Source organism: Thunnus maccoyii, chromosome 21 (assembly GCF_910596095.1).
Source record: "Thunnus maccoyii chromosome 21, fThuMac1.1, whole genome shotgun sequence".
NCBI lineage: Eukaryota > Metazoa > Chordata > Actinopteri > Scombriformes > Scombridae > Thunnus > Thunnus maccoyii.
The window spans coordinates 27333116-27477294 of NC_056553.1; the positions used below are offsets into that span (position 1 = coordinate 27333116).

Below are 144179 nucleotides of genomic sequence, written 5' to 3' on the forward strand. Positions count from 1 at the left end.
GTACACAATCTGCCTGACAGTCGACTGGTGGAGTCCAAACTCTTTAGAAATGGTTTTGTAACCCTTTCCAGCCTGGTGAGTATCAGCAACTCTTCTTCTAAGATCCTCGGAAATATCCTTTGTTTGAGCCATGATACACTTCCACAAACCTGTGTAGTGAAGCTCAGAGTTTGACAGTGAGGACCCAGATTTCTCTTCTTTAATTAAGGTACGGCCTCCCAGACTCACACGTGATTGTCATCCCATTGATTGAAACTGATTTTCCCTTCACATGAATTGATAATCCTAGGGGTTTACATACTTTTGCCATGCAAATTATTTTCCCCAATAAATAAATGAACAAGTGTAAGGTTTTTGTCTCATTTGTTTAACTGATATCTCTTTATATAGTGTTAGGACTTGAATGGAAATTTGATTACGTTTTAGGTCACATTTATGCAGAAATAGAGCAAATTCTAAAGGGTTCACAAACGTTTAAGCAGCACTGTATGTATGTATATATGTATAGTGTGTGTATGTGTGCATATATATATATATATGTGTGTGTATATACACACACACACACACACACACACACACACACACACACACACATATATATATACATATATATATATATATATATATATATATATATATATATAGAAGCAGCTGTATATGAGTAGTTCATCCTGTGGTGGGCGGGGTGCTTGCCTCTCTGCCCTGTGTCACCAGTCACCACCCTCATTAAAGTGGCACAGTGTAGCCCCCCTTAGACAATCAAGCCTGCCCTAACACACACACCTCCTATAAATCACCTCATGAAAATCAATGGAGTTTGGTTAGCCTGGGACTCATTGTGTCCTTGGAAAGTGTGAGATGAATTGAGATGAACTGAGAACAAAAAAGAACAACACACACCAAAAGGGTCAGAGAAGAAACCACCAAAAGAGTAGAGTAGTGACTATAGTTAGACTGAGCTTTATTGTGGAGGTGATAGTTGGTGATAGTTTGAAAAGGTCGCTGCTTTGTCTTTAGTTTTTCATAACTGACCAATATTCCCTTCACATAATGATGCATTCGATGGTTCATTTTTCAGGCCAAGCTTTGCCTTTCTAACAGACTCTGACAAAACAATTGAAAGGCAATAGAGGATGAGTCAGGTTGCCATTACTTTAGATTCTCCCTGAGATTGATTGAGGTCTTAAATTAAGGCTACCATATTGAAAGTTCAGAAAACTTTGAAAACCCCACCCTCTACATCTGCAGAACTTTCTTGAATAATCCTCCCTCTCTGTAGATTAAACTGGCATAACCAGTCTCACACCCCATCTCCAAAAAGCATATGAAGCAATGTAAAACATATTATCGATCTGTGTGGTGCTCTCAATGCCATCTTAATTAAAGATACACCTAGAACTGATCATAGATTAATGTGTACCTCCTCATTGTAGGTTGAGGATAAGAGGCCAAAATAGTTGCAGGACAAATAAACAAATAGTCCAAACATTGAAGCATTATCTTCACAGACAAAACCACATGTGGTTAAAGTGGCTCAAGCCTCAGTCCCTATGCCATCTTTGGCTGAAGTGTCCCTCTGGAACATATAATTAGATATTATCACATTGTTGTAATTATTAATAATACTGCAACCGTTCTGGCTGCTGCACAGATTCTGATTATTATTACACCAAATAAAATTATGTTAAGACAATGTGGTGACTGTGTTGCTGCCTGCTGGTGTCACACTGCAGATGAACACACTATAATGTCTGTGTGAGTGTGTGGGAAATTTACCTGTGTGATTTGTTCCTTTTTTGTGTTTCTGCAGGTAAACTCCCATTATTTCCCAAAGCAGAGAGCAGCTTAAATATTTGGCACTACATTAACAGAGCAGTCGCTCTCCTTGTGTTTGAAAGACAGGCTAGAGTATCCTGTAGATTCATACACCCCACGATCTTTTCAACGTCCCTGGGCAACCAAAAAGTAGCTCATATGAAGTCAAAGATTGGTGCCGCCGGTTGCCTGCTTGTCACACCATTGTGAATACTAGTTCAGTTCAGTGAATGCTAAAGAACTCCATGTGAGCTAAAGCTAGCCTGGTTTATTGTGTCCAGCTGGGAAGTAGACTTTCAGTAGTACATACCTTGACAAAAATCATGAAACACACACAGACACATCTTTAGCAAAGTATTTTATTTGTTTGTGTCTGAGTTATGGCATCAGTAGCAGTTATAATCTAATATTAATAATGAAGGCATCTAAGCAATAAATGTCATTAAAATAGCATCATTTTGCATATAGTTGCACTGCTGATAGGTATACATTTTTGCCTTATACAACAATTACACATAGCCTCATAGTAACGTCTACCTGGTAAATCTTTGCTAGGTTCAGGTGTAATAAATTGTACTTTCTGGAAGTATGTTTACATCCTTACTAAAATATCTTGAGCCACTGCCCCACAAAATGTACATGTTCCTTCAAATCACACAAATGGGTCAAGGGTCTGTAATGTAGGGTATAATCAGTGAACATTTATCCTTGTAACTGTTTAATGCAAGGCTTTAGGTTAACAGAGTGTAGTTACATCTACCATGTACTGTTTACATGGCAGAGGGATATCAGTAGTGAGGTACCACTATCAAATCTGTACCACTGACTCACTGCTAGGCAGCATTAATTAGTTTTTCATCACGATGTCTACATTAGTGTCATTGTGAGCTTTCTAAATTCATTTCAAGCATTGTGAGATATTTTTCTTCCAATATACTCTACCTAGAGCCTACAGTACCTGAAAACTATTCTGTCTGTTGAATTTATGAAAGCCTGGTAGAGTTTGTCTGACTGTTGTCTGTGTTCCTGACAGTAACACTTAGAAGCATTAATCCAGACCACAGTCTGTCTTTGATTTGTTTTCATAAGACTAACAGTTGGCTAGCTGTAGACATGTTTTTCAAATTTAATTCTTAACCTTTATGAACCGTTCTGCACTAGTTTTGTAAGGGATTACAAACGCCTGTTTCCAGGCATCGCAGTGTTGTCCATAGTGTTGGTACTGAACTCAGCTGGTGAAACAAAGTAAAAAAAGAAAAGGAACAAAACTCTACAGTTCAAAATGATAATGGAGAATTCTAACAGTACAATATATTCAAACTCCAAACATGACTATAGCACAGCCACAACTTACAATCCTTACGGCTTGTACTGTGCCATATGTTTATCTGATGAACGATTTGAGAGAAGACATTGTGATTATTTTATTTGAAATATTAATTACAGGGAGCATAACAAACTTTCAATATATGTTAAAAGCATGATTCATTTTTGAAAATGGATTAAATTAATTCATTTTTGCAAAAGACCGAAATGTGATGGGCACTCGGTAAGGCTTGTAAAAATAACTTAATGGAGAGAATGTGGAATTGAAGGTACAGTTAGATTCAAACATCAGAAAACAAGAATGATTGAAGTGAGTCTGCTCTCAGAGATCAGTGGAATGAACACAGTTATTGGCAGGTGTCACTGATGCTGCTTCCTCACTCTTAGAGACAATAGAAATACTGTTTTGAAATAGTTGTTCCGAAGACTCCAGTTTGTTTCACGGTGAAGAACAAATCAAGTCAATTTTATTTGTATAGCGCTAAATCACAGCAGCTATTATCTCAGGGCACTTTTCATGTAGAGCAGGTCTAGATAGTACTCTTTAACATACAGAGACCCAACATTCCCCCATGAGCAAGTACTTGGCGTCAACGGCAAACAAAAACTCCCTGCATTGTCATAGAACACTGCTGTCCTATGACAATGCAGTGTCCACCAGACACAGATGAGGTGTGTTCCAGCTCCATTGCAGCTGCTAGAAATGATCTAATGCCGCTCTAACTGGTATGTGACCACATCGTCTCACTTGCAGCTCTTTTCTCAGTTCTGCTATATTTGCATGTTAGTATTAACATATACTGCAAAACTATTTTTGTTAGTTAAATAACAAGAGAGAGAGGAGAGGGAGTAAGTGTGTGTGTTTCTAGGTGCATGCAGTGGACATCAGGTGTTTGTCATTAGGGAGCTGAATATTTTTGGAGGCTGGATTAATATTTAATGGCAAAGTGGACAACAACAGCGAAGTAAAACGCTGTCCATCTTAACTCTTCCACAAGTTGTCTCTTAAACATCTGTGAGTGTCAGTTCTTCACCTCTATCTGATGTTTGCCTTTGGTATCATAGCGGTTTAATAGTGTCGCCCTGCAGAATTTCTTGATACTGATGTCCTCAATATTTCAAATTACAGTACATCCATTTGCCATCTGGGGCCACCAGCATAATGCATAATGTCTTTTCTTTTCTACAAAAACAATCTAAAATATTCTAAAATTGTATTATAATGTAATAAAATTGAACTCTAATCTGGTAGTTATGCAGGTGTTACCAATAGCCATCTCTATGTCCAATTGCTCTAAGTAAGTAGCACCATCACTGAGACACATTTGAAGAATAGAAAAAAAACATCCATCTTAGACTCACACACAGTGGAATACAGTCCAAACAACATTTAACACAATATACAGTATGTAGAAACATAAAATACATTTCCATGTTACAAAATGTAACATGTAATTTTATAAACAAAAATGAGAAAATTAAAAAGGCACATGCAGTGAGTTAAGCTGGTTGAGCAAGCATTCATCTCCATCCTCTGTCTTTTCTTCATTTGTTCTTGGCGGCCAGTGGTTTGCGGCTGATCTTCTTACTCTTATCATTGCTTTTTTTCGGAGGTTCTGGGTTGGCCTGCATGTGTCTGCCGTAGAGACTGAGGAGAGAGAGGGGAGGAGAGACTTCTTTCAGTGTGTGCATTATAATTATAAATCGGTGTGTCAGTATATGCCAGAGTTAGTAGGAGGAGTCGGGTTGAGCTACAGTAATGTCCAATATCACACAAGCTCCTCATGTCTCCTATAAAATCAGCAACAGGTGGAACAGGGGGTGGGTTGGAGTGGGGTGTCGTGTGTGTTGCACAATCAAGTCAACAGAGCATCAAAACATCACAAAATTCAGCACAGCATGCGTCCAAAACAGAGCTCTCCCTCATCAATGGAGCACAGAACATTTTTATAGCACCTTACACTGGTGAAAGTTACAAATGACATCCTAATGTATCGGACAAAGGACTTCCCTCTGTACTTGTCTTGTTAGATCTTCGTGCTAAATTTGACACCACTGACCATCACATCCTATTATAGAGACTGGAACATTTAATTGGCATTAAAGGAACTGCATTAAGCTAGTTTAAGTCCTATTTATCGGATAGATTTCAGTTTGAACACATTAATGATGTGTGCATACAAAAGTTAGACTCGGAGTTCCACAAGGTTCTGTGCTTGGACCAATACTATTCACCTTACATAAGCTTCCTTTAGGTAATATTATTAGGAAACACTCCATAAATTTTCACTGTTATGCAGATGATACCCAATTATATTTATCCATGAAGCCAGATGAAACCAATCAGTTAACTATACTCCAAGAATGCCTTAAGGATGTAAAGACCTGGGTAACCTGCAACATTTACATTTTTCACTATTACTATTACATTTTCATTTTGTACTATTACTACTACTAGAACTACTATTTTTTTCAATCTAAAATCTATTGATCAGAGAAAACTGGCCATCCAAACTCTCCAGGGGCGGCTTTGGCTCAGGAGGTAGGGGGGGTCATCCACTAATCGGAAGATCAGTGGTTCGATTCCCAGCTCCTCCAGTCCGCATGTCGAAGTGTCCTTGAGCAAGACACTGAACCCCAAATTAACCCCCGATGGCTGTGCCATCAGTGTGCAAATGTGTGTGTGAATGGGTGAATGTTGCTTGTAGCGTAAAAGCACGTTGAGTGGTCGGAAGACTAGAAAGGCGCAATATAAGTGCAGTCCATTTACCATTCCAGTGTTTTTCATGCAAAACTTGACTGAGTCCAGAAAAGGTTGTAGGTCTGGAAAATAACTGTCCACCTTACTTATCTCAGCCCCTTTGTGTCCCGCAAAACTTATTTATCCTAGTGGGAGAATATCCACTCTTTCATTTTCACAGTCAGAGTCTACCATTCCCTCTGGTTGTGATGGAGGATGGACACTCTGTAACTGTCTTTGACACCTTTTTGACCACTTTCAACTTGTTTGGTTTCTGTGTTTTTTCGTTTCATTGATGATTTTAAAACATCCTCATCCATGCACTCCTCCTCCTCCTCTAGCACAGACTGTGTCACCCTGGCAGTAGTCTGTCCCACCCTGCTCACTTCCCTCCTTCCCTTGACTTTTGATTTCATTTACCTGTTTGAGATTTGACTCTGTTTCCAAATCAGTTTGTGAATCAAGTGTCTCCATGTCATTTTTCTCAGTTACACTTGTGTCACATTGTCTGTCCCCAGCCTGAAAGGTTGCACCGTTGGACGGAGCACGGGCCAGTGACCCTAGTGGTGGTACCCCCGCTGAAATCAACAGCCCATGCGTTGTTCATCTGGGAGACAAGTTTGACACTGCCGTACCTGACAACCTCACCAACAGTCAGACCACACTCCTCCACACTACATCTAACCACCAGAGCCATCTTAATGGTGTACAGGCAAGTTAGCGTCTCCAAACTGGAGCCTCCACCTGCTGTCATGCTCACCAGCTGACACCACTAAAATCACCCAAACACATCATCATCAAGCATCAAGGAATTAAAAAAAAGGTTTTAATATCTTTTCTAAACTAAAATGTGTTATACTAGTAGCGTAGCTCCTTTAAGGAATAGGTCAGTGCATAGCAGGTGTGTGGTTGAGAGAGAGGGAGAGTGTGTGTATGATGGTGAGACTGCAGCGACCAGAGCAGAGAGTATGAAGTTAGCAGTATAGCAGTGAACAGTGCAGTGTGTGTACAGTTAAGGCTATTTGTTGGTGAAAACATGCTACAGCTCCTCAAGACCCCAGCCAAGTCTTGCTTGTTTCTGCCAAAAAACAAGCACCAAGAGCCAGGGAGACATGAGAGCAGCTGTGTGCCGCAGAGAGCAGGAGGGAGGACAGATGTCTCACTCTGCTACTCTGTGCTGCGACTCTGCTGCTGTGGACGGTTATGGAGCAAACATTTCCAGTTTATAACTGTATCGTCAGTTGTCCCAACAAGTATTGATAACACGCTTAGTATTTTACAAATTAGAGTTTTTTTAAAAATTTGATTAACATGGGCGCTGATACACGAAAATGAACTAAATGGGTTTTTATTTCTATTTAAAAAAAGCAAAACAACAATGGGGGCGGTGAGCAAGTAACGTAATCGGTGTATGCCCAAAAACACTGTGCATCACTGGTAGCACAAGGTAAGACCCTCCCAAGTCGTGCCTCTCCAGTTACATGATTTACTGTTAAACATGGAATCTAGCTTTCCACTCTGTTTAGACAAACACAGAACATTATTTAATGATCCTGTCCCTTGTACGGACAATTAAATAATCATGAAGTTATTGCTTCTTTTCCATTCCTCTTCATAAGCTTTGCCATCACATTTGCTGCTCCCTATTTGTACTGACCCTCCTCTCTACTTAATTATTTATTTTATTTATTGGGACCTTGTACAAAGTTAAACATAAATGTTACCATTTGATGCACTGTACCAGAGTTAGCTTATAGCTAATTTTCATCTGCAGTCCCTTTGGCAGGTCGCAATTAATACATAGAACAGCACAATAACAAACAGTACAAAGCAAAAAACACATAGGACACATAATACAAAATACAAAGTTACACACAATAGCACATCACACACACCCACAATGTCAACTAGAAATGATTAATATATGCTTGTCAAATTAAAAGCAAGATTATTTCTGTTTATGAGAAGACCATGAGATAAAATGCAGAATCAGTGGTTACAGAGCTGGGTAGTTTTTAGCAGACTTTTCAATTTGGTTTTAAACGTACTGATGGAACTGCAGCTTGTGTCATGTCTTCAGGTAGGGCATTCCACTGAGTTGTGACTTTCACAGAGAATGCTGACTGCCCAAATGGTATGGTACTATCTCATATAAAGGATATTTGGAAGATCTAATAGAGTTTACTGAGCGAGTATACACAAAGTCATGTGGAGGAGGGGCCAAACCATTCAAAATTTTATAAACCAGGCACAAATTTAAAATAATCTAAAATTCTCAAAGCTCAGTAAATTGTATTTCCCCAGTACCCTACAGTGATGGAAATGCATTGGCTTTTTGTCCAGAGTTTGTTTGTGTTTCAGGAGGTCTTATGGTCTTATGGCTGTTTATCCAGCCTGCCTCCAACATGTGATGCAATAAGACATATGGGAAAGAATCATAGCATGCATAAATATCTTGGCTGCGTCCAGAGAGACAGTTTCTAATAAGTCTAAAAGTTGTTGTGTTGTACCATGGTTTTAGAGAAAAACATACCTTTGTCTTGTTTACATTTAGACTCAGACATGATTGATCAAGCCAATGTGTGATCCTTTGCAATGCAATTGTTAGCTTAGCAGCTGCTAACTCAGCTGTTTTTGCATGTGTATACAACTTTGTCATCTGCATACAATTGTAGTTCTACATCATGACACTGTTGAGGGAGGTCATTAATATATGGGCTAAATAATAGGGGGCCTTGCACTGACCCTTGTGGAACAACCATTGTGCACTTCATGTTACTGGAGAGTGCATCACAAGCTTTGACACTTTGCATTCTATTAGATAAATATGAAGACACCCATGCCAGCGCTCTAGATAAGAAGTAAAATTTAGAGAGTTTTGATATTAAAACATCATGATTGACTGTGTCGAATGCTTTACGCAGATCTAAATATACAGCACCGAGGTAGACCAAAATTACTTGTGTTAAGAAATGTTGTCAGTTGTTCAATGACAACTTTCTCAGCAACCTACTGGCAGTATACTTATTGGTCTGTAGTTACTGGCTTCAAAATAGGCGTAACAATGGCACATTTCCTGTCGTCAGGAAAGGAGCTGTGTTTAAAAGATGAGTAAATTAAATGAGCAATGGCTAGAATTTAAACATCTTCGCCTCATTTAACAAACATGGTGTAAAATTGGAAAGCATCTCTACTTTTGGATCTTTTTAAGGAGCTGATGGAGTAACTCATTAGTCTCTATGAGCTTGAAAACCTGGCCTATAGGAAATCCTGTTTCCTTTTTATACATTTTTTTCCTAGCCCACACACAGACTCCAGAAAAAAAAATGATTAAAGACAGATGCAACAGCAAGATGATCTTCAATTAACTCTCCCTGCACTTTGAGTGCAAAATTTCCTAAAAACTTTTGGGTCCCTCATTGTGAGATCATCAATGCTTTTCCAGATCAATTTGCTGTTGCCTTTTGTGTCATTCAATATATTACAATAAAAACAAGATTTAGCCTCTCTTAGCTCTTGGATAACTTTCTTACTTAAACCTTTATAAATCAGCATGTCAGTGTCTCTTCTAGTTTTAATTGCCTTCCTTAGTGCAGTATCTCTAGATTTTATCAACTTCTACAGACTTTCATTAAACCAGGGTAAATTATTATTTTTATATTTATTTGGACCCATACATTAAATCTTGCCCTCACAGAGTTGATTCTGTGATAAAAGTATTACAGCCATTGTCCAGATCATCAGAGAACAGTACATCATCCCAGTTCAAGCTGTTTATTTCACTGACAAATTCTTCTTGCTTAGTCCTGGGTATGCACTGAAGGATCTCTGTCTTAGTTGCCGTGGTCCTAAATTTATTTTTAGTCAATTTTCTCGCACATAGGGTTAGATTTTGATCTAATAAGCCAGTGATTAAATTTTAACTTTTAGTTATTCTTTCTGGTTTGTTAGTAAATATTGGATCAATTTGTGCTGGAGCATTTTGCAATCCTAGTTGGGCCTTTTACAAGTTGTTCTAGGTGGAATTCTTTGTGATCATTTTTAGGTTTTTTCACTTAGATTTATCATCCCAATTCACATTAAAATCACCCATAAGTAATAATTCTTTGTTGAGATTGCACTTTTTCAAGACTTCTGTGTGTTGATCATAGAAAGTGACATCCACAGAAGGGGGCCTATAGACAAGTACATTGTTAAAAGGCATTTGTTGGGACAAGATTATTTTGATCCCAATATACTCTATAGTGTTATCCACATTTTAAACCACATAAAAAAGCACTCCTCCTCCTCTTCCATCGTCTAAGACATTTGTATCTGGGCACTGTGAATACACTTGTGGGAGTTGTTTGTTTCAACCATTTTTCAGTAAGACAGAAAAAGTCCCGATTTGAGTCAGACACAAGATGAGTTAGCTTATTGCTCTTTGCAGTAATGCTTTTGATGTTAAAATGTCCACCAAATAGCCCCTTCAGTTTCAGCTTTGGGTCCCATAAGACTTTTTCATGATTGACAGCTTGGGAAGCTTTGAATAACCTCTGCCTCATTACTGCAGGGTTTCGACACACAGCAGTGTCTGCAGCAGATTTTGTGAGAGAGACACTGGACCTATCAAGGTCTCCACAGTCAAGCAGTGAAAAGTTATTCATTGAGAGATCATGCCTGGTGTTAACAAAGTTTGTTAAGGGAGAAGCCTGGCTCAGAAAGTTGATGTTCACTCATCACCAGCACTGGATGAGTCCCTGACACACTTGGGCGCAAATCAGCACCGAAGTTCTGCAGCACAACGCTGTCACTGATCCAGGATTTACCTGAACATCTCTGGAGAGCATAAAGAGGAGACCTGCTATTCTATTCTCCAAAAGGGGGTGACAGATGACCGGTCTGCTGGATTGGTGATTCGCTCTAGTAAATGGGTTCGTCTGTCCTGCAGGGAAGAATAGATTGCAAAATATCCCAGTGAATTGTGATGGAAACTCACTCTAGGATTGTCAACTGGCCATGAGCCAGTGTTTGTCCATAGCCCAATCGCTAGGAGTTTGTGGTGGCCGAGCTGTTTTCCACTGGCGTTGATTGCTCTAACCAGACAGACAGCAATACAGACAGGCAATACAGCAGTGGGTAGCAACAGTAGTCCAAAAAGCACTCCATGAAACACAGTCCAGGTCTTTTTTGGTGATGAAAAACTGCTTCATGCTCAATGCAGAATCCCAGTGGCACGAGGCTTGAAGCTCCTCCTGAGCCCCTCAGCAATAGCCTGTTACACCCAGCACCTTTTCTTGACCACAGCAGGGGGAAAAGGCTGCCATCCAGGTGTTTAAGCAAACAGTTACAGATGGTTAAATGTCTGAGTGTGGTGAACAGCACTACTGGCACACAATCACTGTGATCTTTGCCAGCATAATAGTGGCCTACAATTGAATTGGAGCCAATATCATAGACACCTAATATTCACACAGCACACACACTGTCATCAACAGTGGACACACACACACAGTTGTGGACTCAGTAATAATCGGGCACTTAGTAAACATTCACTTATCAGTGTTGATTACTGCTGAACAGTGGACAAGTGCCCTCAGTCACCCCCTCCCCCAACACACCCACCCACCTCTCACCCCCCACCCTCTCTGTCTGTCACTTTTTCTCTCCCATGGGTGTCTCTAGCTCGCAAAGAAGCACGAGAGCTCATTGGAATGGAAAATACTTTTCTCTCAGATTGGTCTCCCAGTGCTCCTCGCAGCAGTCTGTTTCAGAGATAATTGTGTCTTCATTTTCCCTTTTCTTACTGTAGTTTGTTCCTCATCCCGGATGTAAAACACGCTTACTTAAAACAGAGAAATGTTTCAGTGTGTCAGTGACTTAAATGACAATGATCCACCAATCAGATCATACAGTAATCAGCCAGTAGATAGTTTCTGTGGATCACTGGTCGAAGGCATATGTTGCTTAATTTTGCCCCTCTACCATTCTACAGTAACAAAAGGTTTTGTTAATGTTTTGATAGAAGACAGGTCAATCCATTCTTTGTCACTTTTCAATTCAGAGACTGTGATTTATTTCATTACAATCATTTCTCAACTGGATTTGATCAAATCACAATTCCTCATCTTTGAGATTCATTTCAATAAACACTTTTTGGCAGAATATTACTTAGTTACATAGTTTGCTCTTTAACTGGAATGAATGTGAATGTAAATGTAAACACACAGCTACAGTATTTTACTGTTTTCACGTGCTGTGTTGGGCCCTCCGCCAATTTCAAACGTGAAGTATTACTGAGTCTGTGAAAACAGCTGTATAATGTCTTCTGTGGGCCTGAAGGTGCTTTGTCACATATGAGAAAATAACCCTGATGATGTTTTAGTGATGCTGTAAGGGTTAGGGTTTGGGTATCTTATAGGGCCGGGTGATATGACCAAAATCTCATATCCCGATATAGGAAATTTCATATCCTGATAACGATACCTATTCCAATATAGCACATTTTAATTCAATGAATAAATAGTTGGTTGTGCCCTCAGCAGGGCAGGGCTGAGCTCTCCGTGTGTGCAAGTGCAGCAGAGGAGAAACAGACAGCGGTGAAGAGTTGATAACAAGTAAATTCGTTACTTTACTGTAAGTGTAATAAAAGCTTTACAAGTAAAAAGACAAGAGTAATTTATCAATGTCTGTGCAAAAGATGGACAGACTCCAAATGATGAAAAGTATTGCTGTAAAGAGTGTGATTTGCGACACAACAAAATAACAACAGAGCATAATATGAAACGATAGACATTTTTCTATCGTCACACAACATATATATCGTCATTTTGCATAGCCCTAGTATCTCAGCTTGGGCTTGGGCCACAGATTGTTTTCACAGCCCATTTAACAATACCATTCTTTTAAAAATCTGTGTCTCACGAGTAGCATTACCCCAATACTCGACCCCTGTAGACTTGGAAGGCTGCTTTAAAACCTTGTATCTTTGAAGCAACTGTAGACAGCTTAGATTCATGGTGCTTACCATCGATACCAATTGTCACTGTATTTCACAGCCTATTTAAACTATCAAGTTTTAAATAAATCTATCAAGTTACAAACGGCTCATTATGTTCCAAATGCTCATATTACCACCAAGACATGGCACACACAGAGACTCACACACCATCAAGCAAACGCTGCTAAGTGAATGAGTGTCTTCAAGGAGACTGTGTTTAATAAAGGAGATATTGAGACTTAATAAGCATAACCTGGAGCAAGCTTTCCACCTGAATAGGTGTAGGGTAGGTTGCGACTTGCTTATACCACCACAGCTCTACCCTTACTTCTGAGGAGCCACAAATATTGTGGCAATTTCACAAATGTCACTTGAGAAAACTGTATGTGATGTCACAGACACTACAGCCACGCTTTTCTACAGTTTATGCTCCACACACAATTTACAAATTCACAGTGGGGGAAAACTGTAAGTTGATGATTGAAGTGTCTTGTATTCGTCTCTCCTCTCTCTGCTTCCATCTCATGTCAACACTGTCAACTGGGAATGGACTGCTGCCAGATCCCCTCATCTCTGCAGACCATCACAACCACAGCAGGCCCATGCAGAGAGGCAGACGGAAGAGAGAGGAAGGTTGAGGTATAGCCAGCAGAGAAGCTGGTCTCTCTCCAGGAAGTAATTATTGTCCTTTATAACAAGTTGGTTATCTTCTCTTAGATTGCATGCATGGAGAAGCTCAACACAACCACTGACTCTTTGTCAGTGTTACATCACTGTCACCCATGTTTGTTTCATTCCCAGAATCCTCCTACTTGGAAATGTCTGCCTGTCTGCAGTTTATTACACACCCCCAACTCTCCTTCTGCAGCTGGGCTGTTGAGCCCCAGAGGAGGGACAGGGACAGTGGCAGGGCCCTGAGCAGTAGAGTGTCTGGAAGCAGCTGGGTCTTTGGGGACATACAGTTTTTTAACTCTGTGACTGTCAGCACTGACACTCAACCCACAAACTCATGAAGCAAAAGAATCCCCAGAGTACTTCAACAAACCACTTCTATGTCTGGATCCTTCAACGTGTATCCTGTCATTGTTCATGGAATACCCTGATTTTCTAAGTACAAACTGTTCAAGATAACCAGCCACATTATAAAATGTGTTATGAGTGAAAAGGAAGAAATAGAAATATCCTTATAACCAAAAAGCACAGATTTGCTTTTCTTCTCTTTGACTTGTGTGTCTTAATAGTTGCCCAGGTTCGACTATACTATAACTGGTCTAAACAGAAATGCCAATCAACAATAGATTGTTACACAAAACATAGACATTAACATTGAAAATAATACACAAATAAAATTTAAGCTTGCAAAACCATTATGCTATATTATGGAGATATCCTGTAAGCTGCTATCACTGCACACTATTTACATCAGTTCCATTGAGTCATCACTCAAGACGGCAATCACACTCCACACTGTGAGATATATTAAAAGGTCAGAAGTCATTTCTTATATCTGGAAAGCACCAGAATCTAAACTTCTGTCATCTAAACTTCCAAGATATTTAACATCCATATTTGTGGACAGAGATCAGAGCTAATAACCATGAACAAAGTAAAATAAAATTGCCGATGGGCTGTTTCGTTTTTTGATGGCAATGGACACTAAACATTGATTGAATTCTAGATAGAACCGTCCTACTAACTCTCATTGACTTCAATGAGGTACTATACTGATTACCTATAAAACATAATAGCCACAATTGAAAGACAGGGGTGAGAGGGATGGGGAATCACATTCAATAATGGTACCAAGCTACACTTACAGTTGTTTTATCTGTGTTCCCAAGCCACACGGTGTAAACAAAGTTTCTGTGGGAAATGCAGGAAAGTTGAAGGTGAGGCAAAGATACTGTGAGTTGAATTTGAGTCAAAAATTGTATTCTTTCTCCGAGTCATAACTCGGTCAAATTGTAATAAGAGACATAAAACTTCTATTGATATAATTCAGTGTAACTTACACTTCCCAAGGATATCATTATTTCTGATGTCCATCAACAATAAACCTCCATAAATCCACTTAGAAATCAGAGAAAAGAAGCTTCAGTTTTCAGTTTTCTTCAGTATCAAAGTAATCCAGTGATAGCTGCTAATAGCTAATTTGGCATCAATTTGCCAAAATGCAATCAAATATAAATTAAAAACAAGGCTCTAAAGAGAATAGCAGTACTACCTGTAGCTGACATTGCAACAGCCCATTAGATGAGCTTTTATGGGGTCTTGCTCTCATGATAGTTTTATATTTAGGGCCCCGAGCACCTAGCGGTGTGAAGGCCCTATTGGATCTGAAGGAATTCTTCTTCTTCCAAAACAAACGCATTTTTGAGGGCCTAAATGTGCACGAAAACTTGTTAAACTTTGCACATACAGACATGATGAAAGATTTGATATTTTATAGGTCCCAAACATGGGCGTGGCCATAGACTGTATATAAAGATGGACGTCATGACAGCTACCCAAAAGTGAAGCCAAAACATCTCAATCGCCCCCTGGTGGCTGGCTGCAGTATAGGCCATAAGTCCCACCCCCTCCATGTTAGTGGATGGACATGAGCAAAACCAAAAAATCAAAGTACACGTCAAATAAAATTTTCCCAAAGATGGTTTCTGTCCTTTCAGGTAGTTCTTATCATGCATTTTTCTCATTTTTCTTATAAGTTTGTTTCTAATTAGTTATTTGATGATATAGAGAGGGGGTCTGACATCATGATTGACAGCGGTGACAGCCACTCTGAAACAGGCAGTGGGACAGCTGAGAGGGCGCGTTCTGCAGGCCGTCATCCTGCCACCTGACTCTACTGCGTAGACTCTGGCTCCAAATGAAGTCACACAAGCAAGATGGCAGCTCCCTTAAAGGAGATACTTTGGCTTCACTTTTGCATAGCAGTAGGAAGTGGCGACACGTCATCCATATTTATATACGGTCTATGGGCGTGGCAAAATGGCTCAACAGCGTCCCCTAAACTGCATCTCCTGCGGCATGTTTCACCGACATGCACAGAAATCGGTACACACATGTATCACGCCCAGACACACAAAAAAGTCCATTAAAGCAAAACCGTGAACACAACAGGAAGTCGGCCATTTTGAATTAAGCGACCATTTTTGGTGATTTGAATGCCTTGTATTTTCACAAACTTTTACAGATTTTATCAGATTGACTTCCAAGTTTGTGTGTGTCATCTAGACTAGTTTATGATCAAAAGCTATCATAATCATGAGCTTTCACTGAATGCCCATGACGTGGCATTGCAGTGAACTTTGATGTTTCGTCATAAAACAGGAAGTCCTGATAATTCCAATGTACATTGTCCAATCTGCCTCAAATTTCTCATGTTTCATGAGGGTCCCATCCTGAATACATCTATGTGTCAATATTGAGACATACCCATAGTGCCACCTACTGGTGACAGGAAGTTACATGTTCCGTACTTTTATGAGCTGTACCAAGCAGGATGAACAGATCCATCTGAAATTTGGTCAGAAAAGCCTTAAGTCTTTGATGATTCCATATTGTGAAAATGGTGAGTTTTCACTGGACGCCTTTGCTGTCGTGGCGCAGCGAATTTCAATGTTTCGCTATGAACAAATAAAGTGTTATACCTTGACTCTGCATGATCAGATCTTTTCCATAATTCCCATGCTTGATAAGGGTCCCGGTCTGAAGACCAGTACAGGCTCATATTGAGTCAGAGTCATAACGTCACCTACTGGCAACAGGAAGTCTTAATTGCTTAATAGCCACTCTTTTGCTAACTACTCCTAGCAGGTTAGCCAGAAACACATCAGATTTGGTCAGCCAAGGTGTAAGACCTTGATGATGATAACTCCTGAAGCTTTTGAGTTTTCATCAAAAGCTGTTGCCATGGCAACACACTGTTCGCCATAAAATACGAAGCTGTTTTGAAGGGGCTAGACATGCTTAAAAACTCACAAAACTTTACACACACGAGACAGATCTTAAAGTGTGTAATATTGTATAGATGGTGGGCATGGGTGTGGCAGAATGGCTCAACAGCACCCCCTTCAATATTTCAACGAAGCAGCCCCCAAGCCACGTTAAGCCTACATGTACAAAAATCAAGGCACACATGTATCATGCCAGGGCGCACAAAAACAGTCTCTTGGACCCATAGCTTAAACCCAAGAGGAAGTCAGCCATTTTTAATTTAGTGGCAAATTTTGGCGATTTTGCATGCCTTGTATTTTAACGAATTCCTCCTACAGAATTCATCATAACGACTTCAAAATCAGTGTGTGTCATCTAGACTAGTTTGTGATCAAAAGTTATTAAAAGATTTAGTTATCGTAGCATGTAGCGTGGCGTTGAGTTTTGATGTTTCGCCATGACAGAGGAAATTGCTATAACTTTAGTGTAAATGCTCCAATCTGCACCAAACTTTACATGTGTGATAACAGTCTAGGCCTGAACACATCTACATGCCAATATTCAGTCAGTGATGCAAACTGGCTCAATAGCGCCCCCTACGAAATTTCAATGAAGCAGCCCCAGCAGCAGGCAAAATAGTGGACAAAGGATTTGATGTTTATCTCCTTCTTGCAATGTCTAAAAACAGCCCGGTCTGAAAACATGTACATGCCTGTGACTGAAGCACTTTGATTGCATCACAGCCCAACGTGCACAGACGTGCAAGGGCCCATTCATCGCTGCTTGCAGCTTTAATTTTAATTTTATATTTTGCCATTTCTTCATGTGGCTGTATTAAATTACATGACATTGCATATAATTATATGTCATGCCTTAACAGCTGTATGAACGTGAAGTGGAGGCATAATGAACAAAAAGCAGAACTGCTGGAGGAGATCAGGACTGTGGTGACTGATTGTGTGTACTCCTTTAAAGAAAAGCAAGATTATTCATTTAGTCAATAAGTGGCCAGTGCAGCACAATTGGTGCTGTCATGACAAGCTAGTGTTAGCATAATTTGGGGTTCCCAGCATTGATGGATGAGTCAAGGAAAGAAGGATGTGGAGGGGAAAGGAGGAGTAGAGGGGGAATGATCAGTCAGTGTGTCACAAAGGAAAATATAAATCAATGTGATGAGGGAGAATAATGCAGCCTAATTAATGATGGGAGTGTTCACTTGAAAAAAAAACATTATTAAAGGTACAGAGGATAAACACTTGTGCAATTGAGTATTCATATAAACGTGGGATTTCTTCACATTATAGAGTAAACTGGCCATATGAAGAGCTGTGAACCACATGGGCTAGTTGTCAGTTCTCACCCAAGGAATTGCCATAGGAGTTCCAGACAGTCGCTGACTGAAATTAGTATTTCTATGTGACTAATATTAATAATTAATGCTAAGATGGGCGGTGATTTATCTGTTTCAGGCACGTGCAAGTATATATATATATATATATATATATATATATATATACATACATATATACACATATACATATATACTACCAAAAACATTGTTGACATATCTGATAGGCCTTGAGTTGAGCTCCACTAAATACTACTATAAACTTCTCACATGGTTTAATTTCAATAAATGTTCAAATGATCCAATATTTCAGCAAAAATCAGAAAAAGTTCAAAAACTGAAAACAGATTTTTTTCCCCTCCAGCAGCTACATGCTACTTACACACGGATGCATCAATATCAATATGGCATATCAGTAAGAGGGAAAAAATGACTATTTTTACTTAAATACTTTAAGTACAGCTTAAGTACCAGCTGCTGCAGGTTTTCCATTGAGATTGCAAGGCAGCTAGCCGCAGGACGCACTTCTCTGCTCTTTGGTGTAGTTTCAGCGTTAGAACTTCAATATATCATGTTTTTTTATAGCCTAAGCTAGTTTGGAATGCCCGTCCCTAGATTTTCTCAGTCATATGATGGTGAGCCTCACTATCCACCCTATGCCACATCATTTACCTCTCAGATTTCGGAGAAAGAGGATGTGTCCTTGTTTCTCAGTTTTCTTTTATTCTTTTTTCCTCTGCTCCTCATAAAACTGTCAAATTTTATGGTTGGTTTTTGGTTTCTGACCAAATCCTTTTAAAACTAATGACAGTACCATCAGGCTCAGCTGTACTGTGTGTTAAGGGTAATCAGCAAATGTTGGCATGCTAGCACACCAATCTTAACAGTGAGATATAAGATATACTTCATTGTCCCCAAGGGGACATTCGTGTTGGGCTCATGCATACATCTGCATATAGAGAAATAAACACACAGTATAGGTACATTATCTCCGTATGTACATGACACCAGACAGACACACACACTATTGTATCCCTAGTACATAGAGTGTACACTATTCCTAAAATGATAAAACACAATGACCTGTGGTCAGAAAAGAGGCAGAGCATATTTAAATGAATTAAAACAATAAAAAGGTGAAAACTGGATGTGCAAAGGAGGCAATGTCTGTAAATTAGATATCCAATTGAATAAAACAAGTTAAAAAGTATTGCACTCACTATCAGTCAGTATTACACATTAAACCGTATTGCCCGCTAAATATTCACATTAACATAGTAGTCTGTTTTGCACATGGAGTTTGCACTTGTACTGGCGCCCAGTTTCTGGAAAATAGGGCCATTTATTTGACAATTAATTATTTGAATTATCTTTTAAGTAACTGCTTTGTAGACAAATTTGAAAACATGATTTAAAGTGATACGTTACATACTTTCCTTTTGCTTGAAAGCATTTAAGAGCCATCAAAATGGGTGACGTTTGGTTTGACTTGGGCCACTGTCAACAAAATCAGGGAGTCAATATTCATGTATGATTTTAAATAATTTATTTTCACTACTTGTGCTACACACACTACATGCTGCACAATGTGTGTGTGTGTGTGTGTCTGTGTGTGTGACAACCCTTTCAACAGTGTTACCACTATAATTGACTATATATACTTCATTGTATTTTGCATAAATACATTTTATGTATATGATTTATTTTATTTGTATGCAGTTGAATGTTCATCCTGCTGCACTAGCGTATGAGCTCACTACGGTAAGTTCCTGACGACTTTTATTGTGATGTCATTGCAGTAACCCAACTCAAATAAAACAGCTCTTGATAAATTAAAATAAGCTTCTTTCATTTCTCTTTTATTTATGCATAACTCATTATACTCATATAGAAAGCTAATCAACGGTACATACTGTATGCTCAAAATGATAGCATTAACAGTTGGACTGACGAGTCAGTTGATCTTTTACATCCAAAATACATTTCAGTGACCCTCATTCACTACAGCCTATTATTATTATCATCATCCTGCTACATTCATTTGCTTTGTTGTACTACTGCATGATTATCCCTGTATCACCCTCCTTACTATGTAGACAGTCTGAGATCTGGAATAAGCAATCGCTTGTTCTTTATCTTAAAGAAAATCTATGACACGCAAGACAAACAGTTGACATTCAGTCCCACAGGTTGCCTACTCTCTTCTCTCTCTGTGTGTGCTGGAGAGGCCAGCACCCAGAAGAGCATGGGCATATCCAACCAGTCACAACCACGCAAAACACACACACAAACACTAACGACAAAAATTGTTTCATTATGCTTTTATATGAGCAAAACAGAGCACTAACATTTCTAGCTACGGATCAACAAAAAGATTTCCCATTTCTTTCTTCAAGTGTGTGTGTGTGTGTGTGTGTGTATGAGCAGCTCCAGTGATGAACTGTTATGGCTAATTAAATGCAGAGGATGAGAAGCGAATGGATTCAGATTCCCGATGATGTCTTTATGGAGCTCTGTTATTCCACACGGCTTAATTAATCACAGCAAAGTTCTGTGTGTGTGTGTGTGTGTGCGCGCGCGTGTTAATAGATTGAAAGTTTGTATTTGCTTTTATTTTGTGTATATGTGTGTGTTATAAAGTTAAAAATATGTGTATGTGTGTGTGTGTGTGTGTGTGTGTGTGTGTGTGTGTGTGTGTGTGTGTGTGTGTGTGTGTGTGTGTGTGTGTGTGTGTGTGAGAGAGAGAGAAAGAGAGAGATAAATGCTCAGGGAGGCCAAAGGCCATTGATCTGATGGGGGCCTTCCTCTCATCTTAACCGGAGCTGCCAAGCAATTTAGTAGATTCCTTTGGAGGCAGAGAAACATTAGTAGGAAGGAGAAGGAGGAGCCAAGAGGATAAGGAAGGGAGGGGGAAGGGGAAGGAAAAAGCAGGGGAAGAGAGAGGAAAGGAGTAGAAAAGATCCTAATTAAGATTCATGACAAACAACTGTGGCTTTTAGCCAATGGTGGCAAATCTCTCTACCCTCATCATTAGTTAAGTACACACTTGATGACCCACAGAACTCTGAGGAACTTGCGTGTGTATGTGAGTAGTATTTTATCCATAAATGAAATCAACAAAAATATCCTCTACCCTTGTTAACTACATACACAGACACATATGAAGTACACTGCATTTTTCTATTGTATTTGACCACTGGGCCGCATCTCAAATTGTGGAATGTATTGAATATGTGCCATTACAAGGAGGTCAGATGGTATGAAATTACCCACATCAATTGCAGGTACCTGTTTCAGATGATCTGAGACCCAAAACTGACCTATACTACAATATCTTCAACTGGCTTACATTGTGTAGCAGTGAATTACACTATAAAAACCTTTAAAAGCACTAAGATGTCCCATGGTGCCACTAAGACACATATTAAAACCATTTCTGTGAGTATTATAAAACACTCTGCAGTGTTTTGGCTTCTGATAAGTTTTAAATGCATTTAATCTGCAACTCCAACTCAACTTCCTGAATTGTATTTCATTGTCTCACTGGTACCTCAAACAACACATCCCCACCACCACAGTCGCTTGTCCTGTTTTAACGCAGGGCTTTTATCGGACTGAACACGGCCTTACACACAGAGGGAAACTTGCCCATTTCCAAACTGACGCAGCAGAAGACCACAGTCTTACGGTGGACATCATGCATTTCAAACTAGGCAAGTTGGCAGTTATAGATATAACAATCAACAGACCACAAATCATTATCTGCTGATATTTGAAATTTGTTTAGTGATTTGCTGATCACTATTTAAGCTGTCTGATTATAATATTGACAGTGACTAAATATGGTCTATTAATTATTCATTAATAGTGAATGAATCGTTTGCATTATAATGCTTTACTAGGTTATTCATTTTTGAGAAACATGGTAAAGAAAGTACTGTCATTGCAAATCAGCTGAGCCTCTTTGAGTGAAACATTTTGAGGTCAGGGAAGTTGAGGCAATAGTTTCACTAACCAAACAAACCAAACACTGGCTCTAGGGAGGGCCTTTCACGTTTTTCTTGGCCACTGTAGGTTCTCCTTTATGCTCAGAGGGGGAAGGTGAAAGGAGGGGTATTCAGTTGGTTGCAATCTGCAACCAGATGCAACTAAATTCTACACAATGGACCTTTAAAGCCAGAATGGTCCACATGACGCTGGAATCCTGGACTTCATGCCACCATAACATGAAAGCTGGGGTGCCAATACCATCAACCCACCCACTTACGTACACCTGTAATGTGTATGTGTAATGTAAAATAAGGACTTTGTGAAGTAGCCAATTAAATCCCTTGCAGAGCAGAAATGAAGTAAAGCCAATGTCGACCACAATTTCGGCTAGAAAAACATACTCCTAGTGTTTGCAAAAAAAAAAAAAAAAAGAAAGAATCAGTGTATTAATGCAGAAAGATCCAGAGGGTTTAATCAGTGATATAAGCCGCTGCTCCTCTGCTCTGTGTTACTGAGCTGGTAAGAGCAAGCAGTGCAGCTAGGTGGGAGAAGGCAACCCAGTCTCACATCAAAATGTGTAATAGCTGTGTTGGTCCAAAGCACAAAATGTTTGGTTTTTTTGGTTTTAGTTTTTTTTGGGCCTACTCTATTCTATTCTATTCTATTAGCCTGTGTCCACGTCACGTGACTGTCAAGTTTCTGTCTGAGAAAACAACCAAAATGGCTGCCATTCCTTCTATTCTCAGTGGAAAATGCCATATTTTAAGATAGTTTAAGCATTAAAATGTGTTTAAATATGCATTTTACTTTTATAATCTTAGCTCAGTGAATGTATATGATGTTTAATTTGTTAGTTACTACTAAGATTGTTTCAGGTCCAGCCAGAAAATTGTTGGAATGCAATGTTTTCTATCGTTGCTATGGATACTGCTATCACTGAAAACACGTAGCTTGCATGTTGTTTGAATCATTGTCTTTGCATTGTGTAGTTACCTGAGCTGTTATTTTATTTGTGTTATTTTATGTAACTGTTTGATGATGTTCTTTCAATAACTAACATAGATTGTAGACTGCCCAAGGGATGACATACTTCTTCTTCAGATTTCCGACAGACTGCATTAGTCAGGTGGGTGGACCGCAGGACTTGCTGCCAAGAAGTAGCCCATTTTCCTCACTGTTGATTTTAATGATATCCACAACATTTTTGCTCAACATTTGCTCAACACCAACACATGAAAGTGTCCTTGATAACTCAACAATATGATAGGTTAATGTTAAGGCCATCTGTCTAACTATTTTAACTTCGATTCTGAGAAATCAAGTTTTTTTTTTAGTTTTTGATAGCCAAAGCGGCTACATCATCCATGAGCTTCATTGATTGTTACTATGGAGACGAAGACAGTCTGCTTTGCGTTACGTTACAAAACTTTTATTTACTATTATATCTGCTATTTACTTTTAATTACTGAATTTATTCCAAACTCATTAAGATTTTTGTGTGCAGCTGGTTAAGTCCCCCCTATTCTCACACACACACACACACACACACTTCTAATGTAGAAGTTATAATTTAAAAAATGAATAACAAATGAGAAATCCCTACATGGTCCCTCATGGGGACCTTAATATTACGCATGATGTCACTTGGGAATTCCCATTGACACAACTATGGGATTTCTTCCTATTTTCAGTCGTATACAGTAGTTTATTAGCCATATAGTGTTTTAACAGTCCATTAGTCTGACAGCCCGTTATCCCGAAAACAAATGCCTAATGCTCCAAAGGCCCATTGCTAAAAAAAAAAACGCTCTTCCTAGAGTTTTCTGCCCTTAATATCTTATTGTATTTTGACAAGCAAATGCGAAGATATCATTTACAAAATGCCTCCTTTTTAGTGTGCCCATTGGCTAAAAATGTCAAGGCTTTAAAAATAGATAAATAGGGCAGTCCCTGTACACACAGATACACATAAATAAACATAAATACACAAAGGGACACACAGATACACATTGTCTCTTCTTACCATTCATCCTGTTCCACAGTGGAGAAACAGCTGAATGAATGTCAGGAACAAGGTTACTGAAGGCCAGCAGATTAATATCAGCTCGAACAAAGAAAAATCTTGCAAGTTTCATTCACTACAAACATGACAGGACATGAATATCTGTTTTGGCTAAGGTTTTCAATGAAGTTACTATAAGTCATAAATTTTGAAATGTTGCTTTTGCTTCTTCACTTCCCTTGGAATCAACGAGTAGAAATACAGACAGCACCACTCTGCTATTGTAAGCAACTTTGTGGTCAGAGCAAGTGTTATTAAAATATCTGTCAACAGGATTCAAGCACTGTGCTGCCACCTAGCATTTACAGTTATTAAATGCAGCTTCAACTCCCATCATGCTCTGCTCAACTCACACCTAGGTGTGAAATTCGGCAGTCAAACTCTCAGCTCTCATTGGACGAGACCTGCTGGAAGGCACGCGGATTTCCTCCCCACAGCCGTGACGTCACCTAAAGTATAAACACTGGAGGTCCTCTTTGAAAAGCCCTTCCCAGCTGCTCGCTGGCTAGCGTAAGGAAGTAACCCCCGTATGTACGTGAGTTAACTAAGCCGCACAGTCTCAACCTCGCTGGACAAGTACAGATTTCTCTGTGTTCAACCAAGCACGTTACCGGATCCAAAGAAGACTGCTATGCAACCCAGAGCTCTTCCACCTTTCTTCCAGAGGAAAGCGAATGATAACCTCTGTGCCCTACTCATCTTTTACTAAGTCAACTCTGCTGTTTCCCCCACAAGGCCACCGAGGATCAGCTGCCGCTGACAGAGTGAGAGGGCGGCCCATCAGCATCTAAACCATGGAACCGAGCTGGACCTGAAAGACGGACTGAAACACACCCTACTCACTTCCTTAAGCGATACAAGTAAGAGGCTTAAGTCTGGGCAGTTAGGATATTAAAATGTTATAGTGTTATTTTCAGCTTTATTGTTGTGATGTTGACGGACTGTGAGTTTGGTTTTGCTGCTGAAAGTATTGTTTATAGTTGCTTGCTGTTTGTAGTTTTGCTTATAGCTGCTTGTTTGATAGTTTGTAGTTGGGTGATAGATGTTTGTTGACTGAAGTGTTATTGATTGTTAATTGATATCATTAATGTTAATAAACTCTGTTATACCTTAAAGAGAAGTTGTTTTGGTATTATTTGCATACATATTGTGGTAAAGGGTAGTTGCAATAGTCAGTGCTCGGACTCACCCCTTCACTGTTCACCTTATAAATATTAATGTCTCAGATATTGACATTTTTACAGTGAACACCCCTTTTTGAGACAGTTTTCACTGTTTGGTTATTGGTCCCTTTATTATTTATTTATTTATTACATCACATACATTCACAGAACGAAGATTACAGAAGTAAAATGCACATTTCTCGCTAAAAATGTAACCAAAATGCATTTTAATTTTAAAACCATCTTAAAATATTGCATTTTCCACTGAGAATACAAGGAATGTCAACCATTTTGTTTGTTTGGGCAGATAGAAACTTGACAGTCACATGACATGGACACAGGCCAATAGAAAAGAACAGGCCAGAAAATAACATAAGCATCTCACAATTTTAGAGCCGTTATTGTGAAACTAATATGTTTTGTGCTGTGGGAGACTGGGTTGGAGAAGGAGGGGGTATGGGACGTGAGACAGAGGTTGCAATATCAGCCCTTTAACTGTAAGACCCTCTCACTGCAAGGCCCTGGTGTGGCCGTCTCTATTAGGCATTAATGCATGAATATAATTAGACAGCAACTGAGAAGGACTGCACACTGCATCCAGCAGAACTATTCAGACCTAGTCAAGCAGAAATGGCTGGAAATGAATGAATGAAATGAGAAGAAAGAATGACAAAATATTTTAGCATCTTGCTGTGAGGATGATGTAAACTGGAGAAAGATTTTGACCATTTTATAAAGCATGCATGTTTCTAAAATTATTTCTTACTTATAGATGGCCATTCAGTTAATTTCAGTACACAATGAAATTAGCTTTGAAACTCAAATGTGTGTATCTATTTGTCCATATTTATTACAGGGCAGCACTGAGATTTGGAGTTCTAAAAACTGTGCTAAAATGGTGTTCCTGTGTACGAGTGGCAAATACATAAAGACAGCAGGAAAATTCATACCGACAGCTGCTACAGTAGCTTTCTCATTGCTGACTGACTGCTGCAGCCACAAATGAATACTATCAGAGTTCATTTCAATACTTTCAAGGTGGATATATAACAGATCGCTTAAGTATACTGTACCACATAGACCTAAGTATGACACTGAGTCCATGTCCACACTAAGCCAGCTAAATTCATACACATCTTTTTCTCTCCATTTTGGCCCTCCTTCCAACTGGTTTTCTCCCCCGAAAACGGAACTTTTCAAAAACGGCCTCCAGAGTTTGTAAATGTGAAAATGCCAGCTTGGCCTTGTAGTGCGTAAAGGGAAAACAGAGCTTTATAGACACGCTGTCATATCAGTGACAAAACAGATGGTGGCAGTAGTGCGGCATTGCAATGGAAGGGGAAGAAGAAGAAACATAGCTATCTACAGCCTTTCTCTCACTGAAACTGTTGTAATATGCTCACAATAAACTACATGTCAGCCATGGAAACGGAAATAGTATACTGTTTCTTCTTTGCTGGTTTTCTGTGGCTGACTTGCGTGTCTATACAGTAGGAACAGAATTCTCATTTTGGTGTTTTAATTTGGAAGGAGGTATTTGCAAAAATGAGCTGAAATGCCTGGCATGGACACATGCTGTTTGTGCTTGAAAACAGCGTTTTACAATTTTGCCAGTCCTCTGTACGCAAGGCAGTCTTGGCAGCTGGCTCTGTGTTGAGGAGATAAAACCAAGCATAAATGGTGTTAAGCTCATCTGCATTTTATTTTCCATGGTATCCATTCATTATACTAAGGGTATATTAAAGGGATAGCTCAGATTTTAAGTGGTTCATATTGGTTCATAAAAATGAAAAGTCACATTTTCCCCCAACAACTCTGCAATGCTATAAAATGCAAAAGGAGAGGAAGAAAGACAGGGGCAAATGAATAAAAGATAATGTATTGTGGGGAAAGATCGGGGTTTCTCTCTTTGTTAACGTGTCATGAGCTACATAGTCTGGTGGCTCTGGCTTGTCAGGATAACAAGACTGCTGATCAAACATGTATGACAGGTAACATAACCCTTCTCTCTTACTCTCTCTCTTTCTATCATGCACACACACACCGTAATGCAGGAGGATGGCTAGTCTTTTAGTAATTACTACAGCAGTGTTATTAATAGGGATGCACTGATCCATACACACATACACACACAAACACACACACACACACACATAACTGTTTTGAAAAGAGGACAGCTATAAGAATACACTCACTGAATGGAGTGTGTGTGCGTGTGTGTGTCACTGCTTATCTGTTTAAAATAAACAAAAAAATGTAAACAATATGGGATTTTCTGGATTTAGTCGAGTGAACCTACTGAGAGGTGGTGTTGACCAACCACAGAAGGTTCCCTGTCAGAAACACAGAAACCTGAACAAATCCAACTTTCTAGGGCAACTGACAGTAACTCTGAGACCTTATATTTTTTACTGGAAGGCTCAGCAGTGCAGGAGTGACACAACCAAGAGAATCCTGGAGGGGAAAGCACCCAAAGAGAGCCTGAGGAGCATAATGCTAAATGCCAGTCATTGCTAAATAATCAAACGGAAACTCGACTTTTATTAGTCACTTGCTTTGACATAACCACATTAGTTATAAAGTAGATAGGGGATTTTGTTAAGTTCTATGTTGCATTCGATTTAATTAGCTGAGGTGTTTTGCCATTACATTTTAGGCCACATGCAACAGGCTACATGTGCTCCTCAAGACAGCTGCTATTTACTAAAGACAGCATTCAAAACAACTTCACATAGTGTTATAAGTTAGCTTACACTTCGTGTAGTCTATTAAGCCTTGTGCTTCACAATGCTGAAACCACAGTCTAATGTCTAATGGCACCATGGGCCCCGCCAGTGTGTCTTCCTTAGAATTCGGCTAAGATTGGTCCTATTGTCATCAATACCTGATCCAGCTTACTGGGTCAGTATCGGACCCACTATCCGATATCAGCATACAGTCTCAGCAGTTTAGGGTTGTCTGTCCCAGTTGAAGGATGGGCAATTCAAGAAAGAATTTTCTGTGATGCATGTTGTATTTAGCTTGGAATGGAAACTGCTAGATCAACAACATCCAAGACTTTATACACCTTCATTGGAAAGTTCAGTTATGATATCCCATGGATATCAGTTCAACCATCAGCTTGTGAGGATCATAAATAATGATCCTAAACATCAAGGCAATCTGGTGAGTGGTTGTATTAATATGTCACCACCACCATGCCTCACAATACAGTATAGCTCAAACACTGAATGCTTCTGGAAACAGTTAGCAGCAGTTAGTAATGCAAAATATAAATGCTATGATAAGATATCCAAATATACTGACGCATGTCCCTTTAAGCAAGACAGATAGCCTCACTACAAGAGGAACTTTGAATGCTGCAGTTCAGAACATGGTGGAGAAGACGTTCAGGGTCATCATGAAGTAGAGTATGCAGCCTCTCCACCAATATCCCATTTTAATGGATGTTCGTCCACTGAACGGCTGACCTTTTGCTTTTCCTTCTTCACAATTAATGCACCTCACACCAACACAAGTGTATTACAAATCAGCTCTGCCAATTTCTCTGCCAAGGAAAATAGGAAAGCACAGTATGATTACTACTTTCACTTTCTCAGTCAAGATTCATCCACTAAATTAGATAGAAACTGGAGCTAAAGACAGATGTGTGTGTGTTTGGGTGTTGACAGAGTTGGAAGGTGAAGGACATTTAGTCAGGTGTGAATAAAGCTGTGAAGACACAGAGAAGATCTCTTTGAAATGAAACCAACACCTGTCTACAGACAGGCTGTTGCTGCTCCGTGTGTGTGTGTGTGTGTGTGTCTTCTCTTTCACTGTTGCACTTATTCACATGCACTCATCTTTCTCACTCTTGCACATTCTCTCACAGTCTTCATCACAGTGTTCATACAGTGTCTTTCACAGACTGAGGGGGTATCTTGAGTGTGATGGCCATCACAAGACAGATAACAAAGCTGAAAATAGCCACATGTGGAGGTAAGTATGCCCAAGTCTTGACGCCAGGCTGCTCCTTACGGTTCAGTACCTCAAGAGTAACTTGATGCCCCCTGAACATTGCACTGTGTTTTTGCAGTGGTTTAACTGCTCGTGTCGCGGCAGTAATGCACAAGTGTACTCCAGGACCATGTAACATCACTGTTAGGTGTGTTTAACAGGGCACGCTTCTGTCCGCACCTACCCGCACCCATCAGTGACCAGTTTTGGGCAGTAAAGCATTACTTTGTAACACATTACAGTAACGCATGATGACCAGTTTTGGGCAGTAAAGCATTACTTTGTAACACATTACAGTAATGCATGATGATCAGTGTTGGGCAGTAATGCATTACTTTGTAACATGTTACAGTAATATTATTAATTTGTTCAGTAACAAGTAGTATAAGAGATTAAAATGTGAAATTCAGTAATTATATTACAATTACTAAGACCAGTAACACTCTGTTACTTTAACACTTGGGGGTCAGTGTGCTTGCTGTCTTACTGCAATTGATGGAGGGTTGATATCAGTGTGGGCAGCCAACAGACTGCTCTGGAAGAGGATAAAAATGTGACTCGTCGTAATTCCAAAGTTTTATTGTAGCTTAGTCAGCTTGCTAATGTTAGCCATGTGCATGCCTACATTCAGGAGTCACCTGACTCTTGTTTAGTTCAGAATTGGAGGGTGTGTGAATCGTGCAGCTAAGTTTGGGACTTTAGGAGTGCTGTGTGAAGTCACTGAGGCTACGCTAACACTTGCAGTTGGATGATCAGTAAATCCTTCCTAACTGCTTCCTGCCTGCTTGTTAAACATGCCCCTGTTTTCTGTTTCTACATGTGTTAAACACAAAAGATGCAGTGTGTGTGTATGTGTGTGGATTCTGAATTGTTTAAAGGCAACTTTGACGGAGCTGATGGCTGAGTAACAAAAGTAAAGTAACAAGTAATATCACATGTTACTTTTGCTGCCGAGTAATAGGTAATGCAATTACTTTTACATGGATAATATGTAATAAGTAATTGATTACAATTTTCAAGTAACTTGCCCAACACTGTCAGTGATGCTGGCTATGGTCAGGGGTGAATACAGATATAGATTCATGCCAATTGTTTCATGATATTGCAGAGATCAAGAGTTTGTGGTGGTAATGTGCCAAGAAATATAGCAATGTGCCAACAAACACAACTAAGCAAATGTTTTCTGAGGAAGGTAATAGATTCATTATATTTATTAGACCTCAATGATACACACAATTACTAACTACTAACATAACGTTTGTTTGTGTACAAGAAAACAACACAAAGCAACTTTAACTCAACCATAGTGAACAACAAACAGAAACTAAGTAAATCCTCTAAAGTACTGCCCCCAACATTTTCCTAGGAACGTGTTTTATGGGTACTTGACTGGGAGGGTGGGCAACAGGTGGATAGTAAATGCTGTCCACCATCTGGATCTCCTAGATAGGTAAAGGCCCAAAGCCTAAAGAACAGTTGATCGGAAAAAAGTACATGGCACACTAAATGGACAGCTGGAAGACCTGCAGTTTTCCCACACATTTGTGAATTATTACACAAATGTTCTTTACATTTCTTTGACTATTAGGGCATTTCCACAGCAGGAACTACTTTCCCAGGGTATAGAGAACCTTTTGGGGTACTACTTTAAAGGTTCAGGAAATGGTTCAGGGGCATGGTTGCAGGGCTGACCATCGGTGATTGATCAAACAGACACTCAAGCCCTTCAAAAGCAGCTGATTAAGACCTACTGCTGGAAAAAAACAGCTGGAACTACTAATGTAATGTAGCCTAAACAATAAAAACCCATCAAACTAAACCATGACTACCACTTTTTCCATCTTCCAGATGAGTTAAATAATTTAAGATATTTTAATTATTTATTCTTGTTTTGTTTTCCTGCTTCATCTAGTGTGTAAGGAGTCTGATTCATTTGATATTTCAATCATATTAGCTCATTTGAAAAGATAACATCAGAGGGCAGAGACAGATGAAAGATTTTGTGTACATGTGCAGTGTTTCTTTGCAAGTGCATTGATAAGAGTGACAAAAAAATTAAGCTTCTGTTGCATTTAGGAGCACAGACTGTAACAGCCAATCCACAGCATTTTCTTACACTACCAGAGTATTTTTTCTCCTCTGGCACATTTTGTGAAAAGCAATTTCCACAGACAGCTGTATAAATCACACAAATATCCAGCTGTTTATATGTCCTGAACAGGTCAAAATCAGTGTGGATTGGACAGAATTCTTCCCATCTCACTTCTGATGTGGATTCCCAGTAAGGGTGACAGTGACTGATCAACTTAGAATGGCAGTCCATGGCAGATTAGCTGAGCTCTTGTACCACCATGAAGTAAGGTGGCTTCAAGAGGATGTGTGCTTAATCACCTTTTTGAACTGAGAAAAGAAGTGCACACATTTCTAGAAGAGCAGCACTCCCCTCTTGCTAAGCATTACACTGATGGTAACTTCCGTGAAAAACTGGCCTACTTATCAGATATATTTAACCAGTTCAGCTCAATATATCAATGAAAAGCAGACACAGCACAGTGTTTTTGGTTTCAGACAAAATTGAGGGCTTCAAGAAAAGACTAATTCTTTGGAACAGAAGAGTCATGGAGGGATGATTTGATATGTTTTCACTCTTAAGTGAAACTTTGGAAGCCTCTCCTCATGTCAAAATATCCAGCGCTATAACCCAGCATTTGACATAGTTGTCACGAAGGTTTGCAGACTCCAGACTCCGGAAGACCCACAACATAGAAACCTTTGGATTTTGGATTCTTTCTCTGTGGATCATGCTTCAGAAGACATGCCTCTGTCCACTGTGTTCGAAAATGAACTGATGGAACTATCAGCAGACAGCAGCCTGAAGCTTCAGCTCACATAAGCTAACCTTGTTTAATTCTGGATACTGGCTGCCAGTCAATATCCCTCTCTGTCAAAACGGGCAATCAAATTTCTGTTCCCTTTCACCACCACCTATTTCTGTGAATCAGGGTTTTCCATTGTGATTGTCACAAAATCAAAAACAAGGGACAAACTGAAAGCAAATTTAAATGCTACTCTGCATGTCAGCCTCTCACCCATCCCACCATGACTTCATTTCATCAATTCAATTCAATTCAATTTTATTTATATGGCGCCAAATCATTGTGCCAAGGCACTGTTTACATAGAGCAGGTCTAGACTGTACTCTTTATTATTTCCCAGACACAAGTGTCTCACTGAAGGTAAGCAGAATATTTATTTTGATTATTACAACAGACAGTGGAATAACACATATTTACAGCCTAGTTTAATTTTTCTGGATTTATTTTTTGTCATTTTGTTTTTTTTCTCATTTATCTGGGGAGGTGGTCCTCGGAAGTGGGCCTTAAGTTACAAAAGCTTGAGAACCCCTGGCCTAGTGCACTGTCAACATTCCTTGTGCTGCTATGTACTTATTTTAGTAACTGTGTGTGATCAGCTTCTATTGATTTAACAGCACTGTGAACATAGAAAGGAGTTTCACTCACTGAAAATGCTCATACAAGTACTCAAACATAATATAGAATTTGAGACATGGTGTCTTTGTCTCACACACATTCACACAGTACACGGATCAGTTCCAGAGCATGCCTCAGAGCAGCAGTGTGAAGCATTTACACAGAGGATTTACAGCATCTCTTTCTGCCTGGGACAAAGAATTAATATCAGCCTTCTGCTTCACAGTGGAACCTCCAACACTTTCTTCTCCTTTGAGCAGACTGCTTAGACATACATACACACTATATGTACATTTGGCATCATATCAAAAATTACACATCAAACACATTACACCTGAAACCACATGCTATTGAGAGTATCCAAGCACATATCTTGGTTCATGACTTGCATTAAACCATCAAGAACCTGTGTTGAGTGTAGAGGACCCCACCTGTTTGTATTGTAAGCAAAACAATTCAGGTAAAAATATCACTGTGTGCGTGTATATGTGCGAGTGTGAGTGTTAGTACTTACTACTTGTAGGTCTCTGAGCGAACATATTCAAAAACATGGGAGACACCCAGTTGGAACTGGTCTGCAATTGGAGTGACCCAGGGATTATTCTCCGCTTTAAACACCTGCTTAGGACCAGTCAGATCCAGATTACCTACGCGCGCACACACACAAAGAAACACACACACTTGAATTGATTAAACTCATCACCTGTTAATATCTGTAATAGTGCTGCATATTGCACGTTCATTTCATACACACTATTTAAAGATTATGTCTTTAAAGTGGTTATAATTGATATTTTTCATAAGAACAATCTATCAAATGACAATGCGTAATGTCAGGGGCATGGCTCTTAGTGATGAACCTACACAGAATGATCAGCGTTACTGCAGCTCCCCTCGGCTTTACAGAGCTTTATAGCAAGTTTCAGGTCATTCTTTAGCTGTCCAGCGGCAACTTAACTGTTTTGGTTCACTCTCAGCGCTCTCATAGCGTCATTTTTGGCTGCCGCAAACAGCTGCCTTCAGAGAAAAAGCTATAAAAACCCACTATACACTACCTGCTCAGCACCAAACAGCAAACACAAACAGTTAGCTGCAGACTAGATGGTGAACATAGTGGAGCATTTAAGCAGCTAAAGAGCCAGATATTTCCTTCAGGAGTTGGTAGAGAGCAAAAACAGTAAAAGAGAGTGAATATTGGATTCCCATTTACCAGGTGGACAGAAACATGACTCCAAATGAATGATAATGTTGCTCCATAACTGCTGGATGTGGAAATAAGCAACTGTTTGCTGACATGTTCAGCATATCGACTTCAGGAATTTCACCGATGTAAATAGGATGATTTCTTAAACCTAGGTCACCTATGTAGTAGAAATGTACAATTACTGTATTTCATTTGGTGCCCTGTGATGAGAGAAAACAGAGAAAAAGGCAGTAGATTACTCCACCATTCTAAAGGGGGAAAGTTCTGGAAACAACCAGAATGTACTGTGCACAGTCTCATCCAGTGCTAATGATAGTATGTTTATGGAAGGCAGATGGCAAATATGTTTCCCAACAGAGCAGAGAGAAGTTAGCATTGAGCAGCATTATACCTCTTTACTAAGGCTTCTTTTAATTTACGTCATTCAACATTTTTCGTTTTTCCTCATTGAGTTCAATTATATTGTGCCAGTGGGCAAGGTAAAAACAAATGGCAAGAACTGTGCACAAGCCAGAATGCTGCTGGAGCACATCAGTGGAGTCTGCAGTCTCCATTTCAGCTTGGTTTGGTATACCGATAGGGTTAGACTTCTTGTTATATTTTCAAGGGTACTTGTACGACAGAATGAATTTAAGCTGATTTCTTAACTGACATGTAAACAAGAAACCTGGCTTGTATTTATAAGTCAGCTTGTGAAAACTAAAGACACCCAATTCAGGGGAAGTCCTGGTGGTCTAGGGTGCTGAAAATGAAACTGCAACATCCCTGGTTTGAATCCAGCCGGGACCTTTGTTGAGTGTTATTCCCCTTGTCTCTCTTCTCTCTGACTTCTTCTCATGTCTCTACTGTCAGCTTGGTAGTAAAGGCATAAAACGGTCCAAATATAATAATTCACCCATTGTGTTTGTGTGTTTGTGTGTTTGTGTGTTTGTGTGTGTGTGTGTGTGTGTGTGTGCGTGCGTGCGTGCGTGTACCAAGCTCAGGGGGCAGAACAGTCAGTCTGTTGCCCTGGATGTGAAGCTCTTTGAGTTGAGCCAACTCCCCGATCTCCTTAGGCAACGAAATCAGATCATTATCCCTCAGACTCAACTGGACAGGAAAAAAACAGAGGAAGATACACTATTTTAACACACACTTACACTTGACATTTACATAGAAACAACTGTGTCATGAACTTGTTTGAAGTACAAAGACTTGAAGCAAATTCAGTCTGGACTAACATGTTCGAGGTGTTTTTAGACAGCTGTTCCTTAAGTGTATGACCATGATCAAACCTAAATCCATCAATCTGCCCCACTCTGTTGCATCTACATCATGATGTAAAAAAACATAAAACAAACATATTTTGTTTTTATCCAGTTGTATTTTGTACTTAGCTCACTGACAATCCACTCTCCAGATTAAATGCTCAGTGCACTAAAACTGTTTTATCGACTGTTTTGGGTCAAGTCCCCACATGGCTTTCCTTGATGCGATGTCACTATACATTCAAATTTTATAATTACAAAAACAATAAAAGACTGTTGTTATAAAGATTAAGGTTTCTATTAAAGATTTAAGATTTCTGACTTTGATGACTCCTAGTGGTTGTCCAGTGGTTTCGGTCCTGCCCACAAACCAGGTGTAAACAGTACTTGCTAGCAGTTAATTGCAAGTGAGGAGTGCCAGTGGAGCATCATGTCTCAGCTTCTTTAAGAACAATCTGGCTTCCAAAAATGAAAAGAAAGACGAGAGAAAAGAAGGGGCGACAGTATGTCACCTTGTTTTTCACAAAGAAAGGTGCGTGTAGTCCATGAGTGGTGGAAATTAACCTGGCAGCTTAGTCCATAGTGAAATAGGCTACTTTTGCTCCCCTAAGATTAGTTACTTAATACCTTCACAGAAAATTTTGAGTGTTTACATTTTGCTCCTCTTTTGGCCAACATTTAATCAATGCAGGTAAACTTTTAGCAAGATATTCATACTAGATTAGTTTTCCCTGCCCCTGCTTGGTGCCAGACCAAACAGATGCAGCTTCAGGCTCAGGAGCCCTGTCTCCTCATCCCCGTGCCCTACCAATGAACCTGCCCTACTCCCAACTGAAGAAGGAGGTGAGCAGCATTATGTTGACAGGTCAGTTCACATAATCGCAGGGGGTCCGTTATTTATCCATATTTTCGAGATATATCTCAAAGCAATGGCTGGACTGCCATAAAATGTGTTGTGCACAATCAAGACGCAAAGTGGAAGAAAACCTTTTGATTTGGTGACCACTCGACCTGTCCTCTAGTGCCACTATCAGGCTTTTCATTTCCATTTCGTTTTCCATTTCCACTTTTACAGCTGCTTATTTTCTAATTGAAAACGTATTTTTCCAGTGCTGTGATCACCAAGAATTCAGCTTCATTCTCCTCCATTGTATTGTGGTGGAGACAGAAATATTGGAGGGAGAGATCTCAAAACCTCAACAAATCAAACCAAAACTGGCCCAGTGCCTAAGTGGGGCTGATACTGTAAGTTTACTGTATGTATGTACGTGTCTTTTTAAAAATGGTTACTCAGTACAATGTGACAAAATATCCAGGACCTGAATTCATTTTGAAGACATTTTGGTGTGGAGGCAGAAGAGCTCTGAGGTTATGTGCATAATAAGTGGGTCACTGAGTTGAAGTGTTATAATGTGAAGATGAGTTTGAACCTATGGGGCTGTAGCTCATTGTGTCACTTGCGTTGACATTAACTTACTATTTGCAGTTTGGTCAGCTTCCCAACATCAGCAGGCAGGACTTCGAAGTCATTGTCACTCAGATAGAGAGCACGAAGAGTGGCTGCAAAAAAAAAAGCATCTCTATTAGTCTCTGTGTGTGTTTGACAAAGTCCTAACCAGGCCGGAATCTGATCTATAACACCGCTCAAACCTGATTAATAATACTACCTCACAAACTGGACAGAATCAATCCACACAGAGCAGTCTATCAAAGATTTACTTCTGATTGTCTGGCAAGACAACAGTGACAGTCAGACAGCTTTGTTAATGTGCAGTGAAAAAATCGTGCCAGCACACTCTGTATGGAAAGAAAGTATTTCACACAAAGGAGACGAAGATGTTGTCTCATAACTGTTATAACATGGAGCCAAAAAGCTGCTTCTGTTGTAAAGTCCTATTCATCTTTTAATGTGAAATCTATATTACACTGTACATGACTAATGTACCCTGAGGCCTTGCAACTCTTCCCTCTGCTTCCACCACCCTAACCCCTTCACCTCTATTACCACTAACTTTTGTGCTAATTTGTCCCCCTCTGACTAGTAGGCAGAGGAGTTTCTCCAAAACATAATTATGATCCAGTTTAAAAACATCTTTTTTAGGACAAATGCACTAAAAGTTACACTGCCACTGACTAAAGCATAGCAACATATAATCATAGGAACATAAATATGCACAAAGTATTCCAGTTTATTAAATTACATTAAACTTCAGTCTTTTTGGTCTTTCAGGAGAAGCTGAGAAGTCTCTGTCCTGAGTCTGTATTGTTGCTGGTGTACCTCTGTATCCAAAAATAGTGATCTGTATAAGCTTGGATATACTTATAAAGTATGAGGTAGTCCACTGCAAGTTGTGTGTACTTTTGTAGAGTGGCTTCCTAAAGCCACGGTGTTACAAAAGACCTACATGACCTACGTGTCCGTTCCAAAGCCTCTTCACAATGTAAGTAAAATGTATGTAAATATGTGTCTGTAAGAAAGACGGCAGCCTTTGCCTCTGTTGCAACTACAGAGAACTCAACCACAAGTCAGTTCCTGACTGTCATCCCATACTAAGGATCCAGGACATGTTGGATGCACTGGGTGGAAGCTCATGGTTTTCAGTGTTAGGCGACAGTAAAGCCTAGCACCAGGGCTTTCTTGATGAAGAGAGCCGTCCGTTGACAGCCATAATTACACACTGAGGTCTCTCTGAATGGGACTGCATACCCTTTGGTCTGAGCTCTGCACCCGCAGAATTTCAGAGGAGCATGGAACACTGTTTGCCTCCTGTACCTGGATAACAGCCTAGTACACAGCAGCAGTTTCGAACAATACTTGGAGCATGTCCATTTAGTCCTCCAGTGCTATAAGGAGAACGGTGTTTAATTAACTCCAAAGAAGTGTGAACTGTTCAGTTTCTTGGCAAGTTTCTTGGCAAGTTGGTGATAGAGGATTACACCATGGACCCCATGGAGATGGCGGCTCCCATCAGGAAGTTTGAACCAGTTGGTTGATGCACTTCACAAAGCCTCCTGTCCTTGGATATCCTGACTTTACCAAGCCATTCATGTTACATTATGACGCATCCCAGGTTGGTTTGGGTGCTGTGCTGTATCAGCGTCAGAAAGGGAGGATGAGAGTGATAGCATATGGCTCCTGCACCTTGAGCCCATCAGAGAAGAGGTACCATCTGCACTCCAAGAAGCTGGAGTTTTTAGCATTAAAAGTTGGCCATCGGTGAACGTTTCCATGATTACTTGAAGCATGCTTCATAGTTTGTTGTGTACATGGACAACAACCTATTAACCTATGTGCTCACAACTGCAAAACTCAACGCCACGGGGCACAGATGGGTAGCAGAGTTGGCCAACTATAATTTCACCATATGCTATCGTCCTGGGAAAAACAACGCAGATGCTGATGGGCTGTCTAAGATGCCGGTGGACATTGAGGACTACATGAGCACGAAAGGAGAGGCATTGGAGTGATCCACATCAGCGCCTTGGACCTTGTGAAAGACTTGTGGGACTGGCCAACCTCTCACTCCAGCGCAAATCTGCAAGGCTCAGGAGGGGGATGAAATCCTATCCAGAGTCTTCTGGCATAAGTCGCAGAACAGGAGGCCAAAAAGGACTAAGTTGAAAGCAGAGCACCATGCTGTAGCCACACAACTGACACAAAGGCAACAGATCCTGGTAGATGAAGATGGTGTCCTGTGCTGCAGAACCTCCTGCTGAGAACAGCTGGTGATTCCCAAAGCCTACCATCCGCTGGTTTTTAAAGAACTGCACCGGGACATGGGCCACATGGGGCTTGACCTCATTCGGGAAAGGCTCTACTGGCCACAAATGCACAAAGATGTAGAACATTTTGTTACTAAACTATGGTGATACCTAACAGTGGCATCTCAGATCAAGCAGTAGGAAGCAACAGCAGTGTGGAAGAACAGATGTGTGTGTGTGTTCAGATCAGTCATGGACTGAGATGTCATCACATTAATGTCCCAAACCCTAAACAACAGTCAACATGTTTCATTTAAATTTACTTAAATGGAAAGGATTTACTTTAATGATTAGAGAGGTTGCTTTCCATAATTGGAAATGTTTCCAGGCACAGTAAAGTCACTGCTGCAAATCGTGGAATACTGCATTTAAGCAGCAAAACTGAAAACTGTAATTCTAAACTTGAAAAGACAGATAAAACTCTCCAGAGGAAACAAAGTTTAGACTTGAAATAAAAAATGTATCAACAGCTGTGATGGAGCTCAGGATTCATCCTAAGAAGAGTTACTTTTTTAACAATCTATTTACAATCTTTGTGTTATGGCTGACCTGTTGGATGTGTAGAAAAAAAAACACAGAACATCAATTACCTTAAGATCCTGACTGATCTCCCATACATGCATATGATAGGGCTGTTGCACTACTACAAGTGTGTGGTATTTGGTGACCCTATTCACCCCCCATAGGTTGTGTGTGTGTGTGTGTGTGTGTGTGTGTGTGTGTGTGTGTGTGTGTGTGTGTGTGAGAGAGAGAGAGTGAGAGTGAGAGTGAGAGTGAGAGTGAGAGTGAGAGTGAGAGAGACAGAGAGAGAGAGAGAGAGAGAGAGAGAGAGAGAACTCACTGAGGTAAAAGAAGTTTCCAGGCAGGGAGTTCTGGCTGAGGTTGTTGTAGGTGAGGTCCAATACTTCCAGAGCTGGCAACGAACCAAATCCTCTGGGCAAGCTGCTCAGACGGTTCATACTGTGCACAAAAAATACAAAAATACATTACACACTCTTGTATGCTCTTCATTCAATCCTGCCTTCAATTCAAATTCAGGTAATATTTTAGAACAGTGACATTTTCTCAAATCAAATTCCTTTCAGTACATTAACTGAAGATTATAGGCAAGATACAATAATTTTGATGACCAATTAATTGAAATGATATCCAGCAGGCCATGGAGCATGTGCTTCCAACTGATCACTCATTTAAACAAACTAGTTTTTAATGCAGTCTCCATATCAACATGATAGTATTTCAGGACGTTTGTAAGGGACAAATGATTCCAGTGGTATAAGCTAGTAATGATGGGCCCCAGTGAAAGATGCACACACAAATAGTCAAAAAAATCATGCAAACCAAAGACACACACACACACACACATACACACACACACACATACTCACACATACACGCATACCTAGACACATAGACTGCTCTTGGATTTTGTAGTCAGGCTTTTAAAACTTACATATTGTACATGCAGACATAAAGTCTACAGTCTGTTGAAAGTGAGTTGTTTTTAACTTTTGTTTTTTGGTTCCCCAAAGCACTGCATAGAAGTAGTGTATAAAACCTCAGTAGCATAGACACGATCAAGGTTCAACTGTGAACTCATGAAGTCACATTTGTTACATTCTTTAAAGTCATCTATAAATCATAAATAACAAATATAGCCGTGGCAATGAGATTGCGAGCATTTGGATGCTTGTTCAACCTAATATGACCTCAATAAGCACTTGAAAACATACCACTTGCATGAATTGCTGCATGGTTGGCAAACAGGACTTGGACACCTGGGGATTCAAATCCTGCACCTCTGTATCCCTGAGAGAAGGTGACTTACTGACTGCGCGACTGAGCACATGGTTTTCCACACACCTCCTCACAAGTTGAGGCAATGACATCACATGCAAAACTGGGGTATATTTGTTTATTTAAACTTAAAATGCTTACAAGAGTCAAAATGTTAGTGATAAAATTCTGAAAAAAATTACACATCATTCTGCTGGTTTCAGGTGTATTGTCAAATACTTTGCTGAAGTTTGATCAAACATTTGGCAAAATAGAAAAAGGTTGTGCATACAGTATTAATTACAGTAAGATACTGAATGTCACTGTGGACTCATCCTTTGACATATCTGAACACCATTTGTAACATGTAATATCTAGTATCCAAAGAATGATGAATGATTTTGCATATTTTAAAGACATAGAGTGACAGACTTCTGAATTGACCACAGGTTGCAGTGAGGCAAACTTTTGTGACAATTCAGTGGATGTGCTGAAAATATTTCAGTTTCAATTGAAGTCAATGAGGGTGAATAACTTAATGATCTGTAACACTTAACCATGATGAAATATTTTTTTGGTGAATCAGTATGTTAGTGATTTTGTAAAACGGTGAGTTATTCTGGTGGCCTAAAGAGAGGTTAAGAGAGGAGGAGTGACAACTGTCACAGGTCCCCTCAGGTACTGAATCTGATACTGTGTGGTTCATAGTCAGCAGCTTAACCCCTGGGCTATGGGCTCTGCTGGTGAACACACTGTCTCTTGTTTTCATAACCTCAACGTTTAATACAACAAAGGTCTATGGGAATTAATGCGGCTTAAGTTAAAATATTTACCAAAATTACATATTTAACTTGATAACAATCATATGATTATTATCAAGTTTCTAAAATAACATTAATTGTCAGCTTAAGATAAAATATAATAATAATGTTAGACAGCTAGGTCAGTAATGAATGCAGCGTCTCGATGAATGAATGTGTGATGCGTGCAAACAACACACAAAACCCTAACCCATCTAGCTGGTGGAGGCCTGGGAGGAAGAGAACAGAAAGAAGTTAATAAGGAAGCCATCCAAATAGGCTGATGCTTACACTAACCAGGTGCAGATAGTTTCCTGACACCCTCTCCAAACCAGCCCACCAGCTCCTGAGCTAGGAAACCAAACCAACCTCACAAACAGAAGGCAGAGAGAGGGAGTGACAAAACTTAAAGTATTCACAACAGTTTAACTGTTGGGGATACAATTCTGAAAAAACCCACATCAACCTGCTTTTCTCGGGTGTATTGCCAAAGATTTTGGTGAAATTTGTTGAAATTTGTTTAAAAGTAGATGAAGTAGAAAAGGTGCATACAGTAAAAATTACAGTGAGATATTGAATATCACTGAACACCATTTGAAATGCTTAATATTTACCATGTAGATAATTTCTGTGTCAATTCTGATGGCATATGAATGAAGACTTGTGGATATATAAATGTTAATTGATTTTGCATGTTTTGAAAAATATAGCGTAATGGACTTCTGAATTGACCAAAGGTTGCAGTGAGGCAATCTTTGTGATGAAAAAAAAATCAGCTCTCTAGGACCTAAAGTGGAATTTAGATGATTTTTGGAAGTTATGACTGCAATATTGATGAAAACATGGGTTGAGATATAAACTTTTTGCATTTGTGGCACCCACTGGTGGCAGAATATCCAAGGACTACACAGCAAAGCTCAGACCTAGCATCTGAACATGTGTACCAAGTTTTGTTACAATAGCTTAAGCCAATTTTGATTTATGACAGTTTATGTAAAACTAAGAACTTCAAGACAGGTTTAAAAATGTATAATTTCAAAACGGATTGACATATTGAAATTTCCTTAACTACTTATAATCAGTGACACTTACAGATGACTAAGTTTTGGGACAACTGGCCCAACGGTTTCTGACAAGATATCAAAAAGAGAATTTTGAGAAAATTGAGAAAAATTCACAAAATTTGACAGAAGAACATTTGAGCAAAGATGCAGATGACTTGAGAGATTAAAATGATGGAAGAATTTTGACTCTAGGTCAAGCTGTTTTCAAGATACTTTTGAGATACTACTACTACAGGCCCTCACACTTCGCACGTGTCAGCAGTGGTATCACTATTGGGGGTCTTTTGACATGTCTGTGAATTTTCAGTATTATCAGACACTACATAAATGGGTAAAATATTATTTCCTTTGTGTAGTATGTGGTGCTGGAGATGACTTATTATAAATCGTGTACACATTTGATAAACTGTGTGTCATTTAGGCTTCATTTCCTGTTGCCCATAGACAGTATGATATAAGAGAAATATTAATGCAGCAATACATTTACCAGAGGGCAACTGACATAGATATGCATTTTCATGAATACTGGACATTGCATAGAGATAACTGTCACTTCCTGTATCTACTATTTGGTGCCAGAGAACACCCACTAATTATACGTCATGTTGCTGTATATCATGTGTAGACCACACCATGTAATTTTCATGCAAATCGGATGACGTTTGTCACGTAAGGCCAACTTCCTGTTGTGAGTAGGTGGCACTATGACCATCACTCAATATTGACATTTGATGTGTTCAGGCCTGAACTCTTATCAAACATGAGAATCGGACAATGTGAAGTGGACTTACAACAACTTGCCGTTTAATGCCCCAACATGTTTTGGGCAAAATTGTCCAGCATGCCATGCCAGGTGTGTTCCATGAAAACTAAAAAGCTTCCCAATTTAGCATAAAAAAAGTTTTTACATGTAACCTACCAAATTTGAAGTCACCAAGGTTAAACCTCTAGGAGGAGTTTGTTAAAATACAACACCTGTCAATGGCTTCACTTTATGAGTAAAATGCAAAGTAGATTCAAAATGGCGGACTTCCTGTCGAACTTAGGGTATGGCTCCAACAGGCTTCTGTTACCAATTTCGTACATATATGTCAAATTTAAAGGTGGGGGCTTTAACTTTGAAATTTTCTAGGGGGAACTCTAAAGAGCCGAAATGCCACGCCGAAGCCCAATTTTGATAGTACTTGATGCATTTATTAGTTCAAACATATATGCAGTTGTTTTAGTTTTCACACATCCTAAAAGACCTCAAACATGTTTTCGTAAAATGAAAATTGTATTCAGAGACTGCTCATGTGAATTTGGGAATGAGTTCTACAGCAGATGCACTGTGGGTGCCAATGTTAAGGCCCCCTACCTAAGACATGAGAACCAAACTCATGAGTGGCAAGCCACTGGAAGAATACCACTACAGAACTTTGGATCTGTTGATCAGGACACCCTCATCGATGTTCTCGATTCAGCTGAATGCCATCAGATTCCAATTGAAGAAAACATCTCTGTACTTGTGACACAGCTGGGTCACAAAGCCCTCATACAAACTCCCATGTTTGTAGTTGGATATTTGGAGACCTATTTTGAAGGGTCCTGCTGCAGCTTTGACACTGCAGAAATTAGCAGAGATTGTACAACAGCAAGTTCAAACACCAAAGTGTGTGAAAGACATCTTAAAGTTTCCACTGTCCATGAATGCAGCACAGAGCTGTGTGGCCAGACACCTGAAAAGATATGTTGGGGAACTGGATGAGAATGGCTTACAGCTTTCCCTCGCTTCTGTACTGGGGCTGATCTTCTGTTTGGAAGTGACATCACTGTCAACTTCATTGAAACCTGTGAATTTCAGTGTCGTCCTCAAATAAACATATGTGGATGCTATCTCATGTTACCAATTAATTATCAGAACTATTCAGATATCTGCAGTGATTTCAATGCAATTCTAAACAGCTCAGTTTGGGTGATGGATATAGTATATACCTCAAATTGCTCAGTAGGCGTGCATGTTTTCTGAGATGTTGAAATTCACACTTGTTTGTTTTTCATTATACAAAAAAGAACAATAGAGCACACAGTGTATGTTTTCACTGAGATGTTGTTCATGTTGGTCTGGTGTCAATTACATAATGTGGAGAAGCAAATCACAGTTAAGTTGCATTATAATAATGAATGCTGAAGTATTTTGGTTGCCCAGTACAATATTTAAGTAATGTGATGATGCCTATCATGTTGGGTTCCTGTTGCAAACTGCCTTTGTTCAGTGGACTGTCAAGAGTAAAATAAATAACAACTTATTAATAATTATTAATAATTATTGCTTTGTACCATTAAGCAAGAAGTTTGATTGATGAAGTTGAATAATTTGAAAGTATGGAGACAAAACAGTTCAAATTGAGTGCTTCTGTTCTAAAGATTTTGATATTACAGCTGTCAAGAAGTACAGTACATGCAATCATTTGAAGTGTAGTGGCCTGCACTTTTATAGTTTTCATAACATTACAGTTCTCATTAACATTAAAATCAACTGTCAATAAGTGAGGCTTGGGTAAGCATTCCAGTCAAATCATTTTCAAAGCATAAACCTGTCTTTTATGCCAAAGAACCGTAGCCTACCGTAAATTACTTTATTATTTATAAAACACATACATGTGGACAAACAAAGTTTTGTTTTATTTTCATTTTATTTATATTTTGTTAAAAAATACCCTACATCTGTTAGCCTTGAATAAAAGGTTAGGAATTCAGTTTTTATATTATTTAGTAAGTAATGGTTTCAACTTTTTTTATTTAATTTGCTTAAGTGTATAATATAAATATAATATATAATATATATTAAGCCATTTTCAAATTGACCCCCTAGACTCTGTTCTTAATACAGTTATACACAAATGATTGTTGATGCATTGTTCAATGTAATACAATAATGTTAAGAATAGTAATAGCTTTTTATAATTCACAGCAGATAATGTCTATACAAGCCTGGCTCTTTAAAGCACTTTACATTTCCTGCATTTCTAAATACACCCAACGTTACTTATATAATACTTTTTCAAATAAAACAGATCACTGTTTGTTGTAGTTCTTTGCTACTGATGATACATGAGAAAGGTGAGAAAGGTATAGCTCGTAGGCTAAAACTACAAAAAAATATCTAGTCATCACTTAATTGTATGTTGATGACATTCCTTGGTGTTTAATATAGATCAATAGCTTCCAGAGAGCTTTTACTGAGGAACTGTAAGCCCAGTTCCTCCACAAGTGCCATACAAAGATCAAAGATATCTTCATCACAAGGAACACAACTGCAAAACACACACTGAGTTTTGGAGGTCGAATTCGGTGTGCATTCCAGACATCCTTGTGTTATTCAGCTCTTCCTAAAAACAAACATAAAATGTCTACTATAATGAGCAAAATGAAACAACATACTGGATAATCACATTCATCACTGAATAAGTCATAGTCACAAGTCATTTTAATTGCCTGATACAATGTTTTGCGAATAGTCCATGTGAAATAGACTACATTCAATCATCATACCTGATCTATTGCCACAGCTGAAGTATGGCCTTGTCCAGTAAATCTCCATCAAACCCTCCTTCATCCTGTAGCTCCCCAAGAATCTGGATTGAATATTCCATACCCCCTTTCCGGAGGATGCCCCACCAACTCTCAATGTGTTGGTTTTGTACTCACTCCAGTGAGGTAGCTTCACTCTCCCGACAAATCATCTCCATGGTTTGTGCGTAAATGTCTCTGCAGCTCTTGACAAGGCAGTTTTCTCTGCCACGGTCAATGCACACAAGTTTGGGACAGTTACTTAGTGTTTCTGAAGATTCTACCAGATAGCCCCCAATAACATGCAGGTCACTGCTGGTTTTGTAGGAATTCAGCCAAATTATTTTCTGAGCAAAGCCGTCGATACACCCATTAATACACAGACCAAAAGGTTTTAACTTGTCATATGAATCGATGTGCCAGAGGTAATTGGGTCCCTTTGTGAAGTACTGTCTCCTCTGAAGTCTCTGTTGCTGTCTGTATGCTGACCCCTCAGGATCCAGCTCAGCTAATAAGACTCTAACTTCTTCTTTTCCTTTAGGGCCATTTTCTTGGCACTTCATAAACATCCATCTATACCCATGCATCTTCCCAGGACCCTGTAATTGTTCCTGGGCAAAGTCAAAGACACGGCCTAAATCTGTATAGTCCTTTCATTGGCTGAGCCTATTGTCCTTCTGTATGCACAGCAAATGATTCCTGCTGATGACAATCACATGTTTACCTGCAAGAGCGGTACAGATTTCACTGTATGACATTCCGAGGTGAAAATAAAACTTGATTAGCTCTTTTCTCTCCCTTATATGGTGGCTGTGTGCATCTGAAATCATCAGAGACACATATGAATTTATAGTAAATTATCTTGTGCACACAAGAAAAATAACTTGTTCACACATGATAATAACTTGTTCACACAAGATAACTTGTTCCCGCAAGATGAATATCTTGTGTGCACAAAATAATAACTTGTTCTCACAAGATAAATATCTTGTTCGCACAAGATAAAAAATATCACATTGCGGAACCTTAGGGGCTCGATAGGGTCACCTTATATTCAGGCCAATATGGTAGTTTTCAAGTGGCTCAGAAAGATCATGAAGCTATGAGGCAGTCACAGATAATCTTAAAACTATGAGAATATTATATATAACATATAACATTTTCTTCACAAGGTCTGGAGGACTTGACTAAATTGGATTGCTGACATAAACACAAACACCATGATAACATGACATTATTTTTCCACAAGTTTGATAGGCTAAATAAGAGCATTTCCCATACATAGACTCTACTTGTGCAGCCAGTCCAGGTAGATTAAGACCTGCCCATACAAATTCCTTTTTTTTCCAATCAAGACTGCAAGAGTGCAATTGTCATTTCACAATTTACACAGACCAGTGGATCTACAGCCCCAGAAATGCCACCAAGTATTAATATTACAACACTGCTAACTGTAGCCTCAGTTTGTACCTCTCACAGAGCTGCTGGTAGAGTTAGCAAGTCTGATAAGAGACAACAGAAAGGTGGTGATGTGCTAATAATTTATTAGATTTATTCCTTTTCTATGGCAGTAAACACAGCAAAGGACCTGCTGATAACTAACTGCTGTATTCAGAGCTTAACAAGATATTCAGGGCTGACAAGTGACAACGGTAGGCTAAACATTAACATGATAAACAGCGGGGCTCCGGCTACATGCTGACACTCCCCCACAAACACACAGACACACACAGGAGAGCCTCTCAGCTAGCTCAGCTGTAACACAGGTATGACACATAAACTTTTAACAAAGGGCTATGAATGTCCTTCTAGTGACTGTCAAAGCTCTAGCGGACTCTGTGTTTCCAGCACAGACACGGAGAGTCTGACAACAGCTGCTCATGGCTGGTTATTTTGCCTGCATTTCTTCTTCATTGTCACCTACAATCGCCGTCCATCTGACCGTCACTAATTTGTTCGGCACCTCCATAAGGAGGCAGAGGGTAGTGGTGCTCTGGTAGTGGTAAGCCAAAGTAGCTGAATTTATTCTGAGCAATCCTGTTGAATATATCGATACTTGGCACCAGTGTATCGATAACTTATCGCAAGTGGAGATATCCTGATATGTTGCAATGTCGATTTTTTTGTCCCACGCCTTATACACACAGGCGTTCAAAATGTTTTTTTCCAAAACAAGGAAAATTCATTATTCCAACAGGGAATACCAACTGCGCAAATGACAAAAGGCTGAGGAGAACAACTCTGAACCAAACAGGGCTCTACAGTGTGAGTATTTCACTTGCATTTGGCGCTAAAAATAGATGTGTGCGAACCAGAAAAATAATTTACAAGTAACATGTGCAAGTAAAGATTGCAACTTACCGTAATCTTTTGTTACAAACGTAACATATCAGCTGAATACAAGACAACTGTGTTAAATGTGAGTGGAATGTGAAGTGGTAATGTTACCTCAAGCCTACAGTTCAGCCACTTACCAGTGGTTGCAGATACACTGACCACCGGTCCACTAACAGAATAGCCCAAAATATCTGGTTTACTCACATGCAAACACGTAGCATTTCCTCTAGTTGCTTCACAATAAAAGCCTCCCGCTGGTTCGCAGATGGAAAGCTTTTAATATGAAACAGTTGCAATTGTGTCTAGTAGGCATGGGCCAATGTGTAATTTGGCGGTATATGCTATTGCACAGATTTGTCAATGTTTTAAAAGCTGTTTTAAATGTGTCAAATTTTCAAAAAAATATTTTTTTAGTGTCTCAATGTTTTAAAAAGCTGTCAATTGTCAATATATAATTGTCAATATTTTAAGGCCCATGCCTAGTGTCTAGTAGATACTAGGGTCTTCCACTTCCATAGTCTTCCACTGGTTTTCACATTATAATTGCACACAAGAAGACGCACGCACACGCAGTATAAATATGCATGTAACAAATTGTGTTACTTGAACATTTTTCATTGTGCTCCTAAATTTCTTTGTGTGCTTCTAAATGTTTTCATTTAGGAGCACATGTACTCCTTGAAAAAAAAATTACTGTAGAGCCCTGCCAAAGGCAGAGTTTCAGTGTTTTGATCTCTTGAATATAAGTGTGAGTTATTCATAAACCTGTGTTTGGCTAGTTTATTACTGAACCTGCCTGTCACATGCTGCACCATCACACACCGAGCTGTCCACCACAAGTAAATTCTCAACCTGTGGGAAACACTGCGTTACTATCAAAAATAGCACCTTTAACATCTTAACAAATACATGCTATGTTGGCACAAAACAGATATAACAGGGTGGCACAGCAACTGATCAGAACACACCCCCTCCTAAAACTTAAAGCCTCTTCACCTAATAATAAATGCTATTCAAATGGCATCTGACACATTTTGCACTGTGCAAAATCATTAACAGTGTAAAATCAAACTCTCTGGCTCTGGGATATATAGATGACAAGACAGCTGGTCCATTCAGTCTCCTCTGCCATGGTGCAAGTAGTTTTTACTTTGTTTTATCTTTGAAAAGGATCTCTCCACTGTTGTGACAGTGACAGGTACAACATGAACAATAACAGGGCAGAGCAAATGTCAGTAAATGTAGATACGACTGAAAGGTGATTCACAACATGCTTCTTTGCATGCTGGGAAACCCTGTGCTACGGGGCTCTGATGGTGATGACTTGCTGCTAGCACACTTCATTTTTTGTCCCCAAATTCAGTTTATTGGTTAGTTTGCTGCTTGTCCTTGTGGACTGACCATCACCCATGTCAGTCACCAAATAAGTAGCCTTGAGAGCAGCTCAAAGGCATGGGCAGACAGATTAGCAGACAGAGAGGATTTAATGATGTAAGAGACACCAGCTGAGTTTATGCGTGGTGTTTGTGTGTGTGTGTGTGTGTGTGTGTGTGTGTGTGTGTAAGCAACTGATAGGTCATAGGGACAACTACTCTATTTCAAATCTGTTATGTGTGTTTGACAAATGAGATTAAGCACTTACTAGATTCAAACATACAGAGGCATGTCCATAACACATATACACACACACACACACACACACACACACACAAAATGGATAAACACACACACAGAGCCAACAGAAAAATAAACAGACAATGAAAAGTGAATGCACAGCCTGAATAGCAGTATGAGGCTTACACTATCCAGATTATGTTTGTCTGTGGATCAATACACACAAAGGCTCCCCTCCTAATCCTCCTGTCAGTGCCACCCAGGCTGTGTGAGCCTGCACTCATATCTAAACAGACACATAAGGCATTTCTAGCCAACAGGTGAGGAACTAAACCTCCCTCGCCAATGTGTTACACAAATGCATAAACACACCTCCAAATCATTAGGGGTTCAAGCCTAAAGGGCCGAAACCCTGTTTTGTGCTTTTTTCTCTTATTCAGATATATTTGTGCTAATTCCTGTGAGACGGTAAATGTTGGAGACATGAGATTTTGCCGATTAATTGGAAGTTGTGTGCAAGTGCTGCCCAAGAAATATGATCCCAATTGGCCAGATGGTGGCGCTATAACAACATACTTTACATTTTGGCCTATAATTTTTGAACCGTAAGTCTCATAAACAAAATGCCTAGATAGATTTTCCACCATTTTGAATTTTCTGAAAAACACATTTTTTGGCATCTCCTCCTAAACTGTGGGTCTCTGTAGATTTTCTATGGATCATTACTGGACCAAGCTTATCAAAAGTTGCATAAAGCCTGTTGATGTCTTATTTAGTTTTCAAGATATATAGATATATTGACCAATAAACGTCAAAAGGGCGTGGGTCAGCACATAAATAGACCAAAGTCAACAACTGTTGGGCCAATCATCACAAAACTTGCAGGATATGTCCACATAAGTACCTGAAACATACCCCGAAAGCTTCATTTAAATTGACTGTTAGGGGGCGCTACAAATGCAAAAAATAGGCGTGGCATAACACAACTCAGACTATAAATCAGAAATTGTTTGTCCAATCATTACAAAACTCACAGGATATAATTCTAGGGCTGTAGTTTGCTAGTCGACTGGTCGATTAGTTGGTCGATATGCTCTCATCCGACTAAATTCTCATTGGTCGAATAATCTCTGTGTTATTTTCATTAGGAGAAAAGTGCTACATCAATAGCTTTCCAGGAGTAATCCATTATTTAACGTTTATTGACTGTACTGAACATTTACTGAATCTGTGTTTCTCCATAATGACACAACGAGAACCCCTGCCAGGCCAAAAAAAAATGTTTTGTAATATTTGATATCCAAATGAATATCCATTCATTCGGAAATCGACAGCGTTTGGGAGTCTCTGTGCAGCGCTGTTCCGGTACGGAAACTATGGGTAGCGTGGCTCTGTAAAGGAGTATGTTTACGTAGCGAGTGGGAAAGAGTGAGGGGCAGAGAAGTGACGGTGGATGCGAGCGGGGCAGAGGAAAAGGTTAATAGTTGTCAGTACAGTACAGACTACAGTGTGTCAGTTAATAAATGCTAAAAAGTCGCGTCTGTTGTTTTCCCAAATGCTGGAAAAGTAAAGGAGGTTAGCTCCGATGTTAGCAACAATGGGTTAGCCTAACCTGAAGACACAGAACAGAGAAATACATAACAGAGAAATGTGTGGCTGCCGAGTTTACTGTGTACTCTGTCCCATTACCCCCCCCTCGTGCGTGTGCACGACTAATCGATTAGTTGAAGATTATGTACGATTTTAGTCGACCAAGATTTTCTTTGTTTGACTACAGCCCTATATAATTCATAACAATATTAAACCATTTGTGTAAAACTATTTTGAAATCGGGGCATCCCCAGTTCCACACACGTGCATGGGCCTCGCGCATATTTGGCCATAAATCAATGACAGTTTGTCCAGACATCACGAAATCACGGGATATTCTTAATTAAGCTGTTGAAACTTTCAACCTCTAATGTCCGTGTTGGCTTGAACCCCGGAATCGCCGTTTGAGGCTCTATTTTTGAGACTGGATTTTTTTTTTATGCTTTGTGTTACCCACACACAAAAAATGAACTCTTAAAATCAGTATATTGTTTGTTATTTATGCTTGAGCATGACTTATGTTCAAAATAGCAAAGGCAAATAAAGTGTGTTCTAGCTGAGGTTCAAGTATCACTGGTTAGTGGTTTGACCAAATCTTAAAGTCAAACTATGTCAGGATAAAACCTACAGTTAGACCATCCTCTCATCAAGCTCTCTGACCCATTGATTTGGTTGCCGTCTTGTCATACAGCCTAATGAAACAAATCAAGCAGAAAGGCTCAAAGGCTGGGACAGCCTGAGGGGGCGATTTGTGTTTCACTGTGGAGAGAGACTGCAGAGATAGAGATAGGGAATCTAGTGACTGAGGTAGAACGTGGTGTGTGTGTGTGTGTGTGTGTGTGTGTGTGTGTGTGTGTGTGTGTGTGTTCATGGAGGAAACAGGAGGATGATCAGACAGTAGACAAGCCTGGCCTCAGGGCAGCAGCAAATACAATAAAAAAGGCATCTTAACAATCTACTGTACTGCTCCAGCACAGATCTACAGAGAATGAGAATGAAAGGGTAGAGTGTGTCTGTAAACAAAGTGAGAGTAGGACATACCCGAGGTTGAGGTGTTTGAGCTTCTGAAGACTGCTGATTTGAGTTGGCAGCTCTTCAATCTGGTTGTTGAACATGTTTAGAACCTCCAGGTTTTTCAGCTCAGAGATGTTAGCAGGCACCACTGGAAAATACACAGAAAAATGACATATCAGACTAAAAACTCCATTAGCTGCTGTGTTGGCCTTGCTGTCGTTGGCCCATCTCCTTGTTTACGTTTGAACAGTACACATATTACAGTTTGTGTCTTCACCTCCATCCACACATTTATTCCCTCATCGTCTGCGGCCAGAGGCGGACACAGATCAATGGGCTGATAACAAAGAGCAGGAAGTTTATAGGATTATCTGGCTGATCAATGGAAGAAGAGCGAGATGGAAGCAGAGGGAGGTAGAAAAGAGTACACCAGCCAGGCCCTGACCTGAATGCTGCCACGAGGATGAGTGGTGGAGAGGTGAGGTCTGGGCATACTGATACTGTATCAGTTGGACCTGTGTGCTTGTGTGTGTGTGTGTGTGTGTGTGTGTATATGGAGGATGAGAGGAGTCATTAAATTACCACACCCCATGTGCATATGGTAGCATGACTTGAAATAGCCCTACCACACATGTGCGCGTATGTTTGTTTGATCTTTTTTCTCCAATCAACACACATCCTCGTGCACATAGGAGTGCTCATGATCTGCCTTTACAGAGAGATTGTTAGTATCATTCTACAGTGCACATTCTATCAGTTGCAGTTCTATGGCTCATACACGCATCCAGTTGTTTTCTAAGCCAAATCTTAAATCAAACTATTTGCTAGTCCATTTCACGCCTTCCCTAGAGACACATCAATAAACCAATAATAGCAAACAGTAGGTAGTGCCTTGGATTTCTTCCACTCCCCCTTTTTATTTGGCAACACAGCAGCATGGATGACAACAGGGAGGAGTTGGTCCCTAAAAAATATTTGACATTGGTAATATGGAACTGGTTTAGATTTTCCAAAAGCGACATGGTGCAAAGAACAGTTACTTGTAAAGATTGCAAAGATAAGGTTTGCATATCAGCTGGCAACTCAATGAACCTTTTTAACTACCTCAAGAAAGCACTCGAAAGAGTATGCTGACAAACAGGGGATCCCATGTGACTGCATCAGCTACAACCAGCCAGAGGCTACGAGGCCAAAACAAACAACACTAACAAAGGCATTTGAGAAAGACAATCCATAAGACAGGCAGTAGACATGATGAAGTAAGCGAAGGAAAGAGGTAACTGATGCAGTGACATTTTACCTGGTGTTAGGCCTCATACCTCATATGTGCATGAGACAAAGGCAGGCCTGCACACAGTCACAAAACCTGATAACAAAGAAAGGCGCCAGTTTAAACAAAAGAACTCCAAACAGACCTCAACTCCTATCATGCTCTGCTCAACTCAATCTGGCAGAGTCAAACTCTTGGCTCTCATTGGAAAAGACCCGCCGGAAAGACATAAGGTTTCCCCCTCCTCGGCCATGACACAACACCACACACGAGGGAGCTCATCACACAAGGACTGAGGGAAGTGCTTGAGGTGCTTGAATGTTGGGGACTGAAAGAGGATATACATATACATACACACACACATTATATATATATATATATATATATATATATATATATATATATATATATATATATATATATATATATATATATATATATATATATATATATATATATATATATATATATATATATATATATATATATATATACACACACACAAGTGAGCCAGAATTGCACACTTAATTAAAATCTGTTTGAAAAGGTACTTTGGTCTGTTACTCTTTTTTCCGTTGGGTTTTGTTACTTTCTAGGGCTATCTATATTTTTTAAAATAGGGAAATTAGTTTGGTTGTACTGTTCAGTAACTTGCAAACTAGTCTTCAAAACCAACATGAAAAAGAATTATGATAAGATTATTATCCTGCCTGAGAAAGAAATGTGATATTTTTGCCATATCGCTCACGCCTACTACTAAGCTGGCAACTCCTTGTCAGGTGGAAAGCAGCCAGAACAGTGGAAGTTGTTTTGCACATCCTGAGACAAGCTGTCAATCACATGCTATTTGGCCTATGGGTACTATGGGTACTATGGGTACTATGGGTACCCTAGTTGTTTTTAGACATTTTAATGTGGAATAATTACATATTATACCTTTAACCCCTAAAACAAAAAGAGCTGCTCTCACAGACTCCATCTCCCATCGTGCTTTGCTCAGTTCGTACCTTGGTGTGAAATTGTCTGTCAGAGACACACCAACACCACCAGGAGTCATGGCAACACAGCCGTGACATCACCGCAACTTTAAGTACCGGCTGCACAAAGACATACATTGCCTTTTCATTGTAACCACACCGGAGGAAGCTTTGCTTTCTCACGAGCCAGTTCATTAAAGGAGGTAACCCCGTGCACATCTGCTTTTCCCCCCACTGACTGGAAGATTCTCCCCTTGCTGGACAAGACAAGACTTCGCCATGTTCGCCCAAACACAATCACCGGATCCGAGAGAGAGACAGACTGCTGCTGCAACCCAGTGCTCTCATTGCCTGCAGAACAAAGAAAAGGATTTCTTCACGAAGATGCAGAAAACGTCTATGCCCCGCTCTTCTTCAACGTAGTTGACTACACCACGCCACCAAGGATCAGCTTGCCATGAAACCCACTGGCAGAGCACGAGGACAGCCTTTTCAGCATCCGAGCCCAGGAACTGAGCCAGACCCAAAGACAGACTGAAACACACCCTACTCGCTTCCTTAAGCGACACAAGTAAGAGGCCTAAGTCCTCTTAGCAGATATAGGTTATGAAAGTGTGTTATTTGCAGCTTCAGAGCTGTTGTTTGTTGTGAATTGACAGACCGCCAACTACCTTTGTTCTGCTATACTCTGAGGAGTAGTTAAAGTTTGCTGCCTGTTTAGTTGTGTTCACCACACTAGACTGTCTGTTGTGTTTGTCCCACTCAGGACTGCTGTGTTTGTACCACCGTGAGCGAGAAAGCGAGTTGTTTGTTGACCAAAAGTCGACAATGTGCGTTACAGACTGCCGTTCGTAGGCACGGTCTCTGTGTCCCCCGGTCACTTTCCCTCCTCTTTCTTCCCTCTCTTGCTACTAACCCACACACACGCGTACATCCCTCAGATATTAGCATTCTAGTCTTTCATGAGTCTACCTCACTGTCTGGTTATCGGTCCTGGTTTCTGGGTGGTGCCCCGTTATTATTAATTCATATCAATAATTGTATTAATTTTAATAATAAATAATTATCTCTGATAATTATCAGTTATTGCTAATAAACAGCCGTGCTCCTCCCAGATCCAATGATAAGCTGATCTTGTTTTGACTTTGCAAACCTCAATATCGAAGTGTTGACTGAGATTGTAATCCTTAAACACAGCAGTATATTCAGTGCAAATTAAGCATGCAGCTTTACCAACTACTTCTGCAAAGAAATTTACACCATCTCAATGCACTCTGAAATTAAAGCATTGAACAAATCAATAATTGGAGATTTTTTTTAAATAACTCGTGGAAAAAAAACTGAATTTTTAACTCATCAAAGTAGCCACCTTTTGCAGATATAACAGCCAAGTACACTTGTGACATTCTTTCTACAATGGAAATCAAATATTGTTGGGAAAGTTCTTCACAACACTGTTGAAGAACTTCCCACAAATGTGTTGCACTAGTAGGTTGCCTTGCTTTCCCCCTTCTGTCCAGTTCATCCCAAACCAGCTCAATGACTGTGCTGGTTCCATGATTTGATGTCTGTCTTATGTCTTGTTCTTTTCTTCTAAGGTAGTTCTGACAGCCTGGAGGTTTGTTTTGGATCATTATCTTGCTGAAGGGTGAATACCTGACCAGCTAGCTGTAGACCAGAGGGTACTGCATGGCTCTGCAGGATGCTGTGACAACCCTTTGGGTCCAGGCTGCCAGTCACTCTGTGCAGGTAAACTCTGGATCCAGCTCTTACACAGACAGAATGTTTGTAGTAATCAATAAAAGTTGGGAAACTGTAGGACTTGTTTGCATCAACTTTCAATATTTAACATACTTCCATTGCTGCAGAAAAGTTGTAAGTTGTTAACCTATTACTTAATCCCTGAAAAATTAGACTCAAATGATGCTTACAGCTGTGTACTTGGACAGCACACATAGAAGTTGTGTACACCTCCATTTCAAGTCACACAATAAATTTTAAGGGGAATCTGGTTTCATCAACAAGGCCTGGGACCCCTACTGACACGCACCCTATCCCACCCATAGACACTACATGTTATATTATTGTAAAAATGGTAAATGGACTGCATTTATATAGCACCTTTCTAGTCTTCTGAGCACTCAAAGCACTTTACACTACATGTCAACATTCACTGATTCATACACTCATCAGGATATTTACACTCACATGCTGATGGCACAGCCTTTGGGAGTAATTGGGGGTTCAGTATCTAGCCCAAAGACATGTCGCCTTGCGGACTGGAGAAGTCAGGGATCAAACCACTGATCTACCGATTAGTGGACGACCCAATCTACCTGCCGAACCACAACTCAGATTTCATCAAGCTGTACAGATGTCATCATCTGCACAGCTGTGAACCCATCACACTGTAGGACATCTTCAATGATTCACGGATAATGTATGGGTATAACAGCCTTTCTTTAATTTCAAACCGAGAGACATGGAGAATGCCTGTTCCCTGGACCCCGAACTGAGCTCTTTGCCTATTGGGTGTCTGTTAGCAGGACATTATCGAAAACTTAAACACTGTGACAAAATGGAGATTGAATAGACTTCCTGAGAGACCATATCTGACCAATAACTGAATTGTGGCCTGAACTAAAAGCATAAATGACCTCTGGGGTCATTTGAACCAGGAGAAAGGATTGTTTGTATTGAAGTCTGACCCTACTTCTCACTTGATTTATTACCTCAGTAAACAGTTTCCTAATGAGTTTATGGTGTCATGCATGGTCTCTTCTTCAATACAGCCTGATGTTCATGCATGGAGTTAAAGCAGGGTATGCTTTAGGGTGTGGCTACCTTGTGATTGACAAGTTGCTACCACAGCAGTGCCTGGAGTGCTCTAGTTGGACCCTGGGGAGCTCCTCCCCAAGTCCAAACTCTTGTCCAAATATGGTCACTTCTTATCATCTGGCTCCAAAAAACCAAGGTGGTGACAGTCAAAATGCCAAATTCGAGGATTCAAAACAGGAGTCCACAAACCACTTGGTGACGTCACAGTGGTTATGTCCATTATTTTTACAGTCTATGGTGCAGACACACAGATAAAACACTAGCTGCTGCTACTGTTGTGCTGACATGCTGCTCACACTACTTTTGCTGACTACCTTGGTGAGAGCAGTTTCAGTAGTCAGTCTGTTGTAGTGATTAGCGTCTAGGACACATAGCACCTTGATTTTGTCCATTCAAGTTCAACGTCATCAAATTCATGACATGAGTCCAGGTCATGTGACTCAAGTCCACAACCCTGGAACCAGTGGAGACCTCAGGCGCCTAGAGCAGTGGAAGAGGTTTCAGATGCCTGATCTACTGTTAAAAGTCTGTCATACTGACAGCCAATGTGCCCCTTACATAAAAAACAGTCACTGCTGACACTGCACTAAACACCTGACACTGAGAGGAGACTACAGGCAGAGACTTTATTGGGGGCTGCCACTTGCGGTCCTGTCATTAACCTGCTGACCGCTTATTCACAACCATGATGTGGATAATACCATTATGTGCAGTACAGTATATGCCTGTGCCATGTGCAGGTGTGTCCACAACTTGAGTCATGTAATCAGTGAGTCAGTGGGCTTCACAAAAGATAGCCTATAAAAAACAATGATCTACATCCTGAAATTTAAGTAAAATAATTGATGTTCCAACCCAGGCAAATCTAGGCATTTTGATTAACAGCTATCCACAATAAATTCAGATATTTGCTCATGGAATGACAGCTTTTAAAAATTGCCCCATGGCCCGTTATTGACATGACAGAACAGGTGAGTTAAATAAAGTTACATTTAAAATAATAAATTATCATAAAATTGTTCGAAAATGAAAAGATTGATTCCCTCAGGCAGGGCTCAACATTAAGATTTTTTTGTAGGGCAAGTGGAAGAGAGATTTAGTTGCCTCACCAGAGTGGGTAAATTTGAACATTAAAAGTCATGAACAAGAAAAAACAAAAGAAACAAACACGTGCGTCTTCACGTTATGTGCAGTGTTTCCCCTACCAAAGCCTTACCCCCACCCCAGCTGAAAGAAACAAATAAAAACAAATGTAAACTATACTAGCAGAATAGCACTTCACAGCTGCTAGCTCAGACTGGCTGCCTACCACAGTTTCTGTTGTAGCTTCTGCCATCACTCATTTTGTTTTCTGTTTGAACATTGTATCCTTGTATGAGACATGGAGACGGCTGTTAATGTAAAACAGATCAACAAACCACTACAGATTCCTGCTACACAGGTGTTTAAAACCCTCTGTGTTGAAGCTAGCAGGCAGACTAGAGCCGCTTTCATGGGACAGACAAATGAATCAGAGTTCAGAGGATCATATGACATTAACATGTGCAGCATCAGTAATAATCTGTTAGACAAAATACAACAAAATAAGTAGCTAGAAAAGCTCTGCAGTGGAACTTAAGTTTTTAAAATTGACATTAGTGTAGTTTTAACTGTCCAGTTTATCTGGTACTGCTGCTTTACATTACAGTAATGTTAATGTAGCTTGATAGTTTGGATAGCTTGACTTCTTATACATACCCACTGTGTACTTGTCCACAAATACTGTAATTAACACCATACAAGCTAAAGTTCTGCTTCATGCTCTGACTTTTAAAAAGGAAGGGTTTTTACATTTTCAGAGTGAGTGAATGAAGTAGGAGGGGAGACAGAAGTGAGGAAGAAACGCATGATGTAACATTAATGGCACTGAAAGAAAAACAAGGAGAAAGTAAAGAACTGATTCAAGAAGGAAGAAGGTGCAACTGATTCAAGATTTAAAGACAAAGTTTAAGGAGAAAAGAGAAACACATAAGCAGTCCAGGTGTCAGGTGATGGAGAGACATGAACAAATTCAAAGCAGGAGGCAGAAAAAACTGATAAGGTCTGACTTACACCTGTGTCTAAATAAATATTTTAATACACGTACTAACACTGAACAACAACTCTATTAACATGATGTTATCTTAAGCTGTTAAAAGGTTGTTGACCTTGGTAAATGTTGTAAACACAGCACTAAGAGTGACTTACAGTTATTAGAAAACACAAAATGCTGATTCATCATTCATCTGACTGGTTCATCTACAGGTAAAACTTGTCTTGATTTGGCTTTACGTTTGAGCAAATTAATCTACAGAGCTCAAATTGAAACAGACTTCACAAAGTGCTTCACAATTCAGGATCAAATCAAAAGATCATTAACAGGGAAGCAATGGCTTTACTTAAATTCACAAATTAAATCATCTATATGTTGACACAGAATTTAGGTTATACTTTACTTGAGTTGACAGTGACTGCTCAATGTCGCAACAAAATTCACCACTAACGGAGATGGAGATAGTATGAGCAATTTATTTATCCCCCTTATGGGGCTTTTTCCTACCTATTCAAGAGCATAGTCTTTCAATTTGAGAACATGATTTATTGATTTCACGTTCAGATTTTGTAATTCATTCCCTCAAACCCTGCCCTCACACTTAAAATAGCCCCTGCTTGCACTTAGATTTGCTCTGCTTCTGCTCAGACTGTATGCTTCCACTCAAATATATTGTTGCTTGCACAGATTTCCTGCTCCAGCTTCATCAGAGTTCACATAAAAATACAAAGCTTGAAAACCAAGAATATTATCAATGGATGTATTCTTGTGCCACAACTTAGCCAATTTGAAGGAAGTAATAGCACCATTAAAATAAAAAAGTTACTCAAGGTCATTGACTTTGGCAATCCGCTAGACTCCCACTCTCGAGTCATGAAGGTGATGTCGTTTTCTCCTCCAGCACACCGACGGGAGGCCACTGTGCTTTATGGCTACTCTTATATGTAGCTATTATAATAAGAGAAAAAGTACAGACACTGGTATATATATTAACTTGCCTTTTATTCAAAAAGTCATAAAGAAAGCAAGAGAAGTACATTTAATAAAGCCCTGGAGGGCAGGAGTGGATGAATCCGGTTAAAGAGTAACTATCCATATGGGACGCTCTAAGAAGTTAAGCGAATGTGCCTGCAAGGAGGCAGGGATCATTTCATTGGTCAACACTACACCTGACATTCTACTGGTTGGGGAATGTTGACAATGTTGCACAAAACAATCTGAGAGCAGAGCAGAAATCAGAAAGCCTGAGTGCTGAGAGAAGGGCTGAAGATGAAGTAGGAAATCTGTGCAAGCAGTAATATATCTGAGTGCAAGCATACAGTTTGAGCAGAAGTAGAGCAAACTTAAGCACAAGCAGGAGCAATTTAACTGCAAGGGCAGGGTTTGAGGGAGCAAATTACAAAATCTGAACGTGGAATCAATAAATCATGCTCTCAAATTGAAAGACCACGCTCTTGAATAAAGATAGGAAAAAAGCCCAATACCTGCTCCCCTCTCATTCACTGCAGATATGTTTAATAGCCATATGGAGCTCGTTATGCTAATAGAAAACTGAACAAGCACAAAACAAACGTAAAATTGTATGTAAGGATTGAGTCTAAGTGACTAAGTATCTGAAAAGCAGTTGAATTCTTGTAGACTTCAGGCTGTGATCAGCAGCTTTTCCTCTCTACCTACAACAGTGAGTCTCTGACCAGCAGAAGCAGAGAGAGGAGGACAGAGCAGGGCATGAATGATGCCACAGAGCTGTTAACCAGTTCACTGTAAAAGACCTGCAGCCTTTCTAAATAGTGGAGTCTGAGAGCTTAAGGTAACCATTAATCAATTCAACAATATGAAAAGTAATCTAAGGGTCTTGTCAAAAAGGAGATCAGGTCTGATGTTAAATAGACTACATATTAATAATTGTGACAAAAAAAACTTAACAATAAATAAATGTATTCTTTATTGTAGGCATGGTGAATGCTCTAAACATTGATGTTGTATTAGAAAAATAAACTTGTCAAATTAAAAATATATATTAATTGTCATCACACTTTTGCATTTGTAATAATAAAATTATTGGTTATTGCATCATATTGGCTATAACAAACGGATAATTATCAGTTATTGTTATGGACCCTGAAATTTCTTATTGGCGCAAGTCTTCAATCAACAGCGAATGGAAAAAGTCCACCAAACGTTTTTGATATAAAGCAACTCTCCTCACTTCATCCACTAACATTTATCACTGTAGACATCATTAATATCATTATTTTTTATTTTAGTATTTGTAGTGCATATCAATTAAGGTAATAATTTTCAGTTCATCATTTCAAAATGCATTGTCTGGCCCCAAACCAGAGTTGCAGATGAGCTGAGGACATCCAATCTGTAAAGATGACAGGCCTCTCTCTGTGAACAGTGAACACTGAACAGAGCTCAATTAACAGGATACCACAAACTCCTGTCCAGATAGACAAACCTACAGTATTTATAAGGTCTTCCATACAATATATGATATTAATTTCCATATAGGCTCCCCGGTCCTGTAGTCCATAGACTCCTGAGGAGCTCCTGGATTATCTGTCTGTATGTTGGTATGTTTGAGGAAGAAAACCACTGCAGCCCTACACAGACACACACAGACATGACAGGTGACATTTGGGTGTGATGGGAAATGGTCACCTGCAATGAGTGTGATGACCATAGTGCAGGCATGTTAGCACCTGTCAGTGGTGGCAGTCCTTCTAATGGAAGACTTTCCACATGTCACTATAACTCTTGACTGCCTTCATGCAGCAGCAACATCACCTCCATCCTATCTGACACAATGCAGCTGCATTTGTAGGATCACCAATTCATATTGGATAAAATCAAGGAGAGTAAGAGACTGCACTAAGTACACTGTGATATTTCCTGCTGCGTTCACAGGCTGCTGGTAGAGTGGGACAGCGGAGAGTTACCTCAAGGAAGGCACTCTCAAGGAACTGAGTGTTCCTTGAGAGTGCCTGCAGGTGGGTAACTACGGCAATTATGTTATCCTCATTTCTTCTGTCTGATCTGGGCTATAAATAACCCAGCAGAGTGAGATGTATGTAATCTATCCATCTCCAGCAGCAGATTAGAAAACAGCACCCACACAAACACATCTTCCAGATAGTGAACATGTTACTGTTTTAGCAAGCACAGATGGAAAGCTGCATCTCAAATACAAATTTTATTTAAAGAAAAAAATATTGTATGTGGTGTAATGATGGCCGTTATCTGAAGTTTTCTGCAAGTCCTTCACAGAAGATAAATGTTTTCAGCCATCCAACCTTGACACTGATGGACAGATAGTCAAAAACATTTTGTCTCTTTGTCTTCTGTAATTAAATGAACCTTCTCTGTCATTACCAGTCAACACAATAAACATAAGACATCAATTTTCCGAGCGCAGCAGAAACTACATGCAAGTTTCTATTAAGAACTGATCCCAGGGTTTTATAATAATAAACATATTACTTTTACACTGTCTTATCAAAATATCTATACTGATAGGAAAATGTCTCTGACCACTGACAATACATGAAATTGACTGAAGAACAAGCGAAATGATGTTACCTAAAAGATGTTTATTGTTGCTGTTCTGCTTTCCCAAAGATTAGGGGAAGCAAGAGAGGAAAAATAAGTTTAAAGCCCCCCTTCACTCAAAAACATGTTTTGCTTCTTGTTCTCTTCACTGTGCAGAATGATTTATGTTCAGAGGTGGTTGTTTTCACATTCAATCTGCTAAAGGAGTAAAGTTTCTCTGTGCGCACCTTTCAGTTTAAGGCATGTACCTAAAACCAAGATTTGTGACATCTCAACTAGTTTGGAGCCAATCATGGTCCAGTATGAAACTTACATGTGTGTGATGTGACTAGCAGTTAAACTTTTGAAATGTGCACTGTTTACATATTCATATATTTTGGATTTTTCAATGAGGAGAAGGAGTCGTTGAAAGTTTCAGATTTTTTTAACAAGTTAATTGATTTTTTTGCAGAAAAAAAACATATCAGACATAAATTCAAAGCTAAGAGTATTTTTATACGTCATGAAACATTTCTGGAGAGGATCTTTGAAAATGTCCACTCTGAAAAAAACATTTTTTTAATGACACTTTTTTTTATTTAACACATTCACGTTCAATATTATAATGGCATATTATTAATGCACAATCAGAACTGTATTTGGGTATCTGGTTTTTAAATGTTGTTTCATAACAAAAGGTTAGTGTGAGTGTGCTGATGTGTCTGTGGTGACCTCTTCTGGTGCAAAACAACATTACATCACTTCACTCTATCTGTTACTGAAGATGTCCACTCAATACAAATATACTTCTTGTTCAATGGGGAATATTAAAAACTTTGACAGAGGCACATGAGCTGCCACATTTACAACATGTCTCTGACAGTAATTAAATACTCTGACTATATGAATCTCTCTCTCAGAGCTGGCTTAGGTGTCTTCACATAAGCGTAAAGCATCAGTCACATGATAAGTTTTACCTATATGAGGATGTTCTGCAGATGTCCTGCTGCGAAACATCACCAACATGACCAATGAGGACCACTGGAAGCATCCCAGTGGGACTCCCTGTCAGAACATTAAACCAGAAGAAAAGAACTTACCACAGACCGTTAACACTACATCAATTTAAATAACGAGAACCCTGGACAAGAGACTAAATGCACAGCAGAAACAGACATCAGCTGTCTGTGAACACTAGACTAGAATTGAATTGAATTGAATTGAATAAATTGAACCATCATTTAATCGTTAAAGGGAAACCCTAACTCATTACAATGTGGGTGGAATATGCAAATGAACAATGTTTAACTTCCCTCCATGTTGCCTGCACCCAGAGCTCCCTGCTCATTTGCCGGCAAAAGTCTACTGGGTGACACATCCAGCAGAGTTTGGAGATCTGCATTAGGCTACAAACTATGTTTCCTCATTTTCTGTAGTGGTGCCTTAAAGGACTGTCAAAGGAGGATCTCCCAAAACATTATGTCTACCATGTTACGCTAGCAATAGGGAAAAGCAGACACTAAAATATACTTTTAAATACTAAAAAGGTCAAATACTAAAATATCAGCATATTTGGAAGAAAACTAGTTTCATGATATGAGGCTGAATATAGTGCTATGGAATACAACAGACTGCGGAGGAGGAAGCGACCACCGGAGCTACTAGCTTTACAATATAAAGTTGGAGCAGAGGTGTGGCAAAACTATTACAACTTATGCTGTGGAGTCAGACCATGGATGTATTATAAGAGCTGGATACCACACTAAGGCCCTGTTTACACCTGGTATTAACATCCATCTCTCACAATCTGCTGATCTGCTCACAAGTGGACAGCTCTAAGTACAGGTGTGAACGCACCCAAGACACATTGAGGACGCATTGAGATCCGATCACTCAGACCACATTCAAAGGTGGTCTGGACTGCATGTGGCCACATTCATTTAGCAGTATAAATACAATGCGTCCTGGGCCACACTGAAGGACCACTTACTCAACTGATGTCCTCTATTTTCCGGCAGACTTGGCATGGGAAGGGCATTGCTGCCCCCTGGTCCGTGAACCCTCCATCCAAAGCTGTGTTCAACTTGTTTGATAATAGGATAAAGAAATGCATTCTTTTGTTTTTCTGTTTTTCAAGTGAATTAAAAAACATAATCTTCTTCCCGTTTTTTCCTTTTTTTTCTCCTTCCCCAAGCCATTTTCCTCATCAAATCAACAATTTGAGTAGAAATGAAACCATTCATTTTTCGCTTGTCTGTCTAAAAAAATATTTCAGAAGCTAAGCATTGCTGGATAATCTCTTGTGTCCTGTCTAGTTGATAAGCACAGTTTTTAGTTTTGCTGCACTGCTCAACATAATGAGTTCAGGCTTTATCAGGAGGACGGCTGCTTTACTCCAAACAGTTTCATTGTAAGAACCTGGACTGTGTGTGTAATAGCTGACCTATTGGATGTGTAGAAGACAGAACATTAATTAACATTAGATCCTGACCGATCCTGTCTGTGAGTCGGAGATTTAAATAACGCTGCTGTGCCTCATGCGTAAATGCGCAGAGCATCTCTCACCTGCATATAACTCTGTATTTATTTATATATATATATAAATACAGAAAAAAAAAAAAAAATATATATATATATATATATACACACACACACACACACACACACACATATACATACATACAGCACGTTGTTTGTTTTATGATCTTTGCACACCGGTACAACATATCCAGACTGATGAGGAAAAACATTTTGTAAACAAAAATAAGCCTCAGTAAAGAGATATAATACTTGCAGCCTGCGTTCTGTAAACATGCCATCAGTAGCTGATTGGATGCGACTGCGCACAATGCATTCTGCATTCAACCAAAGAAAGTCTTGGTCGAGTAAAATCGTACATAATCTTCAACTAATCGATTAGTCGCGTGCGCGTGGGGGGGGGGGGGCATGGTGTAACGGGACAGAGTGCACAGTAAACTCAGCTGCCACACATTTCTCTGTTATGTATTTCTCTGTTTTGTGTCTTCAGGTTAGGCTAACCCATTGTTGCTAACTTTGGGGCTAACCCCCTTTACTTTTCCAGCATTTGGGGAAACAACAGACGTGACTTTTTAGCATTTATTAACTGACACACTGTAGTCTGTACTGTACATTTACTGCCAGACTGACAACTTACTCCTGACCTTTTCCTCTACCCCGCTCACATCCACCATCACTTCTCTGCCCCTCACTCTTTCCCACTCGCTACGCAAACATACTCCTGAACGGAGCCACGCTACCAAGCAACCAGGCAATGACAGAGGTTGACTCACGTACCGGAACAGCGCTGCACAGAGACTCCCAAACGCTATTGATTTCAATATTACCAAATATCAAAAAAAAAAATTTTTGGTCTAGCTCGTTGTGTCATTGTGGAGAAACACAGATTCAGTAAACGTTCAGCACGTTCAGTAAACGTTAAGTACAGGTGGACCTAGCAGTTTCCTTTAAGTTGGTCGAGTTCAAAGTTGTGAAAACAACGGGGGTGTTTTGAATACACCCCCGTTTCCACAGGTAATTTGTTAGTCTGTCCCTTCTGCCGCAGGAAATAATGGATTACTCCTGGAAAGCTATTGATGTAGCACTTTTCTCCCTATGAAAACAACACAGAGATTATTCGACCAATGAGAATTTAGTCGGACGAGAGCATATCGACCAACTAATCGACCAGTCAACCAGCAGACTACAGCCCTACCAATTTTAAGAAATAATTGCACATTTCTACTACATAGGTGACCTAGTTTTAAGAAATCATATTCACAGCGGTGAATTGTCTCTTTAAGCATTTTCCACAGCAAAATGTATTGTTTTAGATGTTTCAACACTCCCGTATTAAAAAAAACGTTAACAGCAATGTTAAGTACACATGATTTGCAGAAGATGAGCCAAAGCAAACAAAAACACTGGTAGGGTTCATTAATTTACAGTGATTCACATGAGCCCAATAATATATTGTCAATGTATTTCTGCTTCATGTATCCCTTCTGTGAAAGCATTCTGAGGGGAAATTGCCACAATATTATATGAGTTAGTTTAATAAATAAGTACCACAAAAACAGGATGACAGATAAATAAGACTTTTGAGAACAAAATGAAAATATCTGTCAAGCCACTGTATGTGTGATATACAATGACTTTGATTCCTAAACTGTGGAAATAGTTGTGATTAATAAAGTGGTATGTGAATATTTGGCCATCACAGGAGCAAACAGGTTGTAAAATTTTTTTTTTTTTGTATTTGAATATTTCTGATAATCACTTCCATGCCATTGTGCTTTTTTGCAACACTGTTTTACCATTGTTATATTGATTTCACATAAGGGTTAGAGTTTGGATGACGAGGTTTTTTAGATATTCATTTACAGACAAAAAGCAGTGAGTGAAAAAAAAGTTACATATTATCATGTGAGACAGCTCCTGTCCACAAACTCGTCTCACTGCTGTCTGACAGTTTTAGCTGATGTCTGTGAGAGTGCAAAGGAAAGAGGGAGAGGCTTACCTGTGAGCTTGTTGTGGCTGAGAACCAGCTGAGTGATGTTGGAAAGGGTGACTGAAAAGACATGGAACAGCAAGTCAACACAGCACAGAAACTAACTCATTCATTTAGAAAACAAAAATCTATTGTTTAGTGTGTCTTAAGGGGATCATTCATCATTAAATTTGTCCTGCAGCATGATGACAACCGCAAACATACAGCCAGAGTCATAAAGAACTATCTTCAGCAACAAGAAGACAAGAAGATTTATTTATGAATGAACTATTTCACCTATTCATTTACCAAACTGAAAACTTGTTCAAATCACAACAAGCTTCATCCAAATAGAAATATGGAGGTGCTTATTAGCATTATTATTATGATTATTGTACATTTGGACCATGCAACTGAACCAGTTGATCAGGAGAATGGAATTACATAGGAAATAATATATATCACTTCACTTAGTTGTATTGTTCCCTCAAGCAGGGCTTATCCACATGGATATGTAATAACCAACCAATCGTTAGACCTTATTTATTATTTTTTATTTATTTAGAGAAGGAATTTACATGGGGTTTGGAAATTAAGTGATAATGTATTAAATGATGATATATTTTGTGATTTGGTGAAAACAACAGCAAAAAAAAAATTTGATGACAACAAAATGAGTCACACACAGAAATGGGAATATTTCGAATTCAATATGAGGGAAGTATTATGTTCAATATCAGTATCAGTATTATGGACAAATTAAAGACATTCACGATAAAAGATAATCTTTTGGAGGAAGAAGAAATAAAAATGAAAAGACTGAAGGAGAACATAGGTAACATTTATGTTGAAATGGCTAATGGGGCCTTTATACAGTCCAGAGCAAAATGGTTGGAACTAGGGGAAAGAAACTTTAGCTAGTTCCTTGCTTTAGAGAAACAAAACCGCAAAAGAAATAATATTACTGCCCTTAAAATTAACAATAACATAATTTCAAACCCTTTAGACATTTTCAAAATATGTTGGTTCATTTTATAGTAATATATATAAGTCAAATTCTCAGGTCAATGATTGTGATAGATTTATTGAGTTAATTAAAGAATTAAAGAATTTACACCCATTATCTCAGAACACTTAAAACTGAATTGTGAATCCATGACAAAACTAGAAATCTCAGTGGCAATTCACTAAATGAAAAAGGGGAAGTCAACAGGCTTTGATGAGCTTTCTGTTGAATTCTATTTACATTTTTGGGGTATCACTGAAAGCCCTTTATTGGAATTATTTAAAGAATCAGTGTTTCCCACAGAATTAGATTCTATCTATTGATTCAGTAATACCATATATAAGGTGCTCCACTGCAAATAGCACGCAGCTATGTGCAGCTAACCCAGCTATATTTTGACAGTGTTGTGTTAAGAACATAACTTATCAGAGATAACTTGCACGGTTTCCGCCAGTGTATTGCAAGTTGACCCCCTGCCAGGCCTGAGCATCAGGGGTTTAAAAAAAAGTATTTTAATATATTTTCTAACTTAAAATGTGTTATACAAGTAGCATAGCTACTTTAAAGAATAGCTCGCAGTGTGTGTGTGTGGCTGCCCCGACACCAGTCTGCAGTGCACACAACTGCCACTTAGAACCAGACCCAGAACAACCTGTCCACCATCCGGAGGGAGATTCACCTGGAGCAGGCAGAGAGCGGGAAAGTTTCTGCTCAAAACATGCACCCAGGGAGACAGTTACAGCAGAGAGCAGGAGGGAGGACAGACGTCTCACTCCACTACTCTGTGCTGCGACTCTGCCGCTGGTGCTGCTGTGGACTCACAGAGCAGACACTTCAGTTTATAAGTGTAGTGACAGTCATTCGATTAAGTATTGATGACACAACAATCTTTCCTCGCATGCATGATCGTGTTTTGATTCAGAATGCATATGGAGAGGAGGGGCTATTCACAAACGGGTCCATTGTCAATGTGTTTATGAGAGAGAGAGTGAGACAAAGAGAGAGTGGGGCAAGGGGGCTGAGAATCAATGCGCTGTATGTAGCTCTACTATGAAATAAGACTACCTATTTTAAATACTAAAAAAAAAAAAAAAGAAAATCAATATGTGGCGGTCAATGCTGATATTGTGGCGGGCTGCCACAAATAAATGAATGTATGGAAAAGAGATGTTGACAACTATGAAACATGGTATGATAACTCTAATCCCCAAACCTGATTAAGATCATTTATTGATAGAAAACTGGAGACCTGTTACGCTCCTAAACATAGATTAAAAGATCATCTCATTGATATTTGCAAAGCATTTAAAGAAAGGTCTCGACAAGCTCATAGGTGAAACACAAACAGGCTTTATGAGCAATGGTCACATAAGTTCTAAGACTTATTGGACATGAAACTGATGCTCTTGTAGTATTTCTTTACTTTTACAGGGCTTACAATACTTTAGAACATTGCTTTTTTATTTAAAGCACTCCAAAAGTTTGTATTGACATTTGAAATGTTTTATAAGAATATTGACAGTTGTGTCATGTATCCATACACTATAAAAAGGTTTCCTGTTCTGAGATCAGTTCATAAAGGATATCAAATTTCACCTTTTTTGTTTCTGATTGTGGTTGAATTACTCTTATTGCATGTTTTATTATAAATCTTATGTTTGTATCAGACAGAGGAAAAAACTTTATGTAATATACCTGTTAAGAAATATGTAGTATGAAGTATCTTGGTATTCATATTTGTAAGAACTCCATGGAGCGCAACCAGCTTCATTTCTTCCCCAAACTGAAAAAGACTAGGTCAAAACCTAGTATATGGCTGGACCATGTATGGTCAATGTGCGAAACTGTGGCCGGTTTGTTACAGAGATAGTCAGTGGTAGTGTCTATGATGTGAATTCCTGGATATTAAATGTTCATCTGCAATTTTCTGCAGTGGTCCCAGTAATATTTGTTGTTAAAGTGTATTGAAGTAGCATGTTAAGCTAAGTTTGCTATAAGCTATGAAAAAAAAAAGAAAAAGTGCAGCAAAAAAGAAAAAGGGCGCTTTAACTGTGTGCTCTCCCTCATGCCTCCAGCACATAGAGAGCTGTTTGCTCTGCTACTCTGCAAGTTTGTGCTGTTTGTCCCAGCGCACGGAGAACTGTCTTCTCTCTGCAAGCTCACACTGTTTGTCCCAATGCACAGGAAGCTGTTTTCTCTCTGCAAGCTTGCCCTGTTTGTTCTGGTTCGGATGCAGCCAAAGCTGCGAGAACCAACGGTGGAGGTTTCTAATGTGCAGCAGTCCCCAGCACACCACCGGGTGAGCTGCTGACATCACTTTGAGGAGTAACATGACGCTCCCCACCCGCAACAAGGCCGTGGACCTCACATGTTGGGTCAGCCACAGCAACACCTCCACATGCTCCTCCAAAAGTTGGAGGAGCATGGTGTCACATGGTGTGTGAGTCCAGGTGCAGACTGAGATAGGGCATCTGCTGGCTCAGTTGTTGGGTGCTCTAATGTGCGATAAATTTGGGAATGAGCTGCAGTCAGTAGACCTGCTGTAAACGCCCCCTGAGGACGTAATAGAAAACTGTTCACGCCGACTCATTTTGAAAGAGAAATTGCTAATGGGGAAATAAAAATTCGGCCAGGTGACCATTGGTGCAACTTCACTCACTCACTCACTCACATTCTTGTGTGTAGGGCTGGCTCCGCTGATGTGGTCCAGCCAAAATCACTAAAACAATATGGCTTCAAAAAGATCTATCAATCTTAGGAAGGGTTCTTTTGACTAAAGCTGAAGAGGTTTCAAGATTTGTCTAACCAGCCCTTTCCCTCAATGTTCATGACTCAAGACATTAATAACATATTTACAAACTTTGTGTGGAAAAATAAGCACCATCATCTAAAAAAAGCAGTGCTTTCTGGATCCAAAGGGTGGCTTTGAATTACTGGACTTCATGGGCTTGAATAATATCTTTAAGGTAAAATGGATAAAATAATGTTTAAAAGCATTTTGGTATTTCATTCCACACAAACTATATTAAAAAGTAGGACTTCCATTTTTTATTACTGTGTAACTATAGTATTGCAAGGTTACTGGTAAAACCATTCAAATTCTATCAACAAGCTCTTGTGGCGTGGAAACTTGTATTCACATAATATCATATGGAACACTGAATGTATCGCTAAAAGGAACAAGTCACTTTATTTCACAAAATTGGGTTGACAAAAACATCATCTTCTTAAAGGACTTATTTGATTCTAATGGCCAACTACTTAATTATGAAACTTTTCTTTGGGAGAAAGCATTTACTATCACGTTTAAAGAATTTAGCTTAGTAATAAAATCCAGACCCAATGATATATTAGAATTAATGAAAAGTTATAAAAAAAGCAACATGAGGTTCCTAAATTTGCATTCACTCTTTATATAAATGGGACTGATATTATGAGCAACATATACACCAATAGACATATTAGAGAGAGTCTCTGCAATACTACAATAGGAAAATAACCCCACATGGAAAATATTTTTGGAACTCCCATTTTACAGACATCAACTGGCACAAGGCACGGTTTGTTCCTTTTAGATTCTTTGTCACAAACATTTTGGAAAGACTTTGAGAATTATATATTGTGCAATACAACACATGCAATTATCACTGATGGGAAAATATTATCAGTTATTTTGAATGTAAACATAAAAATGTATGGACTATTGTTAACTTTTTTTAATTTACAAGGGAAATTTCATATCCCTGAAGCTAAATTTCTTAATTCAACCCCATCTTTTAAGTTGTTTCTAATGGAAATTAATGTTATTTTAACTTTCTTAAATTTGTAACAAATAAGAAACGCATGTCAGTAGGTAAAATTTACGCAGAAATGTTTGTCTGAAGAAGTCTGGCACCAAAATGAATCCTTCTTTTTCGAAAATTCTTATTATTTTATTTTACTATGTAGCTATTGATATTGAGATTGTAATTTTGTTGCATGAACTGGAATGACAGATTGTTTGTACATTATTACAATTAAATTGAAAAAGGAAAAAGAAAAAAGAGTATCTGCGTTCTCTGGCACGTTTCCTAGATTCGTCATGCAACTAAAACTAAAGAGTAACAGCGACTACAATGGCAAGTTTTTTCCAGTTTAGCGGTGGACAGTAAGAAAAGGAAGACTCACACAGTCCTGGGATATCCAGCATGTTCGTAATGCCTCTATCACACATCTCAACCTCTGGAAGGTTCTTGTCCCGACTCTCCTCCACAATCTTCTTCAAAGACTTGGACATTTTTCTGAAAACACGGATCCAAACAAGTCCATCGCTTAGTTTGTTTAGAAAAACCGTCAATCGCACATTGTAAACGTCAAGAGAGAGCGACACAACCAAACTCACTCTTTTATCTACAGGAGGTTAATTCTGACGAGGCTTACCTTTTAGAAAAGTGGAATGAAAAAGAAAATAGATTTGTTTAAGAAACCCTGGTCTTCGCGTCAGGCTCACACCCTACCGGAAGTTTATGTGAGCGACTCCATACCATAATAGGATACTTCCGGTTCCTTGATGTATATAGCCACACTTCCGTGTCAAGTGTTAAGTCCACAGCCTCCAAACTGCAACAAGCTGATACTGAGTAGTAAAAACACAAAAGAGCACTTTCAAAAATAAAGATACCATTTAAAGGAAAGAATTCAGTTCATGTGAACCCTCCTCCTCTCGGTTGGATTCATCATCATAGCTTCCGTATAAAGGTCCTGTGTGTTTGACTGACAAGCAGAAACAAAAATATCACTCTTTTAAATATATTCAACTTATGTTTTACTATTGCAAAAACACATACGATCTGAAATTAGTTTGTGTTTATTCAAATTGTACATCCCGTCTACTTTTTATAGGGAGAAGTTCGCTGAAACACTTTGAAAACAATAGTCTGTTCCAGTATCCTACTGGGATAATTGTGTGACAAATATATAATATAGAGGCATTTTTATAGGTTAGATATATAAAATAATTTATATAGACATACAACATTTTTTACATAACTAAGGGATAGATTTCTTTTATCGTAAGGGTTGTCCAGTGAAGTTTAAGTTTTACTTGTTATTGAGCTGCTGTACTCTGTTAACTCCAAATTAAAACACCTTCTTATGTATTTCTGGAAATGCAAACTTACATTTACAAATGTATCACTCCAAGATTCGCCTTTTTTCTCTTTATTTTATTTATTTATTTGTTCAGCTGTTTCAAACTTTCTCATTTCATGTGTTGCTCGTTTGTTGTATTGTCACTGGATGGCACTGTTGCTTCGTTTGTAGACTAAAAACAGCAATAAAGTTTTATTGAAAAACTGCACATTCTCCAATATGTGTTTCCGGTTTCAATCCATAACCTTCAAAATAAGACCGTACAGGGTCGAGCTAACAAGTTCACCGCACTCACAAACTTGTAATAGGAAAGTCCTCATGCAAATCTGAATAACCCTGGAACAACACCATTTTACAGAGCTGTTTTCTCAAGCTGCCACTCTGCAGATGCACAGTTTGGACTTTTTCTATGTGGTGTTGCCTTAAATTCCGCACGATGCTCACAATCAAACATATCGAGCTAAAGTGATAGTTGTCAATACCATCCTGAGTTTCCCATGGATGTATAAAGTTCTCTTTATACATCCATGGAGTTCCCACAATATGTTCACAAAACTACATGTTAAACTACTTAAGTTCCCTAGACTCACTTTCAATTACACTGTTTGGTTTAAGGGGTAAAAATGCAGGCTACAGGCTCATTTTAGAACACTAGAGCCATAAATCAACCATGCACTGTACAAACGGATACATGGGGGATACAACACACGTTTATCTTGCTCACCTTTTGACTACATATAAAGACTGCAAACATCCACTTTGTACTGGGTTTGGTTGTCTCCCTGTAGTCACTTTTCTGAGTGAACACGCAGAATACAGAGTAGTGACAAGGAACAAATGAAAAACAGGTGAGGAATGAATCAGGAACAACCTTTATAATTGACGATTCACTAATTAATAGTTCCTGAATAACTCTGAATCAAGCATTATATATTTGATGATGAGTTACTGGAGGACAGACATGGATATACTACAGTAATTATTCATTATAACTTCACAGATACCTGTGAATAGACATTCTGACTACCTCCTTCATGAGTCATTCTGATTAAGTCTGAGTCAGCTGCTGAGCAACACAGAACTAGTAACTATTTATTAATTGCTAATTACCAAAAAATTAGTTACCATGCTTGTACCTTAAGTAAAGCATCATCCTACAAATCGGCAATACGCAATTCTTTCCTTAATAACAAACCAGAACCAGCAAGATTCTTAACAAATCTTTTGATCATATTCAGAAAACATACACATCAATGGTTTATTCACATGCACATGTGATTCCTACAGTTTGGATAAGATAAATGGTAAAAATGCACAAGGTTCAAATGATTGATGTTAAAAAACCTCTCAGTAGGTCAAATTAAAGAAAAAACTGTAGGGACAAAAGTGATTTGAAATGAACTAGAAATGGAGAGAAATGAAACAGCTTATCGGTAATTATTAAATTAGATGAGAGGGAGAGGGTAGAATACAAAATATACAGTCCAAACAGTATTTGGACAGATTTTTGCACACATTTTTTGTTTGTTTCAGCGCATTTAATTTGTAATAAAATACTGTACATTAAAGTGCCAAGTTTCAGCTTTAATAGGTTTACATCATATCACATCAGAAATAACTGTGTGGGAGATATAGTCCTTTTGACACATAGTGAATTTTAGGGGTTCTAACCAGCTGGACAGACACACATGAAGTCAAACAAAATCATCATATTTAATATTTTGTAGAAAATCTTTGACCCATACACACCAACAGACGCATTGTATTTTCTCTGATACTGCTCATGGGTTGGTGACTCATCATGTTATTAATTATTCTACAGTGGAATGCAAGAAGTCTCATTGCCAGTGTACAGGATCATCATATAAGCCTAATATACCATTATGCGTACAAGAAATATGGTTGAAACCAGTGGGATGTTGTTACACATAGTTATATTGCGCATAGGAATGATAGGAAAGATGGAAAGGCAGTGACGTGGCATCAGTTGTGCCAAATGGGATGAGGTACAGTCCAATCAGTATAGGAAAAGAACAAGAATCAATAATAGTCAAGATTTGGACAAGAAAGAATTATTTTGCAATAATTAATTTTCATAACCCTTGACTGACCATTGATACATTTAATACTGTAGGTGGGCAGGTACAAGAAAAAGTGATATAGGGGTACAGACTTCAGTGCACATCTTGGGAGATTTAAAATACTGATGCAAGTGGTTTCATTGTATGTATTAATGATGGAAAAGGTACAAGATAGAGAGTATGAAAAGCAAAAAAAGTGCATTGAATCTGACAGCATATGAAATTGCAGGTATTGTGGATGTATTACCTGTTAATGATCAATATCCTATAATGATTAAGATTCGAATAGGTGTTCATCAAGATAGATTGAGGATACCAATGGAAATTAGATGAAGCTTACTGGGATGCATTTAAAGCATTAAGTGAAGTGTGTGTAAAACTACTTAGGGTGGATACAGCAGACTTGGATGAATTCAACAAAAACTTGGTCACAGCCATTATACAGTTGCATAGGATACAATTCCAAGAGTACAGGAGGCAGAGATAGAGTGTACCATGGTGGGATGAAACCTTTAAGAAAGCTGTGATAAGATGGACTAAGGCATTTAGACAATTATAAGCACATCATTCATTAGAACATTGATTCCAAATTTTGTGCCAAATTGACATGTTGCAGGTCAGGTTTGCAGGAAATACACGCACACTGTGACTGACAATAATAAGCAAGAGGCTGTTTGAATGAGGCTGTTTTCACAGAGAGAGAGATGTGAGCCTCTGATGAAGGATGAAGGGTTCTCAGAGGCCAGAAGAGAGAAAGGTTAGCCTGCGATGAAAGTAGTGTGCAAAAGCTTTAGGCATTAAAGTGAGGATACTTTCAAAAATAATGCCATGAATAGTTTTTATTCATCAGTTAACTTCATACAAAGTTCAGTAAACAGAAGAACCTTAAATGAAATCAATATTTGGGGTAAGCAGCTTTGCCTTTAAGACAACAGCAGTACTCCTTGGAACACCTGCACAGTTTTTCCAGTTACTTGGCCGGTCGGTTGGTCCTGCATCATGGAGAAGTTGCCACAGTTCTTCTGTGGATTTAGTCGTCTCAACTGCTTCTTTCTCTTCATGTAATCCCAGACTGACTCCATGATGTTGAGGTCAAGGCTCTGTGGGGGCCAAACTTCTTGCAGGACTCCTTGTTTTTGCTCCTGAAGATAGCTTTTTATGGCTCTGGCTGATGTTTGGGCTTCTTGTCATGCTGCAGAATACATCTGAGACCAATCAGATGCCTCCTCGATGGTACTGCATTATGGATAAGAATCCAAACATCCAAAGTGCCTTAAACTTTTGCACAGTACTGTATATACACACTATTTGTAAGTACAAATGTAGCTGTATATTCCTTGTATATATAATCTAACTTTACCTTTTTAATTTCTGTAGTGTTATTTTTATATACTTTGTTCTACTTTATTGTCAAATTGATTGTTTTATTCTATTGAAATTTAACATTTTAATATTTATATATACATTGTACTTGTGTGTAGTGTGAATTATGATACTCTGCATTGTATAATGACAAGTAAAATGAACGTTGTACCTCCTGTGATGTTGTGATATGGTTTAAGAGCAGTCCTATCAGCTGCAGCATCCAATCACTGATTTCCAATAAGAAAGTGTGTCACAATGTGACATCATCTGGCAAGGTGCTGTGTTGGCCAATCACATGCACACAAGCGCACATTACTGGTAGATTACTATGCAATGTGAACTGTATTTTTGTGACTGTTGAGTTTCCTTTTTTAATGCAGGGCTGTTTTCATCCCGAATCCCCTTTTAATTAGCAAAATGGAAAGCAATCAGTGTGCAAGAGTTCCATTTGAGAGGAATCCAGTGTGGACCAGTGTGTATGATTTAGTAGCATCTAGCAGTGAGGTTGCAGATTGCAACCAACTGTATACCCTCCCACCTCCCCTTCTAAGTACGTAGGAGAACCTAGTGAAACTTGCGAAAAACATGAAAGGCCCTCTTTAGAACCAGTGTTTGGTTTGTCCGTTCTGGGCTACTGTAGAAGTATGGCAGTGCAACATGGTGCGCTCCATAGAAGAGGACCTGCTCCCTATGTAGATGCCAAGTCCATTCTGTTAGATGTCACTAAATTCTACACACTGCACCTTTAAGCTTGGCATTCAACATCATCAGCCACAAAGTCTTCCACTCTTAAGCCGCTTTTCAACCAAAAGTTCCAGGAACTGTGGAACCACAGGCAGAGGCAGGTAGTAACAAGTTACATGTACAATACTAGTGACTGAGTAAATTCTACTTCTTAGAGGAGTCACATTACTTTCATTTGTCATTATTATTTTATGCATTTATGCATGTTCCTTTCAGAGGTAGGTGGTCTGCTGTGGCCATGCTGCCTCATGACTCTGTTCATAGCAGAGTAATGGCTGAAGCTATAGTGGGAGATTCAGATGACACAAAGCATCCTTGGCAATGCTTTTTTCTTTTTCTGCTGTTCAAGTGTGGCTGTCAAATAGTCAAATGAGGTGAGAAATGAGTGTGCTTTTAATTCTATATACTGCTTTGTTGTACATATTGTTACAGCTGTATGTGTTGCCTGTGTGTTTTTTGTCTCCTTACTCTACTGTTTGTTGTTCCGCCATCTACAATCAGTCAACAGTGGGTACATCTCAAGTCTCTTAATTTATGTCTCCTCGCTCCTTGCCTGAACCAGAAGTTGTTCCTGATGCGCCATGTTGACAGGCATCCCAAGTCTCTTATTCTGCTCTGAGGAGCGAGGAGCGAGGAAACACGAGAGCAGCCTTCACAGAAGTCTTTTACTGGCCGACACGCCCCTTTTATTGGATATCAGTTATTGATTGGACTCTGCAGCTGATCAGACTGATCTGTTACATCACTGCAGTTTCATACCAAAGTGGAGAAAGATTACAGATTAAATTTAAGTGTATCATTCCCAAGTTTTATGTTTTATTTGTTTTCTGATCCATCATATAGTTAAAAATCTGTTAATTGTCAGGCTGATCAACAAAAGAACCATAAACAACTTTCTTCATTTCTTAGAAAGATTTTTTTTCATGATGTTATTTCCTCCATTAAACTGTTTCTTGCTGACAGACAGACTCTTCCTGAGTTTAATTTTATCCATAATAACAGTTAAACACATCTACATTTTACATCATTTATCGTCATTTCCAGACACAAACTCCATCAGAAGTTTCTACAGCTGTTAAAGCCGACTGACAGCTGATCCAGCTGTGATCAGCTGTTGCCGTCATCAGAAACGGAGGTCGCTTCACATGACGCTTCAGGGGAGAGGACGTTTTCTCTCTTCTCGCTTGGTTTCCTTGCGTCCCTCCTGCATCCACAGTGGGAGGGACTAAGACGCAAGGAAAAGACACAAGTGAGGGAAACGTGGATGCAATTTAAGAGACTTGGGATGCACCCAATGAGGTGCACCTGGCCCAGGGAAGAGGAGCTTAAATGTTCCATGTTCCTGTGTTCCTGTTTGTTATTTTAGTTTTTCTGTTGTATTTTCATTGTTTATCACACTTATTTAGTGTCCTCATTGTTTTGTATCTTTTTGTTGTGCTTTGACTGCATGACTGTTGGAGCTTCAGTTTTGAGCACCCTGACAAGGTAGCTACCGGGCAGGTTGGAAGCTTGCCACTTTGTTGTTTTGCCTTTTTTATTTTTGGTGGTAATCCTGAGTGGGGACACGTTTCAGAGTGTTGCATTTGGCTACATCTGTGGTCTTCGGTGATGCACTGAGTTCAGTGTTTAAAGTTGCCTCGAGCCAATGGCAAGCCATTGAAGACTAGCTAGGTTAGTTAGCCATCTCGGTAGGCAGGTAGGGGTTGGGGTGCCTCTTTACAGCTTGTTTCCCTAGTTTTTGCATGTCACACAACTTGGTTGTGATCTCTTCGTGTGAGATGAGTCTGCTTTTTGTTTGGTCATTTTGTCTTGTGCAACTGTGTACAGTAAACCACAGGTCACAAACCACAAGTTACTGTGTACAGTAACTTGTGGTTTGTGACCTTTGTGTTGTGGTAACTGCACTCCACATTTGTTGGGTCACTTGTGGGTTGCTGCTTAGGGGAGGTTGGCAACATTTGTGTGTAGTGGTTGACTACACTGTGACCAATTTATGTTGTGGTTGTTGCAGTCCACTTTGGTTTGGTTATGTTGAATGTAGCTGCTTTGTAGTTGTAACCTTTTTGTGTGTGGGATGTAGTCACTCCACAGATCAGTGGATCTTAATGTAGTAGGGGTGGCCTCCCAGTTCGTCGGGTCACTCTGTGTTGCTGGTTACCAACATCCATCACAGTAACCTGTGTGTGGTTTTTAGACCACATGGTGTCCATTTTGTGTTGTGGTAATGGCAGTTCACTTTTGTTGGGTCTGTGTGTTGGTGTATGGCAGCAACTTTGTAGTTGGTCTACTTGTCGTGACCCTTTTGGTTTGTGGCTGTTGCACTCCACTTTTGTATTGGTCACCTGTGTTATAGTGGGTGTGTGTGTGTGTGTGTGCACTGTAGGAAAATGCAGTAACTTTTTTGCTTTTTTTGTGATGTTCACTTGGTGGTGGTAGCCATTTGTTTAGTGGGAGTGGCACCCACTTGCACGGCTACCTGCTAGAGTGCTGCTCATTATCAAACTTAGTGGCAGTAACTTTCTTGGCCCTTTGTTTCTCAAGATCTTGTTTCTGCTGTCCCAGCAGTTTTGTTTTTAGTCCCGATAATCTTGTGACTTAATTGCACATCTTGTGTTCATATTGAGGAACTTTCTGAGTAATAACTGGCAAAATTATTTTGTGAAAGGGTTCCAAGTACTATATGGATTGTTATATGCTCACAGGTGTTTAGCAGGTGATTTTTGGTCTGAATTGGTTTTTCCTCTAACATACAGCCTTGGTAAGTAGCACTCATTTTAAATTTACAATGAATTAATAGGTTGTAATTGTCAGTTACCTGTGAGGTGCTATAATAGTGCTGCATTGAATTTAAATGTTTTTTTTATTTATTTTTTATTTTTCTATATGTGTGAACTATTTACTCATTATTTTAAGGGTGGGGGTGTTACCTGTATGTTTTTTTTTGTCTCCTTCTTCTCCTGTCTGTTTCTCCGCCCAGGTCATCTACAATCAGTCCAAAATTAGGTGCACCTGGCCCAGGGAGGAAGAGCTTAAATGTTCCATGTTCCTGTGGCAGTCAGAGGCATTTTGATTGTGGACTGCTGGTCTTACCTCTCTGCCTGGGATTTTGTTATTTTAGTTTTTCTGTTGTATTGTCATTGTTTATCGCACTTATTTAGTGTACTTGTTGTTTTGTATCTTTTTGTTAATAAATCCCATGGCTTGTTGTTTTTTTTTGTTTGTTTTTTTTTTTTAAAAAGGTGTTAGTTTTAAATTGGGTAAATAAAATAATTGTTGTTTGCCCCATAAGGCCAACCAAGGGTGGGGCCTAACAATATACTATATTTCAATAATGGCTGCAAAATTATAAAACAGCATTTTCTGCTCTACATGCTAATGTTCAGTTACTGTTTAACACAGTAATCAAAAGCAAGATATCAGCTTTGTGTAAGTTCATCATGATCAGCAAACACTGACAAACTTTTAGGGGAAAAAAAGTTGATTTGCACAGATCATTGGACATGAAGAAAAGAAAATGCTAGTAAATGCCTCTTTAATTTCATGTTATTCTGTTTATAAAGATGATAGACATATATGGGAAAAAAGAGAGGCAAACCCAAGATGTAGAATGAATTAATGGATGAATAAAGAGAAGGCAAGATGCTCAAGAGTTCCAATTATAAATGGAAAAACAAAACCATTCCAGCATGGGTGACACGTGCACACTCCATCAGGAGCCTTCATGACTCAAATACTAGTCATAAATATTACTCAATCAATAGTGTTGATTCAAAATATATCTGGAAAAAATTAGGTAAACAAAACAAGGCGATGTGTTTTATAGGTTATTTAGGTTTTTATTTAATCAGAAAATGGTATGCTCATAAAAACATATATTCAGCCAAAAGATATATGTACTATTGGAATTTAAATGTAAGAAACATGTAAACACTGTTATGTAGGGATGTCACAATAAAGTATATTTTGACCAGTTAACATCCCCAACAAGAATTTTCAAGCACAGCCATTGGGCAGAAAGCATCATGTATTATAATCCACAAGGACATAGTGGTCTCTTCCTCCAGAGTGTCCCAAGAGCTAGGAGACCAGCAGCTGTAGGAGTCTGGCCACCACCACAACATTGAGGCTGTTTCCTAGAACTCTGTATTGCTGCTTTGTGTGGATCTGCTCTGGAAAGGCTGCAAAAGACATTAAAATATAAATGAACACTTGTGTATGTACTCCTCCCAATGGGCATTCAGACTTAAAACGTCTCTGCGTATGTGTTGCTTCATGTACTGGTGAGACAATGGGGTACGATTCAGAAAGTCCAGTTAGAGTAGCTGATTTATGTGTATAAACAGTTATCAGACAACAAAACACAGCACAGCAGTTTATAATACTCACAGACAGTATTTTTCAACTGGAAAATTATGGCAGCAACTATTTTATCTTTCATCAGGACTACTGCAAGGTAAACAGCAGAAATAAGGCATAATCCACCAGGAATGAGCACTTGCATGTATGTGGTTGGCTAATGCAGTGTCTTGCCAAATGATGTCACGCAAAGGTTGAGCCTGAATCAGATGAGATGGCTGTGGTTTTCACCCAGGGCTAAAGTTGGTCTGAACATGGACATAGTCAGACTAATGCACTTAAAAATTTGTGTAGTAGTTAATTGTTTTTAAATCCAATTCTGCTTTGGGAAATACTGAAGCCCACCAGATTAAATTCCTGCCTTACTCTACTGTGACATTGATTAACTTACGGCCTCTCTGAAAAATACAGAGTTAAGCTCTGTTCAAATGATTGTAGTAAAACAAGTTTTGCATGCATTTCCTTCATCATTGTGTATGTAGTGTGTTGCGAAGGCTCTGCGTGGATGAACGCAATACAGCGAGCAAAGTGGGGATATGTTCAAATTTCGTAAGCTTTGACCCAAGCTGTGCTAACCTTTGGTTGGTGGGTTCAGCCAATCACTGTTGACCACTAATTTCTCATCTTTCTGAATTTTCACAACTGTACAATAACAAACTGGCCTCATATGGAGACCAGACAAAAAAGATATTTGCTTGGTAAAATATCACCATGCAGATGCAGCTACCAGTTTTTCATTACAAGAGCAGTTGGAGTCTCAAACCTAGCAATTAAGCAATTGTATTATAGCTTGCAAAAGTCAGTCCAACAGGTAATCAGAGGAAATAAAGGTGATATCTGTTTAATACAGTGCCACTAGGAGTTCAGAGGTGGTAGATACTGTGTGCCCAACGCAGAACATACAGCGCAAGTGTGTTGTTTTTCCCCTGTACTGTCGATAAGCCTTTAGGGTTAGGGCTTGGGGACACTAGGAGTCAATTAGAGCTGGGGTTGCTGAGAGATACTCAGTGCTTTCCGACAGCAACTGGTTGCCACTTCCGCCTGGCAACATTGGTTCTGTGTTTTGATACCTACGATATCTAAGATTCAATCAGCCTGTAGAAGGCTATTAAGTGTCACCCCTGTGCCTGAAATTAATTACAAAATATTTCTTCCTCTTTGACACCCCTCCAGCTGATGGCACCCCAGGTGCCTAGCAAACCTATGCCTAAAAACGGCCCATCAAAAGACATTATATAATGACAGCTTTTTGACTTACAGAAGCTTTGAGGGAAGCCCATGAGGTTGGCAACTTCTCTGGGAGTAAAATAACGCAGCTTCAGTTTCAACAGCCGCTGGAGTTTCTCCTTTTCAGAGTACTGGTCTAGACCTCTAAACACACTCTCCATCTGCAGAGCACATAAAACACAAGCCTTCAACACACTAGCATGAAAAAATGTCATTGTTCTGGCACAAACAGGAATTGGTAAAACTGATTTAGGATGTGTTAATCATAGCAATGTATTTCACTATTTCTTTGTGTTAAATAAATAGAGGACATATAATAAAAAAGCAACGCACACCAAGGGTCGTAGTGAGGTGCTGATCACTGAAAGTAGAGTAAGAGTGGGAAATAAAGTGTCACACACTCTGGCTCCATATGCATTTCTGTCATTTAGATGACGTTCTAGCCCTCAGGCCTTCTTCAAGATCAAGATGATAGTAGGACACAGGCATAGGTATGTTATGTAGGCCACACCCTAGTAACAGATTTGATGGTGATAGAAAATCACGTTCACCATTAGGGTGAGAAAAATAAGAGACCTTCAGCTTTTTCAGGAAAAGCTATGTAAAAAATGCATGACATTCACTAAAGTTTATTACACTACTGCTTTGGAAAGTGCTGAGCTCTTCAATGAAACTGGTGGACACACTTACAGAGCCCAGGAGGGGCCATGGAGAAAAAACTTACTACTTAGTGCTCTCAATTTAGTAATTTCTGCTCTCAATTTATTAATTCGTGCTTTTGAATTCACAAACCTGAGGATTTATCTGCTCTTCACTCAATACACATCACATCAAGAAGTAACTGATGTTACAGAGGAAATGTCCTCTTCATCGCTTTCTTCAAACTTCCAGCTGACTGAATGTGTTTGGTGCCCACTGCAAGAGGGGAACAGGTAGAACAGATACATCGAGAGCACTATCAAGTAATCTGTGAGCACAAATTATTAAATCAAGAGCACAATTTAGTTTCTTTTCTCATACCGGTCTCCGTTCCAACTTGATGTCAAAGAAAATTATGTGCACATTTAACAGTGTAAAACACAGAATGCAAAGTGGACAGTCCAAAGTTTGTTTTTTGTTCTTTTGTGAGAAAAGAGACATTAAGTAATCAGGCAAAGCTATTGGATGGAGTGCGTATGCTGTACTGATTCAAATTGTGTTTGAGTAAATGTAAGTCTTCTATAGTTATAGAGTCAAAGCTTAGTGCACCAAGTTGGACTACAACACTGCTAGTGTGTAAGCAGAAACTGTCAGTGCTTGTACAATGGACCCATCCTTGGAAATAACTACCATGCATAACTCTTTCACATAGTAGTCAACTACTACTGCTTTCAAATAATGCATTAAAGTTGAATGTTACTGCTGTATGTCACACCTTTTAAAGCAATTGTTTAAATCCAGTTCTGTGGTTCCCTCAGATTCTAAGTTCAGTCATTCAGAGCTTGAACCTCAATAAACCTATCTGCAAGTGTAGTTTTATGTTTACTGTTACAATTCCTGGACAAATCTACATTATGAGAATAAGGGGCATGTGCCTAATTCCAAGTTTGTCCTTGGTTGCCTAGTCTTGTCATTGCCACCTATAGTTTGTACTGGTGCCAAAACCTACCTCTGTTTCCATGCAGCACTGCAGTACTGAGCCAGTTCCCTCCACATACCGCCCATAGCTATGAATAAAACAAATAACTGCATTATGTGATAATTTTAACAGTGATCAACCAACTCGACAGACAAACAGCAGGCGTGTGATACACTATCAACCAGTTTATCCCATTTACACATCCTGGGCCCTTCAGATTAGAGGTCTTTACAGGTCCACTCAGTTCTGAGGAACAAACTCTATCAGGTCCAAATCAGTCTCTAATCAGGTCAATAGGGTCTCATTTTACAGCCACTGGTCTCTGTGTATGTCAATATGCCAAATCCCAAGTGGATCTGAGCATACTTTGTGTATCAGCTTTGATCACAATTTGGCTACTCTTTTGTATATGATTCACATATAAATTTGGAAAAGAGGTAAGAGGTAAAAAATAGGACATTAAATAATTTTAATAATTTTTTTATAGATGTAATAAACAAAAAAAAATTGAAATTAGTTTCTATAACTTAACATTGTAGCATGATAACCATGATAGCAAGATGATTTAACTGGATGTCAAACATTTTCACCATAATTATGCCCTGACTGAATCATTGAGTTTTGATCTCCAATTTGCATTAATAATTTATTTATTACAATTTATTAAAGGATTTGGCAGGCGATTTTCAATATTATTCTTATTGTCAACAAATCTCATGTGCAGAACCAAACCAACAATGAACTCATCCTACTTACAGGTACTGTGTGTGTGTGTGTGTGTGTGTGTGTGTGTGTGTGTGTGTGTGTGTATCCAAAGCCTGATATATCATATTCCTCTGTGCCGTAGACCTCCATTGTTGTTAAAAAGCTTAAAAACACATCAATGAGCCACACAGCTGCACTGGGTGACATGTTCCTTTGTCCCTGAGGGCAATGTCTACTGTAGTTAGTTTAGAAATGGCTCTAAAAAGTAAAAACAGTGATAAAATAGTAACCCTCAGGAGTGATGTTCCTAGTACGGCAGACACCACTGTGCATACAAGGAAATGTAGTTTCGTTTACAGAGATTCGCTAGCGTGTGCTACATATCACAATCTCTTGACTTTGTACTAAATTATACATTTTTCAGAACTTCAGTACAAATGGTTGTGATATGTAGCACAACACGCTAGTAAAGCTCTGTAACCGGAATTGCATTTCCGCGCATGTGTAGTGGTCTGCCGTACTAGGAACATCACTCCTGAGGATTACTATCTTATCGCTGCTTATACGATATATCAGACTGTGGGTACACACACAACACTTTTAAGTAGATCAATTAATTGTTGTTTTGGCTCTCCACATGAGATTTGTTGTCAATAAAAAAAAACAGAAAATTGTCAGCCAAATCCTTTGTTTTTCTCTATTTCTGTGTTTCAACCTCCAACACACACAAAGACAAACACACACACACACACACACACACACACACAGATATGGTTTGTTTTGAAAGCCAATGATCTAGAACTTAAGAGACTATTACTGCAATAATAGTGACACAGGTGAAGATAGTGACAGTTAGATGAAGACAGTTAGTGTACCCACCCTTTGGTGAAGCAGACAGACCTCCTGCATGCGGGCCGAACAATGTCCAAGATCAGAGCATAACGCAACAATGTTTTAGGAGGTAGGAGATAGTGTTCCATGTTTACTTCCATCTTTGGTTCCAGGAAGTCCTGGATCTGCCTGACAGACAGATCACTGTTCTGATTCATCTTTCTCTCGGCATCCATTGCAGTCTCTAGTTTAAAAAGGACATGACATCCTTGCATCTCTTTTTCTGGCTGGCAGGCATCTGGATGGGGAGGACTCAGGACTGCGGGCTGCTCAGCGGAATCACTCTCAGCAGGATGTAGGAAGGCTTCAAAATTCTAAGATTACATACTTTTGTAAAAAGCCTTATAAACAAACATTACTAGTATTGTGGGGACCTAATAAGATCAAATCAAACTCCACAAATTCTGTTTCCTCCAGGTCAGTTCACCCAAATAATAAAAAAAATTACACAGGGACAATTTCTTTAGTGGAAAATACAGCATAGTCTGTTAATTATCCAGAGTAACGGGGACAGCCTTCAATAGTATTAAGGTAGAAGCAGAAATCTCAGAGACATCACCACAACCTGGACAAATGAGCAAAAACTGTTTGCATGGATAGCACTGACTGGGTTCAGGAGAGGGCGTTTTCTGCCCTACCATTGACTCATGAATCACAAGGAGTGATTTGCCATGCAGAGGATGCAGTGATGGGTAGAGTCGAGCATAAGAAAAATCTCACTCTTAATTGCCAGAGAGTATGCATTCTTCTCCCCAGTACACCGCACATACTCCCCGACCGACTACTTCCCAAGAAGGAACTCAATTACATCAAATATCTCACACACTCACAGTGTTAATAATCTAATGATGTCATATATAATATCAGTCAAAAGGACCAAACCACTACTTTTACTGCAATAATTTTTAAAATACATTCTTCTCTCTCAGAACTGGTTGATACGACACGCTGTCTGACAACATCAGAAATCAAATGTTTTTATCGTTGTTCTGAATGGCTTCACTCAAAGGTGGAGTGAAAAGCTGACCGTTACAGACAGGGGCGGGAGAAGGGGAGACGCAGTATTGTTTCACTGCAGAGATTGGGGCGGCTGTGGCTCAGGAGGTAGAGCGGGTCATCCACTAATCGGAAGATCAACGGTTCGATTCCTGGCTCCCCCAGTCTGCATGTCAAAGTATCCTTGGACAAGATACTGAACCACAAATTGCTCCAGATGGCTGTGCCATCAGTTTATGAATGTGTGTGAATGGTTAGTTCCCTCTGATGGGCAGGTTGAGACGTTGCATGGTAGCCCATGCAAGCATGTACCCATTCAGCATATGAATGTATGTGTGAATGGGTGAATGTGGCTCATAGTGTAAAAGCGCTTTAAGCTGTTGGAAGACTAGAAAGTTGCTATCCAAGTACAGTCCATTTACCATTTAGAAAACGGAGCATATTTTAATAGTAGTGTTGCACTCAGTCAGTGTTAACGTCTATTATAACTCTTTCTATTACGAACTTTTGAACAATGGAGGTTTTATATTTGAAAAACTTTCCTTGAGCTGAGAAAAGTGATTTAAAAATCTGTGATATCATCTCAATGTAAAGTCTATGGACCAAGCAGGAACTCACAGGCGGGGCCAGCGGGGGAAACACTACTGCGCATATTCAGTGGGAAGCAAACCCGAAAGCTAGAAACTACATACATGACGTATGCGCCATGGATGTATAATAAGAGCTGGATAGGGTGCCGCTGCTCAGCCTTGCAGCCAATTTTTCCCCAGTGGCCACTCACGGTATTGCAGTGAAATTCCCCCTGTGGCCCAAATAGCACTTTACCCATAGACCACCATTGTAAAAGAGACATCTGTAAAACTGTAAAACATTATTCATGTTCCCGCCCAGTTACTGCAGTTAAAGTACAATCAAGAACACTTGCGGAGCACCCGCCCCAAACTAAACAGACATAACAGCTACATGAGTCTCATATTGTACCTGTAAGACTCATGTTTTAATGGCATTCTTCATCATCTGTAAACTGGTGTAACATCAGATTTCTACACAGTCAGAGAAATAAAAAGTGTGCATCCTGGCATTAGTTCAGTTATAAAATCCAAGGACATTAGAGACGCTGGTATGCATCTGTTTAAAGAGTAGATTACCTGACTTCACTGCTTCACTGCATTTAACAGTGCTGTTCAATCTTAACTTTACACCATTGCTGAAAACAATTAAGGATGATCTGCAGCACTGAATTAATCGGTTGTTATCAATCATGGGAAGAATAGCCACAATGACAGCACAAAATGACAATACTACCAATAATAAACTAAACACTATCCTGGTTCAATTCTCTAGATTCACAGATTTTACTGGAAAAACAGAACTCCTAGAATAAATTATCCACTCTGCAAAAATCCAAAACGCTTGGAGGTCTTGAAGCTCCAAAGTTTGTTAATTACTTGATTGCCAACTCACTCAATTATATAATCAAATGGATCAGTCCTTCTGAATCAGACATTCCCTGGATAGATATACAGTAAACACTGCACAGACAGATCTCAGATTTACCACTCATCAGCATCCCTCATTGGTCACCCTCCTGGTGACTAAATGTAGCCTTACCTTTTGCATACAGCATCATCACCATTATTAACTTCATTACTAACCCTTGTTACCTACCTCATCTATCTATCTCATACTCACAGACAGATTATGAGACAATGGGCCCCAGGGCACAGACACCCCACCTCTCCTACACAGGAGCAAGACTCCCAAACACACAGATAGAGTCATTTGTAGTTGTTTCAGTTATTTTGCATCGCCTTCAGTGATATTCTCCAGACGAATCAGAACTGTTAGATAGAGCTGTTTGTTTAAAAACTGCAGCTGAACTTCAATATTAGACTTCAATTAGTTGATGCTGGAGATGAAGAGAGGGTGTCTGACATCTGTCCAAAGCTTTCTGCCACAATAGATTCACAATGACCCTCTGCTGCACAGATATTATAATAAATACTACAGCACACTATACTAGATATTATAATCAAAGAAAGCCTGAGGTTCTGCTTATAAAAGCAGAGATGTTCTGCTGTTAAATGGATTTAAATTGCTTTACTAATTTTACAAAAAATTGGATTTGGGTAACAGATACTCAATATTAAAGTACTCTGATCAGGATCAGGGGTAAGGACACCAGGACTGTGATCATGATATCTCTATTTTTTTTATCAAACTGAGCTCTGTGACTTTTCAACATGAAATGTTCACATTAAGCTCAATTCAAACACAGGCTCTGGTCTAGAGATACCCCACTGAGCCCCTGAGACCCTTGGCCTGTCTGGTAGGCCCTTTCAGTAATTCTTCCATGCTCATACTCTATTACACTGCCCTAATAACAACAACACATATACATTACCATCTCTGGCTCTCCTACACACACACACACACACACACACACACACACACACACACACACACACACACACACACACACACACACACACACAAAATAGTATCCAAAGTCTAATATATTGTATTCCTATCTGCCATAGACCTCCGTTGTTGTCCCGAAACCATTGAAAACACATCAGTGAGCCACACCACTGCACTGGGTGACATGTTCCTTTGCCACAAAGAGTTTGGACATATTAGTTTGTTTAGAAAAAGCTCTAAAGTCTTGCTCCAACTATGAATGCACCCACTGCATGCCAGACTGCTTAAAGACCGGATAAGACACATGTGGTGCCACTTTTTGTTTGTTTGTTTTTGTTGTTTGTTTCATGAGTTACTGGTAGGGCAAAAAGCGGTGCCCTTTACTGTGCCTGCTCAGTGGCTACCTCAAGTTTAAAAGTTTAAAAAAATGTTTCCAAGCAGTGCCTCACAGAGCACTTGAGAGAGTGCTGACAATTCAAGTCATGCTACTGGGCAAGTTTTTTTTAAAGCAATGTTCCATTATAGTGCAACTGAATAGTTCCAGGTGCCACTGTTTTGCCATTGTTGTATTTTAGATACAGTTTGTACTCAATGCCATGTTCCAATTTACATGTCAATGTTAATTAAACCTTCAGGCTATCTGGAACTATCTGAAATTACACAAGTCACAAGAATGTGTAGCACTCTGACCCTCCATTGGCACAGCATGCTCTCTCAATAGCTTCGGCATCTCAGCCTCAGTCTTAGCTTGGAAATAAAAGTGAGCCGTGTTGAGTGACATGACAACAACCATATAACAAATTCAGTGTCTTTAAATGGGTAGGCTGGTTTGCAGTTACACAACAAAAACAAATGTGTATGCAGTTCTAGGGGAGACCATATAGTGGCACAATCTAAGGATGGCTCATTCTTTCATCAGAAAGTTCCAGTGTTTAAAAGTAACTTGATAATAACTTGCTGAATGCAATCAAATCAATTTATAAGAAGTGAATTGTTATGGAACACTCATTCTATTTCCAAAATGTTTTCTGTTTTCTAACAGATGGCAGACTGCAGAAGTCATAACACCAACCCAGACAACACAAATAAGTGGTGAGAGGGAGGGCCCCCACACCTTTAAGGATAGGTTCACATTTTGATACATGCCCATATGTACATCTAAAGGGTTACTGGTCACTGCACTGCTGTCCAAGCTCCAAAGTAATTTCTATGTCAGTGAAATAGGGCAAAATCCACAGTCCTTGTTCTGTGCACAAATGAATTTTCCAGCTTCACCTGAAACTAACATGAAGTTTAAAAAGTTTGAGTTAGTTGAACCAAGAAGGTATCTTCCAAAGTTAGTCTTTTTAGTGTGAAATTCCCATGTTGTTACCATCCCTAAATTTGAATACTAAAAAGACTGTAACTTCAGAAGATATCACTTTATTCATCTAATAAAGACAAAGTGACATAATTTGTCTAACTCAGACCGCTGAAGCCCTATTTTAGCTTCAGCTAAACTTTAGAATTCACTTTTACACAGAACCAGTACTACAGATGGAGCACTGAATATTTTCCATCCATCACCTTTGAAATTTGTTCAGTTCACCATACAAGCTTGTTCTCAGTCCTTCTGTGTTCTTTTCGGCCTTGAGAATGTTTCTGTGGTAACTGGACGGAACTTGTATGACACTACTTTGGAATTCATTAACCAGTTCTTAACTAGAATGCACTGGGTACTGTGTGCAGCAACTTCTTCTTTACTAAGAGATCATAAACATGGCAGATTTCTTTCCAAATTCTGCACCAATAGGGTTAAGGATGTGGAAAATATGCAATTTGACCAGCTCTGAGGTCCAGTTTTCCTTGACACTGGAAGCTGAAACTAAAATGTTTCTTTGATACATTTGATGATACCAAGATTACTGTCAGTAGGCCTCACCTTTGAACTTATCTGGGTGCAAGCGTTTTCTGCTGAAATCTTAGCCATCAGGAAATAACGCAGTCTTGAATTTGGGATCCCAACCTGGATATATGAAAAGATGTAAACACAGCCTCTCAAGGATATGGAAAGAAAAACAATGTTTTCTGCAAACATTAATGCAGATACTTTTTATGTCATAAATTGAACAAAAAAAATAATAATAATAAAAACATCACTTTGGTATGCTAAAAAGTTTGGGCACCCTACATAGTCAGTGCTTAGTAAAACCCCCTCTGGCAGATATCCCAGCTTCCAAACACTTTTTGTAGCCAGCTTTCATTTCTTGTATTTGGGATTTTCTCCCATCCTTCCTTGCAAAAGGCCTCTAGTTCTGCAATATTCTTGGGCCGTCTTGCATGCACAGACCTTTTAAGATCTACTCATTGATTTTCAATTATATTTAGGTCAGTGGACTGTGAGGGCCATTCCAAAACCTTCAGCTTGCATCTCTTGAGGTAGTCCATGGTGGATTTCGAGGTACGTTTAGGATCATTATCCTGTTGTAGAAACCATACTCTTTTCCGCTTTGGCTTTTTTACAGACGGTGTGATGTTTGCTTCCAGAATTTGCTAGTATTTAGTGGAATCCATTCTTCCCTCCACCCGTGCAATGTTTACTGTGCTACTGGCTGCAACACAACCCCAAAGAATGATAGATCCACTCCCATGCTTAACAGTTGGCAAGGTGTTCTCCAAACATACCTTTGCTGATTGTGGCCAAAGAGTTCTATTTTAACTTCACCAGTTCACAGCACTTGTTTACATCTTTTCGATAAAATTTTTTTAAAAAATCATCAAAATATATTACAAAATATGTGCCCAAACTTTTGCATACAACTGTAACTTACCATATGTAAGTACCATCCACAGTACAGATATATTGAATGAATGTAATACATACAGTATATCTTTCTTACACTTGTGGGTGAGACCATGAGCTCCTGGAAAGTGTATCCACATTTCATCAGTGTTTTCACCAAACGTTCCCTACAGAATGGAAGTTTGATATAAAGACAGATTAACTCTCAAAATGAAATGTCTTGTACAACACCATTACAGTGGTTAACAAGAGTGAAATTAGAAGATAAGTTCTTAAGGGAAACATTACACATAAGCAAAGTTATTATAATGATTAGGTATGTAATGGGTGTAAATGGTGTGGACAACATATTAGAAACACCTTTCAGTATAATGCAGTCCAGCACAACACAACCACCCACTATGAGCTCAGCAATAAACCAAGTACAATTATCACCTTAATGACAATTCAGAAAATGTATAAGCTTTGCAAAAGTAGAATTTACGGCAGAGCTGTTGTATTGGATTGCAATATATTGTACAGGTGCACCTAATAAAGTGTCCAGTGAGCGTAATGCTCATCAACAAACTACAATGACCCTGTGTTATTGCTAGATTGTGAAATCATTGAAAGCAAATCTTTCTTAGGAACATTTTTTTAAAAAAACGCTACTAGTAAGGCGGAAACCACCTCATGTTCTCAAAATAGATCCAGCAACACTGTAGGATGCTCGCTTAAAAATATACTTCTTTACATACAGTATGAGATGGAGTGGAAAAGTATAACATTTCAAGCCCCAGTTGGCTCTTTGTCAGGTGCCTGATGCTCCCCAAAAAGAATATTTCTGGGGATCCAACAATCTTGCGAGTCTCCTTAAAGAGCTGAAAGTGTCTATTTTTTTGGACTTAGCACCTGGTAAAGAAAGATGCATGAGTTTTTTGTTTGTTCAAATGGATCTATGCATGTCAGTGGATGTTCTAACTAATTGCATTTCAAAATGCCCTTGGTTTGCAAATGCATGCATGCAAAAGCTTGAAACAGCAAACTGTAGAATTTGTGAATTAGAAATAATTCATCTGTATTGTCAGAGGGAGAAAAGACAAGAATTTTCACGGATCTACCTACATTGTGCTTATCTTTAGTCGATAAGGAACAAAAGTAATAATGTGTAAGATTTTAATACAGGATATCTGAACTTTGATGAAAGCAAGATCTTTTAAGCTATGTTAAAATGTTTTGCAAAGTTTTGCCTTACTAATGATGGCAGCTGTGTTGCTGTATGATTTACAGGGTCTGTCAGAACTGCAGAGAACAGCTTAACCTACGGCATATTTTGCGACTACACTGACTGCTTTCTGTAGTTGTCGCTGTCTAATAATGTGGTGACCTTCAGGCCTTCTGATGCTCCCTTGCAGCCTGCATTGTTACCTGGCAGAGGAGCTCTCAAAGCCTTTCACATTCTCCATCAGGATGAAGCGGGGCAGCCTGCACAGCCTGGCCACATATCGCCATATGCAAGTTACATACAGGGAAGAAATGATGAGAGGGTTTATTGACAGAAATCATGCTTACAACATGGACCAAAACAGAGAAGCATAGGTCAATTTGGCTTCAGCAGCATTACCACAAACAAAAGAAAATTATATACCATTTCTCTCTATTAAGGGAGGCTTTCTGTGTCAACCACACTACAGAATAGAATACAATTACTGTTCACCAAAGTGGAGAATTGTCTTTGGCCCATCTGGCAATTCATTAAAACATACACATACTACAGTTAACGATATCAAGATTGAATATTCCAAAGTAATGAAGCACAGGTGTCGGCAGCAGAACCACACCACTAGAACAAAGCAACCCAACGTTTCTAAGGGAAGTAACATATGCAGCTGTCAAAAACTACTGTGACCTCAGTCACATCATGATGTTTTAAGATAACTGGATATGGTCCAAGAAGCATTTCGCCCAAAGAACACCATTATAAAAAGGGATGTCTGTAAAACAGTTGACAGGACATCTCTAACTGCAAACACAGTCAGTTATTACTCTTTCTATGATGAAATTTGGATCTATGAAGGTTTTATATTTGTAAAATGTCCCCGGTGCCCAGAAAAGTGATCTTAAAGTGTGTGACGTCATCCTGACATAAAGTTTATGAGCAGAGCAGATGGGGCAAAGGGGAGAAACAATAATGTTCAGTGGGCCATACAATGCAGTAGCAAACCTGGAAGCTAGAAACAGTTTGGGCTTATGTGCTTAGAGGCGCCGGTATCCAGTTCCTATAATACATCCATGAGTCACATCTACAGCTCGAAATTGAAGTGCAAACAAAGGAAGGAGTTAAAATCGGACAGGGGGTAGGCTGATTGAAAACAATATTTAATTTCAGATGACACGTACATGTACAATCACATGACACAAGTACACCCTCTAAGGGTAGAGGCTGATTATTGGATCCAATATTCAGCATTTTTACGATCAAAATCGTTTTTTTTTCTCCGATTCTGCCTCCTGTCTGTAGTCGAGCAATGTCCCACTCACAGCTCTATCTGATTGGTTACACATCACGAGTAATAGCCTATCAACACTGAAGGCTATGGCCACAGACGGCACAAAGAAGCATCTGCAGACTTCAAAGGTAAGGCATTAAACATCACAATCCTCTATGCTGAAGTTCTAAAAACACCACAATCTTATGATCTATTTCTACGATGATAAGCATGCCCAGTTTCCCAGTTACACAGCTGAAAATGCTTGAATAGTGCGCTTTGCTGCAGTGATATAACGTGAGGTAAGCTAATGTTAAGTCGCTTAAATATGATAGCAAACTTCAACAAGTTCATTTGTTGAGCCATAATTACAGCAAAAAACTGATAGGCTAATAGGTAATTTCTTGCACGTCACTTACCAGGGCCAGTCATACTCTCAGTCTCAACCCATGACTACTAGTGACATTACTGAAGTGTGTCCTGAAGCTGTCTCTGACTCTGTTTTTGTAACTATTAGAGAGGTGAAGGATGTTGTTGTTAGAGACTTTAGACATAATGGAACTGCATCTAAGGCCTGTGTTAATCCATACACAGACGGCAGTTTTGAATGACAGGTTCCCTGCTATCACATGTTGTTAATATATAATATCTAAACCGAGGTGGAATAAGTACTCAGATGCTTTACTTCAGTAAAAGTATCAATACCACAATGTAAAAATACTTAATTGCAAGGAAAAGTCCTGCATTTAAAATCCTACTTAAGTAAAAGTATTACCAGCTAAATCTACTTCAAGTATTAAAGTAAAAGTACTCGTTTTGCAGAAAATTGGCTGTGACTTATATATTAAATGAATTCAACAAAGTACATTATTAATACCAATAAGTTGACTCATAAGCAGCATTTTATTATTGTAGTTGCTTGAGGTGGAACTAGTTTGAACTGCAAGGGTCATGAGATAAACTGAGGGGTCTTGAGATGATAGATGGGTAGGAAAGAAGAAAAAACAAAGTTCTGCTATATAAAATTGAATTTGGATAAATTTTTCAGAACTTTTCTCAATCTTTCCATTTTTGTGAAATATTGGAGTTCCTCTGGAGTTCCTATTGGACCTCTTTGGACCTTAAACAGTTATTTATTTGAAACCATGTGAGGGGAAATGGCTCTTTGGTGGAACTGCAAACAACTCAAAGACATCTGAAATATGACAAAGAGACACAAATATACACACATTTTTTTTGTAAGAGACCACAAGCCAAAAAGTCTGGGAATCACTGGTTGTATTGTAATTCATAAACTCATCATTATGTTATTTTATGTAAAATTTTAATCTGAAAAGTACCTAGTAACTAATGCTGTCAAATAAATGTAGTGGAGTAGAAGGTACAATATTTCCCTCTGACATGTAGTGGAGTGAAAGTATAAAGTAACATAAAAAGAAAATACTCAAGTACAAGTACCTTAAAACTGTACTTAGCATGGTACTTGAGTAAACGTACTTAGTTACTTTCCACCACTGCATTTAAATAACTGAAACCAACTAAAGGCTTTCCAAAGCTGTTTCGCTGTAATAAATGAAGTATCTAATTTTTTTATACCAAGATTTTCATTTTTATTGCAAATTTATATCGGTTCTTAATATGAGTTATCGGTCTCCTTGATTACTTACAATCATTATTGGCCCTGAAAAAACGATATTGGTCAACCCCTCACACCCTCCTGGCCAATGGTTACAAGAGAGGCACTTTTTTGACCCTGTCCAGAAGCAACACCACAAGGGACAGAAACAATACTGTCAGTATGTGTCAGGACTCTGAATATCTCACAGGGAGTCAGCATTTGCCACAAACCTTACAACACTTTAATTTCCCTGCTGGTTTATCCAAAGGACAAGACATTTCCTGAGAAGAAGACAGGAGTGGTGTATGACATTGACTGAAGCAGCTGTGGGGAATACTACATAGGATAAAGAGTAAGAGCCCTGGGGAAGAGACTGGGGGATCACCAGAAGCAAGCAATGTCTGCGGTCATGTAACACCAGTCCAAGGCTGGCCATGGGATTGACTGGGAAAGAGTCGAGATCATCGACTAGGAGACTGTGGACATCAGAAGAAAGATGTGGAGGCCATCCACATCAAACATCAGCGGCCCGTACTCAACAGAGATGGAGGTTACAACATACCTCCTATTTACAACTACTTGTAATCACGTGACCTGACTTGGTCTTGTGATACATCTCGTCAAATATCATGTGCCTGGGCCAGCTCAGTTCACTGAATGAAGACCGTGAGATACAGTTGAAAGCTCAGATGCTACTAAGTGGACCTTTGTGCTTAGATTAGGTCCATCAAAAACAAAATAATATGATGTGCTTAGAAGTTTAACTGATAGATTTAGACAACTTCGTAAATCGCTCATGTAAAGACAGACTCACCACTCTGGTGGTCTTTTAGAGAAGCACAAAGTCCACTGTCTATCTTTGCACACATCAAATAATTCTGAGTAGTTTGTCTTTCTCAAGTAGGCTAAATATCTTTGATGATATTTGCTGATGGTAAAAAGAACAGATACTTGCCACAATGCATAGAGCTATTACCCATATAGTCTTGAGCACATATAGTCAAAAGTTTAATTTGGTAGTTTGGTCAACTCATGGCATTATTGTTGACTGAATTTGCAAGCAGTTGTCATTCACAAACGTTTACAAAACTTTTTTTTAGATCTAGTTTAAACTTTGTTAATATCTTAATTTATGATTCATATAGCATCTCTTGTGAAAAGGAAATTGCAATTCTGATATAAAAATATTTTTTGCTCAGGCTGACCTGAGGACAATAAAAAGCTGGAGATTAAAGACCTTGGCAGAAGATCAAGAAGGTAGAGGAAGCTCTTGGTTCTTGGGTCAGCAATGTCACCCTGGAGTCCTATCCTACACAGAGGAAAAATAGAGTTCAGTGGAAAAACAGTTTTAAATTGATAACATTACATTCATTTAGCAGACTTTTTTGTCCAAAGCAACTTCGAAAAAGTGCATTGAAACCAAGTAGGAGAAAGAGCTAGACATACTGTATTCATTTTAAACAAACAACTAAAAGCACATTCAGAACTACAATACAGATGCTTAGAGCAAGATTGCCAACTCTCAAGCTTTTGGTGTGAGACATTCACATTCAGGCTCCTTGATGAGAAAATATAGCTGTAAAGGTTTTGCAGAAACATCAATACAGGTGTTCTTTCTGTTGCCCACAACTGTTTGTATGTAGAATTCCTTTGATTTTATAAATGGCCACCATACAGCAACAGGATGGATGCATGTGTCTCCAATTCGAGGGTACTGTGCACATTACGCACAAGGCATGGTATTGTTAACTTCATTCATTATTAACCACAAGGTTCTGTGTGCAATCCCAGAAGCAGGCAACTTTGATCTTGGTAGACAAAGATAAACCAAACAACAACGTTCTGATATTTGAAGTTGGTTGATTTCACACAAGTAACTGCTTTCTCAAGTCAATTATACATAAACATTGGGCAGAAATCGCTCATATGACCATTACTTATCATACCTCCTCATGATAGTGTTTTATAAACATTAATTTCCATCTTAAGAGTTAGCTCCCTCAGTACAGTAAATGCCTTGATGATTTAGAACTACAAGTTTGATTCTCTGTGGCGCCAGAGGACACATAAAGTCAAGATATCCTCTTGTGTTAGTAAACTTAAGCTGTGAGCAATAACTCCCGCTTTTTCTGCTCTCCTTGAGTTTTCTTCAGAAAACGCATTCTTAAGTTAATATTCATGTTTGTGGCGTTTTTTACTAGATGCAATAATAGATTTTGTTGTTGTTTCCTCAATTTATGAGACAGTATTTTGAATTCATTAGTGTCACTATCATAATTCTGCCTAGTAAATATTATTAGGGTTTCTTAACCTGTTTCAGTTGACATATAATTTCACCTCTACCTTAAAAACTGCTTTTGCACCTCTTTGCAAGACCAGATTGATTTGGCCCATATTGTTAATGTCAAGATAGTCCTTAATAAGTGATCAAATTTTACTTTTAAAGTCCTCCATTTGCAGCAGTAAGTTATTTAGCCTGTTAATTGTTTTCTTCTCTTGCAGGCTTAACTCTAGTTCCAGTGAGATCAGACTATGATCAGATAAAGTAATCTGATGTACACATCATTCTTTAATTCTACATAAATTGGTTTTAAACATAAAAAAATAATCTAATCTTGAATATGAAGCATGTGATTTAGAATATGTGTTATGTAAAATCTCTATTAGTTAAATTTAGTAGTAGTCTCCATACAGCTACAAGTCCAATCTCTGGATCTCCTCATTACTTTTGCTGCTTGATTGGAACTGTGTGCTTTATTACTCTGTGTCTAATTTAGGATCCATTACTCAACTGAGGTCTGAAGCAACAATAAGTCCATTAGTTTAGTGATCAGCTCAGATCCCTCCTCTGATGAATTATACACATACACAATCACTGATTTCATTTTTTTCCTGTGATTATTACATTTCTTCCAAGATTATCTGATATAACTTTCTCAACAAAAAAAAGCCAGCAAGAATAGCGACTCCTCTTCTTGATGACTTACAAGATGAATAGAATCTGTGTGCTAGTTTATAAAGTTTATCATGTTTTAATTATTGAGATGAGTATCTTGTAGAAAAAAATATTTATCCCTTTTGTTTGTTGACTTGTTGCAATATTTTATCAGTAGATAGGGTGTGTGCCGGTAAAATGAGGCGATTGGTTCACTAGATTCCAGCTCCCTCAGGTGATCAACGCTTTCAAATGACATAACTGTATAAAGAGCCAAGATGGCGCTGCCTCTGCACAGGAGCAACTCTCATCTCCCTTCTCTCCAAACCAGCCACGTTTGTATGTGTAGCCTCAGCCTTTGCCATGCTGACAGCTTTTGTTCTTCTGAGTTAATAGGGGTGGGCTGCTAGTTTTTCTTAACCTTGCATTCTCCTATTTTAGTTAGGGGCGTTATTGTAATTTGGTTTCTTTGATTTTGTTTCAGTTATATTTGTTACCTTTCTAGTTAGATTTGTTTTTGTTTGTTTTGTTACCCACCCTGAAGTTAAATCAAGCTCTATGTATCTCATTTGAAACCAATTCAACCATCATTACTTTCAGCTATCTGTCTCTGGCTTCCTGGGACTTGGGGAAGATGGTGCATGTTATGCCTCTGCCACCACTAGATGGGACGTAACATGAACTCAGGACTTGTAGGTAATCTGTGTGTGAAGAAATAATTATGAATTTTCCGCTGACCAATTTTTGGCCAGCCCTTCTCAGGAAAAAAAAATTAAAATGCAAAAAAGCAGATTTGTGAATTGTGGCTCACTGGTACTATACTTATGCCGGGATCAGACTACACTAATTCAGCCCGATTTTGACACAATTTTGTTGTGGCCAACAATTTTCCAGCGTCGGGCCCGATTATGAGCGTCGGGAACGACAAATGGACGTGTAGTGTGACATGATCGAAGAACAGTGATGTGGTGTCTGGGACGCCCCACGACACCCCGACCAAAAGTCTAGCACGTCAAAATTTTTTGTATTTTCCTGCCTAGTTTGAAATCTCCTATGATGTGTTCCTTGACGTTGACCAATAGGATGAAAGAGTGCTCTGACGCACATATGTAAACATGGCGAAGAGGAATAGGGATGCTGCTGTTAGGTGGAACAATGCAAGAGAGGAAAAGTTTGTTGAGCTTTGGCAACAATACCCCTGAAGTCCCTCAAGGAGAATACCACTCCTTGAGGGACTACCATGACAGAGTATAAAAAGATAAATGTTGGAGAAAAATGGCAGAGACACTTCAGCAACACAGTGAGAAACTTGCTGGTTAGCTATGCTAGGTTATCACTCCCTAGTAGCTGCAGCCGCAACAGCATCATGTGGTTAATTTCCAGATATACTGATGACTATTCGATGCGATCAGCACAGCCAAGTCTGTGCCTAGTAGAACTGTGGAAATTGTAAATGAGACGTGCACTACTTTTTATAGTTGTGTCTGGTGATGCTACCCAATTAATTTTCAGGGGAAAATGACTGAATGAACTGGCGTATGTTTTGAAAAGACAGCCTCATTGCATTTGGTTTCGGATAGCCCTCAAATTTCCATTATTTCAAGAAGAAGGGAGAATTGATGGTTAGCTAGATAGAGATATAAACGTTTTGTGTGGAATGATTATCAAATTTCTCAAAAATACATTGCAGTTGGAGAGGTCCAAACCAAAGCTGCCTCACTGAGAACACAATACAGAAAGCTACTCCGTCCAAAAGCAAGTGGAAGTGGTGACAAAGAACTTACACCCAGGCAGAAATGGATAGTGAAGAACTTGGTGTTTCTGCCCACAGAGCTTCTCAGACCACACTGAATGTAGACCCTTACAACAGCTTTGTTCTACATGGTTACAATTTGTAAAACAATTAATGTTATAGGCTATTACATAAAACAAGGTGGAAGTGTGCTTTTTAATCTCAAAAGGATTGATGCGATTTTGGTAGTGTCACATGTAATTATGCCTTGTTTTTGTGATGAGCATGACAGTTATTCATAATTGACTATTAGGCCAGTCATGTAGAAAAATAATAGTGGCCATGTTTATATGACATTGTATTTATGTTTCCTTGTGCTCTAGTTTTTAGTAATGAGCCACAACTTCGTTTTATATTGTTTTGGGTTTTTTTAAGGTGGAGAAAAACCATTAACATATTCGGCCCTATCTAACGCCTGGTGCCGAGCAGCGCTAAGCGCAGCGCAAGTCTCTTTGCTATTTTAAGACCGACGCAGTTGTCATTTTCCCGTCCAGCGCCCACGTTGTTAAAATAGCAAAGGCACTTGCGCCCATCATCAAAGTAAGGTGTGGTCAGGCGCTTTGTTGGCGCATTGCTATCTTGAGGAAGCAGAGAGTGATTGCGCTATTGACCAACAAAAATCTGGTCTAAAGTCAATGGCGCAGTGTCCCTATGTTATTTTAAGGGCGCATTATCAAGATGTGCCTACACAACGCCCGTGCACTCTGCTTGTTACACACAGCATGGGCAGCAATGCACAAACATGCAAAAGGTAACAAATAAAAGGATTACAATGTGAAAGATTATTATTGTGTATATTAATATATTTTAAAAAACACATGCCATAATGCTTAGTCAAAATATTTATCAGAATTAACTAATCACAGTAATGATGGATTAAATTGTTTAATTTGACCATATCGTGGCAAAACATGTAGGTATTTAAACAGATGGACAACAACGCATCAGACACAGATCGACTTTCCTGCTGCATCAATACATGATGACATGAGGAACATATGAGGAAATAAATGAGGTGAAAACAATGATTATACTAAAGAAGGAAATAAATCTGCACAGCTTCTAGCTGCTGCCATCAGCCGGATCAGAACCTTTGAGAACTGATCAAGTCCTGATAACTGTGTTGATGATTCTTCACATGATTAAAATTAATGATTTAATTTTTTAACAATATTTAACAAATATTCTTTAACATTTTTGAGATTACAGTGATCAGATTTCCATACTTTCAGCAATTAAAACCCTGCTGATTTGACCTGTCACTCCATGACTGAACAAAACGATTTTAAAGAAATCAAAGCTGTAATTTAAAAAAAAAAAAAAAAAACCTTTTCAAAAACCAAACAAAGATAAATTAGCCACAAATTAATGAACAGGATCTTAAACTCGTGGTCTGGGGCTGACCACGGGAGGGTCCAGGAGCAGCAGTGTGCTCGTTATGGATCGTGCGCTTTCCCTTTACGCACAAGCAGATCTGTTGCCTCTGCAGAGAAGCGCTCCTTCTTACTACTTGGCAAATGCACCGTCATAATAGCAATCCGCCAAGGTGCAAGCACACCTAGCTCTTAAAGAGAATGGGAGATGACACGTGACATGTGATTGGTTTATTGAATGTTACGCCGAAAACACACCCATGATTAATTAGGAGACTAAGGACAACCCCTAGGCACCATGCGCCTGGCACAGCGACTATTTTTCCGCCATTAAAATAGCAAAAGACACACCCTCAACGCAATTGCGCCATGCGCTTCAGACTGTGTGCTTTAGATCATTAAAATCGGGCCCTTTATTTAAAAGACTCAAGGGAAGCAAAGACTTGAGATGTTCATTGACATTTAATGTCAATAAAAGTTTACACTAAAACTTTTCAGAATAGTCTCTGGTACTTTTGATACTTTTAACACACATCAGAAATATATTAATTTTAACCATTTAGCATTCTGCAAGAAAAAAAAGAAACTACTTTGAATGTCCATGAGTAAATCATATTTTCATCCTAGGGAACACATAAAGCAGGTGTCGGAAAGAATGTCCATGACTAGATCATATTTTCCTGCAAGGGAACAGATCCAGCAGGTGACAGAAAGTATGCCTTCAACTAGTCTCGCTGTTCTTTTGTTGTTGTTGTGGCATTCCGTGCCCTGCTTGCTGCCACAGAAGCAAGTTCTCCATCCCTCCGCCATGCTCCAAGGATGATTCTGTGGTTCTCATCCTCCATATCCACAAAGGCTGGGGGCAGGTAGGCCTCTGATGCCTTCTCCCTTAGAAAGTTGTGAATAGTGAGAGCAGCAAGTGTGATCGTTGTCACTTTGTCAGGCTCAAGTGCAATGTTGGTCAAGAAAACGCGTAGTCAATGTGTAGCATCACATTGTATCAACTATCAAACTCTGACACGCATGGATGTTTTGATAAATGAGGCCCATTACAGAATGCTTAAATCACAAAACCTCAAAACCAAAGTTAGGATTAATTAATTAATACTGTGGAATGCTATATGAAAATGAATACCGTGGAGGTAATAAATAGGCCAATCATAAATGTTTCTATTATTTAAAGTGTTATGAGTGTTGTGGCAAATGTCATACTTTCAAATAGTCTTCCTTTAAGATGCCATACAGGGCTTCACAGATCTCCATTATTGTCTAACTGATCAGAGACCTGAACAACTCTCCAATAGAGATGAACAAATTATTATGTGTCTGACGTAAAACATTTGAAACAACCACAATGTTTTGAAATCTATTCTCTTTACCAGTAGCAAGGAGAGAGTGACTGACAGCCACTGTCTGGCACTGATGGCCCTCCTCATTTTTGTGTCCCCCTTGTGTATGAGTGGCTCCACCTTTCCAAGAAGATAAGTGAAATCTTCCAAATCCATCCTGAGAAGATTGCGGAAACCCCTCCTGTTACTGTCCTATAGCATAATACCCCTGGGGTAAACATGTTGTAAGTTTCATAGGACCTTAAAATTGTCATGGTTATGTGTGCGCTCCACTTAATATGATTGTGTGGTTGCATGGCATTTTTTGTTCACCTCTTTTTGATATCCAATGACACAACTTTGGCATTTGATAGAAGGCTATGTCAATTGCCCTATGGCTATGTGACGTTTGTATGTAAACTGAATGCATATGCTGTCACTTCTAAGATGGTCAATGAAAAGAACTGGAGCTGTATTGACCGTTTTCTTGATTTCAGTTATAGCGATTGTGAAACCACCTGATATTGAAACATATCTTTGTATCTTCATTTACTAGAGCATACAATTCCCAAAACCCAATCGTTGTCTCCTCCATGAGACCTTCTGTTTCCATACAGTGAACCTGGCAGCTAGCTACATGTAGCCCATGTAATGGCCTTAACACGTACACATTTCTTACCTCAAGTTCTCTCTGAAGGATAAACTGCCCATACAGTCCTCTTCATGACACCCAGGAACGAGTCCACAATCGTTTTTTTCTTCCTTTTCTTTCAGAACAGACGACCGCCAGCATCACACATAGCGCTTCAGTAGCCATGATTGACAATTTCTTGACCCTCCTCCCCGATGACCTATGAACTCGCACAAGGTCATGAACGAAGATTGGTCGGGGTCATATTTGTAGTTTGGCCAGTCTCCCGACCAACACACAGCAAGAATTCATGGCATTATGATTGCCTAATATGACATGGTGACGATCGTAAAAGACAAAAACATCATGTAGTCTGATCCCGGCATTATACTGCACTACTACTGTGTTTTATAGTGCCAACAAGGCATAGCTAAGGGATTTGTTGTGTGAAAAGTTGGTGGAAAAAGGTGTGCTGTCCTCATGAGCTGTGGCTGATGACACTGCACAGGTGGCAGATATGAAAGTGGCAGAGGTTGATTGCATGCTCACCACTGGTGAGGAGCCTGAACCAGTCTCTAATCCACCTGTAGGCATGTCCACACGTGACTGAGAGATGTTGATAAATACTTTTTTCCCCTGATTCGAGTGATTTGAGTATCAATCAGGTAATAATGGCAAAAGAATATTAATGAGTACAAAGTCTTATTATTAAATTATGGGGAAGCCCAATCAACCTGTCCTGTAATTGAAACCCATCAACATAGCCTGACAGTAATGTGCACTGCTACGTTGTATCCCGCAGCCATCTCATTACGCACTTTAGAAGCCAAAACCATTGTCCAAGTCCTCACTAAGTTCTTCTCAACCTTTGGTTTAAGCTATTCAAACTGACCAAGGAAAGAAAGGAAAGAAAGCATATTTTCACAGGTTATGACAGATTGAGCTACAAATCTTCTGCCACTGCTTTATCTTTTGGACCCTAAAACTTTAATTTTTGGAAGCTAAGTTACAGCTTGTGATGCTACAGTCACTTCATGTTTACATAGTTCGTTTCTTCTTATTGGACGGTGCTATAGATGCGTCCTGACAACTGATTTACACATTACTAAAGACATTTCTGTAACCTGCAGTGACTTATTTTTTTGGCCACTTGGGGACAGCAGAAACAAGTTGCAAAAACCAAGGGGAGCTCCAGTCGCTGATAATTCTCTGTAGGTTCATCACTACGAGCCAGGCTTCTGATATTATACATTCAATAAATTGAATACAATTGACAAATATATAGATTATAGCTGCTGTAACTTTTAATAGTGCAAGAGCATTTAATAAATCACTCTTTCAAACTACAGTAGTTAGTAGTCACCAACTCCAGAGAGACTTAACACACAAATTTAGTGATGGATTTACAATTAGATGAAACCCCGTCCTGTTCTCTAAGTGTAAAGTGAAACGTACACAAACATGGAAGGGACACGTGAAAGCAAAGATGTTTTTTCTAACTGAGGTTCTACAACATTGGATCACAATGCAATGCATACACACCCACAGGAAACCTACCTGGTGAAAGGCTGGCAAGGAGGGCTCATCAAAATCATGTCAAAAGATAATTTATTGAAGTCATCTAGTGTTAAGCCCTAAAACAAAAAAAGAGTTTCAAAAGTTTATCACAGGTAAACAAACAGAGGTTTGAATGATTGTTCTGTTCAGATGAAAACAGTCATGCTTAAACTGTCCACTATCACCCACCTCAATGGTTTTGTTCCAGAGGGGAGTGCCAGGGAAATTGTGCCTGTAGATCTGATTGGCGGTGGTGTTTATGTCGACGGCAGCCACTACCTGGGCAGGTATACCACTCTCTGGAGGAAGAAAGACCGGATTATTAGCTAAAGATGATTTCCTGAGCTCAATTTATCCTGTGTTTCACTACATGCCTACATTCAGTTGAACAGCAAGCACCTATACATTAAATTGCTAATTTTTCACTGATAAGAGTTTTCTTTTCTCTCCTGTTGTAGACTAATTCTTAGCACAAGGTCTACTGACAGTGAGATACAGGGAGAGACATAGACAGACCTTTGACCTTTATTGGTCTAATTTTTTCAATTACTTTAAAATTAATCATTAAACTGAAGAATTATGAAACAAAATAAAGAACAGATACACAAAACACACATAACATCCACCTCTCCCATCCCTGTACATTACTTCCATTCCACAATATGCACCACAAATGCTTCTGGGGGATGAACCCGGTGTCAACTCACCCAATCACCTCAACTCTCATACACCAGCTAGCAACCTTCGCAGTTACTGCAAAAAAAAAACCTCTGTGAAACAGAGAAGTCTGGTGTTTGAAATAATAGAAGAGCTCAGTTTTCTTCCTCAAGCATCCCTCCTGCAGCACAGATAGACAGCGATGGGAATTCTGCCACTGTGACAAGCTGATCCTCCACAGACTCAGACTCAGACATCACCCTGTAAACAACAGGAAGTGCAACCACCTCCTCTTCCAACAGTTTGTCCAGGAAGTGTTAAGACTTACAACTAGTCTCCTCACTGAGCATGACAGCAGTTTTCCACCATCCCCCTGATCTCAGACCTACCAGCTTTGTCAGTCCAGCTGCTATAAGGATTCTCTGCACACAGACAAAGTTGAGCATCCTGCACTGTATGACAGGGTTACATAGGAGAGGTTCCTCCCTGATATCACCACACAGCTGAGAACAATCTCTCCTGACATTGAAAACAGTGCTCCATACACGGAGGACAGACTGGTATAAAGGACTGGTCTGAGACAGGTCCACACCACCCAACTCCAGAGAAGAGCCCTGCATGGGCCAAAAACTTCAGTCCTAGCCTGGCCCTGGCCCGTGTGTTCAAGCCCTAGCCCAGCCAGAGCCTGACAAAGTCTGCAATTTTTCAGGCCAAGGCTGACCCAAGACCATAGATGTATTATAAGAGTTGGATACTGAACCGAAAATGGCACCCATTCATTTTTATAAGAATTGCTCAGCTGGCACATACGCCAAAAAAAGTTTCTAGCTTCCAGGTTTGCTTCCATGTTGTGTGGCCCATTGAATATGCACAGTGGTGTTTCCCCACTGGCCCCACCTGCAAGTGCCCGCTTGGCCCATAGACTTTACAATGTGATGACGTCACAGATTTTTAAAATCGCTTTTCTCAGCTTGAGCAAAGTTTTACAAATATAAAACCTTCACAGATCAAAAATTCAAAATAGAAAGAGTCATAATTGACCTTGTTTGCAGTTCGAGGTGTCCTGTCAACAGGTTTACAGACGTCTCTTTTACAATGGTGGTCTATTAGGTAAAATGCTTTTTGGGCCGCAGGGGGATTTTTCACTCCAATACAGTGAGTGACCACTGGGAAAAATGGGCTGCAAGGCTGAGTGGCAGCACCCTATCCCGCTCTTGTAATACATCCATGCCTGAGACTGACACCAATCACTTTATGCTCTCTTTGACACGCGCTTTCTCTGATACACACAAACATGAGGATACTTTGTTGACCCACACATGCGTGAAAAGTGCCCTGAGCTGACTTGTTGTAAGTTGGTGCTATATAAATAAAAACTGATTGATTGATTGATTGACATATTTCACCTGCGTTGTCAGGGAAACACAAAGCATTATTATGTTATATAAAAATGTTATATTTTATTGAATCAAACTTTTTAAGTAAACTTATTGTAGGTCTCAAACATAACTACCAGTGCCACCGACAATCAAGCATAAGCATGCAATAGAGAAAAATATAGCCAGCAGCAAATAAGAAAATAAAGATTTATGCTCTACCTTTCTTTGCTCAATGCTAACTTTACAGAAACTGGAGAACAGTGTTTCGTCTTCGTCAATCAGCTAACATTCAATATTAAAAAAAAAAAATCAAATCATTTAAACTGTGAACATGTACAGTGGTTGTCATTCAGTTTATTAGCAAGTGTTGTGAAGAAAAATAATTGCATCCACCATCGTAGGCTTCAGAGATGTCCTCCTGTCCTCCAGCATCCTCCCTGCTATACTGAAAACACACTTACTGCTGCTTGCTAGTATGCTCAGCACATGATGGGTGAGTCTTGACAACAAAGGAATGGTCTTCTCATGTTGACTCTACCAACCCAGCAAATCTCAGACGTCATGTTCCTTGCTGGGGTTAAGGCTGAGGTATAGTTGGACCTCATCCACAGCTGTATCACCACCCTGGGTGACATTCTCCCATTCCAATTCAGAGTCTGCAAAGGCTCTCTTTTTTGCTGCTGGTGGCAGGGTGTCAAAAGTCACCTCACAAGCTGGCTCACCCTCAGTCACATTTCCACCAGTTTGACAGCCTGTGGTCAAACTCTTTGCATCTTACAGGATGGCATCTCTCTAAGTGGCACAGAACATCCTTAACTGGTTGAATTTTGGCCATAGGAATATTGCCAGTTTATGGAGTGGCTGAATCTGGACCTTCTAACCAATCCACTTCAAGTGGCATTGGTGGATGGTGGCTTGATAAATTCTGCATGGTCAAGTGTTGTGTAATGCAAGCGTACATGCATAATAATTGTGTATGTTACCTATAATATTTATAATACTTGAGAAATCTATGTAAAACCAAAACAAGGAATGCAAAATCTAACTACTAAAAAGACAGCTTTTCACAGGATTTCCGTAATCCTAGACAGTTCTACTTATTTCCAATGCTTTCAACCGTCATTTCTCATCTATCTGTGGTTCCCAACACTTTAATTCTTATGATATGGCTGGCTCTTCAAACTGTACTACTTCTAACAGTTCTTTTTTCTTTAGAAATATTCTGCTTGCTAAATTCTGTCTTTTCTGTTATAAATGAGTTTAAAGAAAATAGTAGTGCTGGTCCAGATGGTTTGGAAGCTAAATTTGTTAAATTTGCAGCTCATGTTCTAATGTATCCCGTTACTGATTTATTTAATATGTCTATATCTACTTGTTCAATTCCCCCCATATGGAAATGTGCTTGAGTTACCTCTAGCACATTTCCACTCTAGAGTTTTCAAAGGAGATTTTTTGAGAAACTTATTTTTAATGAATTATATCAGTACATCAATCTGTGCAATATTCTAATATTCTTGGGCAGTCAGCTTTCTGTGTGAAAGCCACCACTCAGTGGAATGCCCTACCTGATTATATGAAGAACTGTAGTTCTATCAATACATTCAAAGCCAAATTAAAAAAATCAACTAAAGATGAATCAGCTGTGTGACCACTGAGCCTAGTTCACATAATTAATTTTTAATTGACATTGTGGGTGTATGTGATTTACTGTTGTGTGCTTTGTATTTTGTATCGTGTGTTCTTTGTGGGGGGGGGGGGGGTTTGTTATTGTTTTTTTTGCTTTGTACCATTTGTTGTGCTGTTGTATGTTTTGATTGTAATGGACTACAGATGCAAATTAGCTTCAAGCTAACTCTAGTGCAGTGCATCATTTATGCTTCATACTGCACACTGTCCTGTTCAATAAATCAAATCAATCAATCAATCTCCAACCCAACCAGGCTTTAGACCTAATTTCTCCACCACAACCGCCCTTCTAAAATTGACCAGTGATGTGTTCTCATCCTTTGATAAAGGCCCACTCACAGGTACAATTTTTATTGATCTTTCCAAAGCTTTTGATTTGGTTGATCACTACCTCCTCCTTGATAAGCTCTACTCTATTGGTCTATCTCAAAATGCTCTCTACTGATTTAATGCCTATTTCATAATAGACGTCAGTGTGTTGTCTTTCAAGGTTCTCAGTCTGATTATTTAACTGTTGATATCACAAGGCTCCACTCTTGGACCACTTCTTTTTTCTATCTTTATTAATGATTTACCACAAATATGCTCAAATTGTCTTGTTTATCTATATGCTGATGATACTATTATATGCACCTCTAATTCTAATATATTACAGATCCAGAATTCTTTACAATTTGATTTTAATTTGGTTAAAAATGGCTTCATAATAACAGACTCATATTGAATAAAAAGGGAGTATGGTGTTTGGCATGCGACAAAGACATGCTCACATCCCTTTGACTTTCATTTCAATTTTGATGATGGATCTCCCCTTGAGAAAGTTGATTCCTTCAAATTTCTTGGACTTTGGATTGACCCTGAACTCTGCTTTAAGCCTCACATTGATTTTACTATGAAACAAACATATGGTTATCTGAGCTCACTTTATTGCTCAATTAATTGTTTTTCATTTCATGTCAGAAAAAGAATAATCTCTCAGTTACTTTTACCTATAATTGATTATGCCAACATTGTCTATCTGAACAACTCTGATACTTATCTTAGACCCCTAAATATAGTATATACCTCCCTATGTAGATTTATTTTGAGGTGCCCATATAGAACTCATCATTGCTTTACGTATGAATCCCTTAATTGGCTGCAGCCTAAAGCTAGGAGGCAGTTTCACTGGGTTCAGTTCAGTGTTTCCCCTATAATTGTACAAGCCTACTGGGCCACTAGGCCAACGAGACACACTACCGGGCCAAAAAAATCTTTTCTTTAATGCCAAAATTAACGCTTAATATCCATTCATTCGGAAATCAATCATCATTTGCGTTTGGGAGCCTCTGTGAAGCACTGTTCTGAAACGTGAGTCAACCTCTGTGTCGTTACCTGGGAAACTCTTGACGAGATGTGAGTACCTCATCTCTTTAGGGTTTCTTCAGTGCATATCACCGGGCCTGAAAAAAATTCTAAGGGAAACACTGCAGTTCATCTTTGAATGTGTTTACTCTAATTGTCCTTCCTATTTGAAACAGTTTTGGGTTCCATATAAATCTTCTTATTCACTCAGACATATGCAATATCCCTTCTTTTCTGTCCCCAGAATTTTTAAAGAAGTCACAGGTCTTTTCAATACAAAGCTCCAGCAAACTGGAATGATCTTCCTCTTTCTCTTAGATTGATTAGGCTAACTCTTTTCACTGCTTCAGGACTTCTTTATTCTGTCATCTTAAAACAACCTGTTCATGCTTTTAATTTGTGTGTACTTGCAATTAGAAGATGAATTGTTTCTAGTTTCTATTTCATGGGTCTAATTTCTTGTATCCAGTTTCTTATACAACTGCTGAGGGTGGGGGGTGTGGATGGGAGACGGTGAGAGAGCTGTCTGTATCTGTGTATTTGTAGTCTATGTTTGTTATGTAACGATGTCTTTGTAAGTATAGGTCATATTCTGTATTTTGTGTTTTTTAGGACCCCCTTGAAAATGAGATGCTAATCTCAAGGGGCTATAAATTCAAATTCAATGTCACAAATTGAATTGGCTGACAGTTAGCATGATGCTAACAACATACTACACAATATACCTGGTTTAATTCACCTAATAATGGTCAGTGCTTAAAGCTAGATTACTGGTTAATCTCAAAAACACAAACAATGTTTCTAAATGTCAAATCTCAGCATCACCTCTAAATGATCACTGTATAATTTGATTGAACCTTCGGCTGTATCAGTATGAGTCTAATTTTAACCCTATATGGAAATTCAGTAATAGCCTTATGGAAAATAGAAATTTTTGCAAAGAAGTTAAACGCACAATATGTAATTTCTGCCGTTAGGGGTCTCTCAATCAAAACAATAACAAAAGATGAAATGTGATTACATTGGGAAGTAGCATGGGATCACAGGAGTTGTTGTCTTCATTATTAAACAACCAGCTTCTCCGGGATAGGATTACATCAGTGTTCATTGTTCAGGATGTTTTTACCGGGAGCTGAATTATCCACAGAGGTCTTCTCCACTCCAGAACAAACAGATCCAGTGATTAAAACAGGTAAAAGCACAGGATAAAGCAGTTTCACGTAAAAAAGAAAAAAAAATTAAAAATTTTTTAAAAATCAGCGTTTCTCGGACACTGTTCGGTGGACACAGGACATCCGGTCGGGCTGTGAGCTGAGCTGCTGTTAATGTTTGCTTAGCTTGTTTCTCTGACAACTTAAAATACGACATTCAGCATGTTTTTACTAGTGCCGAACTATCTGCAGAGGTCTCCTCCTCTCCAAAACAAATGTACACAGGGATAAAACTGGTAATAATACTGAATAAAGCAGTTTCATGTTAAAAATCAGTGCTTCTCTGACACTGTTTGGTAGACACAGGACGTAAGGAGGGGCTGTTAGCTGAGCTGCTGCTAACGTTTGCTCAGCTTGTTTCTCTGACAACTTAAGATAAAGATGTTCAACATGTTTTTTTTACCGGGAGCCAAATTATCTGCATAGGTCTCCTCCTCTCCAAAACAAAGGTACACAGGGGTTAAAACTGGTAAAAACACTAAATAGAGCAGTTTCACTTAAAAAATTGATGTTTCTCTGACACCGTTCGGTGTAAAGAGGATGTCAAGGAGGGGCTGCTAGCCAGGCTGTGGCTAAGGTTTACTCAGCTTGTCTCTCTGATAACTTAAGATCCAGACGTACAATAACTACAATCCTATATCCGAAAAAAAAGTCTATCATAAAAATGTAGCTTAAAACTGAATAAAAGTCAATTTATGACCGTTTCTGGCGGGCAACCACAACGCCAATGTATTATCTTGTATGCATATACTCTTTGGTAGGCGCCATTGTGATGGACAACAACAACGCCACCAAGTTATTATGGTATGCGTATACTCTTTGGTAGATGTCATTGTGGCAGACAACCACAATGCCGACACATGCATCTTGTGCACATATACTCTTCGGTAGACGCCATTGACAGGCAACCAAATCAAACGGAAAGTTACCTTGATTAAAATTACTGGTTTCTCTGGGTTTGAAAACTGTTGGAAACATATGGGATAATGTAAGTACACAACTCAAAATATATAATATAGGTCCAGTCATTTTAAGACATTTTAATGCAGAATAGTTATATATTATAGCTTTAAAATGAATAAGAAAGACTAGGACAGCACACCAAGTTTACTACTTTAATTGCCACACGGACATTTTGGGCAAGACGCCCTTCTTCAGCGTGTGTTCTGGCAATTTACACAATCAGCGCAGGTGGTATTAAATATAGATATCCACAACTGGCACAAAAGGTCTATCCCAGCAGAGGGAGCCACAAAGAGGGAATTAAAAATTGTTGGATGTTATGGGACAGAGTGAATTCAGCAGCCACACATTTCTCCGTTCTCTGTTTAGCGTTTTCAGGTTAGGCTAACCCATTGTTCCTAACTTTGGAGCTAACCTCCCTTCCAGCACTTGGGGAAATAACAGATGTGACTTTTCTTGGTCTTGAGAAGCTACTGCATTTATTAACTGACACAATGTAGCCTGTACTGTACATTTACTGCCAGTCTGACAACTTACTGCTAACCTTTTCCTCTGCTCTGCTCGTGTTCACTGTCACTTTTCTGCTGCTCGCTCTTTCCCACTTGCTATGCACACATAATACGCACTGCCCAATTCCTTAATGGAGATACGCTACCAAGAGTTTCCCAAGCGCAACACAGAGGTTGACTCATGTATCAGAACAGCGCTGCACAGAGGCTCCCAGACGCTATTGATTTCCGAATTAATGGATATCTGGCTTTATTTTTGGCATTAAAAAAAATTTTTTTTTGGCCTTGCAGGGGTTCTCGTTGTTATAATTATAGGAGGAACACTGATTCAGTAAACATTCAGTAAATGTTGAGTACAGTTAGACCTAGCTGTCTCCATTAAGTTGGATGAGAGGTGAAAACAATGAAGGTGTTTTGAATACATCTCCACTTTCACAGTTAATTTGTTAGTCTGTCCCTCCCACCGCAGGAAATAATGGATTAATCCTGGAAGGCTATTGATGTAGCATTTTTCTCCTTATGAAAGTGACATGGCGATTGTTTGACCAATGAGAATTTGGTCAGACAAAAGCATATCAACCAACTAGTCGACTACAGCCCTAGTACAAAAGTTTTTCTGTCAGTTTTCTTTTTATATTCTTCAGTTTGTATAGAGGTTCCCACTTTTTTCACCAAAATGTCCAGAAAAGAAGTACATTCCATCATAACACATAGTGAAATTAATTAGATTCCTTCCTTGAATTCATGAAAGCATGGAATTCTTTTAAGTCATGAGCACTAATGAAAAATAAATCATCTATACACCTCCAATAATATTTAATGAACTTAAAATAGGGATTATGATTATAAATAAAGTCTAACTCAAACTTCCCTATAAACAAATTCACATAATTTGGAGCCACCAGTGAGCCTATGGCTGAGACCTAATGTTGGAGATAATATTGGTCCTGGAACTTAAAATAATTCTTTGGCAATACTTCCTTGGTTAAAGATAACCAAAACTCTGTAGAGGGATGCAATTCAGTTCTTAGATTCAAAAAATAATTCAGACTTCCAGACCATCCTTGTGAGGTATACTGGGGTACAAACTGGAGACATCCATAGTGCATAAAACATCATTAGAGTACACATATCAATCCTTCGACTTATTGAAAAAGTCTATAGTGTCTTTAAGATACAAGGGCAATGCATATACCAAGTCTTTGATATGAGAGTCAACATACTGAGAAAGCGGGTCTGTGAGAGATAGATCCATTACCAGACACAATCGGTCGACCTGGAGAATGACTTTTATATTCTTCGTATGGCTCCATCAGCAGGGTTTGTTCCGCTGCTGAGCAGAACACCGCTTTAGTTTTGCCTTCTTTTTGCAACATACTAGCTTCTTTTTAACAGTCGACTGTTCTGGGCTGCTTGTGTACTCCGTTCTCGCGCACAATGCAAGTTTATTCAAGCCTGGTTAAGAGTTAATGTTAACTAGACACGGCTAAATGGTGTTTGTGAAACGCACTGAGCCGACGAGAATTCAAGTCGACGTTAATTCAAGCCGGGTTTTTTCCAAGTAAGGGTAGCTTTCTTTAGCTGCGATGATAGAATACCCCGCTTGAATAGCCATTATGAGTAACTGCGTGCACATCCACACAACCACTCTGCATGATCATCCGCGCACACATACATGAGGTTGACTTTCACTGCAGTTAGACTTCAGGAAACTCATGTGCAGTGACTGATTGCTCGGTAATTGCTCCCATAAAAGAATAACATTATATGTATCAATCAGAGAGAATATATCTCCAGTTAGTAAGGCTTACAACGGTCAAATAAAAAAGCGAAGGACAGTATCTTACCTTTTAAAGCAAAATGCATCCCTCCTATCCCACTGTAAAGCTCGAGCACCCGCAGATTCTCCATTACGTGTAGGCCAACAACAACCTCTTCTTCGCCTGTCCTTGTTCTTCTTCTTGTTCTTCTTCTTATTCTTCTTCTTATTCTTATTCTTCTTCTTGTTGTTGTTCTTCTTGTTCTTGTTCTTCTCCTTCTCCTTCTACTGCGCCTTCATCTCCTTCTGTTGTTTAATGCTAGTTGGCAAACAGCTTTTAGGCGCATTACCGCCACCTTCTGGATTGGAGTGTGGATCAGAACGGTTACCATACTACTGCATTAAATTCTTCCTGTGTTTTCTAAAAATCTGAAAATAGCCCTTTACCCTACATCACATGAACTTCTCTGTGATTCCTTTGGAGTGTAATTTTAAGTGTCTGTTTCTCTTGTTGACAGTATAAAAATAGATGCTCCACTGTTTCCTGTAATCCACAATGTTCACATCAACCCGCAGCATGCTAATTCATGATGTTTAATGTACTGTTCAGGCCAGTGTGACCAAACCTCATCCTAGATATAATGTCCTCTTCCTTTCTATTCCTATTGCTTCCTCTCATTTCTCCTACTTTTCTTTGAATGCCATAGTAGTATCGTCCCTTATTTCCTCTATCCAACTCTTCTTGCCATTTCTTTTTTTCCATACCTATTTCTCTTTTTCTTGTTGCTCCTTTTGCATATTTATCTGCAAGCTCATTTCCATCCACATGAATATGTGCAGGAATGCACATGAATTTAATTTCTATTCCTGCCATTTTAGTTATGAATATTGTTTGAGCTACGTCACTTGTCAACACACTACTTGTCAGTGCACTACTAGAATCAGAATCTATCAAAACTTTGATTGGTTTGACTTCCTCTATCCAGTTTAAAGTGAGTAGAATAGCTAACAGTTCCCCCTCAATACTGCTAAGTTATCATAAACCCTTTCATTTGACATTACATTTAATTCTGGAAAGACAACTCTACCCCTACTCTATTGCCCAATGTTGTAGATGCATCTGTAAATACTTTAACATATTCTGAATAATTTCCTTCAGTGCATTTACTGACTTCATTATTGCCTGTATTTTTCCCCTTTTCCTACTTTAATAGGTTCAAATTGAGAGAGTGAGAGAGTGGCACAGTGGGGCTTAACATTTTACCAGCTATTCCTATTGACCTTATTCTCTATTGTCCGACCAAAACTCTTTGTCTGTCCTTTTTCCTTCTCTTGAAGTAGTTTTAATATATTCTGAGCCAAATGATTATTGTTATATCCCCTTAAGTTTGTGCAGTATGTTAATGCTAGCTGCATTCTTCTTATTTCCAAAGGCATTTCATCCATGACCACCTGTTAAGGTGGTACTGGAGTAGTCTTTATGGCCCCACAGCACAGTCTCAAAACTTGATACTGGATTGTGTCCAACACTTTTAATAATGTCTTTGATGCTGATTCATAGATTATACATTCCTAATCAAGAACTAACCTGATTAGACCAATATATATAGTTTTCAAAGCAGACCTATTTGCTTCCCACTCTCTCACCTTCAAACATCTAATAATATTCAGTATCTTTTTACATTTTCCTATTTTTTCGATATGGGTTTTCCAAGTGAGCTTCTTGTCAAACCAAATCCCCAAATACTTGAGACAATCAACTCTTCCTATGTTTTCTCCATATAGCTTAAAAAACTACTTTTGTCTTCACAACTGGAAATCTAAAACCCCATTCCAGTGCCCATGCCTCTACTTTCTCTATTGCTTGTTGCAACTTCTTAACTATGACCCCATTATACATAACCCCATTATCTGCAGACAATGAGACCCCATTCGACCTATCTACATTGCTAAATATTTCATTCATCCTAATTGAAAACAATATTGGACTTAGTACACTAACTTGAGGGGTTCCATTTTCTACTAAATAATTCCCACTAAAATCTTTTCCTACTCTTATTGAGATCATCCTATCAGTTAAAAAACTTTTTATCCATCTATACATTTTTCCTCTTATTCCCATTTGATGCAATTTGACTATTAATTCCTCTCTCCACATCATGTCATGTGCCTTTTCAACGCTGAAAAATGCAGCCACTACATGTCTGTACATGAAGTATAATTCATTTGCAATTATTCACATTGTATAATGAAAAACCCCATTTTCCGGCATATTTACTGATTTCATCGTCTTAAAATGTGCAATATAATTCAGCATGCTAAAGTGTCCGCTTGTTCCATTATCCAACTTTTACAAAGAAAATTGAAACAGAAAGTCGAAAGCCAGAAACAGAGGTAGCTCGACATCAAAGTAAAAGTTGCACGCTTTGAAGCCAGTTGGCTGCAGCTCAATTTAAGGAGAGCTACATTAAATAAATAAACAAATAGCCTAAATAACGAGCATCATTCATAACTTCTTTTACACACTTTGGAGATAAAGCCATGTAAACAAAAAACAAAGAAGCAGAGGCGGTGGAACCAGCCCAGGGATTTTCAAACTAAAGGCAGCGTGTGTTACAGATACGCACTGAGCTGCTGCAGACATTAACATTTTGTGAAGGTGAGTCCAACTTTATGTCTGTGGTCTGCTTGACTTGTGTGCATGACTTTATTGAGTCAACCTCTCCAACCAAACACAGTTCAAATTGTTTACCTGCCTACCACCATAGCTAACTGTTAGCTTCAGAGGATAACCAACGTTAGCAATGCTAACTGATTTGTAAGTAAACTAGCTATGTGCTGTAACTAACAAACTGCTGTTATATGCTAACCTTACGTCTTTATTATTATCAGCTGTTTTGCACATCATTTGGATTATTTGCTATGTGAGATGTCTACATATATGGGAAAAGTGAGTTAACTGGACCCTCTTAGTCATATATGTAAGGATTAGGGGTGTTTTGACATTAAGCTCACAAATGTGTACATAACTAGCAATGTGTTTGTGCATGAAGACTATAAAGTAAAGAAATGTAAATAATATCATAACTGTTGCCCCGCCTTTTTAGGTAGTGTGCCGACTGTGTCAGTGTACCGATTTGGTCTGCACACACACATAAACAATTAAAAAGGCTATCAGATAGAGCAGAGATACACAGAGAAGGCACCCCCCAAAGTTGAACAATTGTGACACATTTGGGCTCAACCGGGGACGGATTACCAGCAATTACTAAAAAATGGAAATGAGGGTACAGTTTGTGCCAAATACTGAGAGTGCTAGAAGGACTTCTCTGGGACGTCTTACTTCTCCTCCTCAGTTTAGGTGGTGCCATTTTCCCCATTTCCCTGGGAGGACTGTATAAGACAACCACCAGAGTATAAGAGACTACATATTCTCAAAACAGACATCCTAATCTTCCACACATGAAGTAGAGTGCTAGGACAAAGCACCACTGTGGGACAAAAGAAACATCACAAGAGACATAATCCCTGATCACAGGATAATCAAAAGATGGAATCCATACCACCATACATCGTAAGTACTAGTAACCTCTCGATGGTGGTGGTCCTTTACTGTGCGCAAAGTACATGGGACTCTACGCATGGGACTAAACGCCTCCGGAATTATGATGACATCTGTGTGTAAAATGTAACAATTTTTCTTTTTTTGCTTGTTTAAACATATATTATCCCAATACAGCGTTTTGCAATATGACTTAAGGAGAACAGAATATGATCAAACAATGTAACAGTGATTGAATGTTGTGAGTTAAACTATGCACCATATCTGTACAAGTTTTCACAATTTCCACAGTTTACTCATTAATCTGTGTATACTAATATATTTATCTTGCAGATTTACACACTGTTAAAATTTTACTCACTCTGTCTTATCTACCTTCCTATTGGCGAAGGAAAGTAATACACCTGTGCCACACAAGCCATGCAGTGCGTTCAACAACCTCAGCAGGAGTAAGTGGAATAAGAAAAGCCTGATCTCAAGCACCTTCGCCAAGGCACTGATAGCGCAGATGATTTTAGACATTTAAATCACATTATCAACATGTAATTTGATCAACAACCACAAATGTGAGCTCACAACTTACTTTTTACACAAAACATATTGCACAAAACACACTGCCAGCAGATTTATTTTATCTGGCTGCGGCCCTATAGCAGCATCATTTCAGACTCAGACTCTGGATTTAGCCCTGTGATAGCAATATCTAAGTTCACAACTGGATTCTTGCTTATCACATCAGCATCTCAGAGTATCTCACAAAGTAACCATTCAGGCCCCCTAGTAACTTTCTCCACAAAATTTGGTCTTCAGAACGTTGTTGCAACTTTTATTAGGGACTGAGCCCAAAAGGCAGAGAACTACTGTAAAACAGAAGTCCCGATTGTTTTTCGTGTGTTTGTTTATTTCTTTCTTTCTTTCTTTCTTTATTATTATGCCACTTAAACCCTAAATTTGACCCACATGCTCAAAAACTCACCAACTTTTGCACGCACATTTGATAAAATGTAGAAATTAACCCCTAAAGTGCCAAAATGTGCTCTCTAGCGCCACGTAACTAAAATGGCTGCTACAGCCCGTAGGAATGTCATAGAGAGATCAAACCAAAACTCAATTATTCGTCTCATCAAGACCTACAAATCATACACTGACACCCCTGACCTAAATCCAACAGGAAGTCCGCAATCTCAATTTCAAAATAAGACTTTGACCCAATTTTGGACCCTGAACAAACGCTATCTCCTCCGAGGGCGTTAATGGTATCGGCTTCAAACTTTAATACATGACTTATGACACTTCGCTGAAAAAAAGTTGTTAAAAACTTTATAATAACTTGGACAGTTTGGATTTTATAAGCCCTGAAAGTTGTAGTGCCACATCACCCTTACAATGTAAAGCAATGGGGAGGCAATCTATGGGCATGAACTTTGTGTCAAACAGATGCTTCTGATGTCTAAACTATAAGTCTGACCACTTTCAAACCTGTATCAATGGATTTGCAACGAAATTTCCTACTAAAATATGATTGTTAATGTTAGATTTGGCCAAAGTTATGGGATTTATGAGGATATTTCACAAAAAGTGTACTCTAAAACCCTGCTCTCCAACTGCTCCTGGTAATGTCACTCCCTCAGTGCTGTGAAACATTCCACAATACACACTCATTATAAAATCACAGGAGGAGCAATAAAAGACTTTAAAACTCACACTCGAAACAACACTCACACTCTCAAAAACAATAAAAGATAGAAAACACATGTAAATTCAAGATTTGTAGGTCAAAGTCTCATGACTCATTTAAAGCTCAAATGAAGTTTGAATATAAAACTATGTGGAAGCAGTAAATGATCTAAAAGGTGTGGGTTCACTCACACTCTCCATTCAAATATATGAGTATTTTTCTGTGTCCGGCTACAGTTACTTATTGTCTCTACACACCTGACAGTACACATTTCAATCAAACTTTCAAAATAAAAGCACACCACACTTGTAAGAAGTATCCCTCATTTTTATTTTATATCCCTCAATTACTAGGGTAAGTACCTGAATAGCTCATCTTCCAGCCACCATTGCTAAAACCCAAACAAAAAACAATCAAAAGCATTACAAAAGTCTAATTTTGTAGATTGTCAAAAAATAGGCAACAATGCTGATACATGGCATAGCACATAATAACATTTGACCAAAGTGCAATCAAAACAACAAAATAAAAACACAAAGACCAGTTGAATACACATAAAGACAACAAAACAACAAAAGTAACAAGACCATAAGAAAAAGAGAGGCAACTCTCATGCAGGATCAAAAGCCAAGGAATAAGAATGTGTTTTAAGACAGGATTTCAAAACAGACAGTGTAGGGGCCAGCCTAAAATGCAGCTGAACGAAGTACCACCTTCTGAAGTTACCTAGGTATTTCCAACTAACACAGATTTAGTTCTGTGTACCCCTATGTGTCTGAGCCCATCTTTGATTTATTAATCTAATCACTTCTTCCTATTTTTAAATTATTATTTTATTGGACAGATAGACAGTGTCTAGTACTCACTACAGTCATTGTTTGTTAATTGTCATTCAGCAGCATTCTCTGATTTATTTTTGCTGTTTTCCATGAGTACATTTCTTAACACTGCTGTCCCCAGGTGAAGTGACTTTTTATTGCTGAAGATGAATGCTGTGCTTGCTGAAATAATTGTATGAAAGTTGTTAGCAGTTTCATTTGAATGGTTCTTCAATTCCTTTTCCTCTCACGCAATATAACTAATGAATCTCCACTACTCACTGGACAGAAACTCCTTTTCTAGGACGCCTGTATCAATCCCTGGTTCTCCCAGGAATGTGATCTTGCAGGGATTCACTGGACTGTTGTTTTTTTGACGCCTCCATAACTTTAGACCTCTTTCTATCATATTCTCTCTCCATATACATGTGTCAAAGGTCTTGCTGGAGTCGACCTATGATCTTACCCACCTGGTAACATCTTCCTCAATGTAAAAAGTATCAAATCTGGAAATAAGCCATTGTTCATGTTGGCGAATTCAGTGATATTTCTCCATTCAAACCACATTAGGATCAGATCAAAATCAAAAACTACTATACTTAAACTTGTCAAATCTGGACTAGATTACCAAAGAGACTCCACAGACAGCCCATTACATCCAGTTCAACTTCCAAGCAAAATTTTTTGTGACAGAAAAAAGGCCTGCTTCAAAAGCAAAATTTTCAAGTCTGTGACCAAAACCAACAAAACTGTAAAGGATAATTTGTTTACAATCCAGATAATTTTATTGTGAGTTCATATGTTTTTACTTACAAACTTGATTTTTGATTTCAATTTCAATGGGAGAAATATGCTCTCAAAACTGTTTTTATATGATTGCATTAAAAAGACACAAAAATACCTTCATAGGCACCTCGCATATAGAGCAGGTCAAGATCATACTCTTTCACAGGACCATACTCTTTAAATGTGTTTCTTAAACACTTTCATTCAACAAAAAAGCAAAAACAATTTTGAATGGTGCCTTCTGAATAATATGTGTTAAATTTAACCCAAAGAGTGTGTATCAGCTGCACCAGGCCAAAGTTGATGACACTGGATCATTCTGGACTGAATGACAAACTGAATGGATTTTGAGTGAATATTTGAACCACTTCATGAAAGTCTTCACATACTGAACCACCCTCATGAAAACTGTTCTGACAATTTAGTCAGAATCATTTTGGTAAAATCGCACCCTTTACTAATTTTTTTTTAATTTTAATTCTTGGTAAGGGAAAGTGTTTTTTCAAAGAAGTAAAAAGAAAAACAAACTTAACACTTGGATGACTTATTCCAAGATTGTGATTGAAGAAATTGTTTCACAAAATTACACTCAGAGTTGGTGTTTAAAATGTATGTTTTGAAATTTCTTGTAGTATATATACAGTTTATGATGTAAGTATAATACATTTTTCCATCATATTCTTATAATGCCTTTTAAGGGTCAATTACAGCAAGGTTTCACTGGAATCTTCAGTGAGTATCATTCTAGTTTATATTCATCTGTACAGTGTTAACCTACCCCTGACATCTACAAAGCACACACATAATCACACAAAGTTACTCATCTCCTACAATCATGTGAGGGACACTGTCACTCATATAATAAAGTTAACAAGTTTTAGTAAATTGAGATGTACTTTATGGTTGTACCATCAGGTCAAAGTCTTGGCTGTGAGCATAAGAGTGTGGCAGCACCTCAAACCCCAGTAAAATTGTTCAGAGTGTCCAAGCAACACATCTCTTCTCTATGGCTGGGACACTGCAGCTCTCGAGGCTGTTTTTCATAGTCATTTTCCTTCTGGTGGGACTGCAAGGAGAGCCAAGGGACACAGGACAAAGACGAAACAAGAGGAACGTTAGCAATGACCAGTGAGTTGGGGTTTGTTGATATCAAATGTTTTGTACATTGATGAATCTAAAATAATATAGTTATATGTGAACCAAAAACAGCACTTTGGTTTACATGGAGTTAGTGAGTATATAAAACGAGTAATACTAATATTTGAGCCAGGTCCATCTCTAGATTTCTAAAGTGTTTTCCACCTCAGGGGTTTTCGAATTTGGACAACAAGGTCTGTTTAAAGCCAAAAATAGTTCCACAATTTATCTTTCGAATTTATTACTATCTCAACTGTCAGATTTTATGTTGTGCAATGTTAGCTTTTGATTTACTTTTATGTATGTGCTAGTTACAAATATGACATGTATAAACTTGTGAAAATGAAGAAAATAAGACTGTTTTCCCTACAGGGGTTATTTTCTTTAAAAATGAAAAACACTGCTTCGTTGTCCTGAGAGGAGCTAACTTAAATATATATTTTTTACTGAATGATGTTGGATTTCTGTCCCTCTAAACAGGGCTTCCACTGATCATAGACCTTCAGGGAAATAAAGGAAAATGATCACTTTTCTGAATATCATATGGAACTTTTGATACAATCGTATTTATGCATTTAAAAGCATACCCTACACCTATTACACACAATTGGTCTATACAAAATCTGTTGATGAAATTTTGGTGATTTGACCTTGTAGGCCCCGTATGCTGTCAGATAATGGTCACCTTATCTTCACAACGGGTGACAATAAAGAGATCCGCTTCCAGACGTCAGCATCTGGCCGGGTTAAAGTGGGTGATGAAGACCTCACCCAACTTTTGAGTCAGGTAAGCTTAGACTTTGTCCATGACTAACAAAAATGTGCAAACTTGATTTAATGATATAGTAATTAAATATAAAAATTCAAAAATCATGAGATCAAACACAGATCTTCATGCAGTGGAAATTTCATGAATTATGAATAAATACACTGACAATTATAATGCAATTTTATGAAAAGCAAGAAAAAATGGATATCTTACACAGTGTGACATAAAATCACTGCAGATGCCATTTTTGTGATGACTTCTACTTCATGTCTGACTTTATGGTTACAACACCAGGAAGCATATACCATACAAGTCTGGTGTTTTCCCCCTCTACCATTTTGAGAATAACTGCACAGTTAAAAAAAAAAAAAAAAAAAAGGAAAATGGGTTCATGTAATGAACTGATGAGGAATAACTTTAAAAGCATCAAATCTACACGGGAGACAAATCAGGTCGCTTCGATTTCATCTTAGAAGCAATAAAAAGCAATTTACCAACCCAGTAGCAGTTGTCTACCTTGACATTCATTCATGCAATAACCCTTTCCTGCAGAGTCACATGTTGCTCAAAAGAACCACTCCAGTCACTTTTCAGTTCCTGAGCTTAGTATGTTGTCCAACCATTATAAGTCTAATTATAAAATGCTCTGGTCATTTGACTGCATGTTTAGTTATTTTGGTGCTTTTTTGCTAATCTATGACGTTTGGCTGTATTTGATTAAATGAAGAAACTCTGGTTGTTCTCCCAGCACCTCACCAACATTCGATCATATAAGGTGATAAGGTGATTCTGCAAACCAATTAGCTTATCCAAACAAGACAGGAAATATTCACTGCTATGCAACTGTCCAGTTATAATTTCTTATCAGCTTTTATATAGCTGAAAGCTCACTGCTCCTCATATGACACTATGAATGATTAACATGTTAGGACGCAGACACAGCAGTTTGGGCAGGACCAAAGTCAAGGATTAAAATATTACAGCTTTGAAGCAGTCACAGCCAGTCACACACAGAATCTTTCAATCAAATTTTATAAAGCCCTAAAGCCCTGTGTATGCATTTCTTTTATCTATATCATTGTGAAAGGCAGTAAAATATGTTGACCCTGCTTAACCATTAATCATTAATCATTGCTATAGATTTGCGAATGGAGGGAGGGATGTGTCTTGTCATTTGTAGTCCTTATAGTGTAACTGATAAGGTCTAAATAGAATTGCAAGGTCTGTGTGTTCTTGTAAAAAGCTTAATGAAGAATGAAAGAGTTAGATGTGGAGGAAACCTAACCTAATGATCAGGCAATCATCAGCCTTATGTGTTGGCTATCTGCAGCACTGACAGCAGTGTCTGCGGGATAAATGAACAGCAGCACATTTGATGTGGTTGGTTTGAATGTTTCAAACATTGCAGCATAAAAAATAGTGCCAACAGATTTTGGTTGGTGTGCAACAGGTGGGTATACTGTAAGTCACCTTTCTTGACTGACTTTTGATGACCAGATGCTTGTATTGTTCTGACTACCCGAAAAACATTCAAAATAAGTTTGAAAAAATTATCTTCTTTACATACAAAATGAATACAAAAACATTTTGTCATAATTTTTGTTGACAAAATTAATAATTTTAAATCTTGCTTTATGTTGGTTATTTTGTTATTATAAAACCACATTTTAGTTTATGGGCTTTGCCCTGTGTATCAAAACAATAATCATACGTAATGTAAGGAAAACATTACCTTTCTACCAACCTTTTAAGAATAAATAAACGAGAATCAAATGGAGTACAGAGCCCCAGCTACAACCACACAGAGTAACATGTGACATCTGCCAATAGGTGATCACATTTGTGTGAATATATATTTTATTAATTTGCTCAATGATTTCAGATGATACTAGAGTTTTTATTTCCTTTGAAAATACTTTTGTTGTTTTTAATATGAGCAATCTGGTGTTTTGGCTATAATACACATGCTGTGGCATTTAGGACAGTAGAGAACAGTGCAAATCACTGTGGTATATATATATATATATATATATTATACAGTCTATTGGTATACCCCAGGGACTGTAGTCAGGAGCATAGGCTCTGCTGTTTTCCTCTTCAGCAAGGGTCAGCCATGCCTTCCTGTCTCATCATTCAACCCGTTCTCATTCCCAGGTCATCAAATACCAATGTTTTGTCATGCCCCTCAGTGTCTGATACTGATGCACAAGGCATCCTTTGTATGAGATGCACCAGGCTTTCAATTTACTCCAAGATAAACCCATCTGTGTCATTATCAGACATATTTCTTAATGTGCAGTATGGTGTGTAATTTAATCTATATAATGTATTTCATTTGGAAGTACCTTTTGTGGCCGTACCAACACTTGTAAATCACTGTTAAAAATAATTATGTTTTATGGTGTGACAATGCTGGGGTTAAGGTCTGGTTAGATTTAGGCATAAAACCAACTTCATTAGTGAAATTTAGTTGGAAGCGGGAAGCAAAGTGGTCTCCTGCAGCAAAGTGCAGCTAAGTCCACTTTTGCTTCCCTGAATTTACTGGTGAAAAAACCCGTGAGTTGTGTTAACAACGCACTGTTGACAGAAAAACTATGCTATGCTACACACTTCGGTAAAATTGGGAATATATTGAGAGCCATCCTCCAAGCTGGACAAATAACATCGGTCTCTATGTACAACTGGCTGTGACTCGAGTGTGCAGGGACTGTCTGCAAAGTGCAACTTTCACAAATAAATGATTGTCCATTACATTCAAGCCCTTGCAAAATGAGTTCACACAATGCTGATTAAGTCCATTACCGCAAGATAAATCTGGCAGCTTAAATCTCTGCCATTTTGCAAAAATACATTTTAATAGCTACAATGTATTGGCAATAGGACAGACAGTGAAATTACCACATAAACATCAAATTAGACTCAACAACATGATAACCTAATTAAATGAAATGCTGTCAGGTGCTGTACTATTATGACCTCTGCCTAGCAGGTTGACCAGATCCACCTCAAATTTGTTCAGGAAAGCCTTAAGACTTTGATGATGCTATATTGTGAAGCTTGTGAGTTTTCATGGAATGCAGTTGCTGTCGCAACACAACGAATTACGAAAAAATTAATTGTTGTAAAAACTGTTGTAACTCAACTCAACATCATCAAATTTCACATGCTTGATAAGTGTCCCAGTCTGAATATATGTTCAGGCCAATATTGAATCATAGTCAAAGTGCCCCAGTATATTACTAACTACTCCTAGCAGCTTAGCCAGATCCACCTAAAATTTGGTCATGTAAATTGTAAGACCTTGATAATGCTAAATACTGAAGCTTTAGAGTTTCCATCAAAAGCTGTTGCCATGGCAACACATTATTCACCATGAAACAGGAAGCTGTTTTTGAGGGGCTAGAGGTGCTTGAAAGCTCACGAAACTGGGCACATATGTCAGAAGTGGTGAAACGTGATATTTGATATGGGTCTTGGGCTTGAGTGTGGCAGGGTGCCCCCTGGAAAATTTCAAGTCAAAGCCCCCTCCTTTAAATTTGAAGTAAATGAACGAAATTTGGTAGGCACATGTATCACGTCCAGATGCACAAAAAATCCTCTTGGAGCCATACTCTAAGTGCAACAGGAAGTCAGACATTTTGAATTTACTTTGCAATTTTTACGCAGTTTTTGCCATTTGCAGGTGTTGTATTTTGTGTTATATTTTAACAAATTCCTCCTACAGAATTTCACCTGACCAACTTCAAATTTGGTCGTTGTCATCTTAAATGAAAAGTTATCAAAATCTTAACTTTTGACGGAACACCCTTAGAGTGGTGTGCCGGTAAATTTGCATGTTTCGCCATGAAACAGGAAGTTGTTGTAGCTCCACTGGACTTTGTCCTTTCTGCCCCATTTCACAGGCTTGATTGGAGTCCAGGGGTCCGTTTCACAAAGCAGGTTCAACAAACTCTGAGTCTAACCCTGAACTCTGAGTTGATCTACTCTGAGATAGGAAACTCTGAGTTTCCGGTTCCAGAACAGCTGATTTGAGTCAGTTTAATCAACTCGGAGTAGTTTCACCTGGAGTTAAGCGCGTGCACCACAACTATAAAAAGCCAGCATCAATGGATCCCCGATTCAACGAGTCACCATGGCAACGGGGAAGAGGAGGGCTGCGTTTTTCGCCCCACTAGAACTAGAAATCTTAATTTGCTCATACGGCGAGTTTGAGCATGTTTTCAGCAACACCGCTGCAGCTGCAAAAGAGAGGGAGACGGCGTGGGAAAACATTGCTGCTCGGGTCAATGCGTAAATTTAAATGTAGTCCTGTGTAATCACAATAATATTACAGAGGAAAACTGCTTGAATGGCCGCCTATTAATTTATTTCATTTAGGTGCAATGCCGCAGGGGAGAAGCGCACTTGGCAGCAGTTTAGGATGAAATATAAAAACATCGTTCAAATAAGTAAAATCTCGACATAATCTCATGGGGGTACCTCATTTTGATCATGTTTTACATTGTAAAGTAAATATTAAGTGGCTGTTTGACTGTGCAGTTGTTTTATCCCCAACATAATGTTGGTTTCACGTACATAAATGTCTTCTCATCTACATCATATTCTGTTAAATAATTAAGCCTATTTAAACTAACACAGACTTCTACTCAGCCAACAGAAAGAAGGTAGATGCCCGTAAAACGGGTGGTGGCCCAGCACCGCCACCTCTAACGGAGGCAGAGGAGCTGGCCATAAGCCAGAATTTAGGAAGGCCAGTGGCTGGCTCCGACATTGTACAAAAAACTTCCGTTTGCAAAGAAACGCAGCGCAGCACACAATATCTGCTGGTATGTGAGAGCATGACTACGATTGGTAATGTTGCAAATGTAAGGACGGATTAGGTTGTGTATGTAGATGATGGACTGCGACGTGAAACGGTACCGCTCAAAAAGATAATTGTCTGGAAATGCTAGAACATCTATGCGCGGTCTGATAACCATCTCTCGACGAATATTTAATTCTCTGCGCAGTAATGCTGCACCTTCATCCACGGGATCGTTATCAAAAGGACATGCCATGTTAGTGAAAAAGTCGCCACTTACTGTGCCTAATGGATTTCTAATAGTGACTCTGATTTTTTTATTTATTTATTTATTTTTAAATGACAGACGGCAGAACTAGGCTACGCCAAAACTCGCCTGCTGACTGAATGAATGAATGAGGAAATCAAATGGAGTGTGTGGCTCTGAAAGAGGGCGGAAACTGAGAGAAACTCGAGGTTCATTGAGAAAGGTTAGGTTCATAGAGTCTGTTATTAAGGTAACTGACCAAGAGCTTAAGTTACCTCTCTCTCTGAAACAGGCTAGAGTTATCCCTCTTTCTCTGGTTTGAGTTACCTCCCTTTTTGAAACGGAAAACTCAGTTTCCCTCATTTCAGGGTTAACAGACTCTGAGTTTTCACTAAACCTGCTTTGTGGAATGGACCCCAGGCCAGAACACAGTTACATGTCAATATTGAGTCATAGTCATAGTGCCACCTACTGACAACAGGAAGTCAGCTTTATATGACAAACACAATCTGATTTACATGGAATTTACATGGTGTGGTCTACACATGATATACAGCAATATGATGTATAATTAGTGGGTGTTCTCTAGTGCCAAATAGTGGGCATAGGATGTGATATTTAACTCCCTCCTGCCCAGGCCTGAAGACATCTACATGCCCGCAATGAAAGCCCTTCGACTGTAGCGCACCCAAGGGCCAGAGTATGAAAGTGCTGGCACTGCACAAGTGGTCCCTGGCACTGAAAATGCAAGGAACCTATTGTTTTTGTAGATATTATTATTATTATTATTATTATTATTATTATTATTATTAGGGCCCAAGCATGAAAGTGACAGGGGTCCAATGCTCCTTGGCACTAGACATCAGCTGTCATTATGCACGACCATTACACCAATCAAAGGCACATTTATCAGGGTAACATATTGATTAAGTACTTTGTGTGATTAATTTTATAATTTTAATTTACACAGGAGTTAAAATTTTATTTTGCTGTTAATATTATTTTTATTTTATCCTTAGTTGTGTCACACCATGTAAGTCAGTTTAGATATGAGTGCTGCTATGATTACATGTCTGAGATATGACTGATGACAATGGCCGTCATAGCCTCTTTTCCAACTTTCTTTTCAACAAAAGTAGCGTCTCATGTTTTATTCTTGAGTAACACTGCAGTACAAACACTGTTGTGTAACATTAATTCTAAACTATGTGACTATTTATGAAGTTAGATAGGCTACGTAAGAGTTATGGCTGAAATAGCGTCAGCCCAATCATGACTATTTCATCTTCTAAAGCTGGATGCCCCCCCACTGCAAAACTGGCGCTGCTGGATATGTGGCTACAGATATCACCACATTTCAATAAATACAGATGGAAATAAACAGATCAGTCTATATTAAATTCTGTTTTATTTTATTAAGCTACATAATAGTTTGGGTTTTTATTCAAAGAAACTGTTCAAAAATGGCCCCCTGAAAAATTTCAAATTGAAAGCCCCCACCTTAAATTCGACTTAGATGAACGAAATTTAATAGGCACATGTATCATGTCCAGATGCACAAAAAAGCCTCTTGGAGCTATATCCTAAGTCCAACAGGAAGTCGGCCATTTTGAATTTACTGTGCAATTTTGGCGCAGTTTTTGCCATTTCCAGGGGTAGTATATTAATGAAATCCTCTTAGAGCTTTAACCCCACCGACTTCAAATTGGGCCAGTGTCATCTACGGACTTTTGCGAAGAACAGTTATCAAAATCTTGAGTTTTCTTTGAATGCCATTGCCGTGGTGACATGGCAAACTTTGATATTTCGCCATGAAATAGAGAGTTGTTTAAAAATGAATGTACATTGTCCAACCTGCACCAAATTTCTAATGTTTGATAAGACTCCTGGCCTGATCACATCTACATGTCAGTATTGAGTCATAGTCATAGGGCCACCTATTGACAACAGGAAGTCAGCCTTACATGACATCATCTGATTTACATAGATTTTACATGGTGTGGTCTACACATGATATGCAGCAACATGATATCTTGACTCTCTTGTGTTGCACTGCCTACTGGCAACAGGAAATTCAGCCTTATGCGACAAACATCATCTGATTCACATGAAATTTACAAGGTGCAGTCTACAGTTGTTATACAGCAACATGATGTATAAATAGTGGGTGTTGTCTTCCGCCACGTAGTGCACACAGGAAGTGATATTAAACTTGTTCGTGCAACCTTGGATAAGAGCTCTGACCTGAACATATCTGCATGCCTGCAATAAAAGCCCTTTGACTGCAGCGCACCCCGACATGCACAAAGGTGCAAGGGCCCGATCATTGCTGCTTGCAGCTTTAATTATTATTATTCCCACACGCCATTGCATTTTTGAGGGGCTTAGGACACCCAAAAAGTCACAAAAATTGTCACAGACATCAGAAGTGTTCAAAGTTGCAATGTTTTGTAGTGACTGAGCTCAAGCGTGGCCACTGGGCTCCATAGCATCCCCAAGCGCAGGGCCGTTTTGGAACAAAGTTTCTTTGATGTTCATGAAATTTGGTAGGTTCATTACTCTCATTATCCTTGATACAAAACATATTTCTTCAAATTTTTTCACCTAAGAAGAAGTCAGCCATTTGAATTATGTGCGTCAATTTTCATTTTTAGGATGCATGAAAACTCACAAAACTTTGCACCCATGTTTGAACTAGTAAATATTTCAATTAGTATCACAACTGGGCTTGGGAGTGGCATTTCAGCTCTATAGTGCCCCCTAATTACTTTTAGCATTTTTGATGTGCAAGGGGTGCTTTAAAACACACAAAACTTTGCACATGCATCAGAAGTGGCAACTTGATATCAGATATGGGTCTTGGGCATGGGTGTCGCAAAATGGCTCAAGGGCACCCCTTAGAAAATTTCAAAGTCAAAGCCCCCACCTTTAATTTTGACATCGATTTATGAAATTTGGTAGGCAGATGTACCATCTCCAGACTTAAAAAACAGCCTGTTAGAACCATACCCTATGTTCAACAGGAAGTCGGCCATTTTGAATAAATTGTGCATTTTTTTCGCAAAGTGAAGTCATTACCAGACATTGTATTTTAACAAATTTTAATTTTTAACTTAAGATTTTACCCGAGCAACTTCAAATTTCGTAGGTTACATCTAAAGACCTTTGCGATGGTAAATTGCGAAGCTTTTTAGTTTTCATGGAATGTCCTTGTGATTTTGCCCAAAACATGTTGGGGCATTAAACAGGAAGTGATGTAACTCCACTTTACATTGTCCAATCTGCCCCAAATTACTCATGCTTGATAAGAGTCCAGGCCGGACCACACCTACATGTCAATATTTAGTCATAGTCATAGTGCCACCTACTGACAACAGGAAATCAGCCTTATGTGACAAACATCATCTGATTTACATGAAATTTACATGGTGTGGTCTACACATGATATACAGCAAAATGATGTATAATTAGTGGGTGTTCTCTAGTGCCACATAGTGGACACGGGAAGTGCCTACATGCAACAGGAATTGAAGCCTACATGACACACGGTTAATCAAATGTATATCCATTTTCTAATAAATCTTATCCAGCATCACGTACTGCACACCAGAAGTAATATTTTATATTATTCATACAGATTCCGATAATCCTGAAAATTAAGAGCTGTGTAAATAGATCTGCAGTAGCAATACCACAGCTGCTGCTGATATGCGCAAGGTGTGAGCACCCATTCATCACTGCTTGCAGCTTTAATTAGGGCCTGAGCCCAAAGGGCAAAGATCCTATTGTATTTCGTGTGTTTGTTTCTTTCTTATTATTCTTTATTAATACGCCACTTCAACCCTAAATTTGACCCCCTAAACATCCTCAAAAACTCACCAAATTTGGCACGCACATCAGGTCTGGTGAAATATTTGATAAAATGTAAAAATTAACCCCAAAAGTGCCAAAATGTGCTCGAGAGCGCCACCTATGTATCTAAAATGGCCACCATGGCCCGTAGGAATGTCGTAGAGAGATCGAACCAAAACTAAATTATTCGTCTCATCAAGCCCTACAAATCATTTGCTGACACCTCTGACCTAAATCCAACAGGAAGTCCGCAGTGTGCTGATCAAAGTACGACTTTGTGCTAATTTTGGACCTTGAATAAACGCTATCTCCTCCTAGGGCGTTAATGGTATCGGCTTTAAAGTTTAATACATGACTTATCACACTGTGCTGAACAAAAGTTATTAAAAACTTTGTAATAACTTGAACGGTTTAGATCTAGTAAGCCCTGAAAGTTATAGTGCGACATTGCACCTTACAATGTAAACCAATGGGGAGGCAATCTCTGGGCATGGACTTTGTGCCAAACTGGGGCATCTGACGTCTAAACTATAAGTCAGACCACTTTCAAACCTGTATCAATGGATTCGCGACAAAAATTCCTACAAAAAAATGTGATTTTTAATGTACGATTTGGCCAAAGTCATGGGATTTATGAGGATATTTCACAAGAAGAGTACTCTGAAATCCTTCTCTCCAGCTGAGAGCGAGAGAGAGAATGGGGGGGGGGGGGGGGGGGGGGGGGATGGGTAAAGTAAGACTTGTCAGCCCAGGCAGGTCTGCCTGTGACAGAAGCCCTTGGACTGCGCCACACTCCAGTTACTTAGTGTTTTTACACATCCGACAGCAGTGTTCAATCCTTACTTTTTTTTTCAAGGAGTACATGTGCTCCTAAATGAAAAAAATTAGGAGCACACATATAACTTTAGGAGCACACTGAAAAATGCTCAAGTAACAGTTTCTTAAAGAAAACAATTCATTACATATATATTTACAATTTATCACATACATATTTAAACTCTTTGTGTGTGTGTGTGTGTGTGTGTGTGTGTATGTGTGTGTGTGTGTGTGTGTGTGTGTGTGTGTGTGTGTGTGTAAATCACAATTTATGTTGTTTTTAGGGGTGCTCGATTATGGCAAAAATCATAATCACAATTATTTTTGTTCAATATTGAGATCATGATTATTTAACATGATCACTTTTTGACATTTTTGCCAGTTGCCAATGTTGATATATGCACAGACTATTATATATGCAATCATATATTGTACTAATGATCAAGAAAGACTATAGCCTATATGAGGGAAGAACTTTAATGCTGAGCTACTGAACTCCAGTCTTCCTAAATTCTTCCTTCATATATTGTCTTTCTTGATCATAGTATAATCTATGCTTGCATGCATAATAGCCTCCTCAGCCAGCTGGTAAAAATATGTGCATATCGGCATCGGCAATCGGCCACAACGAGTTGGAAATATCAGCATATTGGATATCGGCAAAAATCTAATGTTGTGCATCCCAAGTTAAAAGTCTTTACATTCCAAAAGATAGACTTGATGAAAATTAGGATATTGATTTGTTTTACACACACACTCATCAAGGGTTTTCAATTTACTAATTGAAATTCAAGTGAATGGGTACAAAACTTGCATGATTTTTATGACACGGTTGTGAGCAAGGCAGCCATTTCTCACCCTGCAGAAAATTCTCATCCTCACACAATTGAGATTTGATGTTTCACCATGACAGAGGAAGTTGCTATAACTTTTTTGTAAATGCTCCAATCTGCACCAAACTTTACATGGTTGATAAGACTCCCGGCCTGAACATGTGTACATGACAATATTCCATCAGTGATGTTAACTGGCTGAATAGCACCCCCTACGAAATTTCAGTAAAGCAGCCCCAACAGCGGGCAGAATAGTGGATAAAGGAAGTGATGTTTATCTCCTTCTTGCACTGTCTGAAAACAGCCCGGGTCTGAAGACATCTACATGCCTGTCACAGAAGCCCTTCGATTGCGCCGCGGCCCAACGTGCGCAAGGGTGCGAAGGCCCGTTCAACGCTGCTTGCAGCTTTAATTATTATTATTCTAGTACGCCATTTCATTTTTGAGGGGCTTAGGATGCTCAAAAATTGGCACACACGTCAGAACTGGTGAAAATTGCAAAGTTCTGTGTTGATTGGGCAGGGTGTGGCCAACAAGCTCCATAGCAAACCCAAAAGCATAGCCATGTTGAAATAAAGTTTCTTTGATGTGAAATTCAGTGGGTTCCTTTCTCTCATTATTCTTAACATGAAACATTTTTTCAATTTTTTTTGCCCAACAGAAAGTCAGCCATTTTGGATTTTGTGCGTTAATTTTCATTTTATGAACACATGTTTGAAACCTTTATGATGTGCAAAAACTCACAAAACGTAGACCCTATGTTCAAACTAGTGAATATTTCAATTAGTATCACAATTCGGCTTGGGTGTGGCTTTTTGCCTCTATAGCTGAGAGTACTTAAAGAGTACGGTCTAGACCTGCTCTATGAGAAAAGTGCCTTGAGATAACTTTTGTTATGATTTGGCACTATATAAATAAATTCAAGTATAGCACCTCCTACTTACTCTTAGCATTTTTGAGGTGCTAGCGGTGCTCGAAAACTCACGAAACTTTGCGCATGCATCAGAAGTTGCCTAACTTGATATCTGATATGGGTCTTTGGCATGGGTGTGGCAAAATGGCTCAAGAATGCCTTACTATTTCACTTGTGTATGTCTACAGGCAACAGGAAGTAAGGCCTAAATGACACATAGTTCATCAAATGTATACATTTCTAGTAAGTCATCTCTAGGGCCACGTACTGCACACGGAAAATAATAATTTACCCATTCACATAATGTCCGATTTTCCTGAAAATTCAGAGCCGTGTCAAAAGACAATTCCATGGCTGCTGCTCCCTCCAATGCAGCTTTAATTTTTCTTGTTTTCAACAATACAAGCTCTTTAAACCTGTTTTCTAAAATAGACCCCTTTTCAGTGCCAGCTTGTTATGATATCTGTTGTGTGTCTTCGGTTGCTGCCAGCATAGCATGTATCTGTTAAAATGTTAAATGTGCTATTTTTGATAGATCCGTAAAAAATTTGGGGAAATAATATCACTGGACTATATATGCTATTATAATGTAGTCCTCCAGCCCATCTGATGAAAATACTATTATATCCTTATAATATTCCTATAGTTGTACATCATCTGTGCCTTCCACATAGCCCTAAAAACTCTATGAGCCACCATGGAATAAATACATTTAAATTGAATTTAAATTTGTTCACTATGCCACTGAAGCCTCACATTGCTGCTGTGCAAAGCCACTGTGCAAAGCCGATGCTCAAAGCATTGACAAAAACATAAAGTAATAATAAACACATTATCCTTATAGTGAGTTATTATACACAGTATTACACAGTATTTCATTTTTATAGTCATGTGCAAAAATTGTGTGTAAAACCTGACTTGTTTACAAAATCCAAAAGTGGTTTCTCATATTGTGTATGGCTGTGTGTGTTTTCATGATTGTGTGTGCATCTGGCAGTGAATGGAACCCATAAAAAAATGATTGCACTGGGGCCCATCATTATTAGCTTACACCACCAAAAACGTAAGTGTGTTTATGTCTGTAAGTTAGAGAGAAAGATAATTTAGCAGGAAAGCTAGTGTGTGTTGTTGTTGTTGTTCAGAGTGTGTGGCTTTTGTGTCGTGTAGCAGGCTGCTATCAGGCTCAGTGTGACCATCTGCTCTGCTCTATCGCAAGCCATTAATTCGACATCATGCACCTCCATGTTTCTTCCTTCCTGTGGTCAATCAGAACATGCTTAACTGTCAGACATATACGGTGTGATTTCAGATCAAAACCAACAAAGAAGACATTAATGACATTAAGTCTCATGGAGGTGGAGTTTCCCCCGAAGTCAGCAACAAACTGAATCAGCTGGATACCAGGGTAAGAAATTAGGAGCTAGTTCGTGGTGGATAAAACATATTTGTGTGTTTACAATAAAAACTCTCTGAATTCATTTGTTCAAATATAATTTTCTTAATATTGTGAATGCACTAAAAGCCATAAAAAATAGATAATAAAAAATACATTTTCCATGCTCTTTCAATGTTTTCAGGTGTCAACACTTGAGAATAAAGTAACTGCACTTGAATTGGTAAGATATTTTGAAACTGTTTGTAATGGCATGAGATGGTTCAATGCATGAACGTTTCTCTCATTAACTTTCCTTTCCTCTTTTCTCCTCCAGACAGTTCAGAAGGTGTCTTGCAGCAGTAATCCTTGTCAGAATGGAGGAACATGTTTGAATCTACTGAATTCATATCACTGTGTGTGTCCCAGAAACTGGGCTGTAAGTTCTATACTTACATTACATTGCAGGGGCAGTTATTGCAACTGATATGTATTAACTGTAGGCATTAATCAATACCACATGGTATCAATAAGCAGATACCACTACTTCTTAAAATCTCAAATTCGAGTCAAATAAAGCCCAGCTGGCAGACTTCATGGCAGCTTAATTATAGTAAGCCCCAGACTAATATTACTCATGTGCTTGAATACTATTGGCTTCAAGTTGGTGTGTTTGATTAAATGTCTATATAGAAGACTAAAGTAGGCACCATGTAAGCACAATATCAACTAATTTTTTATTTTTTTTTAAATAGACTTTAAGATGAAACCAGTTGTATGAACATTCAGATGGTCTAGTTTTGCACACATGTGGCTGCTAGATAGAATCCCAGCCAGCTGCATCTGGATGATCGTACTGTATTAATGAATAAAAATCAACCATGAAAACCATCATAATTATTTGAATTCCTTCAGACAGGGCCTCAAAATTATAAATCACATGGGACCCACCTTAAGGCTCTTACCACTGTAGTTGACATTAAGCTTTAGTAGTATATACCCAAAAAGATTTGCGTTCAGTCATATAATCATTTTACCAAAAACCAAACAACATTTGCACAAATCTCATCTAAGGTACATACTTAACATACTGATTCTGAAGCAGCTATTAGTGTTTCTCCCGTTTATTTCTCTCTTGGTGTGTGTGTGTGTGTGTGTGTGTGTGTGTGTGTGTGTGTGTGTGTGTGTGTGTGTGCGCACGTGTGCATTTTCTTGTGTGTTTCAGGGTCCAAATTGTGAAACAGATGTGAATGAATGTCAAGTGTATTCAGGAACATTTCAGGGTTGTCAGAATGGAGCAACCTGTGTCAACACCCCTGGATCATTCATGTAGGTGTTATAGTCCCCCTCCAATAACAAATGTGTTTCACTGTGCAGAAATTTTAATGATACAAATATATTTGATATATTTGGTTTAGCTATGCAGATTTCACATACTCTTTATATTGGCAAAATAAGTCATGTTACTTAAGAATTTTATTTTCTTTCAGTATTTCACCAAAGAACTTAAGTGCACACAGGTTAATTTACCATTCGTAGTTTTACAAATTCTATAAATAAATAGAAATTTCATGAGGAAGCTGAACAAAGAAAAAAAAAAGTACAAGGAAAATGTGAATACAAGATTATGTGAAACACCTACTTTCAAAAGCCCCTGGATTCGACTTGACCCAAAATCCAAAATGCCCAGTGTGTTGTTAATCAGTATATCTTTTTACAATTTAGTTAAAAGTAAACTGAATAATGAAGCAAAAATGAATGCTTAAATATATATGCTTTTAATGATCTTTCTCTTTCTTTGCAGTTGTAACTGTTCTCCAGAATGGTCTGGGACTCTCTGTACTGTGCGTTATGACGACTGCAGAAATGAAGGACAGGACCTGTGCATACATGGCACATGTATTGATGCAGACCGGATTACACCAGGAGAGGTAACTAGTCTACTTGGCACATTCAAAAAATATATAGCAGAATCTACAGTATTAACTGAACAGAGAGGTTGTGAAAATCCACGCTATTAGATTGAATTAACACTGAAGGTAGTTTTTATTATCTGTGCAGAGCAATATAACCTCTGTGATAACAAATAATTTCAACTGCAGAAAAAGAGAGGGGAAGAACATTTTGATTTGTATTATCTTTCAAGGTAGAACAAAATATTAATTGTTTTATGATAAATTGTATTTATACCTATATGGTACAGTATAATGGAAGCATTTACAGTGATTAATAAATGCAGAGTTGTGAAGGTATAAAGAAACAGCAATATAGTGATATTTTAATCATTGGAGGGCAACAGAAGGGATATATACTGTTTATTTGATTGGAATGGACTATGTCAATTGCCACTTATTACTTATTCTAAGATTGAACATGTCAATATTCAAAATAGTTTTGCAGCATCAATAGCAGCAAGTGATGTCATTTAGCAACAGTTGTCTGCCAGTTCCAGGATTTTTTTCTCAATATTATTGAATTTTGTTGTAACTGTCTAATACTGCTGTACTATAGATGTGATTTGGTTGACAGAATTTTCTCATTGTGTCCACGTTTTCCCAATAAACAGCCTAAATACCAGTGTATTTGTGAGAGTGGCTGGGAGGCTCCAGCTGGGAGCCCAGCCTGTGTGGCTGATGTTAATGAGTGCAACCTACCCAACAAGCCTTGTTCTACCAACCCTGCGGTTCCCTGCTACAACACCCAGGGTTCTTTCTACTGTGGAGCATGTCCAGCTGGTAACTCTCAATATCACAACTCATACTGGGCCCTTTTTTAAATGAAGTGTGGAATGGAAGAGATATCTGTCAGTAGAGCAGGAGTGGCTTCCCGCTTTGTTTATTATAACATAACAATAGCATAACAGTGTGGTAGCACAACAACAGTGAACTGAAACAATGAGCCACATTGTTGTAGATTTGTTTTGATAATGATGATGCTTTCATCCTTTTCCTGTGATCTTAGATACATTTTATAAATAAGTATATTATAGTTGAACACGGTAAAATTAGTAGTACACAGCTTAACCATCACTGTCTTCAGCAAAGAATAGAGTCATTGTTTGAAGCATATTTGGGGTTGTGTACAGTATATTTATATATGGGCTGCTTACAATCATACTTTTGGAACTGTGACTCCTAGAGAAAAACAAAAAATAGATAAAGATGATAATTGGATCTAATTCGATTGACCAGTTCTGCGTGTACCAGCTCCAGTTGCTCAGAATTTTTTCACTCTATTAAAATTGCACTGATCTTGCTCTGGCCCTTTTCCAGATGATGGTATCTCACTGTGCAAGGATTGCTTACTAGGTGGCCAATATGTTGGTACTTGTGTTTGCATGCACACAATTGAGAAAAAAATCAATATTGTAGTTTTTTGTATTAACACTGTTTGTGTATATATATTTCTATGTGAATGTATCTTATTGTATAGCCTGAATAGATGGAAATTTGTTCTAATTACCTCTACTATTTCTTAGGTTGGCAAGGCAATGGCTACAGCTGTCAGGATGTGGATGAATGTTTGACCAATAATGGCGGCTGCTCCAATACTCCCATGGTGCAATGCCTGAACACCATGGGCTCCTTCCACTGTGGTCCCTGCCCTCCAGGTATGAGGGTAAAAAATAAGCATTATGACTGCAAGAGTAACTGTTCTATGATACTCTGGATGACTGTTACAGATATTATGTAATACCTGGATATCCATAGTACGTATGTGCAGATCAAGACCATATACCAAAAAAGTCACTCATCAGCTTTGTTATGCAAGCAACATGATAAGGGAACCTGACATCCAGCAGTCATCTCCCACAGAATCTTCTTGTCAAGACTCAGAATGGCGATGAAGTCTGGTTATCATCCAGAATTCACAGAACTATAGTTGCATTCATAATTTTTGTTTCTATTGGAAACAGCTCACGGCTACAGTGATTAAAGGCTTATATGGATCAAAAAGCTTGGGACAGGATCATTCCTATACAAATGCTGTTTAAATTAAAGCCGCAAACAGCATTGGTCGGGACCTCGCACTCTGGCCCGTCGGGATCAGTTCATTTTGCTTTTTAAAAATGAGGGACATTTCTTACAAGTGTGGTGTGCTTTTGTTTTGAAAGTTTGATTGAAATGTGTACTGTCAGGTGTGTAGAGACAATAAGTAAGTGCAGCTGGACACTGAAAAATACTCATATATTTGAATGGAGAGTGTGAGCGGACCCACACCTTTTTTAACATTTACTGTTTCCACATAATTTTAGATACAAACTTCATTTGAACTTTAAATGAATCACGAAACTTTGACCTACAAATCTTGAATTTTACATGTGTTTTCTATCTTTTACTGTTTTTGAGATATCAGAGTGTGAGTTTTAAAGTCTTTTCTTGCTCCTCCTGTGATTTTATGAGTGTGTACTGCGGAATGTTTCACAGCACTGAGGGAGTGAAATTACCAGGAGCAGTTGGAGAGCAGGATTTTAGAGTACGCTTTTTGTGAAATATCCTCATAAATCCCATGACCAAATCTTACATTAAAAATCATATTTTTGTAGGGAATTTTGTTGCGAATCCATTGGTACAGGTTTGAAAGTGGTCAGACTTATAATTTAGACATCAGAAGCCTTTGTTTCACACAAAGTCCGTGCCCATAGATTGCCTCCCCATTGCTTTACATTGTAAGGGTGATGTGGCACTGCAACTTTCAGGGCTTATCCAACTTTTCAACAACTTCTTTTCAGCACAGTGTCATAAGTAATGTATTAAAGTTTGAAGCCGATACCAGTAACACCTTTGGAGGAGATGGCGTTAAAAATTTGATTTGGCCAAAGTAACGGGATTTATGAGGAGATTTCACAAGAAGAGTACTTTAACATTCTCCTCTCCAACTGAGAGGGGAGAGAGAGAGGAGGGAAGAAAGGGACCAGCCTCCACTGTGTGGACCAGCCTCCACACAGTGGAGGCTGGTCCATAGAGGCAGAGGAGGTTGATCCTCCGCTATTTTTTGAGAGGCAAGAGGGAGATCAAAATATAAAAAAGAATATTTGGTTGAAATAAACCATTACAAAATCTCAGTATTATTTACAACATATTTTTTCTCTCCTCTTTGGAAAAGACACGTAAAATGATGCTCCAAGGGAGGACGGCCTCCCTAACCAATCAACAACCAGAATGCAATATTGACATCGAGTTGGTCCAATAATAGTTTCCAGAATTCATCTTCAATTCTCTCCACTGTAAGGCAGAGTAGCAGCAGTAGATAGCTCCTTGCGTTAGCCAATGCAACAGCTGACTTGTGAATAGCAGGCTGAGGGACTCTTCATACATCCATTGAAGGACTGTTAAGGACTGTTGTTAAGCTAATGGGAGAAATTATCTGGACTGTGCAGCGCAGCAGGACACCGCCAGGGAGCGGCTGGAGAGAGAAGCAACCGGAGAAACAACCAGGAGAGTTAGCTTGTTTGTCATTGTTGCTAATGATATCAGACTGGTTAAACAGCGGCCATAAAATTTTGTTAACTAACAAACAAGATGACCAACAGCTACAAATGGACGTTATGACATGAATACTTCATCTCCATGATAGAAAGAAGAAGACATCAGATAACGTGAGTCAGATACAGCTTCTCTCTCTCTGTCTCTTTGGTCGCTAATTTCATCTCTGATGGTTAAATGTCTCTCTGTGTGGCTGTTGTGTGAATTTATCTCCTTAACAAGAATGCAGCAGAGATATACATATAATGTGTTGTGAGTAGTTTACTTGTTGAAGTTACAGTGAGATGTCTGGACTCACTCATTCATGTGGAATTGATCCCGTTTTTAGTTTTTTGTAGAATAACAAGTGTTAACTAGTGGTGTAACTGATTGTGGTTGATCCGTGATTCGTACGGATCGCCCCCCACAGTTCGGCAGGTATATGAACTGCGGATTAATTGCAAAATTTAATGTCTCATTTAAGACAAAGTAAATAAACTGCTGTAAGTACAAGTCATGGGCAGACAGCGTGTCGCTAACAGGGATTTTGAAGGGTAACGATCAAACCAGCATCTAACGGGTCTGAAGTGAC

General features: G+C 38.9%; 3 protein-coding genes and 1 long non-coding RNA gene across 5 annotated transcripts in view; 2 read left to right on the forward strand and 2 right to left on the reverse strand.

Moving 5' to 3' along the window:
- Nucleotides 1–2156: 2156 nt before the first annotated feature.
- On the reverse strand, nt 2157–73543 carry rsu1 (Ras suppressor protein 1). The gene is made up of 9 exons (XM_042399421.1): nt 73432–73543; nt 73180–73292; nt 68037–68087; nt 52837–52957; nt 39904–40022; nt 36778–36860; nt 35028–35142; nt 33364–33496; nt 2157–4789 (listed from the first exon to the last, which is right to left on the reverse strand). Exons 2-9 carry the CDS (start codon nt 73286–73288, stop codon nt 4687–4689), a joined length of 834 nt encoding a protein of 277 aa, XP_042255355.1. The 5' UTR covers nt 73289–73292; nt 73432–73543; the 3' UTR covers nt 2157–4686.
- A 7481-nt stretch (nt 73544–81024) lies between these two features.
- Nucleotides 81025–81538, forward strand: LOC121888413. The gene is made up of 2 exons (XR_006093236.1): nt 81025–81090; nt 81310–81538. It is a non-coding gene; the product is annotated as an uncharacterized LOC121888413 (long non-coding RNA).
- Nucleotides 81539–82143: 605 nt separating this feature from the next.
- On the reverse strand, nt 82144–116809 carry trdmt1 (tRNA aspartic acid methyltransferase 1). Of its 2 annotated transcripts, none has more exons than XM_042398985.1 (11): nt 116627–116808; nt 107220–107329; nt 107031–107107; nt 98652–98723; nt 94736–94801; nt 93426–93495; nt 92468–92551; nt 87118–87443; nt 85564–85621; nt 83947–84076; nt 82144–82510 (listed from the first exon to the last, which is right to left on the reverse strand). In XM_042398985.1, exons 1-11 carry the CDS (start codon nt 116688–116690, stop codon nt 82410–82412), a joined length of 1158 nt encoding a protein of 385 aa, XP_042254919.1. In that variant the 5' UTR covers nt 116691–116808; the 3' UTR covers nt 82144–82409. The 2 variants fall into 2 exon arrangements, 1 of the variants encoding a protein (XP_042254919.1); XR_006093079.1 differs by lacking the exon at nt 82144–82510 and adding an exon at nt 84708–84830 and having other exon boundaries at nt 83991–84076; nt 116627–116809.
- A 7509-nt stretch (nt 116810–124318) lies between these two features.
- cubn (cubilin (intrinsic factor-cobalamin receptor)) overlaps nt 124319–144179 on the forward strand; it is a 184286-nt gene continuing 164425 nt past the window's right edge. The window contains exons 1-9 of the mRNA XM_042398686.1: nt 124319–124510; nt 125177–125306; nt 138060–138155; nt 138328–138366; nt 138460–138561; nt 139348–139451; nt 139927–140053; nt 140689–140857; nt 141601–141732. Of these exons, the coding sequence (XP_042254620.1) occupies nt 124389–124510; nt 125177–125306; nt 138060–138155; nt 138328–138366; nt 138460–138561; nt 139348–139451; nt 139927–140053; nt 140689–140857; nt 141601–141732 (1021 nt within the window). The 5' untranslated portion in view covers nt 124319–124388. The remainder of the gene's footprint in view (nt 124511–125176; nt 125307–138059; nt 138156–138327; nt 138367–138459; nt 138562–139347; nt 139452–139926; nt 140054–140688; nt 140858–141600; nt 141733–144179) is intronic.

Bases quoted from the DNA above. Each gene is read 5' to 3' on its own strand.
- rsu1 (XM_042399421.1), bottom strand. From the start codon at position 73,288: ATGTCCAAGTCTTTGAAGAAGATTGTGGAGGAGAGTCGGGACAAGAAC. The intron at 68,088-73,179 runs GTGAGTCTTCCT...ATGTCTTTTCAG, and splicing joins GCTGGATATCCCAGGACTGT to TCACCCTTTCCAACATCACT. The intron at 4,790-33,363 runs GTAAGTACTAAC...CTCTCTCCTCAG, and splicing joins CGCTCAGAGACCTACAAGTA to TCTCTACGGCAGACACATGC.
- trdmt1 (XM_042398985.1), bottom strand. From the start codon at position 116,690: ATGGAGAATCTGCGGGTGCTCGAGCTTTACAGTGGGATAGGAGGGATG. The intron at 107,108-107,219 runs GTGGGTGATAGT...TTTTTGTTTTAG, and splicing joins TCTGGAACAAAACCATTGAG to GGCTTAACACTAGATGACTT. The intron at 94,802-98,651 runs GTCTTTAATCTC...ATATGTGGCCAG, and splicing joins CTTCTTGATCTTCTGCCAAG to GCTGTGCAGGCTGCCCCGCT.